This window comes from Vigna unguiculata, chromosome 6 (assembly GCF_037176805.1).
Source record: "Vigna unguiculata cultivar grain cowpea cultivar isolate G323 ecotype 2 chromosome 6, ASM3717680v1, whole genome shotgun sequence".
NCBI lineage: Eukaryota > Viridiplantae > Streptophyta > Magnoliopsida > Fabales > Fabaceae > Vigna > Vigna unguiculata.
Genome location: NC_140797.1, coordinates 37,128,541 through 37,255,354, shown reverse-complemented (window position 1 = coordinate 37,255,354; position 126,814 = coordinate 37,128,541). Strand labels below are relative to the sequence as shown.

The following is a 126,814-nucleotide window of genomic DNA, read 5'->3' as shown; positions in this document are numbered from 1 at the left end:
AAGAAGAAATATTTATAATTATGAAAAATTTTGAATAATTAATTTCCCCATAGTCTTAATTAAAATATACATTAAAAGAGAAAAAACATTCAAAATTGTAAAATAGTAAGTTTGAAAGTTGACTCAAGGAAAAATTAACTATATTTACGTTAAAGTTGAAATTTTAATCCATGATTAATATTTTTTTTATATATCTATCTAAAAAAAGTTATAACATTCAGAACATTAAATTTCATAAAAAAAGCAAAATATTTTTCTAAATTCATTAATAATTTTTCAATATAAGTAAGTTTGACTAAATGGTTTATTCAATTCCTGAAAAAGCTATTTGATGACCTTAAGGGGTGTTTATTGGAGAGAAGTCTTTTAAGTTTTTCAAAAATCTTAGGTCAAAAATATCAAATTCCTTCATCTGGTATGGCAAATTTCAAAATACTCAAGAATACGTATAAAATTCTTAGAAATCGTTTTTTATCAAGTCTTTCATTAATTTGTTTTTTCCTATGTCTAAGATTTTGAGATATTTCAAACATGACATTTCCAAAAAAATTATCCTTAGAAAATCAAAACCAAAATCTATGAAGTTTTCCTTTGTTTTATTTAAGTCTATTAATGATGACGCTGTTTTAGTTTCTTAACATAATTGTTTGCACTTTTTTACTTTTAATTCTTTTTACTTTCCTTAATCATTCAATTAGAAGCATTAATAAAGAGGGATAGAGGTTGAAGAGAAAGACACAAACTCATATAATTCTCCATTTTCATCAAAAAGTTTCACACACAACAAAAACAAAGTCTAAAGTATAAACGGGTATTTCTTTCTCATTTTAAAATTTTGCTTCTTTGTTCATCATTTTCATTCATTTTCTTCTATTGTTATTTTATTTTCTTTGTATATGATGGATTCTTAGGTTTCATCTCATGCTATTTCAATTCATTTTCTTTCATTTTTCAGTCAATTTGATTCTTACTGTTAAATTTATGTTAAATTTATCTCATGGAGGTGTAATTTGGTTGCTTTCAATATTGTTATAAATAAGTTTTATGTATTCTACCATTGGTAATAGATATTTAGCACCTAAATTTTATTGCACTCATAAAAAAGTTTCTACAATTTATCATACAAATTTTAGTGTCTAGTTCTGTATTTCAAAAGTAAAAAAAAAATGTTTTAAAATATATACTCTATATTATTATTTTTTGCCTATAGAATGTCAAATACTCTTAAGTCGAATCTTGTATGAAAGTTTTCTAACTGAAAAAAAAAAAAAACGATGAAGCGACATATCCATATCGAACAAAAAAAGTTCTCTTTGATTTTCACATTTGTAGAAACATTTTTTTTAAGTGTTACTGTTTTGCAAAACTTTGACCTCATGCATTCAACGATATATTTAATTACATTAATATTATTAATAATGACATAAAGAATTAACATTTTCAAAATCAGTCTGGTCACTAGATTAGGAGACACTGTTATTTGGGTTGAATATGTCAAGTATCGTTAAAAAATATTTATATAACCATTAATAAAAATTTATTTATTTGATAACCTACTTCAATTTTAAATTATTATTATTATTATTATCCAACACCAAAGTGATATTGATTTCCTTTTCATATTTTCACAACGTTTACAAATTTCTGAAATAAGTTTTGTTTTTCAAAATTACCGAAACCAAAAAATAAATGTTAGGTTTAAAGAAAAAAAGAGAGCTTATGTCAAATTTAAAATAAAAAACTAAAATCATATTTAAGTCTAACTAAAGTTAAATGTCAGAACATCTAGAGTTCAAAATAATCATGAAACTAAATTTCATAAAATTTAAGGCCACTAACACACAATAACGTTTATTAAAAATAAACTAAATAAACATAATTATGTATTATCACAATCCATTGAGCAAAGTCATATCAATTATATAATATATTTTAATAAAGAAAAAAAATCTCCCAAAACAAATTACAGATTTTGGCCCATTAACTAAATTTGAACAAATTCAACTAGATTTAGTGATTTTAACTAGAATAATTTTAAAGGGTAAATGAATCATTCAGTGACCAATTCTCAATTCAACCAGCTGGAGCACCTCATAAAACTGTAAAAAAAAAATGTTATCTCTCTCTTAATATGGTATAATATAATGTTCAGAATTTTTAAGAAAAAAAAATGTATCATTTTCAAATTAAAAATTGGATGCATTTTAGGACACAATAACATTTTTTTCTTATGGTTTTCAGATTCACTCTAACAAATTAATAAAGGATGGAATCAAGAAAGTTGCAGTCTTGGATGTGGGGCAGACTCATCAGGTCCAAGACTTCTAAGTGGCATTCAGAAAATCTTAGAAGTATGTAATGCAAATTACAATTGGAATAATCTTATGATATGCTTTTCTTATCATTGTCAAAAGCAAAATTATAATGTCTAGTAAATAAGGATTCAACTTTTTCTAAATATATTTAAAATAATATAAATACAACTTTACTAAATATCACTTAATTAAGTTATATATATATATATATATATATATATATATATATATATATATATATATATAAGTAATTAAAAGTTGTCAACTTAATAACTTGACCACACCCATATTAATTTTTGATAGGATTGTGACTTTTTACTACATTAATATAGTTAAAATAATGAATAAGTTCATTTAAATACCTTTAATTTCTCAAATCAAAATAAAAATTGCATTTTTTTTTTGTTTCCTTCAGATATTAGTTATTTTTAGCAAGAACTTTGAATTCGTGCCTGAAGAATATATAAGCTAAAGTTCCTGAGTGTTATATTGTTATTTTGAAAATACATGTGATTTATAATAAGCAAGAAAATTAATTAACAAGAATGGAATATTTTGGTGCATTTATTATTAATATTTTTTCCATGAACCTCAGAACAAATATTAAGAAATTGTTGTTAGAAATGTAGCAGGGTATTCCTTAATTAAATCTATCTGTGTCTGTGATAACTAACGAACCAAAAGGTTCTTCCAAACAGACATTTGTAGCTAGCTTTAACAAGAAAACAAAAAATAACGTTGGTGTCATGTTATAACATCTTGTTTCAATACTCTTCCTCACAAAACATACTGGGCAAAAAGAGGATCCACCATTCCCAACTTTTGTTTGCATTGCAAAAGTTGGGAAGGGTTGTTTGAATCTTGTTTATTTTTCCATTGTTTTGTTATAGCTTTCTCATCCAAATCAAAAACCAAGATAATCATTTATATAGATACATACATACGTATACGTAGATACATTCATATTACATACTTTGCACCTTGTGAATGATAATGAAGAACATGACAAAACGATCCTTAACCACAGAGATGGAACGCAACGTGAGGCAAATGCAGAAGCTGATTGAAGATAACGGAGATTCCTTTGCGGAAAAGGCTGAGATGTATTACAAGAAGAGGCCAGAGTTGATCTCTCTTGTTGAGGAGTTCTACCGGGGCTACAAATCTTTGGTTGAACGTTATGATCACAGTCCCACATCGTGTGATCTTCAATCACAGGCTTCTTCTGGTGTTTCAGATTGTGGTTCTGAGATGGCTTCTCCCTCTCCGAGGAAGATGGGGCGTCGCATATCCCCCAACCGTGCCCCGGGGTTCGATGTGTTTCTGGGTTCTGGTGGGAACGGGAATGGTTTTGATGCATGTCAAAAGGATGGGGATGGTTCTTCTACTTTGACAGAATCTGATGAGGATTATTATGATGATAGTTCTTCAATGAACAGCTTTTCAGGATTCTTTGGGAATGGAAACGATCAGAATGGTATGAACAGAAGGGTGATGGAATTGGAGATTGAGATACCGTCTGAGGGGAAAGAGAAGGTGTTGAATGAGGAGGAACGTGTGAAAAATGGTGAGGATTTTGGTGCAAGGATCAATGCGTATGAAGAAGAACTAAGGAATGTGAATGAGAAGTTGAGGGTTTCTGAAGGGGAGATTAGTAAGCTGAAGAATGAGGTTGAAATGTACAGATCAAAGGAATTAAGGAATTTGAAGGGTGGCGTTGGATTATCTTCAAGTGTAGAAGGGGTGAGGATGGGAGGGGAATCCTTGGAGTTGAAGAAACTTGAGGAGGAGCTAAGGATGAGCAATGAAAAACTTGAGTCTGCGGAAATGCAAGTTACTAAAACGTTTGAAACTATTCAGCAATTGCAGGAAGAGTTTGAGTTGGCTCAGAAGGACATTGCTTCTTGGAAAATAAAGTTCAACGCTCAGAAAAGAGAAAACTCAAGACTGGTAGAGAGGCAAGCAAAGATGAGAACTAATGTAGCAGAGAGGGATAGTGAGGTGAGGGATTTAAAAGCTCTTCTGTCTGATGTACAACAGAAAGTGTTCTTTGAGAGATCAAGTTTGAAGTCTGAAATAACGAGGTTGTTGGGAGAAAAGAGTGTTTTAGAGCAGAAGATGAAAGAATGGGAATGTCAATGCCAATGTTTAGAAGGAGAGATAAAAAGAATGGAGTCTGAAAAAACAGAGAGGGTGAAAGGAAAAAGTGAAAGTGGTGAGGGTTTGAAAATAGAGAAAGAGAAGCTGAGTGCAGAAGTTGGTGCACTTAAGAAAGTGATAGAATCAAGAGATAATGAGATTGAAGAGGGTCGTAAAGAAGTGGAAGAACTAAGATCAAGAGGTAAGATACTAGAGGAAGAGATCGAGAGGCAAAGGGTTGAAATATTAGGAGGAGCTGAAGAGAAACGTGAGGCCATAAGGCAGCTATGCTTCTCACTTGAGCATTACAGAAATAGGTATGATATGCTTTGCCAGGCTTTCAGAGGAAACAAGAGGCTTCCTGTTTCGACCACCTGATATGTCAACTTGTACAATCTTCCTGCTGTGTATTACAATCTGTCTGTCATGTGTTTCTTATACTTTGTGGTGTGTGATGTGTATCACCCAAGTTTACGAGAATTTAGAACTTAGAAGTCGTAGTCATGTTTCATGGTTTGTGATAATGTCGTTTCTTTGCATATATTGGTTCAGTTAGGAAGCTCTGCAGGACCATCTCTTCTTGAGGAGGAGGCCCGTTAGAAGATTAATGGAAAACTGGTTAGGTTTGTATGCTCTCCATCTTTCTGTTTAGTTGGAAGTTGGTTGTGCTGCATAAGTAAGAAATTATGTCGTCGTTCAGTTCAGAACAATATGTGATAATATCTCATTATCATGAGTTGTATTCTTATAATTTCGTGATGTATTTTACGATTATAATTTATTTTATGTCACTTTCCTCATATATATAAAGTGAGAACGATGTCCTTTGTTTCTGCATTCAGAGATTTTATATAGAAGCTACTCGTTACTGAAATCACAGACTAAAACTTATAATAAAACTTATTATAAATGTTACATTTTGTACACATATGGTACATGGACAATAAAATCCACCTCATTCAACTGTTACGCAGTGGCGTTGTGATGTTCAGAGATTTGAATGGAAACCAACTTCATGGTGTCTTCATATGCAGCGAGAAAGGGGTACAATGCCACACAATTATTCTCATTTGATATGGTGATTGTGATAAACAATCAAAGGTGAAAGATAAATCCCTACCACTACTTTCTCAAGATTGCTTCGTTAATCTCGAACATTTGAATCCTTTTAAATCTTATATAAGATTTTGCGGAGAACATCTAATATTTAAGCCTTAAAAACGTTGCGTCAAGGCCTCTTTACGATTAGTTGAGTGGCATGCTCAACACAGAAAAGTTTCAGTGAACATTTATTTCGCGGATAGTCTATGAAAGCTCAAAAGTGCCAACAGAGAAACATAGTTGCGAAATGCAGCAAGCAGGGTATATATACATTTCATGATGATGATGAAATATCTATGCGAATAGAGGAATATTTTTTTGACGCAAAACAATTAAAAAAGAAAGAAAAAAAACTTGAATATTTCTACGATTACAAAAGATGCACTACCTATATGACTACTCTACAAACCACCTAAGAGTCTAGCAAGCTACTTGTGACTAGTGTGCTAGCTACCTACCACAACGATGCCAAACAACACGTAGCGTAGACTTGGAATGTTAACTAGAAACTTCTCCATCACCGTCATCTTAGAAGCAACAGGCCTATAAATGCACTTGGTCTGAAGAGCGTATCATATCAATAATGCACCAGCACTGCAAAACACAAACAATATGCACGATGGAGAGCAAAAAAATGTAGAAAAACCAGAGACAGACCGCTGAGAAGATGGAAACAAACCCGCCACAAAATAAATAAATAAATGTCATATATCACCCACCTTAAGGGCTTTATCAGGTGTCATCAATCAAATATGGGAAGCACCAGACAACACACATTAATCGTCCCAGGCACTATCTGCTGCGCCCTCTCTTTTAATGTTTGCGGCAGTAATCATGAATTTATATTTATCTTCGATGTTAATTGAAGCAGCTCCCAATCCTAACTGTTTGGATAAAGCAATATTTGCCTCTTTTTGTGCAGCTGCTGCTTCTTTCTCCTTCCGTCTAGCAACCTACAAATCAAGGGTACAAAGTCAACCGTGACATATAAGGTTCAATACAGTATATTGAAAATGAAAGTTTTTTGGGAGAAATTGAGCATCTTGGACCGTCAGACCCAAACCTACAGCGCCTATGTATACTAACTAATCTAGGTAAAAAAAAATCAATATAGATGTATAACAGTCTAGCACAAGCCCACCTCAATAAAGCTACTAATACCGTAAGACTTCTAAACCACTAGTTACCTGTTTGGTATATCTTTTAATATATGGGTAAAAATTCAGTTCTTGAACTTCTACCCTCATTTTTTACGGTTTGCCAAACGAACTCCAAGAATCTTAAAATTATGGCAGAATAAAAAATATAGTACCTTTCCGGTTGCAAATGTCAGCGTGTTCCCAGATTCGGCGTCAGCTATTGCCTTCCTTATATTTGCAACAAGGAACTAAAGAGAAGAACCATATTAATGTTAAAATCTATAGAACAATACAGTTCACTTTTTACAAAGAAAAAGGAGAGTGGCAAGCACCATGTCACGATCAGTGTAAAATGAAGTAGCTAAGCCAGTTGATCCTGCACGCCCGGTCCTTCCAATCCGGTGTACATAATCTTCCATGGTCTATAATTGAGGCAGCCATAACTGATGCTTCAGGTATGCATTTGTCAAGAAAATTAAATTTGACTGAAAAATACCAGGCACATGAGATGCCAACATAGCAGTAGCAGAAAGGCAATCCACAAACAGTGGAAAATACCTGTGCGCTTTCTGATAATCTTTTCCTACTGTATTACAGATAAAATTCAGTCATCTCAATTAGTATATGCTTGAAGCAGAGATACCTTGGGAAGATCTAGATTGATGACATGGGACACTCCAGTGACATCCAAGCCACGGGATGCAACATCAGTGGCAACCTGAATCGTACAATATAGTTAGTGGATAAAAAGTACCTGAGCCTTTTTAAAGTAATTATGCAAAATTGTTAAGATTTCAATATTTTAACAAGAATTACCAAACAGTGTGTTTGGATAAGGTATTTTAAGAGGGTAATTCCATTTATTTTGAGAACTTGAAATACTTTATGACAAGATATATTGTTTGGGTAGGGAATTTTGAAAATTTCAAATTAAGAATTTCTAATTCTTCATACTATCAAATTCATATTTTGGTTGAGCTGTCAAAATGGGTTAGAACCCGCGAGCCAACCCGGCCCACCATGGGTTTGGGCCGAGTTGGGTTGAAATTTTTTATTAAATTTCAATACGGGTTGATTTTTGACCCGGTTCGCTTAGAACCCGGCTCACCAACCCGCAAATAAAGGGTCACACAAGTATTTTTTGTTAAGTTGAACTTTGCATTTTGGTCAGGTTAGGTTGTTTTTTTAGTCAACACATAGATAATTTGGTATTTTTTTTATTTTAGTTTTTATTTGGATTGTATTAAAGTTTATTTAGATTTTAATTATAATTATAATTTAGTTTTGACTAAAAAAAATTAAAAAAAAATTGTAGTTTTTTAATTAAGTGAACCTATGAGCCAACCCGTTTAACCTACTAACCTGTGGTGGGTCGCTAATAAGTGAGCCGGGTTGGGTTAACTCACTAAGTGATCAACCCGTTTTGACAGCTCTATTTTGGTCTTCAAAGTTTGGCTCGACCTAGGTAAGGACACATTTGGCTTGATTGGGCCAACTTAGCTCAATTTGGATCAACGCCTACTTGGTTCAAGTTGGGCCCAAATTGACTCAACACGACCTAGGCTCGATCGACTAGGCTTGACTCTGACCCAGGTTGACCTTACATGATTCTGACCTAGTGCTATCTTACTTGGGTTGGGCTCAATCTATCATTTCAAAGTTGAAATAATTTTGTTTAATGTAAAGTGAGAAAAAGTTTTGCAAATATAAAATAAACAAATCTTCAAGAACTTTGACCAAAAATTAACATCAATCAAGATCAATTACAAAAAATTATCAATATTGACTTTTTTTAATTTTTGACAATTACTTGATATTTAAATATTTTTTGAATTTGATGGTAATTGAAACACTTTATCCAAACAATATATTAATCATGCATAAAATACAACATGGTACCTTAATGGGCTCACTAAATTAAACAGCAATTAGATATTTTTATCATAACAGTAACAACTTTGCCCTTAACATTTTCTTCTTTCTCCGTGTTGAGAATAAAAAGATAATATAAACTTGGAGGGCTTTAGAGATCCCTCTTGTTATAATGATAGAAAGTGATACAATGGAAGATGAAAGATAAAAAAAACTATCCTAGATTTCTAGGTACAACTCATAGAGTGCACTAGACTCATAGGTACAGTTAGAAGTAGTTCCCAACACACTACTCCCTGCTTTAGACTTAATAATTACTCTAACATACATAAATTTAACAATTATTCTAACACTCCGTTTGATACAACAAGAAATGTCATTTTTAGCAATCAGGGAATAAAACAAGCCCAACACTATATTTAGACAAGCCACAGCAGGGTTATTTTCAACAATGTTTTCAATACTGCTAAATAATGTAGAGAATATCAGATTTTAGACAGGAAGAAATGCTAAAAAACTTGAGTAATATGCAGTGGTAGGAGAGATTACCAAAATGTTGGTAGAGCCACTACGAAAATCATGCAAGGCAGCCTCTCTTTCACTCTGACTGCGACCACCATGAAGAGAAACTGCAGATAATCCTTGAGCTACCAATGCTTCAGCAACTTCATCGCACCTTGTCTATGTACACATTAAAAAAGAAATAACAAGAAACATATACACATCAATTTTCAAACAATCTATTCAGATTTTCAAGACCGTAAAATAAAAACTTCATGTATGAATCTCAAGCATAACTATCTATGATTTCCAATTTTTGGAACTAATCCACTTAGATCTTCAATACCCAGACTTGAGACTGGGAAATATGAAAAATATTTCCAAAAGAGCTTAATCATATCTTAGCTGATTCATCCGTTTACATAGATTCTTACATTGCAATGGTGGTAGCCATTCTTCATTGGGGTCTTCATCAATTACATATTAAAATTATGAAGAAGTCTACATGATGCATCCTCTTGGGTTTGTTGTTCAAGGGGAGTTTGGTTTGGTTTGTAAGTTGTCTCGAACAATCTCCCCATGCTTGCTTTGGAAAGTTTAACCACATTGTTCAATCCTTTGGATTGAAACACAATGAGGCAAACCACTTTGTTTTCTATTGTCATACCTCCCTTGGAAAAAATGTGTACTTAATAATGTATGTTGATGATATTGTTATTATTGGGAATGATGCTACTAAAATCTGTCAATAAAGGAATACCTATGCAATCATTTTCAGATCAAGGATCGTGGAAATCTCAAATATCTTTTGAGCATAGAAGTAGCTCAATCAAAGAAAGTAGTAAAATGGCTCAAAGGAAATATGCTTGACATCAAATAAGAGACAGAATAGGTTTTCTCTAACCTAGAGAGATATAGAAGACTGATTGAAAAACTTATATATCTCATATTTACCAGACCATATTACCATATTTGTCTTTTGCAGTTGGAGTTCCTTCATGCAAAATCCTTGTATTGATCACTAGAATGTTGTCATTCCTATTCTAAAATATCTCAAAAAGACTTCAGGACAAGGACTACTCTATGAAGATAAAGGGAATACCCAAATCTTTGGATGTTATAACACTGATTGGGCTAGTTTTCCTATAGATAGATGTAATAGTAAAATGTTGTTACCCGATCATCTATTGAAGTTGCGTATAGAGCAATGGTATCCCTCACTAGTGTGAGATTATATACAAGAATTAGATTTTTGTGACATTTAGGCGATGAAGATGTATTGTAATAAATAATCAAGTTGCTCTCCAAAATGTTTCCAATTCAATGTTCCATAAGAGGACCAAACACATTGAAATTGATTGTCATTTTATTTGAGAAAAGTTGTTGTCCAAAGAAATCTATAGTAAGTTTGTTCGTTCCAATGATCAACTTGCGGATAAATTATAAGAATCCTTGAAAGGTCCTCGAATTAAATTTATTTGTTCCAAGCTTAGCATATACAATTTGTATGGTCCAACTTGAGGGGAAGTGTTAAAATAAATAGGATTTATTGTAAGAAGTTATGTGTTTTGTGTTGGACCTAATTCCTAGATGTATCTTTTTGAATTCTCTTTTCTTCCCTCTCATACATTGTATTTGATGTATCCAAAGTGATTATAAATATGAAATCATAAGAGAAGGAAACATACTCTCTCAATTTTATTCTAATTCCTTTGTATTATCTTCAACTACATTGATGCATATCAGGGACACAAAACAAAGCATACCTTCCTCTCAACAAACACAATTGTTAATGGAAATGGATGACCACATTTTTCAGCCTGTGATGCATCCTCTACAAGTAAGTCTAGAAGTCGGTCAATCTACAAGAACAATATAACATCTCAGAACAGAGGCCAAAAGAAAGAGCAAATAAAGGTAAAAATATCATGGAAAATGACCATGCCATATCATGGGGTCAAAAATGCAAATAAACAACCTAATTTGTCACTATTCTCAAATTTCTTCACCCTAATCACTACACCTTTGCTCATCACATCTCATTCTACCAATACTTCTTTAATTTTATGCACATGTGTACCTCATGGTAAGTATTTAAGAACTTGTGTGAAACAACAATTTTCAGTAAAAACAGTCCCCCTCCAGAAACATGCATAATGAAAACAGAACCTAGAAACATTAAAAAAAAAATCTTTGAAATCAATGACTGCCTTCTAGGAAGCATGAAACTAAACTTTTAGTCCAACTATTCACATATATGCTTCATTTTTAAAGTAAATAAACAAACCTTCTCGTTTTCGGAAATTTTCACAAGCGTTTGCGAAACATTAGTTGTTGGGCTACTCACTTTCCCCACCTTCACTTGCACTGGGCTAGCCAAGTACTCCTGAAATCGAACAAATGATTGGTGAACCCCAAAATTATTCCTTCCACAGCTGAGCATACAAAGAAATATATTGCTAAAATATAATATTCTTCAAAAGAATGTATTTTGGGGATATATTTAATTTTAAGGAAGAGAATCATGGAAGAAAAAGATAAAATATAAAATCCTAAAAAGAATAACTATACTTCAATTACAACACATCTAATGTGCTACATGTTATGATCAAGTAGCTAGGCTGCTTACAAAGTTATGCGAAAAGCAAATAATTAATGATAGAATTATTATTGCCTAAGCATTTTTCCAAATCAGAATACCAAACTTCATTATTTTAGAATTTGTATAAAGGAAAAAGTAACAACGTTGAAAATTTTCTATCAACAATGAAGGAAACCTAACCTTTGCTAATGCTTCAATCTCCACAGGCATTGTCGCACTAAAAAGCAATGTTTGATGCTTCTCTGGAAGACTTCTCATTACCTGAGGATAATATAGAATATTCATATTTTCTTGAGTAATCTAGAAAAGGCAACTATTATTAATTTAACACGAGAATGTTATATTGAAACAACATAAAGGTTATCATCATATTAGAAATATTGCTGATAACCCATTCAAATGGGACCATAATATATATACAAAAATAACATAAATTTCAAGCATGGTCATAACAGCTAGATCACAAAAATCAAACTAAGGTACAAACTAAATAAAAGTTATAGAAGATTAAATTGGAGTATGAAAATCAAGTTTTGTCCAAAAAGAGAGACCATTTTCATTGCTAATTTTTCTTCAAAAAGTGTAACATTGTAACCTCTCTATGCTTTCTGATGGAAGGACATCTTCTCCAGTTAAATGCTTAAAGAACTGCAACTCAATATAACTAGTTCTAGTGTAGCGTCATTGGCTTGACTTCAAAGTTCAATGACAGAAACAATTTAAATAGAAAGTTACGAGGAAACAACCGTTTTGAAACACCGTATAGAGAGCACAAACACCACAAATAGGTCACACTAGTTATCTTACATTAGGTATGAAGCCGTCAAGAAAATAAAGGAGAGTCCAAATACAAGCAAAAAGCTAAAAATACAGACCTCTCTTATCTGTGGTTCAAACCCCATATCCAGCATTCTATCTGCTTCGTCTAGAACAACAAAAGAAATTCTAGAGAGGGAAGTATTGCCTTGTTGCAAGTGATCAATGAATCTTCCAGGCGTGGCAACTGCTATTTCAACCCCAGCTCTAAGTTCCGCCCTCTGTTATAGAGACCAGAAAGAGAACACAGAAAACTTTGTTACCTTCAAGAAGGGGAGTTGAATGAACTTGAAATAAAACTTGTTACAAGACTCCTTGAAGCAGAAAGTTTTGCTTTGTTGGACACTATTTACAAAGTCCCCAGTACCAGTTCTTAAACTAGCCTCTAATCTATGAAACACAGTGATACATGCATTTCCTCCAAATACAAACATGAAAGAGCATCCACTACCACTACTCAGAGATACTTCACTATAGAAGTATCCAGTGTTAGACTTGGCAACTACATATCTTGATTTGAATGTTGCATTTGCACAGTTATAATTGTACATCTGTACGTTTTATAAATTTTAAACATACATAACTCCGTATCCTGCAAGCATTGTATTCTACACATTTTAAGAATAGTTGTATCGACAAATTGGAAACAAATCATATAAGTGCATCATACAAATAACATAAATATCAGCACATCAGTAGAGCTAGCTCTGCAAAACTGAATACACAGCATCTCCAAGTTTCTAAGGAAAAACATTAAAATGATACTAAATATTACAAATGCTTATGCATAATTAACATACAAAGACTTTTATGATGCTCTCAGATCATACTTAACACAATGGCAAAAAAAACAAATAATACCATCACTTATCTTTATGAAAATTTTTAAAACAGCAGGAGAAATAGCCAAGAAATAAAGATTATGTCCACATTTATTACCTGCTTCTCAATGTTAGTTCCACCCACAACAATAGCAGTTTTTAATGACTCAAGGGATCTGCTAAAAGCTTTAACCTACCAAAAATCAAAACAAGAATGAATAGATAAGCTGATAGTTGGAGAAAGGAAAAACATTAAGTATGAAATGACCTGATGTAGAACATGTTCTTTTCAGGCATAGTACGAGAGATGTCAAGCTCAACAAAACAACATATAATTCAAAAGTAAGATAGCAAGAATCTTGTACTAACACAGACAATATTTATTAAGATCCCAATTCAAAAAGGTAAAAGCATAGAGAATAGACAAACTGCGAACCTAGGTATATGAAAATTATTAGGAGATAGTTTAAAAATCATTACATGATGGGAGAAACAAACAATAATTTTGTCTCCAAATTACCCATTATTCATCCACAACAAAAACAAATACATATATCACCTCTTTTTCTATTTGTTGAGCAAGTTCTCTGGTAGGAGCCAAAACTAATGCCAGAGGACCATCATTGCGCCGAATTGAAGGTTGGGCTAAGCAATGCTAAAAAATGAAGGAGAAAAATTAAATCACAACTAAAAGGTTGATCATTTACATTTGGCTTGTTTTTTCACAAATATACAGTATCTAAAGATGAGTCCAGTCCAATATGCCATGTCTAATAAGTTCCGACCTGTATCATAGGAATTGTGAAAGCTGCAGTCTTTCCACTACCAGTTTCAGCACAACCTAATAGATCCCTTCCACTGAGAGCAATTGGCATGGCTTGTGCCTGGATCGAAGTTGGCCTGGTGTATTCATGGTAAGCAATATCCTTCATGATACTTGAGTCCAAACACTGAGAACAAGAAGTTCACAATTGCAAACACATTTGCAACAAATTAAATAACAGTTCCAAAAAAAAGGGTGCAAATAGCTCATAATTACCTAGCAAAGTATGAATACGATTAAATATTAACAAAACTAAATACCATATCAGTAAACGACTCTATTGGTGCAGGTGCAGGAGGAGAATCAGATGCAACAGTAACGTCAAGATTAAGCCGAGAACGGACCTCTTCAATCTGGACATGACAAGCACATGAATTTCAGTAACCAATATTTGTTTGTCTAGTCACAAAAAAGACAGATCAGCAAGACAACCAAACATCGAGATAAAATAACAACACGATAAATAACAACTCTATTGAAGGCATCGGAAAAGAGTACAAATTGAGACTGTCAAATCAAAGCACATGAAAGAGGGAAAGATTATTAGGTCAAAGTATAAAAGAGAAGGACAAGCAAAAGGAAAAACTCATCAGCGTTCAGTAAACTGAAGAAGAAGAAGAAGAAGAAACTCTGTAATAGTCCTCAATCAACCACAAAGTTGAAGCAAACTTCACTCATTTATTTTCACAACATATATCCTACCCGTACCAGGCATAGTTTCATACTAAATGCAGACAACCTTCCAACAGAGATGTCAACCTTAATAGTCATGTTAAATTCTTCAGCTAGACCAAAAAAAAAGCCCTTACTTCATGACAATACCACACCGCCGTACAGTTTCAAATTCAAACAAAGCCTTCAACTTTATAAAAGTAGTTAAAAATAACTCGGATTGTCATCGTTACAAGCAAAGCAATGCATTTCACTATAAGCCTCGCTCAGATTAATCCGAACCCTCAGTCCTCGTAATCAGCTTCCTGAACTGACAAGCAAATTAGCAATTCCCCCAAACACGCACGCACTTCAATTGAAACACAATTTTCCTCCGCCGAGATTCAAGAAAAACCCTAACCACGCGAATTTGAAAACAAACTCACATTGGTCCCAAAAAAATATCGAAATCAAAACATTACACGCAAAGGTCAATGAGAAGCCCGTGAGATACGAGACTGAACAGAAAAGACGAGAAAACAGAGATTGGATTGCGACCTGCTCCGGAGTCATGCGCGAAGCGCGTTCAGAGGGTTGCCATTGCGGGAAAACGGGGTCAGGGGTGGCGAAAATCCTCGGGGACGGAGGTGCGGCAGAGCTCCGGCGAGAGGCATTGTGGAAGGTGGGGAGCGAGGGAGAGCAATTGGCGTTGGTGTTGTTGTTGTTGGAGGTGAATGCGAGCTTGTGGTGATTGTTATGGTGGTGATGGTGGTTGTTGTTGTTGTTGTCTAGGGTTACGGAGGGGGTTCTGGCGGTGGCGACGGCGGCGGAGCCGTTATTTCGGAGGTGCGGAGGCACATACGACATCGTTTGGCGTAATCTTGTTGTTGTTGTAGTTGCTCTTCTGGGTAAGAAATAAAAGGGGTGAGGGAGTGAAGTGAGATATGATAACGATAATAACGAAAGAACGATGATGAGTGTCCTCACTCTCTCTCTATGGGCTTACAACTTCACGTTCAAACCCAAACTACGAACAAAAACTAGCTATGACCTATCGCACAAAACCACATCTGAATTATAAAAGCAAGATCTTTTCTTGATCAAAATTTAGAAATAAAAATATATTTGTTTTCTAAATTTTTTTCCTTTAAATTTTTTCTATGTTTAATTCGTAAAAATGTAAAAAATAACATTTAAGAATCTTATAATTTGGTTAGTTCAACGTGGTTTATTAAATATTATTTTAATTTTTAAATTTTAGCGTAAAATTAAAATTCGTTTATTTTACATTTTTAATAGGTTTTGATCTCAAACTTTAAAAATTAACAAATATAATTTTTTAATCTAAACAAGTTCATTTTTTTATATGTATTTTAGAATGATGTTTGAGTTGTCTTTGAATTCACGTGAACAATTTCTTCTTTCAAGTATGTTGATAATTTGACCTTCACCTCTTTTATCTGTTTTTGAGGTTTTAATTTTGCTTTGATCATGATCAAAACTCTAATTTGTACATGTGTTCTTGGGTTTTGGTTCCTTTTGGCTGAAATGGGTTTTTAAAGCTCAAAAAATTATCTTGGGGGTTCTTAATTATCTTAGTTTTGGTCTACGTTTGAGGTGAGAGAAGCTATTCTCTTTTTATGGAAATAAATTTGTCTTGCATGTTATAATTTGATATATTGAATTGCTTGAAATTGTTGTGTTTGATGTGTTGATTTGATGAGCACATCTTAAATGTTAATGGTTTGGGGTTCCGGTTTTTGCAGGTTGAGAATAGTGAAAATTTGTTATTTTAGCTTAAGCGATAGTCTTCTAGCTTAAGCGAGAAAAATCTAGTTTAAGCGAGAGTTTTTGTCGCTTAAGTGAAAATTTCTAGTTTAAACGAGAAAATCACTGAAACTCTTTTTGTTTCTGTTTAATTTTAGCTCAAACGAGAATCTTTAGTTTGAGTGAGAGCTCATGTCGCTTAAACAATAATCTCTAGCTTAAGCGAGAGCAATGTCGCTTAAGCGAGAATTTCTAGCTCAAGCGAGAATTGCTGCAAAATTTTTAAATTCCTTATTTTTAACTTGTGATTGACTGCGTTAATTTTAAAAATATGATTTATGAAGCTATGCATGAATGATGTGGTATTTTTGAGACTTGATTTAGTATGTTGTTGCAAAATATGTGATTGTTTGATATTTCAAATTTGAGATGGAATTATTGATATGTGAATATGAAAATATGATCAAGGATGTATACAATTATGAAAGTATTATTGTGGAACTGTGATAATAATGGGTTTATGAATATATATATATATATATATATATATATATATATATATATATATGAGCATTATATGTGTTTGACGTAATTCTACATGTCTCATGGGAAGATTTTATGGTAGTGTTATTTAGTGTATGCATTGGACTATGGATTCAAGTAAGTTGACATCCTGAAACTCTAATGATCATTCACAATCAAATAAAGTACGATGGTCATGTGGTAAGAGTAGCATGAGGTTCTAGTCTAAGGCAGAATAATAACCTTAGATGGTCGTGAACTAACCTTGTATGGTAGGGTGAAACCCCTTGGCAATGACTCTACAAAGCAGTAGAGGTCACCACAAGTGCAAGTATCCGGTGATTCCAATTCCAAATGCATGTATCTAGATAATTGAGTTTAGTGTCAACTGTATGTGTGCAATTATGTGAATTATAAAAGTTTGTCTATGTATGGCTTATAATATTGATACATTTTAATGGTTAGGACATCTTTTTTGTATACTAGCTTACCCTTGCACTTTGTGGTCTTGTGTTATATTTTCCTTATCGATTATCACCATTATGGTGGGAGCAGATGAAGATACAGGTTTTAAGGCACTTCTGAAGGATGAGAATTTCATAGTTAAAGTTGTGAGATTGCGATAGAGATATAAATGGTTTGTATGTTGGATATAGGTTTATCTTTAAAGGTTTGATATTGTTGTATAAATACTATATGTTTATAGTTTGAACTCTTAAAATATTATATTTATATATTTTTTATTCCATTAATCTACTTTTAAATATCATTATGAAATGTCTTATTTCATTAATTTTATATTATTAAAATAATGTTACAAAATATCCTAGTTTGATTGTCCAGAATTAAACAATTCAATTTGACCTATTTTAGTTTGATTTTGTATTTGCTCCTTTTTTATGAATGTGCATAATAAACTATTTGATACCTAACTCAAGATTAAATAGATTAAATGAGCCTATCTACATTAGAGAAACTTAAAAAGTTGTAAGGGAGTATGCTTTATTAAAATTGATTGTTTATCCTCTATTACAACAATCAAATATTAGAATTATATAACGTTTAACAAATATTAAATTACACAAAGATCACGATTTATGTATTTCATACTTTTTCTAAAAAGTTATTCCATCTACAATTGTATTTAATTTAATATAAGTTATTATTTTCTCAACTTGTAATGCAATGCATTCAACAATAGTTACAATTGATATAACACACTAAAAATAAAGTTGTAAAAAATTATGGCGAGTTGAATATCAAAGTCAAACTAAATAGTTAAAATAAGTAATTCTAACAAATTCTTTTTGTTATAAAAACCTTTGATTTATCGTTAATAAATAATGCACTTAAATGTACATTAATATATTTTTTCATTAAGGTGAACATAACAAAATTATATTCACTTGTTTAATTTTATAATAAGTGAAGGTTAAACTTAATATCATAAGGCTACTAACTTTTCCTTATATCTTTATAAAATAGTTTAACTTTCACTTGAATTCAACAAACTCATCATGTGTGACGCATGTAGGGATGTCAAAAAAATTCGTATCAGTAGGTATCCGTAAGTGTTTGCGGATAAAACCCACAATTGGTAGAAAATAGATATTGTAAATAGATATTTACGGGTAACATGTACAAGTATTATTTATACCCGCATGTTAACGAGACGGGTATGAGTATCATAGTATCCGAACTCGCAGATACTCGTACCCATTATATTCTAATTTAAATAAAAAAAATGAATTAAAACATTAACACCTTGATTTTGAATGGGTTATTTTTATCGAATAGTTTCAAAAAAAAAATCATTTCTTTGTATTTAAATGAGTTGTTTGCACTGTGATTGAGATTTATATAAATGTTATGCATTGTATTTTTACTTGAATTTATGGCTAAAATATGTTATTAAATATTAAAATTTTCTTTTTGTAAATATTTGTGGGTACCTGTGGATATTAAAAAAAATATGCAGATATCCGTATGAAGATGAATACAGGTACGTGACAGATATCCGAGCACGAGAAACTACTATCCGTATCATATCCATCCCATTAACATCGATAGATGCATGTGATTTATGACATTGAAATGACCAATCTATGATGTATACCAATGTTATTTTCGATCACTTTAACAGATCCTTATTCACCCAAAAACCAACACTCATAACACCTTATTCACCTACTTTAACACACACATATAAAGACACACAGACATACACAGATCCTTATTTCAATATTTTTTATCTATAAATCTTTTGATAATATATATATATATATATATATATATATATATATATATATATATATATATATATATATCCTTATTCCAATGTTTTTTATCTTATAAATCTCTTGATAATTTATGATACCAATCTCATCACACTCATAAACACCTACTTTTGTAAATTGGTCTTCAAATAAAATTTTTAGTGAATATATATATATATATATAATATTGTTTTTTTTAGTCCCCACAGAGTATTACTTGAACGTAAAAAGTGTTTGATATCTATTATACCATAATGATGTGACATTTTATTGATGGAATATAGTAATCATCATCTGCGAAGAGAGATTAGAAATAAGAAGTATAAGTGTCATACTTTATCATAAAAAATAAAATAATCTAACCTATTTTCCTTTCCAAAACACTAGCAAAACAAATTATCAAACACAGTATCACATGAACACATCAAACATAATCCTTTCAACAAGTTAAATACTACTCGAAGAAAACTCCTTGTTTTAAATATGCTTATTTCACATAAAATTAAAAATTCAATTTTCATCGTAATATATATATATATATATATATATATATATATATATATATGTGTGTATTCATGTTTATCATCAATTTTAATTTTACTTTTCATTTATACAAATTAACTTTTTAATAATGCTTTTAATACATGGAATTTGGATTAAATACATTTTTAGCTCCTTAAAGTAAACAAAAAATTGGAGTGCCATTGTAGTAATCCTTCAAATTAGATATCATATTATACTTTTCAACCCCAATTTATTATGTATACAAATGGCAGACCTTAACAGAGACTTAGCCCATTTTTTTTACATTTATATATTTAATATATAATTTTTAATATATTTTTTTAAAATTTAATATTTTTAATATATTTTATATATTTGATATTCTAATAAAGTTTTATACTTTTTTATTTATATATATAAGAAAAAAAATTCTTTTTTGTTGTCCATATTTATTTTATAATTTTACCTTTTAAATATTTTAAAATAAAAATAGTTATTTTATTAATATTATCTTTTAAGTGATTACTTGTTTAATTTAACTATTTTTTATTTGATTAGTGTTTTAAATTTAATCATAAATTAATTATAGAAAAATTACAAAAAATATTTATATTTAATTTTATAATAAGTAAATACAATATTTTTATTAGTTTATATAAAAATTTTGAAATTACTCTTTGATTATTGTTTTCGTTCAAAAACATTAAAAGTTGGTCTTTCAATCCTTCTAGTCTCAATTTGGTTCCAATTAAAAAAAAATTGATGCATTTTTGTCATTTTTTTGTTAATTTCTTGAAAATGGTCAATATTTTTTCATAAAAAATTAAGTTGTGAATAAAGATGGTTTGCTTTGTTGGTGTAATTGACATAATTCTCATGTCAATTTTAATGAAAAATTCTTGTTCCGCTTTAATAAATTTAACGAAAAAAAAAATCAAATTGTATTAATGTTTAAAAAATCGGGACCAAATTCAGACTAAAAAACCTAAGATGACCAACTTGACATTTTTGAAAAAAAATGAATCAAAAAGTAATTTGACCAAAATTTTGACATCCCAAAATATTGGCCGAAGATCTGCTACTGTATACAATGATCACATGATTACAAACCAATTTATTATGTATTCAAGAGTACACGTTATCATAAATCAGCTCTTGATTTAATTTCATGAAATTTGAATAAATTTAACTAAAATTATAATTTAACCACTTCTTTATAAAAACAATTACTAAGCACCGAAAATATATACACCAAAAAGTAAAAAGTCACAACCATCTCACTTATATATAGAGAAATTTAGATTTTTTGTTGAGTTTTTTTGTGTTGTTTCTCTATTGTGCCTCCATAATACATTGATTATCACTAGTCTTAACGTTTTAAAATATATTAAAAATATAATACAATATATTTTGAATGTTCAGGCAGAGAACAATACCAATAAAATCAATAAAAAATCTGAACTTTAGATAGAGTCATTCACATAAATCAATTTATCATTTTCTGGATGGAAAAACTTTTAACATCTTATCACTTTTGATATCATCTTTTTCGTAGTTTGCATATTAGCGAAATATAAATCTCATGTCATTTTTAGCTTATTGTATAAATCTCAAGAAGACCAATTATCATCACTTAAGTAAATTAATATTCCCATGGACCATATTTATATAAGTTCAAACAAAACAAATTTTATCACGTAAAAATTCAATTAATTAATTAAAACAAAGCAATAATACAAATATATACATTTATCTTAGTAATATTATCAACAAAATCATGCAATAGACATTGGAATTCTTTAAGACATGCATTAAACTAATAGAGAAATATTACTTGAAGGAAATTGTCTTGTATAAATATTGATTGATAGATCAGAGTTTATATGAGTAATCAAAATCTTATAAGAGATAGAATTGTCATAATAAGAGTCTTCTTATTACTTAAACTATCACTCAAATATTAAACATGGCTCTTCATATCATACCATATGAGATATAAGTTTTATAATATAAAATTACACTTAATTAAATTAAAACTTGAAACATAACAATTGAAAACTATTTTCACATTAATTTTTTCACAGACAAACCTGTTTGTGTTATAAATTTGTTCAGATATAAATAATATGATTGAAGTTCATATAATTTACAAAATAAACGAATTTAGCTTTTTTAGTCAAATATTGATAGTTTAAAAATCAATGAAATTTAACACTGAATTTAAAAATCATTTGACTCTCATTTCTTCAACTATGAGTCCACTCTTAAAAACGCACTTTTAAAAACATGCACGTAATGAGAATTTTTACACTTTTAAGAGTCTAATAAATAATACAGAATATATCAATTCAAACCTTTTTAATCAAATACTATAAAATTTACTTTTAGATATCAAGTTTTGTGAAAGGAATCTTGTCCTGAAATTAAACATAAATAATTATTCTTTTTTGTTTTCTTTATAAAAAATAATTTTCCTCACCAACATTAAACCACGTCACGGCACGGGAACATAGGTGACGCACCGTTCTTTTAATTCTTCCAAAAAGTCAAATTTGACGCCGTTAAGTTCTTCTCTTCCCTTTCTTTAACTTTGTTACCTCACTCACACACACCTCTTACAGTTCCAAGTTCCATCAACTCTAACGACGTCAAACTCCCATTTCTATATAAAGTCCCACACCCTCACTTCATTCCATAACCATTTCTTACACAGTTTTTTTCCATCTCAAACTTTCTTTCTTGTTCCTTAATCCATCTCAGATAAAACTCTTCAATGGTGTTCATGTTTTGGATAACATTATCCTAAATAATTTCATATATAAATTGTTTTGGTTGAAGTTATCATTAATTATAAACATTGTCTCTATCAAAGTTTATCGAAGAAGATTGGTTTTGGTGTAAGAAATTTGAATGGATATCTTAGGAAAAGTTCTATCCGCGCTCTTCTTTGCGGCGGTGATTGCTGTGACCGCTGCAAAGCTCCGCGGGAAGCGGTTCCGGCTGCCGCCGGGACCGTTTCCTGTACCGATATTTGGTAACTGGCTTCAGGTCGGCGATGACCTGAACCACCTTAACCTCGCCGACATTGCGCGTCGCTATGGCGACATATTTCTCCTCCGCATGGGGCAGCGGAATTTGGTGGTGGTCTCTTCGCCGGAGCTCGCGAAGGAGGTTCTCCAAACGCAGGGCGTGGAGTTCGGCTCGCGCACGCGCAACGTCGTCTTCGACATCTTCACCGGGAAAGGCCAGGACATGGTGTTCACCGTGTACGGCGAGCACTGGCGCAAGATGCGCCGCATCATGACGGTCCCGTTCTTCACGAACAAGGTCGTGCAGCAGTACCGCGTCGGGTGGGAGGACGAGGCGGCGCGTGTGGTGGAGGACGTACGCCGCAACCCCGACGCCGCGGTGGGAGGGATCATTCTGCGGCGGAGACTGCAACTCATGATGTATAATATCATGTATAGGATCATGTTCGATAGAAGGTTCGAGAACGAGGAGGACCCGTTGTTTCAGAAGCTTCGGGTTTTGAACGGTGAGAGGAGTCGTTTGGGGCAGAGTTTTGAGTACAACTACGGTGATTTTATCCCCATTCTACGACCATTTTTGCGTGGGTACTTGAAGATTTGCAAGGAGGTTAAGGACACAAGGTTCAAACTCTTCAAGGACTATTTCATCGAGGAACGAAAGTAAGTGGTTTCTTTTAATCTTTACTTTCCATTACTAGGAATTTTATGTGACTTGCAGTGGTAGTAAGTTTACTATTTTGAGTCATTACAAGTGTGTACTAATATAATTTAAAGTTTTGTTAGTTTCATTGTGTTCTTTAGTGAGTGACTTTATTGGAAATTTTATTTGTGTTTTGATGTTGATTTTGTTATAATTGTAATTTTTGTAAATTTAGCAGTTTGAATTTGTCATTTTAATTAGTTTCCACGATTTTATTTTACAACTTTGATGTTGTTAGTTTAGTATTTGACAAAATTATTGACACTATATTGTATTGCCATCTCAAAATATATTGTGATCTGGTAATTTGCATGTCAACATGTTTTTAAAATGTTAAATTTTAGACCAAAAGTTAGACTAAGACTAAGACTATATAATTAACATGGCAAAGATCCTGTTAGAAAAATCAAATTTGCAAAAGGAGATAATGATAAAACTGATATAACATCAAAGCATTAATAGAATTTGATATCACTTGTGAAAAGTTTCAGTTTGACTTTTGGTATTGTTGTTTTGTTTGATTTAATGAAATGGAACGTGACAGGGATCTTGAAAATACCAAGAAAAGGGACAATGGAGGACTTAAATGCGCCATCGATCACATTTTGGATGCTCAGAAAAAAGGAGAGATTAGCGAGGATAATGTCCTTTACATTGTTGAAAACATTAACGTTGCTGGTAAATTACCTTCTTTCACTCTTTTATTTTGTGCTCAGAACAAATACAAAATGCTAATCGAAGGGAAAAGGAAGGCCTGGACACGAAAATAATTCGATATTTTGCAATTTATAATGAAAATATATCAAATCAAAATTCAATTCATGGAATTATTATGATAAGGTAAACAGAAGAAAGGTTTGGTGGGGGAATACAGAATACTACCTTTTCAGGTAACTTTAAAATGCTGATGTAATCAATTATGGAATATGACTGTAGTGACCACTTCATCTCATAGGAATTGGTAACAAATAGTGATTAGTGGACCTGGCACAACCTTGGTAGGAGGGTGATGTTATAAATGTTATAATAGGTAACAGATGCATTATTTTTAGTGAGAATTTTGAAAAAAAAAAGTTTTCTGATGTGGATAATGTTGAATATGGAGCAGCAATTGAGACAACTCTGTGGTCAATAGAATGGGGCATTGCTGAGCTTGTGAACCACCCAGAGATCCAAAAGAAGGTGAGAGAGGAGATTGAGAGAGTTGTGGGAGCAGGAAAGCAAGTGACAGAGCAAGACAGTGAGAAGCTACCTTACCTTGAGGCAGTGATAAAGGAAACACTTCGTCTGAGAATGGCAATTCCACTCCTTGTCCCACACATGAACCTCCATGATGCTAAACTTGGAGGTTATGATATCCCTGCAGAGAGCAAGATGTTGGTGAATGCATGGTGGCTTGCCAACAACCCTGCTAAGTGGAAGAAGCCCGAGGAGTTCAGGCCTGAGAGGTTCTTGGAGGAAGAGGCCAAAGTAGAGGCCAATGGGAATGACTTGAGATACCTTCCTTTTGGTGTTGGGAGGAGAAGCTGCCCTGGAATTATCCTTGCATTGCCTATTATGTGCATTACTTTGGGGCGTTTGGTCCAAAATTTTGAGCTCTTGCCTCCCCCAGGACAACATATGCTTGATACCACTGAGAAAGCAGGCCAGTTTAGTCTGCACATACTCAAACACTCAACCATTGTCGCAAAGCCAATATCATTTTAAGCTTAGCGATGCTTGTTGCGTTGTCTTTCACACTCGTCACGAAAATCTCTCGAATCCGAATGATAGTTTTGAGAAGATTTTGGAATAAAAGTTAAACTTAAACTGTGCTTCTTGAAATAAGAGTTGTGCCCTTCTCCTTGGTGCTCACTCGCTGACCGTTTCTTTGGTTATTTGCATCTTAGCTTAGTATCAAGGCTTGATTATGTTGAATCCAAGTTATGTAACTCTGTTTTCTTACGTCTTTCCTTAAAACTTATCATGTTCAAAATTATTTAAATTCTCTCTCGACATATAATACTTATTTCGATTGCAGCGCTGGAGATATAATTGACTGTTAATACTTCATTAGGTGAGTTTGATACTTAATACACACTTCCAATCAACTTCAGTCTATAATTCAGTAAATTTAATTAGATTAACTATAATCCGCAGAGGAGTGAACCAGTCGCCCATTAACAACAACTACGATTTTAAATCATTAAACATTCCATGATATTCTCTAAAAGAAGTGATGTATGATATTCTCTAAAAGAAGTGATGTGGTACAATTAATTATTTAATGTAGTAAATTTGACTAATTATATTTAAATTTCTTATTTTTTTCCATTATAAAATATTTGAATATTCTTTGTTTCATTTTCGAAAAACTTATTATTCTTTTAATTAAATTTTTTTATTTGTCCTCTATAAATTTCATAATTCTTAATTATGATCCTATATATTTCGTCCATAGATTTCATCCGCAAAATTTCACTAAAATTATTTAGTAAAAATAACTGTAAATCACCACCGTTTGCACCAAACGAATGCAAATCACCACTGTTTGCACCAAATGAAAGTAAATCACTGACTGTCTGGCCAGAATGAAAGTAAATCACTGACCGTAGTTTTGGCACACTTTAAACATTAAACGTGGAAAATCAATAATTTAAGAACAAAATTGTATAAATAAATTGAATTAAAAAACACAGACACAAAACTGGTTCAGAATACCCTAATCTTTCACTATACTTATCAAAGTATCCTGTTTTCAAAAAAATGCATAGGCGATAAGACACTGATATTGGAAACAGCAATTAAAATGTTAGAACTAAAATAGAAAAGAAATGTAGGTCGCAACCAGGCCCTCCCATCATTGTGTTGATCAGGGAGAGCAGACATATTGACCTAAAACATCAATTTCCGTGCACACAACCATGCTGCCTTCATCATTTTAATCCAGAGCATCGGCTTATTGTGCACGGCTTCACACCTTCAGATCGCAAAAACATTCACAAATTATCGAATGAATAAACATGCACGCTAATATGCTTGCTAATACGCAAACCTAATAAATCGATAACCTCAACCTCAACCTCAAATCAAAACCCTAAGAGAGAACAGTAGCCAAAACGAGTCTAACCCTGCGGCTCAACGATGCTTTATCAATAGACGAGTAATCCAGAGTGATGTGAGACGCTATTTATAATGGGATTGAACTATTTAGGGTTTACTTGCGCCGTTGGATTGGAGGTTAGTTTGGTGAATTTCTCTGTGCCGCTGTATTTCATGGGCTTTCGTACTTCAAATGCCTGGCCCAAATACAAATGTGGTAAATAGTTGTTGACATAATTTATTTATTTTTTGGTTAAGGGAGTTATGAGATTTGTTAAGGGTTTAATAATTCGGATGGTACCCGTTTTGATGGAGATGTGTCAGTTTGGTATTCATTTTTAAAAAAGTATCAATTATATTTCAACTTTTGAATAAGTGTTTCAATTAAGTTCCTTTCAGACGGAATTGACTAACGTACATATCATGTGTCAATGGTTTTTTTTTTTTTAATTTAAGAAAAAAATAAAAATATGCAATATGTCAAATTTCTGGTGTGACAGTGGCACTGTCCATGCCACATGGCATTGTAATGTCACGTGTTAGTGTTAACATCATATATCATTGTGTAGATTTCAATTTTGTCCCCATATATGTCTCAATGATCCAATTTTAACCAATTTCTTTTAATAATTAAAATCTATTTTTTATAAAATTAAAACTAATTAAGTATAAAATTTTTACAAAAATTAAGTATTGATATTTATATTAAAATTTAGTGATAAAATTCATTTTATTAAGTCATTTTTAATAAAAAAATATTAGTATAACATCAGTAAAAATACATTTTATCATGATATAATTTTTACTTATTGAAAATAACAATAAGAACAAAACAAAACAAATAATATATATATATATATGGTAAAAATATATTAATTAAAATATTATAAAATAGGTATGTGTAAAAAAAGAAATTGAAGAATCTTCTAAAATATATATATATATATATATATATATATATATATATATATATATATATATATATATATAGAAAAGAAACAAAAAAGAAGAAGATAAGATCATGAAAAAAGATAAGAAAGAAAGAAAAAAGAAAAAAAAGGATAAGATGAAGAGATAAACATTATCTCTTCATTAATGTGAGTAATGATGAGTTTAGCACATACATAAGCTTATATATACATATAGAATAAAGAAGTTACCTGAAAGAAAAAAAATTGAGAAGAAAAGAAAGGAGAGAGAGAAAGAAGAGAGCGATAAACTTATGGGTTTTATATTAATCTTTTATTTATTTTGATTCATATATTATTTTATTTACTTTCATTTAACTTATTTTCATTTATTATCCTTTTATATCTATTTTATTTCATTCCCAATTATGCACTGATCGTATTTATTTATTTATTTTATTTAATCTCCAATTATGCACGGGTTCCTATTTATTTATTTTATTTTATTTATCTCTAGTTATGCACTAGTTCTATTTATTTATTTTATTTAATTTATTTCTAGTTATGCACCAATCTTATATATTTATTTTATTTTATTTATCTCATTGTCCTATTTATTTATTTTATTTAATTTATCTCCGGGCACTGGTACTATTTATTTATTTTATTTTATTTATCTTCAATTATGCATTGGTCCTATTTATTTATTTTATTTTATTTATCTCTAGTTACACACTGGTCCTATTTATTTATTTTATTTTATTTATCTTCAGTTATGCATTGTTCCTGTTTATTTATTTCAATTAATATATCTCCCGTTACGCACAAGTCCTGTTTAATTTATATTTTTGTTATTATATTTATTTATAATGTTCTAATCTTTATCTAATAATTTTGTGGAAATAATTATTAAATTTATGTATGTTAGAGTAATTATTAAGTCTAAAATAGGGAGTGGTGTGTTGGGAACTACTTCCAACTGTACTTATGAGTCTAGTGCGCTCTATGAGTTGTACCTAGGGATGTCAAAAAAATCCGTACCCGCGGGTATCCGCGGATAAAACCCGCAACGGGTAGGAAATGGATATTAAAAATGGATACTCGCTACCCGTGGGTATGGGTATTTTTGATACCCGCATGTTAACGGGGCGGGTACCGGTATCATAGTATCCGTACCCGTGGATACCCGTACCCGCTAAACTTTACCTTATATATATATATATATATATATATATATATATATATATATATATATATATTAGTAAACAACATTATGAGTCTTCATCCAATAATGGTGGTCAGATTCTTACCCCACAAATGAGTAAATTACTTCCATATACTGTGGAGGTATTGATGTGTCTCTAAGACTGGTTATGGACCAACATGGAAGGTAATGAAATAAAAACTTTTACTTAGATATTTTAATTAAGTGATTGTTAGAAATTTTTACTGAACTTCTTATGTTTTAAGGCTCTTCTAAATTAAAATTGGACAACATGAAACTTTATACAATGTTGCAAGAGGTGGACATTGATGAAGTTAGTAATTTATTTAATATTTTATTCAAAAATAAACTACAATATAAATTGGTAGTGATTTTTTATTTGTTTGTTTTTCAAGAATCAATCCGAGAGAGGGAGTTGATCTAAGCACTAATTATGGTTAAATATTTATTTTTTTAAAATATTTTTGTAAATACCCGCGGATACCCGTGGATACCCGCAGATATGAAAAAAATAGACGGGTACCCACATAACGGATACCCGACGGATATGGGTACGGGTACGGGACAAATATTTATCCAGCAGGTACCCTACCCGCCCCGTTGACATCCCTAGTTGTACCTAGGTATTTAGGGGTAGTCTTTTGATCTTTCATCTTCCACTCTATCAGTTTTTATCATTATAAATAGAAGTTTATGAGAGGGATCTATTAAAGACCCTCCAATTGTGTATTATCCTTTTATTTTTACAAATTTATTTAAATTTCTTATTTTGATTTTGATTTTATCTTTATTTTATAATTAAAAAATAAAAATAAATGTGAAGTGAAAGTAAATACTATTTTATTCAGTGAACTTGGATAGAAGAAAATTGCATGTGCATTTTATCGTTGTTTTATATTCTTTGTGTATAGTTTATACAATGACATGAATTGGTCGTCACATTTTATGATCTTAGTGTCAAAGTGTTTGTATTTGGGAAGTCACAGTTTGGTACATTGCGGGATGAAAGGCAGGGACCATGGTAGGGTCTAAGGAAGTTTTACCAAGTAGGTGAATATATGGATAGTTCAGAATAGTGCACTGGATTAGGATATTCATAGGCCATACTTGGGATTATCCAATACCTGCTCGACATCGCCAAAGTTAGGTAGTGAATATATATATCTTTTGTGGGCCGCCAAATGGCTAATATTCTCGAGAAATAAATAATTATGATTGTACCAATGTTTTATGAGAAATACTCAACTACCTAATCACTTCCCTAAGTAACTTTTGATGTTCATAATGGATCATTAGAAGTGAAATATGGATCCATATGTATGATAAAACAAGATTTAAATTTTGTGGTTGTAAGTCCAAATCTAGGTCCCAGTGTATTTATTTTACAAACAATTGATTCTAACTTCAGTACTATCATCGTTAGAAAAACACAAACACACAGCGTAGTGTATATATTTCTTATTCTTAATGATATTGTTAACAGATATGCATATACTGAAGTCCATGTCTGTGTTTATATTGAAGGGCAAAATCATATATCTGATGAGGGTGAGGGAGTGACGTGGCCACACTCTTTCTGCATGCACCTTTTGGCCCACGCCACAAGTTTTGGGCACATGGGTTTTCTACCTACATGAAGAATAAAAAATAAAGTAGCTTATAAATTACAAATTAAAATATTTTTAAAATAAATTATTTTCAATACAAACCATTTTATAAGGCTTAAACTAATTTGTAAGGTAAAGAAGGTAAGATCTGTTTAGTAAATATCAATACTTATATCACGTATAGATTGATTTACACGAATGCAAACCCAAAATTTTCTACAACTTTCTCAAATCGCCACGTCCCAAAAGAACAATCCCGTTTGGTCTAACGGCAACCATATATTTTATGATGGTCTTATCTTCTAGAGATCAAGGATCAAGGATTTGTTTGCCTCGAATTATAAATGGGGTAATCATAAAGTTGCTGCTGTGGCAGCAAACAGATTTTTCCATAAATAGTAACCTACAACATATTCTTAGCATCATATCGAAGCATGATTATTAAACATTTTTTTTTGGAAACATCTCAGTTTTACGTGCTCATTAAGCAAGTACACTTAGACTCCAGGTATCGGGTACTGAGTAGTAAGAGCTTCAACTTTCCTCCGCAATTCTAAGACCTTCTGTCCCAAAGGAAATTCAGAAGATGACACAAACTTCAAAAACTCTTGGAGCTTTGTTCCTGAGACCAAACTTTTGGCTTCAAGACTTATTTGCACACCCTCGTGAATTAAATCTGCAATTAGTGCAAATTCTTTCTCACCAAGTCCTCTTGTTGTCATTGCAGGTGTCCCAATGCGAATGCCTCCCGGAACAAGGGCACTTTTATCACCTTTTATAGTAAGCACATGTCAGAAATAATGGGACATAAATATCACGGTGAACAAGAATAAAGGCCAAAGGTGCACGCAATACAAACAACACAACAATAAGATCTCACCAGGCACTGAATTTTTGTTGAGGGTTATTGAAGCCATATCAAGAATTTTCTCCACCCGAGCACCATCAAGACCCTGACGAACATGTTAATTAATATTAAACATAGCTAACGTAAAAAATGATCATATATCAACTCGGATATCATGCCTTTTTGCATTGAAACACAAGCGGAAGTAAGAGGGAAACGAAATATATTTTCTGTGACACATTAAAAAAAAGGAACAAGAAGCTTACAGAAGGCCTTAGATCAACAAGAACCAGATGATTGTCACTACCACCAGAAACCAGTTTATATCCATGCTCAATTAACCGCTGAGCAAGAGCTTTACAGTTAGCAACCACCTGCAAGATAGTATTATTATTTGTGTTCAGTGCCATGTGCCAAACTTTATATACTACGGCCGGTGCACTTTTTTGTTTTGTCCAAATAGATCTTTGCCCAGTTAAAATTCAGTGGAAATACAAGCCAATCGTGCCTAATGTAACATCTATCTTCATTTTGCATTTATTCCACAGGACGATGAGAATAATTCTAGTGATCAGATTGGGTGGCAAAGCAATATATTTTGTTTCTTATCAATACATAGTAGCAACCTTGGTCGATTCAAAATTAAGCACCAAAAGGCTGTTTAAAATGATCATGTACACACTCTTATGTCCAATGATGAAATGGGCAATCGATATACCTGATTCTGGTAATTTTTAAACTCTGGAGACTAGGCATACTTCAAGCAAACTGCTAGTCCTCCAATTGTGTGGTTATGAGGACCACCCTGGACAAATTTATCACTATCAAATCACAGAAGGAAGAAGGTATAGAGGACGCGTGCATCTTAACTCCATAGGAGCACAGGATCCATGCACCTCAATTAGAATAGTTACAATAAAACTATTAAGAGAATATTCCTAATTTACCTGTAGACCGGGAAAAACAGAATTGTTAATGGCAGGCTCCAGATCAACCCCATGCACAGGATCTTTCTTGAAGAATATCATACCACCTCTTGGACCCCTTAAAGACTAGAAGAAAATATCCAACAGACTATGTCACAGGTGTGAAAAGTATTTACTTAAGATTTTCAAGCAACATAGCATCCAGTTTGTACACAAACTGAATGCAGATTCTTCTCTTTTTCATTTTAAATGCAAAAGTGTGGCATAAAAATATCTCAAGCCAAACCTTGTGGGTGGTGGTGGTCACAATATCACAATAGTCAAAGGGATTAGCAAGTACAGATGCAGCGACAAGCCCACTTATATGAGCCATATCCATCATAAGAAAAGCACCTACTTCATCTGCAATCTTTCCATGCATAAAAGATGTGATTAGCTTCTTGCCTAAAAGAAAACCATATAAGCAATATGTAATTCCATATTACTGCATATATACAAAACATACTTTTCTCATGCGAGGGTAATCAATGTCCCGAGAATACGCACTAGCCCCTGCAACAATCAGCTTTGGCCGGAAGAGGATAGCAGTTTTCTCCAGCATATCATAATCAATTAGACCTATCGTGATGCCAACATGGGTTAAGAAATGAGTCATCTCACAAATTTGCAATAAGTTTAATGAGAAATCAAAAGCACCTGTTGATTCATCAAGTCGATAAGGCATAGATTCGAAATAAATTGACGTAGCAGATACACGTTTTTTAGGCGTCATGAATCCATGAGACAAATGTCCTCCATGAGGCAAGTCCAAACCCTGGTAACAAACCATTGCACATCAGAACAATTACAATAATGGGCTTGGAATTGGAATAGCCAAACAAGATGAAGGATAGGTCGAATAGTTTTTACCATAATTCGATCATGTGGTTTAAGAACTGCAGTATATACTGCAAAATTAGCTGGGGATCCAGATAATGGTTGAACATTAACACCCCATTTATTTCCATCTACATGAAATGCAGCCAGTGCCCTTTGTTGGCATAGGGTTTCGAGCTCGTCAATGTACTCATTCCCACCATAGTACCTTCCATGTAAAATGAGCTTTGATAAATTAAACAAAGTGCCCCACTTTCCATGAACAAAGTCTAGTTACAAAAACAAACATAAAAAAAAATATTTTCTTAAATCAAACAGATCCTTACCTTTTACCCGGCAATCCTTCTGAATACTTGTTTGTGAGGCATGAACCAACTGCTTCCATCACAGCTCTAGATGTAAAATTCTCAGAAGCAATAAGCTCAAGACTTTTAAATTGTCGGTCCTTCTCCTTGTCAATAATTGCATGAACCTCAGGATCGGCTTCAGTCAAACCGTAGTCCAGGAAGCTACTTCCATCACCTAATATTCGCAATTGCATGTGATTCAATGAACAAAATAAATCATTTAGTCATACATACAATTAATTACCAGTATACTGGAATCAAGCCAAAATACTAAACATCAAAACAGAGAAAATTAGATAGAAACAACTATTCCAAAGTCCAGAGCTATTTATTATTGTGAAAGAGATCTGCCAAACAGTTAAGTCTCAAATACATACATACATACATCACTTGATTACCAAAACAAAACTGAGGGCCATTTTTAACACCCTGCCAAATATCAAGGAAGAACAAAAATAGAGAATAAGATCAAACACTCACAAATAAAAAGAAAAGGAACCTATAGAGCATAGCAACACCCTTAGTCATTTCAAATAAAAAAGAAAATATCAGTCATTCAGACAAGACAATATTTCAAGAAGATGGTAGATTACAGTTACCTCCAATTTCAGGAACAGAGAAAGACAGAGATGACGGCTTCCCAGTGACTAAACTCCCTTCAACAGGAGAAGCTTTGCATGGCTTCATATTGCAGAACTTCACTTCAGCTACAAACCCATAGTTACTGCCATACTCCTTTGCAGGGAAATTCATCCCCTTGGTCCAAACAGATTGTTGCAGAGAACCCATCATTGTACAGGCATGCATCTTTTGCTTCAGAACTTACATGGGATAATAACACCTCCTTCCCTACATAGTGCGCAGTAAAATAGAAAAAAAAGAAAAAGGTCAGTTTAATACACAACATGCCACCAAAGTTACTGTAAAATAAGGATTGAGACGATACTTCAAAACACGCATGCAAATATATTTGATACAATAGTTTTGAATAGAGGATTGGTACCAGATAAAGCGGACACCAAAATCAATTATATGTTTAGGGAGAGAGTGAGAGGGATAATTGGCCCCTTAGTTCAGACTGGTTAGGGTTTTGATTGAAGAATTTTGGAAGATGAGTGAGCTTAACAGACAAACAAAAACACACCAAAACGACATTATGTTGAAAGGGGGAATAGATTAGCTTTAATTTATTTATGATTTAAGAATATTTTTATTCTCTTATAGCATAGATTGATTATTTTAAGATCTTTTACAAATTTTATTTGTATACAAAAGTTTCACAAAAGTCACATCCTTAATAATTAATTAATTAATTTATTTATTATATAAATGTGAATCCCTAACTGTTTGGCCAAAATGAATGTAAACTCAAAGTTTTGGCACACTTTAAAAATTAAACATGAGAAAACAACAATTTATGAACAAAATTGTAATAATAAATTGAATTAAAAAACATTATACCATCACAAAATTGGTTCAGATTACCCTAATCATTCAGTTCCACCTTTCCAGGTTTAGCCCCTGCAAGTGTTCTCAGAAGGTTGGTCAGGGTATCAAAGTTGGAGCTAGACACATACTCTGAAAGAACATAGAACTGTAAGAGCTCGAGCTTTTGGCCATCAGAAAGAGAGTTGAGGAAGCCTGGTTTAAGTTCGGAGAAGGAACTGTCATCAGGTGCAAGAATGGTTATGCCACCTGACTTAGTAGTGAGGAGTTGCGCATTGAATTGGTTGATCAATTGGGTGGTTTTCATGAGTCTGATTAGGATGTTGAATGACTTGGCCTGCCTCAGGATTCCAACAATGTCAACAGCTGCAGTGTCAGGAGTGGAATCACTTGGTGACTGTGGCGATGAGGGAACCAATGATAATTGGGCTAAAGTGGTAGTGGAATACAAAAATGAAACTAACGGTGCCAGTGAGAAAGACAAAACACGTATACTAATCAAAGTATCCTGTTTTCAAAAAAAATCCATAGGCGATAAGACACTTAAATTGTAAACAGCAATCAAAATGTTAGAACTAAAATAGAAAAGAAATGTAGGTCGCAACCAGGCCCTCCCATCATTGTGTTGATCAGGGAGAGCAGACATATTGACCTAAAGCATCAATTTCCGTGCACACAACCATGCTGCCTTCATCATTTTAATCCAGAGCATCGGCTTATTGTGCACGGCTTCACACCTTCAGATCGCAAAAACATTCACAAATTACCGAATGAATAAACATACACGCTAATATGCCAATACGCAACCCTAATAAATTGATAACCTCAAACTCAAATCAAAACCCTAGGAGAGAATAGTAGACGAAACGAGGCTAACCCTGCAGCTCAACGATGCTTTATCAATAGACGAGGATTACAGAGTGATGTGAGACGCTATTTACATAATGGAAGGGAACTATTTAGGGTTTACTTGCGCCGTTGCATTGGAGGTTTGTTTTTAATTCTTCTTTTTTTTTTTTTCGTTAAGCGAGTTATTAGATTTTTTAAGTTTTAAAAATTTGTTGGCAATCTACAATATTCGTTGAGTAAATAAATTTTTTTACTCCTTTCTTTGCTCGGTCAATTTTTAGGCATAATCAAATTAATACGAAATAAATTCCAAAATTTATTTACAAATCTGCAATATTGGTGCACATTTTTTTCTTTCTTTTCTGTTTTAATCTATAAATATATACATAAATAGATAATCATGACTGCAATATTTTAAAAAGTGGCAATATATAAATGTTTTATTAGGTCTACAACACATAATTTATTTTATAAACAACAGATTCTAACTTCAGTACTACTATCATCATAAGAAAAACACAAACACACATGGTAGTGTATATATTTCTTATACTTAATGTTATATGATAACAGATATGTATCTACTGAAGTCCATGTCTGTGTTTATATTGCAGGGCAAAATCATATATCTGCTGAGGGTGAGGGAGTGATGTAGCCACACTCTCTTTCTGCATGCACCTTTTGGCCCACGCCACAAGTTTTGGACACTCTTCTTCAATGCTTAGTTTCCCAAATGTCTCAACCGTGTAAAACCAGGTAGTGAAAGGAACAAGGGCCACATCCACATACCCAAACTCTTCACCACCAAAATATGCCTTGTCTCCAAGTTCATCTTCCAGGCTCTTCAAACATTCTATCAATTCTTTCTTCCACTCTTCTTGCTCTTTACCCTTCCCCGTCCATACCCTCTTCACACCATTGTATACCTGCATCAAACACATTCACACAATCCTTTATCCTCCTTATAATCAATTTATAAAAGTATGTGTATAACTTACATTTTTGTCGATGTAATCGCCCCAAAACCTGGCTTGGGATCGTTTGTAAGGGTCAGAGGGAAGCAGAGAAGGTTTGTGTTTCCATGCCTCATCAATGTACTGAACAATATTGAGTGACTCACTGATGGGTTTTGCATTATGAATCAAAACTGGTATCATTTTGTGAACTGGGTTCATCTCTGTAAGAAGAGAGCTTTTAGCTTCTAAGTCTTCTTGCTTGCATTCATACGAGATTCCCTTCTCTGCCAAAGCGATTTTCACTCTCATTCCATAAGAGCTTGGCCAGAAATCCAGCAGAACTACGTTGGAATCTTCCATTTTTGCCTTGAAAACGTGTGTGGTTTGGTTGGATTAGTTTCAATCCGAGACTGAGATTGTTCATATGGTTTAGTTGCTTCTGGGTTTGGGGTATTTATACACGTCCATTACTTGTTTGCCAAGAATGAAACATGGAAGTTTTACCAAAGGTGGTGTCTTTGTTCATTTTGGATTTGAGATCTATCTTTGTTATGCCTCCTGGTCGTTCAACTTGGTCTTTTGTTTTGACTTCTATTTCAGGGATATCGTTATCTGATAATTTTTCAATATTTAATCGTTTCATTTGTAGAATAAGAGCATACACGGTATATCTTTGGTGCTTTGCTGGAACCACTCAGAGTGTGGAAGGAATAAATTCAGATGAATTTCATATACTTTAAAAGAAATCAAATTTGACACGCTAATATAGATAGATATACACGGTGTATGAAATTGCATGTATTGACACAAATTTCTTCTTTATAAATGCTAACGACTATGTAGATAAAAGCATTTACTGCTACATCAGCTTTTTGGCAATGAAGACAACCTTTGTTGATTTTCATTCAATGTTAGCACTTCAAGAATCACAATGTTTTGTGTTGTGTAGTGACATTTTTTCTTGACAGCAGCACATTGCTAGCAATATACAAGTTTTTATATACAGCAGTTTTGCTTTTCAGCGTTTTCATATATAGTTATCTGGTTATATCATGTTTGTTTCAGGATATAATTTTACACTGTTAAAATAAGTCTTCTTCTTCGTATCATGATTCATGTGGTAAGAAATGCTTACAAAAAATGATTAAGAAATTATTTAAGATCTATAAGTATTACATTGTGTACCATTACAATAAACATTGAAAACTACAATCTATCTATTGTATGAATTATTCGAAGAAATACCCTCTTCTTCAATGACAATTGCCAAATTACTGTTAGAATTTATGGTCTCATGATTCCAACTATGTACTGGCTAAGTATGTAGGCATCAAATAGAATATTTGGTTTCTTGTATAGTGATTTTTGGGTTCCACTTTCTCGATGTAATTTCTTCATTTTCAAGAAACAAAGGCTAAAAGCTGAAGAACTGAGTAGCTCAAATTTGAGAGACGAAGTGTTCTGCCACAAGTCGGCGCAAAATCTTTCCTGTAGCAGTCTTGGGCAAAGCATCAGTGATGAAAACCTTTTTGGGGACTTTGAAGGATGCAAGATTCTTCTTGCTGTATCTTAGCAACTCTGCCTCGTCAATGTTTGATCCTTCTCTTGGGATCACAGCACAATATATCTGTTAAGTGCAAAAAGATGTGATCAGTACAATATAGTTAGCCACAAATTTCTGAAGTCTGTCATTTGTTTCTTTAAGTACAAACACACTCAGCTTTTGAGGTAAAACTCATAAATAAATCAGAAAAAGACATACCTCCTCCCCATATTTTGGATCAGGCACTCCGAAAGCAACTGCTTGAGCAATGTCCTGGTGTGAAAGAAGGACAGCATCAACTTCTATTGGTGATATCTTTTCACCTGAAAACACAAAAAACCTTCACCAGTTAACAAGCACATTCATTGAAGTTTTCTGAAAGTCAAACAGATGAGTTGGACATTGTTTCAAACAAAATAACTGCGAAAATGAATTTTAACAAATCAACGTTCTAAATATGAGTTGTTGGTAACATAATAATACCAAATAAAAAGCCTACTTCATCAAAACATCTTGTCAGGTGTGAAATATAGAGTCAGTTAACACGATGTCAACCCAGCTAAGTAAGTTGTTTAATGTTATCAAATATAATTAACCATGATTAGTTTGAACACGCTCAAATATTAAGAAGTTTCATGAATTGCGCGTGCCCACAAATTGGACAGCAAGAATGAAACTCACGTCACCAATGCTGAAGTCAACCTAATCTTTTAGAAACAAACACTTTCAAAGGCAGTTTCATAAAATTACACCTTCACAAAATCAATGGTTAAGCTGAATTCAACCTAATATTTTTCTTTAAAAAGAGTTGTGTACAGAATTTCAAAATCAAACAGAAATTATTTAATTGTCGTACCCATTCAAAGAAAATAGCAGGGCATTATTATTGTTTTTTTTATTGTTCTAAAGGTTTAAATTTAGATATAAACATATAATGAATATGTAATACAAGCTTTTATTAGATAAATTTGAGATAAAAAATTGATTTTGATTAAAAAACAATAAAATAACATCTATAAACGTATTTAAATAGTTCTTTTAAAAAATTAAAAATTCTTAAGCAAAATAATACTTTAATTTGTGAATCAAAATTAATTTGCTTTTAAGTAATGAATATAATATAATAAAGAAACTGTATATATGATAGAATGTGGATATACCTCCGCGGTTGATGAGTTCCTTGATCCGACCCACTAGGTGCAAATACCCATCAGAATCAAAGTATCCAATGTCACCGGTGTGAAACCAACCAAACTGAAACGCTGCCGTGTTAGCTTCCACGTTGTTTTTATAACCTTTCGTTACATTGGGTCCCCGAATGCAAACCTCTCCACTAACTCCAACGTCCTGGACCCGACCCGATTCGTCCAATATACCCATTTCTTGGCCTACGGGCTTCCCAACTGACCCGGCCTTGTGGGGTCCATCTTGGGGCAAAGGGTTCGAAGCCATGAGATGCGAGGCTTCGGTCATTGCATAAGCCTCCAAGACGGGGGCACTGAAAGCCTCCTCCAGTTTACCCATAATAGCCGGTGCAAGAGAAGCGCTGCAGCTTCGGATGAACCGGAGCCTCGGGTAAACCGGTTCGGGATTGTTAAAGTGGCGTTCCAGAATGATTTGGTGTATGGTAGGAACTGCGGTGTACCACGTGGCGTTGTACTTAATCATGTCCTTCCAGAATGCTGAAGCGGAAAACCTCCCTGCCGCCGGCAACGCCACCGCCGCGCCGGCGCCGAGAGAACTCAGCAGCCCGGCGATCAACCCGTGCACGTGGAACAGCGGAAGCACAATCACCGTCGAGTCAGACTCAGTGAGTCGATACACCGAGTCAATGTTCCTCACGGAAGAGAGCAAGTTGTGCTGAGTCAGCGGCACCCCCTTGGGACGGCTCGTGGTTCCGGAGGTGTGAAGGAAAAGCGCCACGTCAGCAGGATCGTTAACGAGTGACTCAACCGAGTCAAAAGATTGGCTCAACGAGAGACTCAGCTCGGCTTCTTCGTTTTCAGCTTGGGTCAGCGAAGCCGCGGCGTGAGCGATGTTGAGTTTCGAAGCCGCAGCTTGAGCCGGCGTGTTTCCTTCCAATGATGTTACTAGAAGCTTTGAATCTGAGTCGGATAAGTAAAACTCAAACTCCTCCTCCGTGTAAGCTGGGTTTAACGGCGCCGCTGTGGCTCGCGCTCGAATGACGGCTAGAAACATGATAACAAACTGAAATCGAAACAGAGAAAACAAAATGTTAAGACATTTCTACGTGTTCTTAAACAAGTTTATGTTGAGAATTTAGTAGTTAAGGATTATTATCCGAACCTCGACGGTGTTGGGGAACACGAGGGCGACAACGTCGCCCGGTTTGATGCCGGCAGCGACCAATCGAGCAGCGGCGGATTCTGTCAGGCGGTGGAGGCGGGAGTGGGTGAAGTCGTATTTCCCGGCGACGGAAATGGCTCGGCGGGAGGGGAATTTGTCAGCCACGTGGTGGAGCAAGCTGGTGAGTGTCATTGAAGTTTCAATTGTGTCTTTCATTTGTATCTGTTTCCCTTGACGATGATTATTGAAATGTGTGTTGTGTTGTGTAGTGATAGATTTGGGGGGATTTGTAAGTATATATAGAGGTGTAGATGGAAGGCGCGTTGGGTGGCATCTGGGGAAGAATGGAAGATATGAAAGAGAAGCGAAGTTGGGTACGTGGAAGGGAGTCAAATCTGACCACCACTCAGAAGTCATATTCTTGTAGGAATTATTTTCATACAGAACTTCTCACTAATAAAAACAAAAAATTAAATCAAGAAATAAAAGAAAAATAACTGAACAGTCAAATATAAACTATAATTTAATGATCAATTATTTATTTATTATTTAACATGTGTTATTCTTCCTTTGGTGAGTTATCAGATGATTTAACGTGGTTAAAATCCTTCCTTACTCAAGACACGCTTTTAAAACGTGGGTTTTAAGTTGTGCCAGGAAACATAAGGCGTCGTTGGACCGAGTGTACACCTATTTTTAGAGGAGTACTGGAGTTTCCTTCTTTTGACAAAATTATCACAATTTTGAAACATAAAACACAACTTAAATATATTTCAAAATAAAAACAAAATTAGGAATGAAATCAAATATATTCATGTGGATTAATATACCATGTAACCTCTTTACAAATATGAAGTGAAATTACCACAATTATAAGAAAGTATCAAAATCTTTAAAATGACTAATATGTCCGGCTTTTAGGTGAAAAGTCTAATATATTTTTTGATTCTGGAAATTGATAATAAATGTTTCTAGACTTACAAAGGCAACTCTCCCCAACATCTAAGGGTAGACATAAAATATTTCTAACTTAAACATCTCTTCAGTTTTTACTAGAACAATTACATTGATATTATTTTATCTTCTATTTTTAATAATTTAAGGTTAAATATGTGATTAAACTTATTAATTTGACCACAAGTTTCAATATCAACTCAACGATATTTTAAACCCATCTAATAAAAGAGTAAAAAAAAAAAATCTAACTTACACGTTTACACAGTTAGAGTTTTAAGTTAGACTAGTCCACGCGTCATAATTATTTTAATTTGTTTTCAACCATTTAAAACATATTTCAATTGAATAAAAATAAATTTTAACTAGTCTAAGATAAAGTCACTTTTTACACAGAAGAAATATTTGCTTTGATTGAGACACTTTTGACTTCACCTTAAAACATGTTATCTTAGATATGGTGAAACATTTTTTTACTGTTTTTAGTCAAAAGATCTTGTGGTTGGTCTTGGTAAGGGTTTTTTTCAACCTTTATGAAATTTATCTTTATTACTTTGTCTTAAGTTTAATCTTCTCAATGAAATATTTGTCATGGTTATATGAAAGATATTTTTGGTTAACTTTAGTCAAGACATTGTTAAAATATAAACAATAATTTCATAAAATTAATACCAAACAAATTTTGTTGTATTGTTATGAGTATTTTTGTGTACTTGTACATGTAATCGATACTTAATTAGTGAAATTATTTGCACGTGATTTGAGAGAATCGGATACAATCCATATTCAATCAACATGTAATAGTTATATTCAAGCCAAATTACATTTCAACATTTATTTCTTTGTTTTATTTTTTCCATTTTATATTTTATATAAGTTTTTGTCAAAGCAAACTAATCAATTTTGTTAGGCAATATGGTAGTAAAATTTATTGGCTATTGACTCTGACCTAAGTAATTTCACAGTTCTACTTATCACAAACTATTACACTAGTAACATACATTACAAAGTTTACACAGAATTTCTGAATATAATGCAGCATAACTTAAGATCAAACAAGTAAAATCTTAGGTAGTTTGTAAAATCTTAATACATAAACTCAGTACTAAAAAACCTTCTTTATATAGCATTGGGTTCAGTTTTTTTCCCGCGGTGGCATTCGAGTTCAAAATTTCGGTATTCACAAGGGCTCTCCTAAGCTCCACCTTTCAACGATCATCTCCTCTCCACTACGTTCCGAAAAAGAAATTCAGATCTGGATTCGCTATTATAGGTATCATTCTTTTTCTCTGTAATTGAATACTCTATCTGAGACCACGATTCGTCCTTATAGGTGTCATTCTTTTTCTCTGTAACTGAATACTCTCTATCTGAGACAACGATTGCCTTTAGAATTTCATTTCATGATAATGCTAATTTTTTTGAACTATACTTTTTCAATCGAAACTCTGAACGCGATTGTTTGAACGTTGCGGATCTGCTTTGTTTCGTGTGAGGTTGCAGATCGCATCCTGCACGATGTTACAATGGATGGGAGGATCCAGGCGGAAAGTTGCTACTGTGAGTTGGAGCTTTGTTGAAACGAGCTAATTGCATATTGCAATATATTTTCAATCGAATCTAGATATTATGTGTACTTAGGAAGAAACAAAATCTGTGTATCCTTTGAAGGATTACAGTATCCTATAGGACCACTGAATTTTAGCATTTGTAGATGTTTTTGGAAATCACAAGGTTTTCTGAATAGAAAATGAAAGTAAAAAATTCTAGTCATCGCCTCTGGCGCAAACAAAATTTGATTTTCATGTTATGCTAGCTGACGTAGTTGGCGTGGTAGTTGGCGTGACGAGCCATCCAAAACTGCAAATTGTTTACAAAAATATAATTGAATGATGTTAATTTTGCTTCTGATGTCCAAACATTCTATCTAATTGATGCATGATAATCACTGGCGCCGGGATGGGAGATTTTCAGTCAAGGAAGTCTACACAAAAGAGGTAAAAGTTTGATGTTATGTTAGTTACAAACCTATATGGAGGTTGGTTGGTTGAGGCAGGGAAGAGTGGTTCTGCTGAAATTGGGAGGTTATATATATTGTAGAATTGTAATGAACTCCTTATTTTCACCAGGCAAAAGCAATACTTTGAACAAAGAAAGCGTAAGCAACAAAATTTGCATATGATGGGATCAGATAACTGTTATGATAGTCCAGGAATAAGTGGACAAAGCCTCAAGGAACATCGGTCTCTGGACATTCTTAATTTGCTTAACTTGTCAACAAAAGCTCAGCAGTGCAATCCATTTTTTCCGGAGGGTTAGCATCAAATCTTCTTTCTGCATAACACTATTTCTTTAGAGACTTGAAAAGTGATCTCCTCTCTCTCTCGCTATATATATATATATATATATATATATATATATATATATATGACATTATTGGTAAAGTACTTTCTCAGTCTTGTCATGTTTGAATCATTCGGGTAGCCGAACTATTGCTAGCTAATGCAATTTGTTATGGAGGCTTAGAATTATTCACTCTTTTTTTTTTTGTTTCCCATGTTTGATGTTCCACTACTTAGCTAAAACAGAAATTGTTACACTGTATTAAAACTTGGCTTCTAATTCCTGACTTTTGGTGAGGTAGTCATTAGGCTAAAATATTTCATGTTCTGAAAAACTTCCTGAAGAACAACCACGTTGGCAGGGAAAAGGACAGCCAGCTAATACAGCTTTCTTTTTTTGGTTTGCTTTGTCCTGATGACTATGTGCTTCTTTTCTTGCTTATGTCTTGTTTAGTCAAATTATCAACTTTCCCCCACGCTAACTGTACAACAACGAAAGAGAGGGACGATGGAGACATCAATATTTCTACCCTGCCAGTCAATGTCTCAACAGATCAGCCAACAATGTTTACCAATATGGATACTACAGTAAATTCTTTCAGATTCGAAGAGGCAAGTACGTGATCTAGTACATTAGCCAACGCAAAAACCGTCAAGTCTGTTTGGTTCAATTTAAATGCAATTTGGAACTAAGATGTGAAATATATAATGAATGTATATGCAGGGGCACCTTTGTGCCGCCAGACTGAAACATCACCGAAGTGAGTGATACTTTTACATTGTTATTGAGCCTTCTTCTATATTGTTATATTGGTTAGTCTTAAAGAAATTGAATGGAACCAAGGGGTTCTTATGAGGTTGGAGAAGGACTCCATTGCCTACTTGTAAGCATTGTTTCACTTGTTTCGTCTTAACTTATTGCTCCACATAGTAATACATCAATGGCTGGCAAACATAAAAAAGGTGTCTGCAACGAAGCTAGAAGGAAATGTGAAAACATTACATTCGCTGGTTTTTTCTGAGTTCATTGTCTTTTTCTTTCCTTTCATGGGTATGCAGGAGTTGGATTGGCGTGGATCAAAAGCTTCTAATCCTTTTTGATAGGTTATATATTTTTTCATATATGGTTTATAGTCATGGTCATGGCATAGTTATGGTCATTGAGAGATTGTGGTTCTATATGGTTATATAACATTAGTCTTACACATATAAGACCTTAGACACCACTTTTACACCAAAACCTTAAGGCAATCGGCTCTGATACCACTGATAGGTTATATTTTTTCATATATGGTTTATAGTCATGGTCATGGCATAGTTATGGTCATTGAGAGATTGTGGTTCTATATGGTTATATAACATTAGTCTTACACATATAAGACCTTAGACACCACTTTTACACCAAAACCTTAAGGCAATGTTGTTATGGGTCTTTATTCTTATATGGTGTTTAACTTTGTCTTTTCTATCCAATGTGGGACTTTTTGACTCACACTTGGACTATTCCCAACACTTTTATTAATCGAGTTGGTTCAGTCTGGCTTCAAAATTTTCAGATTTCTAGATGAAACTAGTCAAAACAAATTTAAAGGCAAACAAAATGACAGAATTTGAAACTGAACCGAACTTTTTATTCATTTGCTTTCCTGTGTTTGTTTCACCATTTCCTTCTAGACTTTTCTCACTTCTCTCTAATTTTCCCTTCTCATTTTGAGAGTTGGACGAATATAGAAAAAAAAAATTACAAGAGGGATTCTTTCTAAATGTATTGGCTTGGTATTCTTAGGCTAACCTGCAACCACTACGCATTTGTTTCACATAACACCACTTATTTCTCAGCCTTCGAAAATTTGACACTTTTTTTTTTCACTTGACAGGAGTTCTTCCGATCACCACAATACTGCCTTCAATGGACCCCTGAATCAATGGAAGACAGTATCCGATCAATGTAAGTAGCATATTATAGATATTCAATGAACATGTTGGAAATGTGTTTCTTGCTTTAGTAAATTTTAGATTATTATATCTTAGCATATTTTGCTTTCGAAGCAATTACAGTGGAATTTATTGAACATTTATCTTTACATTCAAATTCAGCGCCTGCCTCCTCTCACCTATTGGTTTGTCCTTGTTCTCAGACTCGGAATTTTCTGTTATTGATTTGGTGTGTGATGATGAACCTAATGCCACTGCAGAAAAGTGTCCGACCTGCGAAGATCATGTTTCTTTTTCACTTGAAGGTACATATTGCTTTTCATTCATCTTGGTTCGCCTCCCGTTTCATATTTAGTTATTCGTAGGATCACTGTGACTATTGTTATATACTCGTCAACTAAAATGTAAGGATATATCCCTTTTAGTTGATTTAAAATATGTTCAGATAAAGTGAAACTTTTTTACATATAACAATTTTATGAAATTGTTTTTTACTCTGACATTTTCTTCGCATATATATATGTTAATTGAATCCTTCTAGGCCTGGGTAAAGTTGGGACAGAGACGCCAGTTCATTCGCCAGAGCAACGTGCTAGGTAATTAAATTGATCCTTTTTGCATTTTTTTTTTTTTTTTTGTTTCTTCTCTCCGTAAGAATAACCCTTTAACCTTAAACAATTTAGTTTTCCCACCGTGTGATTGGTGCAATTTTGCCACTTCAATGACTTTGTGGCTAAATATCTTCATTTAATTACAATGTCGAAAATTTCTTCAGTTCACATTATCACCAATCATCTCACACATCTATGAAAATTTTAGTTAAGCATATGTTTAACATTTGTCATTTTATACATGACCTGTTATTATTTAATATCCATCAAGACTTGTTAAATTGTTTACGAATAATGATGCCCGTTTTTTTATTGTTAAGTAAGTTTTTTCTTTAACAAATACTACAAAGGTAGATTCTATTGCTACCAGTCGCCTGTTTGTAACAAAAAGCAATGGTCCCATTGCTGTCTCAGAGAAGGATGGTGTTTGCTATCTGATAGCCGCCCTTTTGATTTTACCTGTATCCTATTTTTCAGCAGTGTTTAAAAATGCATAAAAAAAAAGTCTTATATTTCATGACAACAATAAGTGTTAACTATAGTTGGTGTTCTTCTTTCAAATTTCATATCTTACGCCACTTGTAAGTTTTAAATGTTTGGGGCTATCGTCCCTTCAGTTTCATGAAAGGTAGGCTTAATCATAAAATTATTTTAAATGAACAACATAACCTCACTTGTTCTTTTAAAAAAAATGATAGTATCATTCAAGAATTTCACTGGATGTCACAGATTGATTTTTTTGTGTGCGTGTTTTGGAATTTTTTATTTGCAGAATCCCATATAGTTATTCTCCATTGCAGAAGGATGGAAGTAAATCAAAATTGAAGAAACTTAACCATGTGCTGGATGACATTGAACTTGAAGTGGTGAAGCAAAAAATCATCTTTACACACCACACACTTGCATAATCAGCATCTTCTATAGCTATATTTTCCTTGTCAATCATTAATGATACCTGAACTGATATACATCTTCTATTTTTTGTTTTATTTTGAAAAATCAACGAGTTCTTGTTTTATTAAAGTGCTTTCATAATTATATCTCATTTTATTTTATTCCTCATCCATGGAATAAAAATTCAGTCTGCAATTGATGACCATTAATTGGCAGGATGCAATGACGTAATTGTATAACATTGTGTTCGTAAAGTTATTGAGCGCTGATTAGTCGAGCCATAAATTAGTCCACAATCTTCAGTGATAATATGATATTTATGCACAATATTGAGATTGCTGCTTTGGAAAAGTCAGATTAGTGTGTGTATGTATTGGGTTCTTGGAGAGAAACTTCGGAGAGTTCGGTAATAACCATGACCTAATGAGAGTTGACTTAATGAATCATCACTTAGTTGTTGTATTTTAATTTGAAACAATCATGATTAAGGCGATGGATCTGTCGGTTAAGCAGAGATGACTTAGTAATAACTGGGAACGATCATATGATTAAAGATATTAGGGAAAATTACACACTCTCTACCGCTTCACCCTTTTTCAAATTATATTCTCATTTTTTTTTCTATCTCTTAATCATCTCAATGAAAGCTGCCTATAGCTCTTGGATACAAGGCAGCAACCTTACGATGGCCCATGCCACTTATTTTACATAGTATCCCTTAAAATTTTTGAGGGGATTGTTAAGTTTTTACTGCTGTTTATGTTAATCTTTTATTATATTTTGCCTGTTTTAGTCTTTTGATTTGATCACAGCTGGACTTGGACGTATAATACTGTTCCCCTGATTGATAGACTTCCAATAATTTACATTATATTCTGCCTAATTTAATTCAAAATGAGTTATGTTGGGTAATTCTGATATTATACATTGTGACACACTACTTGTAGGATACAATGGTGCAAGATATCAAGGTCTCGCCTATTAGTTCTTCGGACTTCCCATTTAACAAATTAAGGCGAAGCTCAGCAATTGTTGGAAACGGCAATCATTTTTATGACATTGATAACAGAAATGGCTCTGCCGATAGGGAAGAATTCTTCTACAAGACTGAAAATAGTGTTGGAGACTTGTGGAATGGTAATCATACCTATTTTTTTTCTTTCTTATTTGTTATATCTAATTACTTTTCTTTCAATACTTTTGTTCTGTAACACTTTGCGAAAATGCATTTGAAATAACTTGAACGATTTCTTGTATACATAGTAACTATTTGTTATTCATCAAGATCTATGACATGTAGCAGTAACAGATGAAAAAAACATAAAACTGAAGAACTGTAAAATAAGAAAAGGAAAGAAAAAAAAAACGTGAAATGCATGTAACTTGTAAATTTCAGAAATGACCACATTATTTGAATTAGATAATTTATATTTAAGCACTGGAGATATTGACCATATCATTTACTTAATGGATTCCGTGAATCGCGAGTCAATGATTCAATTAAAACCTATCTATCTGGACCAACCACATTTGTCTAGATTTTATCCATACTTAATGTGGTAAATAATAGAGCTGGTCATTGGTTACATATTGAGGCTTTGCAGTAAATGACATGACTATCTCTTTTCGGTTATGAAAAACTGTTTCTCCGCCTTTTATGGAATATATCATGTTCAGTTTTCCTTGATGAGACCTTTGACAACGAGATGGGATATGATACCTCGTGTAAGAAGACTTTTCAAATGGGTTCTAAATCTCCTGAATTATTGAAAAGTGGAACCTATAAAATGGAGAACTATGCTTTTGAAGGCCTACTGCCGAAGAAATGGTATTTGCTATACTACAGAGGCTAGACCGCACCTTCCCTTGTTTCCCATAATGATATTTTTGACTTAAAGATGGTTGTATGTATGGCTATGCAGGTCTTCTTCAGCTGTAACGAAGAAACAGACGGATATGGGCGGTACAATTTGCTTCCTTAAGCTACCAAATATAACCTTACTTCAATGTTTTAAAGAATATTCTTAGAATGGAACACCAATGACACTGACAAGATAATTTAATTTATGCGGCTTTACCTATTTTAATTAATTCGCACCGAAAATTTAGAAATTACCTGGTCATTTTACACTTCATGAACGTATTTGGAAACTTATGTCCTATTTTCTCTAGAACGACAGTAGATACAATTGTTAGTTAAAATCAATTTGAGTACAAGTATGCATGTGTTATCACAATTAACGTTAATTTGTTAAACAGTAGTTTCTCAACCCTTTCCTACCAGCATGTTGTAAATGCTAAGCATCTTCTCTGGAGAGAAACTACATCTACTACAGGACTAACTATTTAGGTGATATGTAAATGTTTTTTCAAACACAGAGACCTCATGACTGGTTGTGTTGTACTTGAATTTAGTGTTGGGCACAAACTATTTGACACCTAGCGAAAGAGAGAAATCCAAGTATGATGGAAGATATATATTATAAAAAGAATGGAAAATGATGAAATGTTTCGAATCATTCTATCAATTTATTACTCATTTTCTTATTTGAATTCCGCACTTGTTTTTAACTGCTTATATTGGTCAAATTTTCGTCTGTTAGATGGATAGTCAATGAGATCCACTTATTCATAGATCTGATGTCATCTAATGAGCATCTAGCATGTATGAGATTATGTTGATTGGTTTGAGTCAAAAACATATATGACATAAATAACGATTTATATATCACTCCAATGTGGTGTTTTTACTCTTTTATGCTTTTTCTTTATCTTCAGAACCACGGTCTTCATTTTCTAAAGACGAATTAGAGGAAGATTTTGACTTTTATGTTGCTAGCAGGTCAAGGTATGAACATTATTCTTAGAAGGTCCGTAATGACATGAGCATTTTCTTATGTTTTTCTGCTGTCGTTAATGTTATAGATTAGATGGGAACTTCAATGCTCAAAATTTCATTCCAGAAGATGTAAGGGATAATTCGAGCTTGCTGAGGTAAAACCAGAATAATCTTGTGTTTCATGATCATTTTTTTTTCTGTTCCTTTATATTGCCACCTTGTCTGACTATCTGTGTACCTTCTGTCAGCGAAGAGTCAAGCTCATGCGCTGCCGGTAATATAAGTCTCTCTCTCCGTCTCTTTTGACTCCCAAGAGGGGTTATGCATATGATTAGTAGATCTATTTGATACATGAGACATAGGCGCTATTCCTAATTGGAATGTCTTCATTTTTGTGTCAGTGAGGGGTGAGTCCACCGCGCATTCACCAGCAATAATATTGACAGGAGAGAACAGAAGAAAGCATAGAAATGCTTTTGCAAGCCCTAGAAAACATAGAAATGCTTTTTCTAGCTCTAGAAATAGGTCCAGTACCAAGGACGAAAAGTACAGAAGTATGCCAAACTCATCAAAGCGAGTACCATCTCATTTTTCAAACTCTATTCTCCAGGAAGAGTTGGGGTCACGTAACAGTTGGCACTTTGAGGAAAGAAATCCTTCACTTGATAAAAGTTCTGTTGCCGCCTCATTCTGTCTAGATTTAGAGACAGATTTTGCAGTCTTCGGATCCAAGAATAGAATTGAAGATCCTTTTAGCGTCTTTAATACCCTCGAATTAAGTGACAAGGCCAGTCCTTCCTTCAGTGGATTTAATAAAACTGCACCTCGTCCAGATTCACCTCCTTGCAGTTTTACCTCTCAAAAGTTGGCATTTGACTGTTCAGCCGCATTCCCTAACGTTGATTCCTGGCCAACAAGCCCAAGTTTATCTCCAGATTTTCATTTCAAAGGAAAATCTGAGGATGCTGGAGGTTTTCATTGTGCGACTTCATCTACTGATATGTCAGGTCAGGGAAGTGTTAGCAAAAGCGAGAAACAAGTGAAACTGCAAAAAGACAGACGCAAAAATTTTGATCAAGAAAATGTTTTCATGGGAGATAATGAATTGCTCTCTGAAAAGAAACTAGCAGAAGATGCCCCATCTTTCAAGAATCATGAGCAAGAATGTGAAGGAACAGAGGACACAAATCCAAAAGCATCAGCAACTGAGTGTCTTGTAACAGCTGACTCTTCGGGTCATGTGGAGGAGATATCATCATTACTGAAGAAACCTGACAAAGAAGAAAGCCAAGTAGATAAAAGAAAGTATGTCTATTCTTAATTCTACATATATATCTTTTTTCTTGCATTGGAGGCAGGGTCAACACTGTCATAATACTTCTTATGAGATATATACTGAGGGGACTGAAATTTTCACCAGGAGCAATTGCGAAGCTGAAACTCCTCTTAGATGTAAAACTTCAAACGAAGGTATGTGATTAATTTTCTTTATCCATCTAATTTCTTGCTTTTGAAATGAATTCAGTTCACATCTACTTGTGAGGCTATCATGCTTTGAATTTTTAAAAACTCCAAAAATTAAATGGATTTGGATTTTTTTTTTCAATTTAATTTAGATCCATATCTATTTATTTTGAATAAAATTGATATTAAAATCGAATCTATCATTTTTAAGAAATTAATTTTAGTTTATTTGAATTAAGTTAATTTTTATATTTTCAACTAAATCATTGGGATATTTTTCAAGATTAATAGTTAATTTAAATATATATATATATATATATATATATATATATATATATATATAGTGATTAATAATGGTTCAAAAAGAGAATAAAATCATTTAATATTTGTAATTGAAACTTTTATTATTTTTCATTTATGCGTAGTTTTCCTTTTATAACTATTTTTTTCTTATAGTTTAATATAAGTATTATTTGTCTCTCTATATTTAGTATAATATAATGATTATTTTTGATGAATTTTTATTTTCTTTAATAATAATCTTCTTTAGGTTAATATTACATAATAACCATATTCTTTATCCTTTTTATGTTTAATAACCTATTTAAGTTTATTGATTTGTTTGTAGGTATGCTCATAAATCAAACTACAAAATAAGACTGCGAAGTTATGCCAGACTTTTAAACATTTAAATAAGCCATATTCAGATATAAAATAAATTTATAATTTGTAAATAGGTTAATAATATCTTAATTGAAGTTGTGATAATGATATTTTTAAGTGGAGACCAAACAAATAAAGTCTCGACTGAGGCGTAATTGATAACTTCTAAATCTAGGTTGTGTTGAATGATATTTTAGTCAATCTTGAATTAAAAATGATTTAGACGAAGTAGAATCAATAATATCCCATTCAAGACCGACTCAGCAATGTCCTTCCGTTCGAATTGGAAGAAACATTTTACAAATAGAATAAAAAATCTGTAATTCCGAATTAAAAAATAAAATATATATCTTCACCAAAAAATTTCTTCATAACAACATTTAATTTTATTTACTGTAAAAAAAATCTCCAAATCCAATTAAATAAAATATATGAATTTAAATATGAAACGAATTTATTAAAGTGGATAAGTATAACAATGGATGTAATTTAAATATTTGAATTTTTTTGCACACCTTCCCTTATGTGATGCAAATGCTACATTTGTTTCTTTTTACAGATATGCAACTATGGTTGCCCGAAGAAAGAAAGAAGAGTGAAAAACATAATGATGATAAAATTAGCATGTCAGGGCAGGTGATGTTTGAAAGCTTCATCTTTCAGCTTCTGCATGTTCAGAAGGTATTGAAGTAGGCACCTCCCTGAAGCAGTAACGCTTTCGTTGAACATAGCAGTACCAATAAAATTTCTCTGTAGATGCCTCGTGAACAAAGGAACGTTAAATCATCTTTTTTTTCTCTCAGCGACCATTCCTAATACGGATAATTTTCTCGGCCAAGTTACTGAAATCGTTCTTTTCTTCACACATATTAATGTAAAGGTTTAAATATCTTTTTCATCTTCAGTGTTTGTTATGAATGGTCTTTATTTTTATCAAATGTTTAAAATGATCATCATTTTCACTATTCGTGTTTAATTTAATTCTTTTCTGTGACGTCATTTAAATCAGTAATGGAGCCTGTACATATGACACTGTTTGTATTACATTATATTGGGGTATATTACGTGTACTATACAGATGTAATAATTAAATATTTGGGGATAAATAGGTGAACTAGGGTTTATCGTTGAACCACCAACATTGCACGAATTGCTACAACACTGTTGTCTCCAACGATTATATTCAAAGGTAAAGAAAGAAGATTGGATCGTGACATGGGATTGCAGGAAGAAGAAGATTGCAACAACACAAATCGTGGAAATGGAGGAAGAAGATTACAGCAACCGACCAACTGCCCAACAATTCATTCTCAAAACCCTAGCTTACACCTATTTATATTTAATTACTACACTGTACAGTACACATAAGACACCTCAGTACAGTGCTCCGTAACTGATTTAAACGACGTCACAAAAAATGACTAAATTAAACACGAATTGCGAAAATGAGGACCATCTAAAACATTTGGTAAAGATGAGGACCATCCACAACAAACACTACGAAAATGATGATGTAAAAAGTATTTAAGTCTAATATAAACTATATTCCTAAAAGTAATTTAAGTATTCATCTCAACTATATTTAATACTTAAAATTAGTTTCATCGCATTTTTAAATATACGTGTCAGTCGTAAAAAAAATGCTAAAAAAGCTCTTTGATAATTTGGAAAAGAGAGATTTAGGGAGAAATTTAAGTTAGCTATAGAATATTTCATTGGTTTGTTTAAGAGAATTGAAAAGGAAAAGGATGTCAAATTTACTCAGTCTCTCCATCTTACGTTCTCTTAGAAAGGCATTTAAGGTGTTACTTTTAAAAAAGATAAAAACTGAAAAAAAAAATTGTTATAGAATGGAACAGTAAAAAACATTTTCATTGATGTATTTTTTTTACGTAATTTAATTTTTATCGATGCAAAAATAAATGAAGAGAAAATTTTCTATTTTTTCTTTTTTAGTTGTATCCCTCTAAACATATTTTAATAATAAAAGATTTAAAGTATAAATATAATTTTAATATATGAAGTTCTGAAATCATGTGATTTTTTTTTTTAATTTTGACTTTGATCTGATTAAAGATTAGGAAATGTAGAATTGTTTCTAGTAAGAAGTTTCATGAAATCAATCGATTAAAGATTTAAACAAAATAAGTTTTTATTTTGTCCTTATTACGTGTTTTAGGTCTGGAGCTGCATGTGAACTATAGGATATTGCATGTGACTTAAGGTTACTCTTATTGAACCTTTGTTGCTCTATGATCATGATGTCATGTTTTGATCTAAAAGTGGGATTTGATTTGGTTGTTTAGGTGATATGTGGATATAAACTCTAGATAGCAACAATATGAGAAAGGGTGTTTGTATTGTGTGAGGAAAGCTAATTCTAGCTACTAAAATAAGATTGTATCTCATAATTGATTCTGAATTGCATTTAGGAATTGTGGTTGTATGCTTAATTAGTATGTTTACTTTGTTGTTAGATGAAAAAATTAGGATTTATTGTTGATATATGTTTTGTACATTATGAATTTGGGGGTTTTATAATGGTTGTGTGGAATGTAGATATTCTCTCATGTGTTCAATTTGGTTTTGAATTGTGAAATGATAAATGGAATGATTAATGATGTATTCAAAGCTAATATGAATGGTTTAATGTGATTTTTTTGGATTCCAGGTCAACTCGGGTCGAATTTCAACTTAGGTAAAGACACCAATTGACCTTTAACCTAGGTTAAGTTAATTCGACCTTCGTCTAGGCCGACTTAACTCGATTATTCGACCTAACTTTTTGCCTAGGCCACTCGGCATGGTTCGACGATCGGTTTTGTCCTAGACCGACTCAACTTGGTTCTTCAACCTAGTCGACTCAACTCATTTTCAATTCGAATTGACTCGTCCCGACCTTTGACTCGAGTCAACTTTACTCAACCTTCAACTTAGACTGACTCGTCTTAATTATTCGACTTGAGCCTACTTATCTTAACCTTCAACTTGGACCAACTCAACATAAGATATATTTGGATCAACTCTATTAATCTTAACTTAACCTAAACTTAATTTGATCTGAACCTAACTTAAATCATCTACTTGACTTAGTCTTAACTCAACTTTGCCTATTTTAAACTAAAATGGATTCACATGACCAATCCATGAATTATTACTATTTGTCGTATGAATTGGATTTCATGTTGTTATATGCTTTTTTTACTACGATCCATATGGAAAGTCAAATCTTATAACTAAGTCACCAAATTAGTGTAATTTTATTTTAAATGCTAATATATATATATATATATATATAATATTATGTCTTTAAATTTAAAATGTGTGTAGCGTTATGAAAGGGGAAAGCTTAAAAAAAAAAGAAAACATTATCCATTATGGATGCTGGCACCGCCGGTTGCCATTCCTGTTATCTTATTTCCATCCAATTATTTTCACACCCAATGCTGCCTTTTTCATTAATTATTATCATATTATATATTTTTTCCTTTTTCTTGGGATGGGGGCGGAAGGCAAAAGAAGGGTGCAGAGTATTTTAACATAATTGATTTTCATCAATTATTTTTCAACTTGTTTACAAACTTTTTTTTTTTCAATCATTGAATCTTTTATTTATATTGATTTCATTATAAAAATGCTTAAATTAGTTGAATATTTGACTACAATAAATTTTATATATTTTACTCATGTTTAATCTTTGAAGTATTGTTTCTTCGATATAAGATTTATTACTTTCAAGTAACCATACTTATATTTTTACAAGTTTAAAATAAACTGTATTTCTACAAGTCGTAAATAATAAAATATTACTATAACAATTTCAATAATACCCATATTTTTTTATTAAAAATGATGTCGTAACATATTAATTTTTTTCTTAATTGTTACTTCATATTTTTTTATTTACGACTTTTATTACTAAATTTTGATATAAATATCAATACTTAATCGTGTAAGTATCTTTTAATAACAAATATCAATATAATATTTATATAAATAATAAATTTTATCTTAAAGATATGCAATATTTTTCTATTTTAAAAAAAAAATATTCAGACTAAATTGAAACAAATAGAGTGGGGATTAGATTAGATTGAAACAACTAAACATATATGAGTACTAAATTAAAACAAATAGACATATGTGCACACTAAATTGAAATCAATACAATGACAATTGACAAGGACACCAACACATGGCAGTATCTTGTTATGTGGCACTCATAATGTCACGTGTCACATCAAGGATTTGACACGTGACAATTTTTTGTTAATTCAAAAAAAATTAAAAATAAAAAAAAAATAAAAAAAATCAGAAGTTGACATGTGACATGCGGTTAACGGTGTTAATAATTTTTTCTGAAAGGGACTAATTAAAACATTTTTTTTTTCAAAAATTGAGACAAAATTGAAATTTTTTAAAAATGGGTATCAAACTGAAACTTCCAAACAAAAATGAGTAATATTCGACTAATTAAACTTAATTTTTTTTCTAATTAGTAAATAGGACAATTAAAAAATTTCTCATAAAAATCACTATTTTTATTTATTTATTTACAAGAATAGTTACTAAAAAAAAGTTAGATCTTAGTCTTTGAAAAATCAAATTTCGATCTTTTCAGAATAAAACGTGTATAATAAATTAAAAAAAATGCTGTATGTGGATTTTATATCTACAATCCCCTAAAAAGTAAAAAAGAAAGTAAAAGTATGAAAATAAATTTAAAAAAATGGAGTTATAGCGTTCATTTGATGTAGGTCGGTGAGAATAAATAATATAATAGTGAGTGGTCCTCACTGGTGTAAAAAACTGCTATTATTCACCAACTAAAGTGTAAAAAAAAGTTTGATATTTAGATTATATACAGTTGTACGCTAAATTAAATTATATTTAGAAACAAAATCAGATTTTTTTATTACATTAACTAATTAATGTTAAAATTAAGATAAAACATGTGGGTTTACAATGATAGTTTCCAAAAATATTTTCTTTGAAAATTATGTGCTAAAGCACTTTTACTCAACACAATAATTCAAACTATTATATAGATGCACGATATTCAGTATTATGTTATTTTGAATGATATTAAAATCAACTCTTTTAAATAATTCAAGTAATTAAGGCGATCTAAATTTTAAAATTTTGTGCGCAATCAATGAATATAATAGATTATGGCTTTAAAAAAAACATGATGATAGTTTTGTGGTGGTTGTTGGAACCAATTAATACTTTTAGGATACATAACCTCATCATATCACTTTTGCAAAGATTCTTTATGATGTGATCACTTTCGGATCTTCCTTCTCCTAATGTGAAAATCTTGTTCACTTGAATTTCATTTATGCTTGATATTAATAATTTTTATCCAAATAATTTTGATTTTTTAAGGTTTTATAAGGAAATATTATATAGAATTATGATATTTTGATTTTTACAATTTTAATCTGCATTTTGTATTTTTTGACGCGATTCAGCATCGAGTATTAAATTTTTCAAAAAAAATAATGATACATTAATCAATGTTATACACTAAACCAAATCAGAAAATACAAAATGAAAATTTTGGAGTTAAAATATGATTTTTTTATTTTATATATATATATATATATATATTATTTTTTTTTTCGTCCATGTTATACAACAAACCTAACACAAACATAATGTCTTAATGGAACCTTTCATGTCCCAACCAAACATTTTTAAAATTAAATTTTGGTTTTATATGATCTCATTCGTCTAGGTAAGCAAGCCAAATTAAATCCAAAATTTGCAAAGTCTAATCCATTGAATATTGCTTCTTAATATGAACAACCATTATAGAAGCATGATAGAAATGTTTTGTAAATTACCGAGTCTCATGCATAATTGTGGAGATGATGATGATGTGTTATTTTAACCATCTCACATGAAAAAGTCAACATATAAATATTTCTATTATTAATTGCCGACTCAAAAGTTCTCCTTTCATGCATTGTGTGAAGAAGTATGGAGTAATGTATTATGAATGCATTTTAAATGTTCAATTAATTAATTCATCAGTTTGGATAGTCAATGCATAATTAATAAAGTGTTTCATAATCAATGGATTTTTAATTTACTATCAAAAGAAAAAGTAGGATTTTATTTACTTCTGTTGTAATTTCTTATTTAAGTGTTTTGAAATAAATTAAATTTTATTAATATTTTCTCTCTTCTTTTTTATAAGTATATGTAAGTACAATATTTACATATGAAGTGAAAATAAGGATATATAACTCAAAAGGTCTTCATATTTTAAGAAATAATCTCGTCATTAATGCCAGTTTCATATAACAAATTAGAAAGTGAAATGTAATCTTATATAGCATTATTTTTTTAACGAAAGACATACGAGAAAAATAAAAATGATTTTTAAGTAAATTAAACTCGATTTATTTACGCTAGTTTTGAAGAAAATTAAACATAATAAATTAGTTTATAAAAAAATGTTCCATTTTAATTTTTTTAAATAAAATATAAAAATATATTTACTTTAATAATATTAATTTGGCATTGAATATTTTTGTACATAGATGATCATATTTAAGATAAAATATGAAATATGTACAGAGTCGTGGAATCTTCATATATATATATATATATATGATGTGATGATTATAAAGTATTTAGATAAAAATAATATAAATTGTGGTCATATATTTAAGATGATATATGAATTTTTATTTGATTTGTGAATTAAGTATCGAGACCTATATTTTAATATAGATCTTATAGTTTTAGTGATAAAATCCAAGAGAGGTTGCAACATGTCTAGTTATGTGGTGAGTTGTAATCAACTTATTATGATCCTATATTATTGGGTTCATATGTAAATTTAGGTTTTTATCGAATCAAATGTTAATCTAGTAAAACTTATTTAATAGAAGTCTTTCAAAAGGAGTTAGTTGATATTCCATTTATCAAATATGAAAATGCTATATTAACTCATTTTTTCTTATCCACTTTTGACATTTGGCAATTGAGGTTTAATTTTAATTTTGCATTCCAGTTATTTTAGGATAATTGACGTTGGCATTTTGTGTGCATTAGATTTAGGAGATTAAAAGGGCGTGTGATAAGCTTTTGAAAGAGAAAATCTAGTTTCGTATCCATTCTCTCATGCTCGCTCAAACCAAATCGCTCCTCCTTTCCAATTTCTCCTTCTCGCTAAAATGAAACCGCTCATCCCACTAAAGGTGTGTGTCACTCTTTCACTCCACTATTAATTACAATCTTTCAATTTCTAGAAAAATAAAGGACATCAAAACAAACCAAGATATTCAAATGACATATATTATCTATATCATTCTACAATACCTATTATACCTTTCGTCATTTTAGTAATACCATTAATTGTTATTGCTTCGCCACTGAAAAGTAAACCCACAAAACCACTTTTATTTAAGTCAAATTTTACGTCAACTCTAACTACACATAACCCCAAACCCATACATACATCTATCATAGTTAAGGGCACCAGGTGTTACCTGATACGAAATAATTCCTCCACCACAACCTATCGGCTAAAAAACTCCTTTAATAGCGAACCGCAAATATCTAAAGGCATCTCCATATACAAACACCATTCGAAAGGTGTGTCTCCAATTTGTGAACGATAAGCACACCATTCATTTCAACAATGTATTTTTTTTTCTCAACACAATTACGAAGTCGTACCTATAGTTCCATAGAAAAAAGCACAACACATTTTCTTTATCTGCTTTGACTTTAGCCTTACCACCCACATGACTGATATAAAACATATTACACCAAACATAATCAAGGACACATAAACAACATTCCAATTAACCTAAAAAACGCTAAAAACATCATTAAACAAACTTCATAAAGGTTACCTTACCTATCCAATTACTACACAAAAAATTGACTGCACATAAACACTTCAAGTAACAGTACAAGTAAGAAAGCTAACTTTTTTTGTGTTCAACTACAATTCATGAGTTTTGTATCGTCCAGGGAATGACCAACCTCAACATGCTCATTTCGATTTTGACCAAAAAATAAAACGAAGAGTTTCATTAAATATTTGTCATGGGCTGAGGTGACGAGCAATGAATCTGAGCAGGATTTGGGCCGAGTTTCTCGGCAGAGAGTTAGGATAGGTGTACTGCCTAGGGATCGAGGTCGGAATCTGACCTAGTTCCATTCTCGGATAATCTTTTACTTGCTCAGAATACTCGGTTAAGTCATATGATTAGTTGGCCCAAAACCCAATCCACATGCGACAGTCCCAACCCATTAACGAGATTAGCATGGTCCAAAGAAAGCGGTCCAAAGAACTCCCTGGATATTCTCCGAGATATTAGGGCAGAAAAATAGGAATCGGTTGCTGATATTTTGCCACATTAACACGTCTTCCTACAAATAAGGTAAGTAGGAGGCCTATATAAAGGAGAAGAGAGGAAAAGATAGGGGGACCTTTTCTTGGAACCAGAACTACGAAACTCCAGAAAGAAAAATGCATATCTACTAGTATAAGAGCCAAAAATGTAGTTTATTCTTGGTTTTGTGTCTCCTTGAGATTCGAGACCGAACATTAACATACCCAAACTCAATCAACACTTTAACCAATCATTGACAACCAAACCATTATAATTAAAACATTTAAATGATGAAAAATATCCCAAACACGACAAAAGAAATATCACATTTTTAACCCAACAATAACAAAGATGAAAACCTATTTATCGCCATGGAAATGGGGTTACAAGTATGTTACCAACAAGTGGTGAAATGGGTATTGTCTGTGCAAAGTACGAGATTCGCGAAACTGAGAACAATCACACAATAAACCTAGTTTTACTTACGACTGACATAATCCCAGTGTGCAAGAATGACAATGAAATACTGCAATGTGGTTTCCTTTGAGCAATAAAGAGAGAATATCGAGACAACAACAATAACAACTCAAGAACCACACTCATGACTATAGGTTTGTAACCACTGGGAGAACGAAAACAATGTTTCGTAGGGACTGGAAGAACGATGGAAGTGGAATGTGCAAGAAGGATATAATGGAATGAGAAAGTGACACACATTTAAGATGAGCAACTTCGTTTCAGCGAGAAGGAGAAACTGGAAAATATGAGCAATTTTGTTTGAGTGAGCCAAGAGAATGGTCGCGAAACTAGATTTTCTCTTTCAAAAGCTTATCACACACCCTTTCAATCTCCCAAATGCAACGAGTACAAAATGTTGGCACCAACCATCCCAAAATAATTGTAAATGCAAAATTAAAATTATACCTTAGTTGCCAAATAGGTGTGTCAAAAGTGGGTAAGAAAAAGGTGGGTCAATGTATCATTTCCGTATCAAATATTCTTTATATATAAATCCATGTAAGGTCTATATAGTTGTATATGTTGGATTTTTAATAAAATTAAATTGTTGTGATTTGTTAATTAAAATGTATTCTTTTAATATTTATCTTTTAAGTAAAAAATATATTTCAATAATTTATCTTGTACAATAACTATACTTTCTATACGGACAAATATAAATAAAAAACATAGGAGTAACAATTTAAAGAAAATGAGAGTTTTATTTGCGAAATTTTGTTTTTGTGTAAAAGTTTGTATTTATATATTTATATTTGATGTATGATTTAAGTTGTAATTTTTCTATTGCTATAAGCTTTGTAGAAAACCTTTCACGAGTTTATAAGTTTGGACAATGATATTATAACTCTCATTTTTTGATTCTCATCCTTTATTTCATGACATGACTTAGTGTGTACCATTGATTAATGTATCACTATCTTTTCTTTTGAAAAAAATCAATGATCCACACTAAGCCAGTCACACTAAAAGTAAAGGCTGAGAAAAAAAAAATGAAAGTCAACTTATAATTTTCATGAGTTTATAATATAATAGGTCTTAGTTTTTGAGTGTTACAAATTTAACATTAATTAGTAAGAGATATAAAAGTCCCATGATAATTTTTGGTTTGACCCGTATATTAAATCTACATACAAATATTAAATATGAATTATATTTGAATAAAAATACTAAATAGATTAAACAACATACATTTGTATAAGTATATATTTTTCATATTCATTTAAAAGGAATATAAGGGATACGTATTCGTACAAATGAGAATCATGGGTGATATGATTTTTTTTATTATAATTTCCAAATATATTTACAAAATAAACTTATTATGTTTTTCCAGTCATGTTATCTTGTCTCAAAATTTCATTTTTTAGATTAATTTTAACTTGACCGAAATGTCAGTAAAGTCTAAAATACAGGTATATTAATTAGTATTATTTAATGCATAATCAAACTTACGTTAAAAAAGTGTGTTTAAATAATCGTGGTGTTATTTTACACACATCAAATTTACATTATTAAACTACTAAATGGTAATATATTATAAAGTAGTAATATATGAGTCGCGATGCTAAAAGTATTCCGTAATTAATTAGGGTCAGTCAAAGTAATTTAATTCAATTATTTAATATTATTTTTATTGGATTTGAAAATTTAATTAAATAGGTACATCCAATCTAACACTATCATTTAATATTTTAAAATTATAATTTTAACGATTATTAATAAGTTAAATATAATTGTATTCTTAAAATAACATTTTTTTTCATAACGTAATAACACTTATTTCAATATATTCATTCACTAATATCTTATAAAGTGCCACTTCATTTATTTTTTCTTTTAACATCAAATTATTTATAATTATTATTCTGATTATGATTAACAACACGAATAAGTTTAAATTAAGCTACACAGATTCACGTACACATGCATATACCTTATAGTAATACCATTATATGTAATAAGTAAAATCAAACTTTCTACAACAATATAATAAAATAAGACAGAGGAAGGATGGACCATTAACTTTCACATGGATTTCTCGTCTAAAATATTTTTATTCTTTGTGTATCAGTGATAATTTCCGATTTTAATATTCTTGAATCCTTCAACAAAAAAAATGCAGAATTATAATAATATATTTAATAATTCTAAAATAAGTTTTTCTAGAAACAGTAAAATGTAAATATTAGTTTTTTAAAACTAAGAAAGTTTAAATACATTTTTAACTTTGTTAGGGTTTCAGTTAATTATGTAAATTTATTTTTTATTTTTAGTCTTATGAGATATTGTCAGTATTAATCATTCTAATTTTTATATTAAGAATCAATGGAAAAAAGTTAATTTTAAAGACTTTAAATTAAAATTTTTAAAATAATAAGATACACGTGCAAGGCATGGATAGATGTTTCACCTAGACGGATACACCGAGGGGTGAGACAAACGAGTCCAAGTCACAGTCACAGCCACAGCGAGACAGCCCCGTGAACAGAGGGTGAGAATATCAGTGTCGCCAAAGTGAAAACATAGTGAAAAAGAAAAGAAAATAAACGACTTGTGTGCGTTAAGGTTAGCGGTGGTGTGTATGTGTTATGTCTTCAAGTGTCCTGCATGCATTTTATGCATCTGTTGCTTTGCATGCACACACACTCTCTCTCCTCTTTCTCTCTCATCACTTTCTCTCTCTATACAGACACACACCTCGGTTTCTCTCTCTGTAAAATTTCAGGTCAATTTCCATTGCCTTATGCTGATTTCAGTGCTTTCGCTCTGTTTTTTCTTCGTTGCTCTGCCTATATTCTTCCCCAGCTAAGTGTTGATGTAACAGATGATGTGTGTGGTTGTTAAGATTTGAGGAGATAGATTGATAGATAGAGGTAGCTAGCACTACGAAGTCGGGTTCTTTTATGTTCATGTGAATGACCCATTGGTTGGTTTTCACTTGGGGTGAGACAAAGGTTTGTTTTTTCGTCTTGGGGTTCTGTTTCATTGTAACCCCTTTGTGAATCTTGAAGCTTTCTGCATGGGTGTGTATGGAGTCTGAATAAATTTGTGATGATGGGTCAAAGTGTTTTTTTGTTGTTTTGGTTTTTGGTTTAGGGTTTGTGATTTTGATTTGAGTTTTGGATTGTATTTCCTTGGCAGTGGAATTTTGGATTTTGCATCAATGGGTTCTGATATTTGCGTCGTTAATGGTTCGTGCACTCATGAATGGAGAAAGGGGTGGCCTCTGCGATCTGGTGGATTCGCCCAACTGTGCTGCAAGTGCGGGTAAATTTGAGTCCTTTTCCTTTGAATTTCATCTATTCGTCAATTATGGGGGGAGTGGATGATGCGAGGGTAGTTTTGGGGATACGATTTTGGGACTCGTTCTTGTTGATGTTGTTTTTATAATCGGATGCATTTTTTAGTTTTTGATTTTGGTGTAATTAGTCTCATGAGGGTTGAAACTGTATTTGCGAGGCTTGGTTTGGTCCTTTTTTTTGCCCTTCCCGGGATTTTGTGGTTTTAAGTGTGTCTGTTTAATATCAAGGAACTATCGCATTGATGTGAATAAGAATCACATTAAGTGCTCAATTCAGAGAAGAGTATTTATGCCATGCAATGCTTTTTACTTTTCTGATGACAATATGAAGTTGTTGCTGATTAAGGGCGGGGATTAATGCTGCTAATTTGGGAAATATTTCTAGAGAATGACTTGGTGACGGTGTTCTGGTCATAATGATTGTGAAATAAAAATTCTTAATTGTTATAGTAAAAAATAGATTATGTATTTTTTTATTTCATAATATATATTTTGTTGACTAATGTTGGCTTATATCTGTAATGCTAGATTTATGGAGGAGTGGAAGGGTGACATCCATGAGCCATTGTAAGTGTCATAATGTGGCGATTATATAAAAGGCAATGTGGCGAATATATATATTTTTCCTTAATGTGGATGCAGTAAATGCATGATTGGTTCATTTTCAATATTTTAGTGTAGTTCTACTATTCTAACCAAGGTTTTAAGTCGTGGTTTCCTTGCAATCCTTGACATTGCGAGAAATTGCAGGTATATGTGGGTGATATGGCAACTGTGGTTGCAGGCTGTTTTTTAAAACCAAGATTCCAGAATAACTTTTTAAGTTGGTGATTGTTGTCATAGGTGTTACTGGTTATTGTAAAAAACATTTATTTTATCCCTCATAATGATAAGGAAATTTTAGTTCATGTGATGCACTAGTACTTATGTATATGTATCTAGCTGAGTCTATTTAATTTTTAAATAAATGTCACTTAGAATTATTTTTTCTGTTAGATAGTTTCATACAATTGTACCTGGTTGCAGTAATTGTAGTGCCATGTTTCTTGTTTATCCTGGAAAGTACTTTTTCTCTGTATACCGAAGCATCTTGCTCCTTGATAGTGTAGGGTGTGTTAAAAAGAGTTGATTGCAAATGGTAATCAATAATTGAAAGTATGAATCGATCTTAGGTTTAGTTTTCTTATTGAAGTTTTGTCATGGTAATGTAATATTATCTCTGTACATATCTTCCCTGTCATATCTTTGGTAGTTTTGCCATGCATTTTATTAGTAATAATTCATTTATTGATTCTTTATATTTCCCACTTGGAAATGCTTAATATGTCAGATCCGCATATGAGAATTCAGTTTTCTGCAGCAAATTCCATCACCAACAAACTGGTTGGAGGGAGTGTAACTTTTGCAACAAGGTAAAATGGTATTCTATTTTCATGTAACTATTCAGGCATTCCCTTTGTTCCTTAGTCATTGAAGTCTATTTGATTTGGTTTCACAGCCTATCCACTGTGGTTGCACGGCATCTAGATCTTTGTTCGAGCATCTTGACTTTGGTGGTATAGGATGTGTTAGCTGTGTAAATACTAGCCAACTTAGTACGGTAAGTTTAATCTGGAAGTTTTCCGGCTATAATTTTTTGTTATTTTCTATTTAATGCAGCATGTCCTCATTTCTTGCTAAATCTTGAATCTGGGATCTCACTTTTATTGTACATGAACGCATGTTTGACATCATTCTTTTGCCCCATAATGTATGTGGAATGCATGCATATGCTTCGGATTTGGATAAATCCTATATAAAAGTGATCATTGGAAGACCTCAAGCTTTTTGATATATAGAATACTCTTCTAATTATGTTCAGCACGTTACTTGCTGCTGCTTGCTTGCTGGTTCTTTGAAGTGATCCCGTGTCTTGTTGTTCTGCCATGACACATGCAGTTGGGCAAGATTTTGGAAAAAGTTGACTTAGGTGTATTGTGTTTTTTATCCTCTGACAATTTCGCTGGTTCCTTCTGTTTGATGTTTTTCTGCAGATGAGGAATATTGAAAATCCAAATGGGCCTGTTTCATTGATAAAAAATAATGCAAGTGATCGGCCTTCTCGTTCTGAGGGAAGAATGTTTGCGCGTGGTGTTGATGAAGGAAAACTTATGCAGTTCTGCAAAATTATTGAAGCTAGTGAATCCAGCAGATGGAATAATGCTCAAAGAGATGGTATCGTTTCACGTCATGGCCACAACAACCAAGAAGCCAAATGTTCATTCGGGGAAGGAGACATTGGTTTTTCAAATGTGGTGAAGCCATCTGTTCAGTCATTAACATTTGGTACATTAGAAAATAATAGGTCACCATGGGAGATTAAAAACATTCACGAAGCAAATGCTCAGCCATCATTGAGTATGTACCTGGGAAATGCATCTGGGAACAACTCTGTCATGCCTTCTGCTGGAGAGGCTGTGGAAGGAAGACTTGAGGGAAAAACATCTCCTTTTCATCAAGGCCAAAGATCTCGTCCTATATTTCCAAAACCACTGAAGAGTAGTGGGCTTACCATGAATGTGGAAATAGAAAAAGGTGCACTTTCTCAATCTCGAGTTGCTCGGCCACCTGCAGATGGCAGAGGAAAGAATCAGTTACTTCCTCGATACTGGCCGAGGATTACCGATCAAGAGCTGGAGCGACTTTCCGGAGAGTATCCTTTATATTTTTTATTTGGCTGTTTTGAACATGTATTATGGACTCTTAGTATACAGTACACCCCTTGTTTATCATTAGTTTTCCTTAATGTATGATAACAGTTTGAAATCTGCAGTTGTGCCATTATTTGAGAAGGTATTAAGTGCCAGTGATGCTGGTCGAATTGGCCGTCTTGTTCTCCCAAAAGCCTGCGCTGAGGTATCTTTGGGGTTTTGTTCTTTAGTTTCCTTATTTTCTGTGCTTGCTTTGTTATCTCTGTATAAGTCTATGGAGAGGTGTTTCTGCAATTTTTTCTGTTTATAAATTTTAAAATATCTCTTTATCCTGTAATAGCTGAAATAATCCAAACTGGCCTATGATTTGCAGGCATATTTCCCTACTATTTCACAATCTGAGGGTGTTCCTCTGCGAATGCAAGATGTGAAGGGGAATGAGTGGACATTTCAGTTCAGATTTTGGCCAAATAACAACAGTAGAATGTATGTATTGGAGGGTGTGACCCCATGCATACAGGCCATGCAATTACGCGCTGGTGATACTGGTAAGAATAAAGCCAGGGAATAAACCTTGCACATGCCTTAGATAGGCGGCTAGCTGTGTGTTATAAATATTGTTCCTATAATCTTTTCAAGACAAATAGAAGAATTCAATGCCTTGAAAAATTAATCTCTTGTGCATAATTTACTGGTTAGTATGAGGGGTCAAGCTTCAAATATTCTTTGAGGTTAATATGTATTGCAAATCTGAATAGCTATTATTCTTTTGTATGATGCTTTTATGCAGTAACATTTAGTCGGATAGATCCTGGAGGCAAACTTGTAATGGGTTTCAGAAGGGCATCAAATTCTCCAGATACACAGGTTTTGGGACAAATGTCCATTACTGTGTGGTCTCTTCTTTTAATAATACATCTCTGTTATTATTATTAATTTTTTCTGTTGCTGAGTATGATAAATGACTATTGTCAAACAGGATACCTCCACATCTGCACAATCTAATTCAGCAAAGGGAACCACCTCTGCTGGAACTGAGAATCCGCCATCAGGAAGTAATCATGCCAATCTTCTCCTTTCAATGAAAGGGAATGTGGAACCTAACTTTAATGGACAAAGAGAACATCCAGTTTTGGGTACTGGAACTTCTGGGTTGCTTATAACTGAAACTAATGGGATGATGACAAACAATACTTCACTACAGCGAAAAGTTTCAGTTTTAGAGAAGAAGAAGACTCGTAATATTGGGCCTAAAAATAAGAGGCTGCTTATTGACAATGAAGATGCCAGGGAGTTAAAACTTACATGGGAAGAAGCACAGGATTTACTTCGTCCTCCTCCTTGTGTCAAGCCAAGCATCGTCACAATTGAGGACCAAGTATTTGAAGAATACGATGTAAGTGTGACGGTGTCAAATGAGTCCATACATTTTTATTTTGTAGGTTAGCTATTGCGAGTTGAATATGGACTGATGTAGTTTGAAGAATTCTATTCAAATTTCTTTGCCCCAGCTAATTTATGTGATTTATGCACTTCATTTCATTCAGGAACCCCCAGTTTTTGGAAAGAGAACTATATTCAGTACCTGTTCTTCTGGGTAAGAATCCAACCTTCCGGCATATTTGGCATTGTATTTGGTACATTCGAACACTACTTTTTTATCACTCAGGATTTAATCTTACCTATGAATTTGTTCATCCACCTGACAACTGTTTGGTATTTTCCTGAATTCATGTGTGCTGTGGCAATAGTTGTATCAGAATTAGGCATTGGATCTTAGTTATTCTCCACAAGAGCACTTGGACTTGTTATATTGATGTGAGCAAATTTTCAACTTGTGCTTGATTATGTTAACTATGTCATTCAGGGTGAAGGCACAATGGGCTCAATGTGATGATTGCTCTAAATGGCGAAAGCTTCCCGTTGATGTTCTTCTTCCTGCCAATTGGACATGTTTTGACAATATTTGGGATTCGAGAAGGTGTTCCACTATTATTTACTTGAAGAAGACTACTTCATATGAGATAGTGATAGAATGATCTAAAATTCTTATTGTGACATGATTTTTTCAGATGTTCATGCACAGTACCTGAAGAGCTGAGTTCAGGGGAATTAGAAAATCTTTTGAAACCCGACAAAGGTGTGATTCTGATATCTGTAATTTTGATATACTCTGTGTGTCATGTTTGAGATTGGGTTGAGGTTGAGGTTTCTGTCGCTTACAATTAATTGAATGTTCAAATTGAAAGATTCACCCTGCAAGTTCTGCATTCAGCACTATACTTAGATTCCATCTGGGGGTCTAACATGCAAATTGCTATGCTTTTATAACTGTGTGTGTTGTAGTGCCACATAAACCGCAATTTTACTTCCGAAATCAAAATTAGTCCTACATGGTTAACACAAAATCTTTGTGCTGTTCTCAATGCTTTGCAGATTTTAAGAAGCGAAGAAGTGATGAAAAGAGCAAGTCAATCCAAGAACATGAGGCATCTGGCTTGGAAGCTCTTGCCAGTGCAGCAGCCCTGGGAGATAATCTTGTTGACACGGCCGAATCGTCGGCCGGAGCCACCACCAAACATCCTAGACACCGTCCCGGCTGCTCTTGCATTGTGTGCATCCAGCCACCAAGTGGCAAGGGGCGACACAAGCCGACATGCACATGCAACGTGTGCCTGACCGTGAAGCGGCGGTTCAAAACCCTGATGCTGCGAAAGAAAAAACGGCAATCCGAACGCGAAGCAGAAGCAGAAGCTGCCCAGAAAGATCAAGTTCTCCCCAAAGAAGAGTCAGATACCAATGAAACATCAAGAGATGATGCAACTCAGTTGGAGAAAGAGGTAGTGGGACTAAGCAGAAGTCAAGCTGAAGCGGGTGAGTCCAGTGCTGCTGGACAAATTGATCTGAATTCTGATCCCAACCGTGACGACATGGTAATTGATTTATCAGCAGTTCTGTTTTGTGAATCAGACCCTACTACAGAACATGAATATATGAACCAAAATGATCCAAGAAGCTACAATAATGAATTGCAGAACGGTGAGAATTCTTCTTTGCACACTCCTCAATCCAATGGAGAAGGTCAGAGACACTTCTCTGATCTAAGAAGCTTTGCATCCCTTATGTGGAACCAAGAAAGAAGAGATGAAGAAGACAATGAACCCAACCAAAACCACAACAATCTTTGTTAACAATTTCTTTATTCTTACATTCAACCCTTGTTATATTTATCTTTACTTGCACTCACAGTACAGTTTTTGGTTTCTTTTACAGAGGGGTGGTCCAAGATAGTTCTTCTTCATATAAAAAAATAATGTATTTTTTAGTAGTTTATCTTTGAAGCCTTTTTTTTTTCATGGACGTGGGTCGTGCACATTTCTTTCTCCGACAATGATTTTGTTAATTTGTTTGTTGGTTATATGAATGAAACACAGGAAAAGGTTTACATGTTAGTATGTTTCTCTGCATATGTTCATGATTATATATATTTTTGTTTTTATCATTAAGCGGCGAGATTCTACGGCAATAACGATATAACACGTGGTTATTGCATTAATTATGATTGTCTTGGAGTCGATAATAGTTTCTTTTTGGGTGTGAAATCATTACAGTTTTTGTTAGATATAGATTCTTTCCAAGAAAAAAGAACTAGGGATGATTAGATTCCAAGGTTCCCAATATACAAACCTAATGTGGTTTTTTACAAGATCTAAGTTCGAAAATTTCCTTAAAATCTAAATGTTGTTTTTGTATTAACTATTTTTTCAATAAATATATTTATTTGAGTGTTTTTTAGTTTAATAAACAGTAGTAAAATACGTTATATTACAGACTTTTTGAGAGTCTAATTTGTCTTGTATAAATAATAGTCAAAACTTCAATTTGACTTTTCCATATATATATATATATATATATATATATATATATATATATATATATATATCAACACAAAAAGTTAATAGAAATTAAATTAAAAAAATATGAATGATGAGAGATTGAAAATATTAAAATGAATACATATTTGAAAAAAATTATTATTTTTACTGATCGTAAGGTTAATTTTGAAAACAAATTAAATATACTTTAGTTATACTAATTAAACTAAAGACTTTTAATATTATAAAATTAATTAATTGGATCTAATTATATAGCAGGACAAAAAAATCAAATGTGTACTTCATAATTTTGTTTGGAGAATGTAACCACTGTCCTAAGAATACGAATTAAGGAATAATAAATGTGCTTTGGTATCATCATTTTTACATTGAAAGCTGAAATAATTAAATACAATAATAAAAATAGTATAAATACATATAATATATTTTATAAGGATAAAAATACCTTTTTAAAGTTTTAGGCAATAACTTACTTTTACAAAACAAGGACTTTAAAATTTTTAAAGTGTCTATTAAAAAGAAAAAAAATTAATTAAGTTTCAAATTGACACTTTAACTGTTTTTTTTTAACATTTTTAGATGTTTAACACTACTTTTTTTGTTGATTTTTCTATTAATTTATAGTCTCTTATGTTTTTTCTTAATTTTTAGATGTTTAACAATATTTTTTTTGTTGGTTTTTCTGTTAATTTAAACTTTTTTATATTTAATTATATTTAATTTTTAGCAACATTAAAATAAAATTATTTTATTATTTAATTATTTTTTAACTTTTATTTGTGAACATTAAATAAAATATTAAATCCACATGCACAATATTTATAGACATTTTTGTCCTTTAAAAAAAATAAAGTTGCATTAATGATTATTAGATCAGATTTTATTTAATATCACATCTATTTATATACTTTTGTAGGATCCAACGTATATTAATTATCCTTAACACTGATTAAGAAGACCCATTTTGTTTTGGTAGTTTAATGCTGGCACTTTGGAAGTCAGTAATCCTTTGTTTTCGAACTCAATTAAGAGAAAGGCACAGAAAAAGCGGTTTAGAAGAGAAAGAAATAAACCTTAACTTTCCTCGTAAAATTTAAAAAGATTTGCATAAAAATTGAAATAATTTATTAATATATTAATGTTTAATAAATTATATCAAAAATTTTTTATTAACATTTACTGTATACTATTATTTTAATAATAAATATTTTATTTATATCTTTTTCTTTATTAAATTAAAATAATTTTATTACATAATCGCATTAACTTAAAAATAATTATTCAATTCTTATATTCTTTCTTAGCAATATCTATTTTTTTTTGTATTTTTCAAATTATAGTATTTTAATATAAATATGTATATTATATGTTTACGCTAGTTCTTATAATAACAATAATAAATAGTTAAAAATCATATTAAAATTAGAAATAAAAGAAAAATATTAATAATAAGTACGTTTATTTTATTTTCTCCTTATTTTTATTATCTTACACCTCATTTAAATAATATCATTTTTTCATTTCTTTTTTTTACCATCAATCCGATTAGCTCATTATTTGAATTCTAGTAATATTATTTTAGGTGTATAATAAATGATGTTTAAAAGAGAAGATTCACCTTATCATGTTCAAAGTTTATGATAATGTTAATAACGGTTAATTTATGAAAGGAAGGAGGGTACTAAGAAAAACAAGATAATTCCTTTCTAAAGTTTAACTATTGTGAGTGAGTGTTTGCTGAAAAAAAAAAGAGACTTTTACTTTTTTTTCTTTCTAATAAATAATTTGAGATCTATTTGCAGAAAGAAAATATTAAAAAAAAGTGAATACCACCTACCAATAAGCTATTTAAAAAACTACGCTTTGAAGTTGTTCAGATATTTATTGAAATGTTGTAAGCTATGTGGATAATATAATTTAAATTGAATTGATTTGTTGTACTATCAAAATCGATCATACGTTAATTTAGGTTTAACTAATATTTTGATCTTCACTTTATCTTTATTTTTTTCTATTTTTATTTAATTTATAATTTTTTTATAAAATAATTTAATTAAGTAATTTTGGTTAGATTTACATAAACTATGTAAAAATTGTGTTATGTATTAGTTTGTATTTTTATTTTTTTTTTAATTTTTTAATTTGTTTTTCAAGTATTAAGATTGTGTTCTGTCACGTATAAATACCACATACAATTATATGTGTTAACGTTAAAGATACGTGAAAATATCTTGTATTCAATTCGATCTCTATATTTAAAATTAATCAACGTTGTCCTCTTAAAATTGGAACTAAATTACAACTAAAAAAAAAAGTAAAGCACACAACTTTCATATGCATGGATTTACTTATTTATTACTTATTTAATTGTAGGTTAAATTATCCTTTTGGTCCCTCTATTTGTCATGAAATTTCATTTTGGTTCTCACATTTTTTGTTGTCTCAATTTGGTCATCATTTTCTTAAAAATGACTCAACTTGGTCATTACCTTTAACTTTGACCAGACGGTGTTAAAGTCAATGTTACATGTCAAATTTCTAGTTTTTTTGAATTTTTTTAATATTTTTTGAATTTTTTTTTGAATTTTTTTTATTTTTGACATGTGTCATTTTACCATTGTGCCACATGTCAAAGTGACTTAATTTGGTCCCTATATTTGTTTTTAGTTTCAATTTAGTTCCAATTTTTGTAAAAATGAAGCAATATTGTTCCTCCTTATATTGAGACTCAATTTAATCTTTGTATACAACTTATGATAATATTCTTAATAAAATTGATATTTTTATTAAATATTTATAGAAATATTTTTAAATATATTTTTTTTTAGTTTTATTATTAAACAAAGTTAAACCCCAAACTTAATTTCAAAAATTAAGAATTTTGTCATCATATATAAAGGCATCAAGTGTATCATATTATACAAACTTGGTAAAAATTAAAAATCAAATAACTTGTCACACATAAATTTAGGAACTAAATTTGAAGTTCAAAACAAAATCAAAGTCTAATGTTTTGTGTAGAATTTAAAGTTAATTTAAAATATTTATAGAAATATTTAATAAAAATGTTAATTTTAATAAGAATATCACCATAAAATTTATAAAAAAGTAAATTTAGTGTCAATTTGAGAAAGGACAATATTGCTTCATTTTTACAAAAATTGGGATTAAATTGAAACTAAAAACAAATATAGGGACCAAATTGAGTCACTTTGACACGTGACAAAACTATGAAGTGACACGTCTCAAAAAGAAAAAAAATTCAAAAAATTCAAAAAAAAAACTCAAAAAGTATTAAAAAATTCAAAAAAACCAGAAATTGACACGTGGCTTTGACTTTAACACCGTCTGGTCAAAGTTAACGGTGATGACCAAATTGAGTCATTTTTAAGAAAATGAGGACCAAATTGAGACAACGAAAAACGTGTGAAGATCAAAATGAAATTTCATGACAAATAGAGGGACCAAAAGGGTAATTTATCCTTTAATTGTAATACAACTTTGATGCTAATCTTGGTTTGGCTTCTAAAACAAGTGGTTCAGCAAGCATACCACCACTATCAGACTTAAGAGTGTTGATACTTGATAAATTGGGGGGTGCACTCCAGGAAAATGCATGGATCAACCTGGCCAATAACATCACAGTCATGGTGGACCCAAGTATGACTGCAGGACAACCTCTTCTTCCTGTGCCAAATGATATGAACTTCAAGTCAAGTTCTGACAAAACAACCATAGATCCATCACTCTTTTGATGGCGTTCAGGTTTGAACTTGTGAGGTTCACTCCACACTTTAGGGTTTCGTCCAAGTCCAAGTCTGCTTAGCAGTACATGGCTACCCTTTGGAATAAAATAGTTTGCCACCATTGTGTCATTGCTTGAGACATGGGGAGGATTAAAGGGTACCACAGGATGAAGGCGAAAGGCTTCTCTCAAACAAGCCTTTAAATAATTGAGATTTGGAATATCTGATTCTTGTACCATTCTTTGCTTACCTACAACCTTGTCTACTTCATCAATAGCTTGTTGAAGTATATGGGGTTGATTTACCATTTCTGCAAGGGTACATTCAACTGCATTAGATGGATTGTCTGCACCTCCGAGCATTAGTTCCTGCATAATAAATGCTTACAAATTAAATATTATTTTGTTCTCGATAAATAATAAATAAATAACATTTAGAATAATGATACTTTAATTCATTTTTATTAACCACTTCAATCACCCTTAGATCTTCGTATTACACTACTAAACAAATTAAAATTGATAATTGAAAAATAATCATAATGATGGATTAAAAATAGATCAAAATATCGTTATTCTTGTGATAATAATTATATAATATTTGTCGATTAAAAAATAAGACAAAAAAAATCTTTATTTCTAAAATAAATTATTTAGACATATATAAAAAAGAAAACTGAAAAATGAGTTTATATTATTAAAAAACAAAGCAAATCTAGAAAATAGTAATAAGGAGTGGAGTGGAGTGATATATTACTATCGTAAGCGCCTTGATTTCCTTGGTTGTCAAAGTAGGATTATTATTGTGATCTTTGAGTGATATGAGAACATCCAACAAGTCTTCTTCAACGCTCTTTGCTCCATTCTTCCATTGCTTCATTCTCTCTTCAATCATCGGATCATGATACTTCTCCATCCTTCTCATTCCTTCCTTCACCTTCCTCTTGTGCCCATCCAAATCAAAAGCCCTCAACCACGCCACATAATCAGAAACAGAAAATGCATAAACGTGTTTAAGCAATTTGAAAATGGCGTTCACTTGTTCTACTTCCTCTGGCCCTGGCCCTCCATCCACCCTACCCTTTCCAAAGTACCTTGTGTTAAAAATCATTTTTCTCGTCACATTGCAGCAATAGTGTTGTGTAACATCCCTCACATTCACGAGGCCCTTACCGTTCACATTGTTGCATCTGTTGTAGACATAAAACATGATGTTATCAGCTTCTTCGTTCCTTTTGTGTTGGAATGACTGGTGCCTGAGAGGGGAGAACAAGTCGTTGACGAAGATTCTCCTCATTTTCTTCCATTGCTCCCCAAAGGGTACAATAGCTATGGTCACATAACCACTGGACATGATATCAGTGGCCATTGTCAGTGGTCTTGATGCAAACTCAGCATCATGCTTTCTCAAAAACTCACATGCTATGGAGGGACATGTGACAGGGATTACATGGACATTTCCTAGACGAATGCATGCAATTTCAGTGTTCATATCTTGCATGAGGTTGTGAATCCATTGAAAAACAGGTTTGTTTGAAAGCATTTCAGGAAGATTACCAACTATAGGCCAGGGTTTAGGACCTGGAGGCAGTTTAGGCTTCTGAATTATGTGATTTTTGAAGACTTTGATGATAGTAAAACCACAAATCACAACTAATAAAGAAATGAGAAGGGATTGAAGGTGCAGACATGAAATATAGGGATCGTAACCCATAGGTGGTGGGAATTGAAAAGGGTATTATTGAAAGGAAGAAAATGGCATGAGTATAAAAGTGTACGTAGGATTTAGTGCGAAACTGGGGTCACTCTTGGTTAATCAGGTACCTATTTATAAAGATTTCTATAAAGGAAGATGATACATTGAGAAAGCTTTTTTTGACAATTCACAAATAACTATTTTTAGTAAAAAAGTCATAAAATTTTATTATTTTATTATCTTAACTTCCATTAAAAAATAAAAAAGTTACTCTATTTGGTAACTTTGTTAATTTTGTCAACCAAATCTTTTTCAAAACATTATTTTCCTTCTATAAATGGTAATGGTTGCTTGTCAAATCCATCTCTTCAGAAGTGAGTTCTGTGCAGCGGTGCAATTAGTGTCAACTGGCCATTCCTTATCAATAGTTCTGTATTCTATAACTATATCACTATTTATATAATTTATTTTTCTGATAGTAATAAAAATGGTCGGAAATCATTTCAAATATCATATCAAAATTTTTAAAGTAGGTTGAATATATCGTATGATTAATTTGAATTTGTCAATTATCAGGGCTACCAAATATAGAAAAGGCTTTAACACGATTGCTTCAAATTCTTTTTCCCATTCTTCGAAATCAATGATAAATAAATTATACTGTTTGGTGTATGACTGGGTCGGTTCGGATACAGGTAGGGTCATTCTATTATCTAATCCGTAACAAAAAATCTGGTATGTTATCTCTCGATATTTATTTAAAAAAAATTGTATATTTTTTAAAGCTTACAGATATTTATAGATATACCCGCAGAATTTAAAATTATAAAACAAAATTCAAATAAAATTACAACAATCAACACAATGTGCTAGGTAGGAATGACAACCGATCGGGTCGAGACACGGATAGTGCTAAACGCAATCTAACCCACAAAAAAAAATTTGCTTGCTATCCGTCCGTTTATTTATCGGGTATCTGCTTAAAAAATACATGCGGATATTTTTAAAACCCGCAGGTACCTGTGGATACCCGATACCTGCAAATATTTAAAAAAATATTTATTTTATAAATTTTTTAATATAAAATTATAAAAATAAAATATAAATTAAATTAAATTTTAATTATAATTATAATTAAATTTGACATAATAAAATATACTGTTAATTTTAATTTTAATTAAATTTAACTTAATAAAATATAAATTAAATTTTAATTTTAATTTTTTGAGGATAACGAGTATCCGCAGGTACGGATAGTATGATATTCGTACCCGACACGTTTATAAGCGGGTATTAAAATATCTGTTACCCGCAGATAATAAATACCCGTGGGTAGTAACTATCCACTGCGAATTTTATCCGCGAATATCCGCGAGCACGAGTATTTTTGTCATCCCTAATGCTAGGTTAGGTATTCATAGAAAAATAATAAATTAACATATTTTATTTTTAACATATAACAAATACATGCGAGTATGAATAATATGATATCCGACTCCAATTCATTTAATAAATGAGTACTATTTTACCCGTTATCCATTATTTGCGAATATCCGTTTAAGATATTCATTTATTATCCATTACAAGGTTTATTTGAGGATACCCACCAACATGGATATTTTGTCATTTTAATATATATATATATATATATATATATATATATATATATATATATATATATATATATATATATATATATATCACTACTAAAAAACTCATATTTTATGTCAATTTTGTTTTAAAATTTTTTTAAGAAATACTTGTAAATTTTGTTATAAAAAAATTGCAGAAAATTATTGTTGATTTTTTGTAAAATATACAACACTTTTCACAACAAATTTTGTAAAAAATACTTATGAATTTTATAATTTTGTAGGAAATAATTATGCACGAAAGAATTATCTGTCAATTAAAATTCTTAGAAAAAATAGCATGACAAATTTATTTATTTTTTTGCAAATTTTCTTAATAAATTTGCAAGAAAAATTCCATATAATGTGAGAATTTTTAGTAGTGTATTCTATGTTTTATATTAATATTTTGTATCTTCTTACTTTTTTCTCAAATATTTTTAATTGTTCAATTTGTTTTTTTCTTTTGATTTATCCTGTTAATATTTCATTGTATATTTCGGTATTGACATTCGTGGAGTTTATTATCGGGATGGTATGGAGAAGCAATGGGATAGAAATGAAGTCATCAAAATGGCTTTTTTTTATCAACTATAAATAAAATATTCAACAAACACTCTTGACTTAGCATATTACAAAATCATCCATGTATGCGGATATTCATAGATAAAATTCATAACAGATAGTAATTGGACATTACAACATGAATATCCGCGAATAATGGGTAATAAATAATTTATATTAGCTCATAAATGGGTTGGTGTAGGTATTATATCACGTGTATTCACGTATATCAATTACTTGCAAAAAATTACAAATAAAATATATATTTTATTAGGTTAAATTTAATTAAAAGTAAAATTAAATTTTTATTTATTAGGTTTAATTTAATTTAATTTAATTTATATTATATTTTATAATTTTTTTTAATTTTATTCAGATTTATTTAAAAAATCTATAGACTACTTTTTTGTCAAATATTCACGTGCATACATGAATACCCGCAAGTTTTAAAATACCAGCATGTACTTTATAAATGGGAATTTGAAGCTTATAACAAGTTGAATTTTCTTGTATAAATTGAATAACTAGTAGACACATCAATGTTCGACCCGACTAGGGATGTCAAAAAAATTCATACATGTGAAGCATCCACGGATAAAACCCGAGAAAATGAATATTGTAAATGGATACCCAAAGGTAATGGGTACGGTAATTTTTTTAATTTTTACCCTCTATATTCTAACTTAAATTAAAAAATGATTAAAATATTAACACCTTGATTTTTGGATTGTTTTTTTATCAATTGGTTTTAAAATACAATAGGGTTTCCTTTGTAAATTGTCATTTAACACTATTTAATTAGGTTATTTAAAATTTGTTTAAAATTTATGAATGTTATGTATTATATTTTATTTAAATTTATGGTTAAAATATGTTGTTAAATATTTTAATATTTTTTTGTAAATTCCTGCAAATATCCACGATTATCCGTAGATATTAAAAAAATATTAGGTACCCCACTACTAAAAATTCTCATATTACATGAGATTTTTCTTGCAAATTTGTTAAAAAAAATTACAAGAAAAGATTTCTTTTCTGCTATTTTTTCTAAAAATCTTAATTGGCATGTAATTTTTTTATGGGTAATTATTTCCTACAAAATTATAAAATTCGCAAGTATTTCCTACAAAATTTGTTGTGAAAAGTGTTTTATACAAAATATTTTGCAAAAAAATTGGCAGCAATTTTCAGCAATTTTTTTCATAACAAAATTTATAAGTATTTTCTACAAAAAAAAATCACAACAAAATTGGCAGGTAATATGAGTTTTTCTAGTAGTGTCCGCATATAATAAATACCCGTACGGATATGGAATGATATCCAACGGGTAAGCTACGGAAGCGCTATTACTTGTACCCTACCTGTCCCGTTGAAATTTGAGAATATTATAAATCAAATGTTATCTTTAATTATTGTTTTATAAATGATCTTGTTATCTATAACGATATATAAAGATGATTCCCTCTTTTGTATCCACATTTCAAAATACCAATTTTACCCTTTAAAATATAATTATTTATTAAATTTTTTAAAATTAGCCATTACTTTCACAATTTTTTTTTCTCTATTTATCAACAATTATTCTCTCATCTTTTATTATATATTTTACTTTATTTTTAATTAATATAATTTTATTTTATATATTAACTTAATAACATTATATTATCATCATCTATTCATGTAATATTACACATATTTAAAAAATAGGTACACACATGCGCGAGAGCAGTGTGTGTATGCTAGTATGGGTAAATTTGTATTTTCTTTTTCTACAAAAAGTTTATTTGAAAGTGGAGTATGCACAAACCCATTTATAAAGAAAGAGTTCCAGACAAAACATATGCATTGAAGAGCGAGAATTACGTAGCACCGCTATTAACATACTAACAACTCATTTATAAACTTAGTCATAAATAAATGTTTTCTCTGATCGTTGCTACACAAATCTTCTATACTAACTGTAGTTTCTTTTTATCACTTTAAAAAATAAATCTATTATTTTATTTTCATCAATATTTATAACAATCTAATCACAAATTGAGAATTCCTAAACAAAGTTTTTAAAAAAAAAAAATAAGTTATCAAAATTTAATCAAAAATTGAGAGTTTTTAAAGAAAATTTATGATAATCAAGCAACAAATAGTAGCTGGTTATGAAACAACACATAGTACATTACTTTTACTTCTATATTCATAAAAAATGAACATAACTCATGAGATAAAAAATATGCTAACTATTAAACAAATATTCCAAGATCAAGTGAGACAAGAGAATTACATTTTTTTTTCTTCAATAATGGAAGGTAACAAATGAAACGAAAAAAAAAAATAATGAGTTTGTGTCCAACTGTTTTTTTTTTAAAAAAACAAAAAGAAAACACATGAAAGTAAGAGAAAACTCAAAAAGACAATAAAAAATAAAATAAAATATATCAAACTTAATATTATATTTCAAACTGACTCACCACGGGTTCAACCCGGTGAGCCGGGTCAAAAATTAACTCATATTAAAATTTGTAAAACAAATTCAACCTAACCCGGCCCGAACCCGTGGTGACCCGGGTTGGCTCGCGGGTTCCAACCCATTTTGACAGCTCTAATTACTTTAATAATAATATTTACAACAACATAACATGATTTTTATAATATTTCATTACATAATATTTTCACTATTTTATTATTTTAATATACAAAATAAAAAGAATACAACTCGTGCGTACGCACGGATAGGTGTACTAGTTTCATAATAAAGTAAAAGACTTTCTATGTTGTTTATATATAGAACCAACATAGAAGTCAAAACATATTGTTTTAAATTTAAAATACAAATATTATGTCAGTTTTTAACTATATAACCACATAAAATCTTTATTTTTCCTATTCCTCCTTCTTCTCTCTCGTTGCACTTCATTCTTTTGCACCCTCGCACTCCTCCTAGCACGACACTTCTTCTTGGGCACTTGGTTGTCATTCTCGTCTTCTCCCTCTCATTGTACTTGGCATTCGCCCTGGTGGTAGCTCTCACTTTTGCTAGTGGTTGATGTACTTCTCACATATGCCGCTCTCACAGACCCTTAGTGCTCTCACAACTCTCTCGCTCTTGTATACGTGTTTAGGGTTAGGGTATTTCCTATTTGAGGGCCCTCCATAGGCTTGGTTCCTTGCTTGGTTTTAGTTTTCACCTCAATGGTCTTATTGTTATCCTTTGTTGTTGTTGTCGAAACTCTTCATCACTTTGTTTCACTTCTTCTGATTTCCGATCTACGAATTTTGATTTGAAGGTTATCTGATATGTATTTCTAATTGAAATTAGTTATATGTCTTCCATTACATTTCACATTTTCGATTAGTATATCTGAAAATGTCTACATAAATCAAGAATAGGTATATATTTATGACTTCCTAACTTAATGGATATTCAAGAAATTTCCAAAATTTTAGTACAACTTGATGGCCTTAGAAAGCAAGCCCCAGGAAATAATTTTACTTTTAAGTAGCTCATATTCTTTACATTAGAAAATAAGAAAACATATAGATATAGAAAATGAATCGACATAGAATCTTGATTTTCTATGTCAATTCTAAAACAAAAATAAAATCTTTCCATATCGGTTGTATATGTTAATTTGAAAATTGACATAGAAAACATTTTTTTAACTGGCATAAAAATTCTCTGTTCCACTAATTTATTTCATGTGTATAAGTAATTTTCTTGTATAAAGTATACTCACCTCATGTTTCAAGTGCCTAATGAGCAAAAAAGTAAACATAAATTATATATTTGAAATAAACAAATTATGTTTTAGTTTTCAATAAATAACTACGTCGAAAATTAAATTTTAACTTTTAATATGTTAAGGAATTTAAGTTAAAGATAGGATCAGTAGTTTGAGAGAATTTATTTCATTATTAGGAATAATTTGCGAATTAATGCATCTCCAAAAGATTTTTAATGAATACGCCGGTGACCTAATTAACAAACATTATGTTATTTTAAGATATTCACATAAATATATTTAATTATTTATAATATATATATATATATATATATATATATATATATATATATATATATATATATATATATGTTTCGAGTGTAGGGATCAAGAGCCTACTAAAGAACCTCTTCAAGCTTACTCCACTTCTCATTACAGCGATAACTTCTTCAAGAAAATCCACTCCTTTACTCGATCGGCTGGGATGACGATCGGAGTACCCGTCTAAAGGGCTTCGATGCTTAAGTCAGTAATGAACCGATCAGTGTGGTGTATCAGTGTAACTGCTGTAATAAATGCGAATTTAAGATCCTCACCAACCTACCTTTGGGCCCTATTTATAGTTTTCGGTGTGGGCCTGTGATTAGGGTTCCTTAATTACGGCTCAATGATCCTCTAATCAAGATTACTGACTCGTTTAACGTTAATTAATCTGATTGACTGGTTGTTTGACCATGCGACCGATGGCCGCTTGACTGAGTTAGTTATGCCATGTTTTTAACAAGTGAACGATTCGTGTATGGCTGATCGACCGATTGGCGCATGTAAAGGACTACGCGAATCTAAAGAGATTGATCGACCGATCGACCCGATGGTTGATCAACTGGTTGTCGTTTATTAGGTTTAGGAGCTGTTCGTGTGGGGCCGATCGACCGATGTCACATTGGGGATCATAATGTCACTCGTTTGTGCGTTACCGATTGACCGATGGGCCTGAACGTGGTTTGATTGTGAGACCGATCAATCGATTGCTTCTGGCGATACAGTGACTTATTTGTAGAACCGACTGACCGATGGACCTATACAATTTATTCACCTGGCCGTTCGACCGATAGTTTCTTAACGATGCGATGTGGTGTTTTGTAGAACCGATTGACCGATGGTCCTATACAACTTATACACCAGGCCGTTCGACCGATGACTTTGTTTTATATACGAGTTTTTCCAACCTTGTCCGATGGACCTGAAGACTGGCTTTGGCCGATTGACCAATGGGGCATACAGTACAATATATATAATATTATAAGTGTAATGTAATAATATATTGATATAATACGTATCTAATATTTTTATTTAAAAAATAATAAAATACAATATATATATATATATATATATATATATATATATATATTAAAGAATATGTAATAATTTTTAAAAATATAAAATATATGATCTATACTTTATAAATTTAAATTTAAATTATAATTATTAAAATTATTAATATAAAAAATTATAAATTTTTGTTATAATAAAAATACTAATTTATATATTAAATATTTTATTGATAAAATATCTAAATACGTAATTTTCGAAACACAGCATTTGCAGCGAATGATTTGAAGTCATAATTAATGTTATTTATTGTAAGCAGTTAGCATAATTTACGAATCTCATCAACTTTGAGAATTGACCGCCATGTGAATATAATGATTAAAAAAGTGATGGATATAAAAATAAGGTTAAATTATATTTTTATTCCTTATTTTCTAAATAAAATTTGAATTTGGTCCTTCAATTGTTTTTTTATCTTAATTTGATTCTTATTTTGGAAAATTTGACTCAATCAAGTCTTTTCCGTTAGTGATGGAGTAAAGGTGTTAAATGGGGTGTCACGTGTCAGCTTCTGGATTTCTTGAATTTTTTTATTTTTTAAAATTTTTAAAATTTTTTTAAAAATTAAAATTTTGCCAAGTGTCAAGTTGACATCATGTCAGGTGGCAGTGACAGTGCCAAGTGTCACTATTTAGGAGGTGTCATTTTCTCATTCTCAATTTGGTCCCTGTATTTTATTTTGTCTCAATTTAGTCCCAATTTTTGTAAAAATTATGCAATTTTGTCCCCTCCAAATTGAAACAAAAATTATAGAATGTTATACAAATATTTTTATTAAATTTGATTTTTTTATTCAAATTGATATTTTTATTATATATTTTCAATAAAACCAAGTTTCTTTAAATTTGTTTCACATTAAATTTCACTTAAAATTGTTTTCAAATTTTAAACTTATTTATTTTTTATTGTTACATAAACTATTTAATTTTTCTTAAATTATATAATTGTTACTTTTATACTAACTAAAACATTTGTATAGAAATTATTGAATTTTACACATTTTAAAAATATATAATTATTTAAAATATAAATTCAAATAAAAAACAATATTAAAGTATAATGTAATAAAATATCAATATAATTTATGAATTTTTTATTAGCATTATTTTCTATTAACAATTTTAAAACAATTTTAAATAAAGTTTAACGTAAAATATAAATTAAAATAAACTTAATCTTGTTAAAAATGTTTACTTGAAATATCAATTTTGATAGAAATATTTGTACATATTTATATAAAAATTAAATTTGGTTTCAATTTGGAGAGGGACAAAATTGCACAATTTTTACAAAAATTGGAACTAAATTGAGACAAAAATTAAAATACAGGGACCAAGTTGAGAATCAGAAAATGACGCCTCCCATAACCCATAATAGTGACATGTGACACTGTCACTGCCACGTGGCACGATGTCAGCTTGACAAGTGACAAAATTTTAATTTTTAAAAAAAAATTTAAAAAATTAATAAAAAATAAAAAAAAATTCAAAAAAAAATTCAAAAAATCCAGAAGCTGACACGTGGCACCCTATTTAAAACCGTTACTACACCACTAACGGAAAGGACTTGATTGGATCAAATTTCCCAAAATAGGGACCAGATTGAGATAAAAAATAATTGAGAGACCAAATTTAAATTTTGCTACGAAAATGGGAACTAAAAGTATAATTTAACCTAAAAATTAAAAAGAGAACGTTGGTGTCTTTAACGTAAGGGTTGAGGTATAATTAATAAGGATAAGTTTATAGTTAAATATGAATATAAATAATTTTAATTTTAATAATTATTATATCGTTTATAAGTATTATATAGTTATAGTTAATAATTTATTTATGTATATAAAAGAAATTATAAAATAATTACATAAGTATAAAGTTCATAATTAATTTAATAATTATTAATATAATTTAATTCATTTAGACGATAAACATGTTTATAATTATTATATACATGTAATTAATATGACATCTCAATTAATAAAATAATTCTAATAAATAAAATATCACATATTATAATCAAAGATAGAACAAAAATAGTAGAAAATATATAAGAATTTAATCATACAGTCATCCCAAAATATATTTAAAATAGAAGTGTCATGGACACAGAACAATATCATAGACATTTCTTAAAACATAAATCAGATTGGCAAAAAGTTGCTCAAAAGAACAAGGAATTACATAAGACCAATTTTTTGAAAGATACTCAAAAGAGTAATAACCAACAAGCCTAAATTACACAACAACATCTTCATCGTCTTGATGATCATCAAAGGTCTTCACATCTGCTCACACCAACATTTGATGATCATTGCAAAAAGAAAAATACAACAAGAAAACAAACACAAAAAGAAAGAAGGGTAAGCTAGTGTATTTAAACATTTATACGTAAGTATAGTTACATAAGTACGTCACTCAAGAAACACATACATACATGGAGTAAAGAAACATTAACTCAAAGTTTTCACTCAATTAAACACCCAACTGACTCTTGACGTGATATACAGATCATGGACTTGATATAGAATTCTAAGGAAGTATGTACCTACGTTGATTTCTAAACTCTACAGAGTCTAATCACAAGGGGTTATCACCCAATCAGTCACAAGGTTAATCCCAATATGTCTCAAACACCTTCCGAGACTAAGATCTCATGTCACTCTCACCACACAATCACTCTACTCTACATGAGTGTGATCGATTATTAGAGTTTAGAAGACCTTTTTTATCTAGACATCTCTCATATTATGGCATACACTAACCACACAATCACCAAGAATTTTCCTTGAAACTCATTTACTATCAACATTCCACATGTTATCTCAGAATAATTATCATCCCAAGCTAAACACATCAAGTATAGGTTAAAAAATGCCACATCATTCATGCATAACTTCATATATCATATTTTTTAACATTAACTCGTTAATCACAAGTTAAAATAAAGAATTAAAATTATGCAACAATTCTCGCTTAAGCTAAAATTCGAATAGAGAGCAAAGTCAAATTCTGCAATTCTAGCTTAAGCTAGACTGATCTCGCTTAAGCTAAAAATTATCGCTTAAGCTAGAATAACAGATTTCCACTGGTTTCAACATGCAAAAACCTAAAATCCCAAACAACAAAGCTAAAAAAACATAAATAGGAACATCAAACCAACATTTCATGCACAATTTAAAACCAAAAACATGCAAGACACTTAAATAAAGTTTTAAAGCCCTAACTTCCCTTACCTTGACTGAGAGTTAAACTTAAGGGGAAAAAACACTAACAAAAAGAGTACCACAGCTCTAGAAGCAACTAAAGGTCTGAAAAGAATCATGAACACAAGAACAAAGATGAAGTTCCAAGGAAGAACCCATGACAGAACTAATACACAAAGCTGGAAAAGGAGAAAAACGAAAGTTTGAGCTCAACTTACATGAAGGAAAGACAGTTCCGTTAAGTGGAAGGGGGGTTTCGCAACTATCCTAGCACAACTTCTGCTTTAGAAGGGGAGAAAGAAGGCGAACTATTTTTTGAAAAAGACGGGATGGAAGAAGTGAGTAGATGGAAGGGTCCTGGGGGAAAATAAGTAGGCTGACCTTGAGCCCTCTAATAAAGCAAGACCAAATATTTTTATAAATAGAAGTGGATTTTACAGGGAAAAATATGTTTTTGGTCCCTCAAGTTTGACCTAAATTTGGAAATGGTCCATAGTCGAAACTTCGTCACTGTTTTGTCCTTACACTTTCAAAATCATTGTATTGTTTTTAGTCCCTATTTTTGGACGGCGTTAAAAATAACAAACGACGTGAAACTTGTTATTTAATTTTTTTACAAAAAAAACTAGCGTCGACTAGGCCGACACTTTTCATGAAAATTGGAAAAAATGTTTTTAGTCTCTGAAGTTTGAACTTAATTTAGAAATAGTCCTGATCGAGACTGGTCATAATTTTTGCCCTCCACATACAAAATCATTGTTAAACTATAATAATAATAATAATAATAATAATAATAATAATAGTATTAATTATAATAACATTATATAATAATAATATTATTATATAATTATTAATAACATTATTATTATTATATGATCTTATTAATTACTAATATTACTAACATTAAAAAATATTAATAAGAAATAATAATAATAATAATAATAATATTATTATTAATATATATATATATAATAATAATTATTATTATTAATATTAATAGTAACTATAATATTATTATTTATTTTAATATTATTAATAATTATTATTATTGTTATTATTATATAATAATAATATGTTATGAAATAAAGCGAATAACATAGAGAATGACGACAGATAATAGAGAAGAGAAGAAACAAGAGAGACTATAGAATGAGAGAATAGGGAGCAACTCATCTGTATATTCTTATTGATAGGAAGAGTCCTATTTATAGATACAACATGTAATCCATAAAGGAAACAAATCAACCAAGTTAATACAAATATTTACATAAAGAGTAATGAATCATATGAGTATCAATCATATGAAATCATATGAGTAACTGTATCAAATCAATGGACAATCATTAATTCATAACACTCCCCCTTGAGTGTCCATTGATAAAAGAATGTGCCTCGTTAAAACCTTACTAGGAAAAACCCGTTGGGATAAAAACCTAGTGAAGGAAAAAGAGTACATCATTCTATATAATAATGTTCTTTACATCTTCTATTTCTCCCCCTCATGTAAACTTACATCATTAAGATGACGAAGTCCAATCTTGTGGACTAATTGCTCAAAAGTTCTTCTTGGCAAAGACTTTATAAATAAACCTGCCAAATTTTTACATAAATGAATCTTTTGGATATCTTTATCATCCTTTCAATACACTATTGTCTTCATATATGGTCATCTTTGTTGGGGATAGCCACAAGTTTCTTGCACATGTTGAATAATAAACCTTAACCAAACATTCACAACTTTCCTCATAATATGATTAGACGATATTGCTACTATGGTTTGTTTCATATACCTTCATGAAACCATTGTGCTACCACATGTGAACAAACATCTTGTGTGTGATCAACCATTGTGACATTGTAAGAATATGTAAAATAACATGCATATCCATAACCCATTGGTCTGAATCTGAATCATTTGGATGGAATAAGCTCATATTCGTAGTACCCTTAAAGTAACAAAGTATATATTTTACTCCAAACCATTTTCTTTTTGTAGTTGAAGAACTATATATTGCTTAACAAATTTACAGAAAATGCAATATTAGATTGAGTATAATTAGCAAGATACATTAGTGTTTCTATGACACTAAGATATGGTGCTTCTAGACCAAGAAGATCTTCATTATTTTCTTGAGGTCTAAGAAGAGTCTTTATCAACATTTAACGACCTCACAACTATTGAAGTGCATAATGGACATGACTTGTCCATTTAGAACATTTTAAGCACCTTAATTATATAAGCTTCTTGACGTATAAAAACACCTTTATTTAAATACTCAATTTCTAATTTCAAATAAGACTTTGCCCTTCAAAGATAATTCTTCTCAAATGATTTCTTTGAGCAATCAATTGCCTTTGTGAGCTTATTAGGAGTTCCAACGATGTTTATGTCATCTACATAAACAATAATTATGGCAAATTCATTATTTGGATCTTTTCATATAAATACAAGAACAAATAGGATCATTTTTATATCCTTCTTTTAATAAGTATTCAAAAAGACGGTTATGCCACACACATCTTGATCTCTTTAATCAATAAAAGAGCATGTTCAATTTTATTGAATAACCCTCTTTAGAATTTGTCTGGTTGGGCAAATAAAATCCTTCAGGGATTTTCATATAAATATGATTCTCAAAAGAACCGTATGAATAGGTTGTAACATCATTCATTAGATGTAAATGCAAACCTTGTTGTGCAACTAGATTAATCGAATATTGCAATGTTGTTGCATCCAATACTAGTGAAAATGTTTTTTTTTCACTAATCAATACAAGGTTTTGTGAACAACCTTGAGCAACCAATTATGCTTTGTATCTAACAATTTCATCATTTTTAATTTGATTTTTGCGCAAAAATCCATATGTACCCAATGGGTTTCACAACTTCAGGAGTGTGAACTATACGTCCAAAAACCTTTCGTTTAGCAAACAAATATAATTATGCTTCTTTGCATATTTTCATTTTGGCCAATCTTTTCTTTGCCGACAATCTTTTGTTGATCATTGCTTATTGATCCTCATTGTCATTCATAGCATTCATCGCTATGTTATAAGTAAAAGTTTCGTCAATGTTAACTTCATTTTGGTTCCATATTATATGATTCATGACATAATTTATTGAGATCTCATCATTTTCAACCATTTCAGGTACCTGAGATTCTTCTGGAACCGAACCATTAATTATGTCAAATGAATCTTTTAGGATTTCAACCTTTTCGATTAGGTTATTTTGCATATTAGCCCTCTTTCTCATTCAAGAGTTTTTATCTTTGGAACCAATAGGTCTACCACGCTTCAAACGTGTTCACATGAGTTTTTCAACCCTTTTTTTTTCGCATCATAATAACTAATCATGTCAAACAAGGCAATCATTTTGATTTGTAAACTTCTAGTTTACCATGACATGCATTTAAATTGTACTAATAAACTTGTAGTACAAACTATAAGAGAATGTTGATAATTTCTCCAATACACTTTCTTTTTCAACTCAATCATAGAGATATAAAGATATTTCATATCTTTTTCATTGTTTGTCTCAATATAATATCCATTTAGACAAATATCATTGAAACTTAATAAGTTTCTATTCAACTTCTTGGTAGAAGTATAATAGCTCTTCTAGAGTCTTCAAATATATTTGTAGTACTATAAATAATACTAACATCGATGTCTCACATTATCAAACAAGAGAAAAATTTATTACTCTTGAGAATTGTATAAGTTGTTGCACAATCAATAAGACACATATCTTTTGGTACTAGTGCAAAACATTCGTTTTTCATATAAACGTAAATATCAATATGAGATTTTTTTTTTCAACACTCTCATAATCAATTAGGTGATCAAGATGAGTATCATCCATATGGCCATAATCAGAATCACCATCTTCATAAGCAAAGTGTGTTTCTATGTTATTCTCATTATTTGTAAGATGCTCTGGTGTACAATAAGTACAACTCAAATGGCCTTTACCATCGTAATGATAATATATACCTTCATCTTTTTGTCAATATTTTCACATTTTCCTTTTCCTTTTTTCACATTATCGTGCCACTTCTGGTGACAAAATGTATCTTTGAAATTTTCTTTATAACCATGTCCAAAATCAAGATCATGATCGATCATGAAAATATAAATAAAATGTTGTTGCATTCACTTCTGGGAATGGAGCAGAACCAATTTGGACAGGTTTCATGATTTTTTATCAAAAGCTCATTGCTTTGTTCAGCCATACAAAGGCATGAAATAAATTCATAATATTGATTGCTGCATTCACTTCTGGGAATGGAGCAGATTAGGCGGATCTCATGATTTTTCATCAAAAGCTTTATTGCTTTGTCCAACCAGCCATACATAGGTATGAAATAAATTCACAATATTTGTGAAATCTCTTTTCACAATATTTTTGTCATGTTGCTTAGATGCTTTATTTCTATATTTAATTGTATCCCAATATCCATTGCATCTAAATATATTTCAACATTTAAAATCCAATATAAGGAATTCTTCCTTGTAATATCAAGGGTCACAAATCCAAATTTTACAACATTTCATGTGTTTAGAACTAGCACATAAAATAATTATATTAATAATAATAATCACCGTCAAAATAAAAATAAAAATAATAAGACGAAGATGAAAATTGATAAAATTAAATAATTCTTATCACAAGAGGAAGAATATAAGGTAAAATTAAAATTATAATTTGAGAAAGGATTAGAAAGAGCCTGAATTGAGACACGCATAACACTGTCGTTATAGATAAAAAGCTTCCACTAGTCCTCAATTGGTTGAAGCATCGTGCTGATAACGTGTTATGAAATAAAGCGAATAACATAGAGAATGACGACAGATAATAGAGAAGAGAAGAAACAAGAGAGACTATAGAATGAGAGAATAGGGAGCAACTCATCTGTATATTCTTATTGATAGGAAGAGTCCTATTTATAGATACAACATGTAATCCATAAAGGAAACAAATCAACCAAGTTAATACAAATATTTACATTTACATAAAGAGTAATGAATCATATGAGTATCAATCATATGAAATCATATGAGTAACTGTATCAAATCAATGGACAATCATTAATTCATAACATAATACTATTAATAGTTAATAATAATAATTATTATTATATGATATTATTATTATTACTAGTAATAGTATTATTATTATATAATTCTTATTTAATGTGCAGGACCAAAAAGTGATCCAATTTTTACCGAGTATCATTTTCAAATTAATTTCTAACTTCAGGAACCAAAAACAATTTTTTTTTTAATATTCGTGAAAAGTGTTGGCCTAACCGATGTTAGTTTTTTATTTTATTAAAAAAATTAAATAACACGTAACACACCATTTATTATTTTTAACGTCGTCCAAAAATAGAGACAAAAACAATGATTTTGAAGGTGCATGAACCAAATCATGACAAAATTTCGTACCATTTCCAAATTTAAATCAAACTTCAGGATTAGAAACATATTTTTCCCTACAGTTAATAATTTATTTGATGTATAAAAAAAATTATAAAATAATAAAATAATATTAACATAATTATAACATATTTAAATAAAATTACATTAAAAATATGAATATTATAACATTCTTTTATGGTTTTAAAAAGTGTAGCATAATAAAATTTAAATTAAATTTAGAACGCTATATAAAAGTTTTTATTATTCAACATTTTCTTATTATTTTAATTTATTTTACCATTGGAGGTTATTATGATTATCTTACTGACAATGTTGTGTTTCTGAAAATAATTCTACAACGTTTTTTTTTTATTAAATTCAAAATATTATGATTTTATTACGTAATTAAAAATAAAATAAAATTTTGAACTGAGTGATGAATAAAAAAGTTAACTATAAAATTTCATAGAACAATATTAATAGCGGAAAGACATTAAATTTGATTATTTAATAAGTTTAAAGGTACAATTATTTAAAATTATTTTATTATTTAATTTTTTTTAATTTTTTTATGTATTAAATAAATCATAAATGACAATTATATAATATTTATGAATATTTTTATTCTCTAAATAAAATAAAATTATATTAATAATTATTAAAATTAAAATTAATTTAATACTATAATTAGTTATGAAATTTTATAAAATTTAATATTTATTAATTACTTTTAACTAATTCTTAAGAGCACTTTTGTGCAGGATCCAAATTAAAATAAATAAAATAAAGATAATGAAATTTAAATACAAGATAAACCGTTGTTTGTACATGATTTTTCAGGGATTCGTCCAACAAACAAAGTTCTAATATATCTATAACAATATATAAAAATGGATTCTCCTTTTTGTGTTCACTTTTCAAAATATCGATTTTATCCTTTAAATATAATAATTTATTAAATTTTTAAAAATTGACTGTTACTTTTACCAATTTTGTATAGAATCAGATGTCTCTCTTATTTCTTTATCAATGGTTATTCTTTTATCTGTTTTTTGATATATTTCACTTTATTTTTAATAAATATAATTTTAATATATATATTAACTTAATAACATTATAATATTATCACATACTAATATAATATCACGCATATTTAAAAAATACATACACAGACACGATAGCGCCTGTGTTACGCTAGTATATATATAATGAGAATATTTTTTTCAATATTTTGATATTTTTGTATTGCTTTTGATTATTATTTTTAAAATTAATTATTATTTTAAAATATTTTTTGTCTTTAATTGTTATATTTTTTTGTATATATTTTATTTTTAAATTTTACATCTAATTATATATTTTTTATTTATCTTAATTTTATGTGAAAAAGTAAGAAAATGCAAAGATAGGTGCGATAACGCTGTGTTTGTTAGTATATATATTAAGTTTCTTCGCTTAGTCCGATTGAAAATGCGTACTATTAATATAATTAAATAGATGGGATATAGTTCTACTAAGCATCATCATATAATTCTTATGGTTTCATGTGATTAAAATTTCTGACTCACATTTTGGTATTTACAAATGGAATCTTCATGAGCAATTAACTCGTTCCATAATCAAAATTGTTTATTTTTTTAGATCCTGTTTATTTATAAAACTTATTGATTATAGGGTTTGTTAACACAGGGATCTAATAAAACTATAAAAATATCTTAAAGAAAAATTATGAGAATATATACTCATAGTACTTGAAATCAATTAAAAAAAATCTCCTGGTACTTGAAATCAATTAAAAGAAATATAAATTTTGAGGATTCTATAATATCGGATTAAAGATATTTTGAGGATTTTATATATTTTAGTTTTAACTTTAAAAATGAATGAATGGTATAGTTTTTTTAATCTAATGACATAATTTTATTTTATGTATTAATATGAACTTGTTTAAGGATTAACCTGAAATTTTTGATCCAGAAGTTTGTATTTATTTATTTTTAAAATTTTAAAATTAAATTGTATCAAAATTTAAAAGATGAACTAATTTTTTGTATTAAAGTTTGAAAACTAAATTCATTTATTAATATTCAAAGATACAAAAAGAATTAACTAAAACGTATAAAATATCACATCTCATTATGAGTAAATTCACTCAGACCTCAATATCTAAAAACTGTAAGAATCGTACCAAAGATACTTTTTGCACATAACAAAATAGTTAATAAGAAAATTAAAAGAATATTAAATGGTAAATAAAACAGGATTTAATAAAAGAATGAAAGGATAGAAAAAGATAATGAGAGAAGAGAAGTTGTGTGAGTGGGAGGAGAATTGGGCAGCAGGTGTAGATGGGTTCCAAAAATCTAACCATGAGTTGTTTAAATATATATTTGTTCTTTATTACCATGAATCGTTTAAATATATATTTCGCTTTTATTTTTATTATGTTTGTTCAATTTTATTTTTATTTTTATTTTGCGTTCAATTAAATCTTTATTTTTATCACATTTTAGTCAATGATTTGATCACATGTTACACTGCAAGAAGAAAGAAAGACAGAAAAACGTGTACTGTGAAATTCTAAGGTAGGTACATAATCGTGTTGAAATTGAAATTCTGGTCTCTTTCACATGTTTCAAATGGCTTACGAGAGAAAAAAAAAGTATATATTTGAAATAAATAAACTATGTTTTAACTTTTCAACAAATAATTAAATTTGGATTATTAAATATTTTTGACTTTTAAAATGATATCATTTAACAAACACTAATGTAATATAAATAGGATGACAACGCGGCAAAATTATGATGAAAGAATTTTTTCTACGGAGATAGGTATAGAACAACAAAACTTTGCCCCGTTGTCATTTTTATCTCCGTAAAAAAAATTCATCTTCATTCCCATTCCAAAATCTAATGGATATCAAATTTTTGTCTCATCCCTATCCTACCAGGTAACATGTATAATTTCGTACCCTGTACCTTTTACATGTTTTCTTACTACTTCAATATTAATTTTAATTAATTTTTATAAACTAATAAAAGTTACGGTAAAGAAAACATAACATTATCAAATATTCAATACTAAGAGGATAGTTGTTCCTTCGATGTCAAATACTTTGAAATAAATTACAATTGTTTACATTTTATATTAGAATATCAAATAAAATTTTATGAGAACCAAAACATTTATTAAATTTTCAAACATTAATGAAAGCTAGTTGATAAAATTTAAAAATATTTTTTTAAAAAATATAAAACGAAAATAAATTTTCAAATTAAAATATATTTCAAATTTTTGTTTACTTCAATTTTTAAATTCTAATGAATCTTTTTTATACACTAATAAAATTTATAATATATCACTTAATCAAAATGACACAAATAACAAATAATAAACATTATAATAAATTTTTGACATGGATATTGTATCTTTTGAACTCCAATATATGTTGGATGGTGATAAAAAAATATTCATGACAATTACATTAAATTTTTATATTGTAGTAAATAAAAGTTATTTATACAATTATAGTGAAAAAATTACAGTATGATTAATAATGAGTTAGAAAATAAAAAATAATTAGATAAAATATATCGAAATAGTATTCTACATGATAAAAATAAACAACAAATAAAAATATTAAAAAATTAACAAATGCGTGTCTTATAAATAATTTGAAAGACTATTGAAAGAAATCATACAAAGAAAAATAAATGTATAATTAAGGGTATGATAAGATGAAAAATACCTTAGAGATCTAAGAAAACTTTTCAAATATCAACATATATACTCAATGGTTGAGAAATAACAAAAATTGTTTTAACAAAATAAAATAGTTCTTCAAATGAAACAAAAATGAATAATAATAAGTAATTTTTTTTATATTACCTAGTAAATGAAAGGTTTATGTTATTAAATACTTAAATTGAGAGTATTAAACATTGTCATGTGAAGGAAAATATACAATAAATAAAAAAATTAACAAATGTGTATCTTAAAAATAATTTGAAAGACTATTGAAAGAAATCGCACAAAGAAAAACAAATATATAATTAAGGGTATGATAAAATGAAAAATACCTTAGAAATCTAAGAAAACTTTTCAAATATCAACATATATACTCAATGGTTGAGAAATAAAAAAAATTGTTTTAGCAAAATAAAATAGTTCTTCAAATGAAACAAAAATGAATAATAATAAGTAAATTTTTTTCTTTATATTACCTAGTAAATGAAAGGTTTATGTTATTAAACACTTAAATTGAGAGTATTAAACATTGTCATGTGAAGGAAAATATACAATAAATTAAAAAATTAAAAAATAATAGAAATATTCAAATGTAAGACATAATTTTTTTTTAATTGACATATATCATTTTAACATAATTAAATAAAGGTTATGATAAGATAAAAAATATATTAATAATGCGAATAAGTTTCATGACAAATCAAATAATTAGAAGAAATAAAAAATAAAATGTATACATATAAGGTTACTTAATTTATTGTGAATATTTTAATAATTATTATAGTAGGGATATGTACATCTCTATACCCATTTAAAAAAAATTGAGAATTTTTAATACCCATATTTATATTCAGTCAATACATAAATTTTTCATAAAAAAAAAACTGAATAATACTAAAAAAAAACGAATTTATTTAGGGTCTCTAAATATGGATGGGTAAGTAGTTTGAGAGAATTTATTTATTAATACTGGAATGATTTGTAAAATTATTGCAGCTCTAAAAGATAAGAGTCTATCAATGAATATGCAGTGGCGTGTAATTAAAAATATATATATATATATATATATATATATATATATATATATATATATATTTCTTTATTTATTTATTTGTATGTACAAGTGGGGTATGTAGGAAACACAGCACCGACAGAGATGAAGTCATAATTAATGTTATTTATTGTAAGTAGTTAGCGAAATTACCCATCTCAATTGATTATGATGATCGACCGCCATCTGAATAAGAAAAGACAGAAAGAAAGATGAATAAAAAATTAAAATAAGAAAATAAATATAAAGAAATAAAATCTAAGTTAAGGGGTTATGTGAAAAGATGGCAGGTGATTTTATACGTAGAAATATCTTTTATCAAGGGCTATACATATACATATACATATATGTGAAAAGATGGCAGGTGATTTACGGAGTTTTTCTTTTTATCAACACACACATATACATATATATATATATATATATATATATATATAAAATAAAGTATTTAGATTGCTTTAATCCATTTATTTAGAGTAGTGATGAGAAATAAATCCGTCCTTATAAATTTTGACGGAAAATCTTCATATTGACTGGGTATGGGTATAGGTATGGATAAAGGTATGAGGAATTCTCGACTTTTTCAATTGGGTATGGGGATGTACATATCTCCGCCATAATACCCGTTTTCGTTTAAGTTATTAAAATATTCACAATTAATTAAGTAAACTTATTAATATATATATATATATATATATATATATATATATATATATATATATATATATATATATATATATATATATAAGGTTACTTATTTACTTAAGTGTTTAATGTAACATCCCATTTAATAGTCTTTCACACTATCAAACAAAACATTAAATCATGATCAGACGTAGTAGATAGTGGAGTTAACATTTATATATACACAGTACATGAATCTGGTACAGTCATCCAAAAATATAAGAAGGGGCCTAATGACTTACCCAGCTAAGACTCCTCAAAAGTCTGATTCAAAACTACTATTGCCGTGAGTAAGGGGAATCAATTTCTGCTCTGAAGGGGGGCATCATCATCTGGACTAGGCTCTGCTCACACCAACAATAGACGATCATAGCAAAGGAGAAACCACGAACGCAAAACCACATGAACAAAAGAAGGGGGTAAGCTAACTGAAAGAAAAAAAAAAGATAACGCAGAACATCATTTACATCACTCACAACACATAAACCAACAATTAAAATTCTAGACTCGATATCAGGATTGTGTAAGCGGCATTGGAGCTCTTGGTGGCTCGCACCTGCAACGGTTCCTAGACTCTGCAGAGTCTGGACACAAGGGTTTATCACCCGACCGTTCCCAGGGTAAGTCCCCTTCGCGTCTAGGACTGGATCAAGTCCAAAGACTAGGACCTCCTGCTACTCCTCACGACATAATCCATTCTACTCTATCTGAGCGCAAATGATTATTGGAGTTTCAGGATACCAATCAATATGGATTCCGCACGCCCTTACACTCTAACAACTCACATGAACTTCCCTTGAAATTCCATTCCAACCATCACACTATATACTCATACTCTTCAAATCTCATCACACAATTCAATAAATAATGACCTATCAAGCATATAAAAGCTTCCTTGCATAGAATCATAGTAAAACATGTCGTTTTTTTCCTTTAAAACAGAAGTTGATGTATTTCCACTATAGTGAATCTCGCTTAAGCTAGGCAATCTAGCCCAGGCGAGAAGCTATCTCGCTTAGGCGAGGCTACCTCGCCTAGGCGAGACATCAAACAGTGGCAAGGATTAAAAACTGGGCGAACTCTCACTCAGGCTAAACTGGCTTGCTTAGACGAGAGTGTGTCTCGCTCAAGCGACTCCAGCTCGCCTAGGCGAGATCTCGCTTAGTATCAGAGGTGAGTCTTCTGATAGTCTCGCTTAGGCGAGAACCGCCCGCCTAGGCGAAAATAACAGATCATCCCACTGTTTTCACATGCAAGAACGCAAATTCAAGGCAACCATGATCATACACTCATACAAGCCTTTCAATAAATCAATTCAGCACACCAATCTCATACAAAACATAAATTTACAGCTCAAATGGAAAAGTATCGGTTAGCTTCCCTTACCTTAAAAAAAAAACACCACAAGCAAGGCTCTAACACAAGGGCACCTCAAATCCTCAACCTAAGGGGGCTGAAATTCGAAAATTCTAGGTGAGTACAAGACTCTAATTCGGTTTTGGGTAGGTATTAAACTCCAAAATTCCCGAATTGAAGAAAATTAAGGAAAAATTGGATTTGACTTACCGGAAGGGAAGGATGACTCAGCTAGAGGAGGAGTTTTTTTCGCCTGGTTCTGGGTAGCAGCAGCTGTAACAGAGGGGAAGTGATTAGAAAGGGAAACGAAATTGAGTTTTGCTTGAGAGAGAGACGGGGCGACTGTTTAGAGGGAGGGAAGAACAGTGAGGTGTAGTGTGGTTCTGTGAGAGAAGTTGGGGAAGAAGAGGAGGTGTATGGAGAAGGGGTTAGTGGGTCCTTACATTTAATAGCACAAAACTTTCATTTATTAGGTAATATAAAAAAACATTATTTACTTATTATTATTAATTTTTGTTTCATTTGAAGAACTCTTTTGTTTTATTAAAACAATTTTTGTTATTTTTCAACCATTGAATATATATGTGATATTTAAAAAGTTTTCATAGATTTCTAAGGTATTTTTCATCTTATCATACCCTTATTTATACATTTATTTTCCTTTGTGCAGTTTCTTTCAGTAGTCTCTCAAATTATTTCTAAACATTTGTTAATTTTTTTAATATTTTTATTTGTTGTTTATTTTCATCATGTAGAATACTATTTCGATATATTTTATATAATTTTTATTTTCTAACTCATTATCAATCATATTGTAATTTTTTAATATAATTGTATAAATAACTTTTATTTACTACAATATAAAAATGTAATGTAATTGTCATGAATATTTTTTATCACCATCCAACATATATTAGAGTTCAAAAGATACAATACAATATTACAATTTTATTATTATGCTTATTATTTGTTCTTTGCATCCTTTTTATCAAGTGATGTATTATAACTTTTATTAGAATTTAAAAAATTGAAGTAAACAAACATTTAAAACATATTTTAGTTTGAATATTTGTTTTCCTTATATATATATATATATATATATATATATATATATATATTTTAAATATTTTTAAATTTTATCAAGGTTTCATTAATGTTTACAAATTTAATAAATATTTTGGTTCTCATGAAATTTTATTTGGTATTCTAATCTAAAATGTAAACAATTATAATTTATTTCAAAGTTCTTTGATATCGAAGAAACAATCATTCTCCTAATATTGAATATTTGATAATATTATGTTTTCTTTATTGTAATTTTTTATTACTTTATAAAAATTAATTAAAATTAATATTGAAGTAGTAAGAAAATAGGTACAGGTATGGGTACGAGATTATACCCGTTACCCGGTGGTGATGAAGATGAGACAAAAGTTTGATACTCATTGTATTTGGGTATGAGGATGAATTTTTTCTACGGGAATGGGTATGGGATAGCGAATTCGTCCTCGCCCCACCCTGTCCCGTTGTCATCCCTAATTAGGGGTAGCAATGTGAATTTGGTTCGGCGGGCCAGTCCGCAGGTCCGTCACAACAACAAGGGGCGAGCTATAATATCGAGCTTGTTGACCTGTAGAAGTTTGGCCCATAAAAGTCCACCACCCGCACACACCGGCCCGTTGGTCTGCATAAAAAAAAAATTTCACTTGTGCATATCGATTACTTTCCTTTTAGACTTTTGTATGAAAGTTCCAAATTCTTGTATGACTGGAAAAGACAAGCATTATGTATTTTTGAATGTCCTAAAATTTGAAGAACACATCATGTATGTCAAAGTACGAATATGAATATGATGAAAATGTTGAATTATTAATTTATCATCTAACTCCCTAAAGTCTTAATTTAATTTTGTGAACTTGTTAAAATTTCACGATTTGTTGAATATTGAAGCTTTATGATAAGATTTCTTTTTTCAAAAAAACAGGCTGGCCTGCGGGATCGCACTTATGCGGGACGGACCAGACTTTTCAGCCCGTACTGAAAATGTGGGATGGACTGGGCCTAAACGAGTCGGGTCGGCCTGAATTTCCACCTCTACCGTTTACAGAATATATATATATATATATATATATATATATATATATATATATATATATATATATATATATATATATATATATATATATATATATAATGAAGCACTTGGATTATTTCAACCTATGTACAGAAAATATGTATACAGCTAAGTTGTTTCAAAGGCTTACTATAAACAATGCTCATCAGGTTGTCGATGTTCTTACCAAACCTCTCGAGTATGGATTGTTAAAAAATGGTGTCTTCAAGATCGGGATGATAGATATCTTTAGTGGAACTTGAGAAGGGCTATTGGTTTTCTATTTCTTAAGTTTTCTATTTTTGATATTGAACCGTTTCACATACTGTTTTCTCTCAGTATATATATGTATCTATTTCTCTCACTAAAGGGTAACAACAATAATAATTAATATTCAGTCTTTTCTCCGTTTTCTTCATCATATGGAGAAATTCCATTATGTTTACAATTTTCTTAATCTTTATTTTAACAAAAAAAAAAGTAAAGCACACACAACTTTAAGTTGCATGGATTTAAATTCTTATTACTTATTTAATTGTAATACAACTCTGATGCTAATCTTGGTTTGGCTTCTAACACAAGTGGTTCAACAAGCATACCACCCTTATCAGATTTAAGAGTGTTGATACTTGATAAATTTGGTGGTGCACTCCAGGAAAATGCATGGATCAACCTGGCCAATAACATCACAGTCATGGTGGACCCAAGTATGACTGCAGGACAACCTCTTCTTCCTGTGCCAAATGATACGAACTTCAAATCTGGTTCTGACAAAACAAGCATAGATCCATCACTCTTTTGATGACGTTCAGGTATGAACTTGTGAGGTTCACTCCACACTTTAGGGTTTTTTCCAAGTCCATGTCTGCTTAGTAGTACATGACTACCCTTTGGAATAAAATAGTTTGCCACCATTGTGTCATTGCTTGAGACATGGGGAGGATTAAACGGTACCACAGGATGAAGGCGAAAAGCTTCTCTCAAACAAGCCTTTAAATAATTGAGATTTGGAATATCTGATTCTTGTACCATTCTTTGCTTACCTACAACCTTGTCTACTTCATCAATAGCTTGTTGAAGTATATGGGGTTGATTTACCATTTCTGCAAGGGTACATTCAACTGCATTAGATGGATTGTCTGCACCTCCAAGCATTAGTTCCTGCATAATAAATGCTTATAAATTAAATATTATTTTGTTCTCAATAAATAATAAATAAATAACATTTAGGATAATGATACTTTAATTCATTTTTGATTTACCATTTCAATCGCTCTTAGATCATCGTATTACATTATTAAAAAAATCAAAATTGATAATTGAAAGATAATCAGAGTGATGGATTAAAAATAGATCAAAATATCATTATCCTTAGAATAATAATTATATAATATTTTTCGATTAAAAAAAAGGCAAAAAAATTCTTTATTTCTAAAATAAATTATTTAGTAAATCTAGAAAATAGTAATAAGGAGTGGAGTGGAGTGATAAATTACTATAGTAAGCGCCTTGATTTCCTTGATTGTCAAAGTAGGATTATTGTTGTCGTCTTTGAGTGATATGAGAACATCCAACAAGTCTTCTTCAACGCTCTTTGCTCCATTCTTCCATTGCTTCATTCTCTCTTCAATCATCGGATCATGATACTTCTCCATCCTTCTCATTCCTTCCTTCACCTTCCTCTTGTGCCCATCCAAATCAAAAGCCCTCAACCACGCCACATAATCAGAAACAGAAAATGCATAAACATGTTTAAGCAATGTGAAAATGGTATTCACTTGTTCTACTTCCTCTGGCCCTGGCCCTCCATCCACCCTACCCTTTCCAAAGTACCTTGTGTTAAAAATCATTTTTCTCGTCACATTGCAGCAATAGTGTTGTGTAACATCCCTCACATTCACGAGGCCCTTATCGTTCACATTGTTGCATCTGTTGTAGACATAAAACATGATGTTATCAGCTTCTTCGTTCCTTTTGTGTTGGAATGAGTGGTGCCTGAGAGGGGAGAACAAGTCGTTGACGAAGATTCTCCTCATTTTCTTCCATTGCTCCCCAAAGGGTACAATAGCTATGGTCACATAACCACTGGATATGATATCAGTGGCCATTGTTAGTGGTCTTGATGCAAACTCAGCATCATGCTTTCTCAAAAACTCATTAGCGATGGAGGGACATGTGACAGGGATTACATGGACATTTCCTAGACGAATGCATGCAATTTCAGTGTTCATATCTTGCATGAGGTTGTGAATCCATTGAAAAACAGGTTTGTTTGAAAGCATTTCAGGAAGGTTACCAAGTATAGGCCAGGGTTTAGGACCTGGAGGCAGTTTAGGCTTCTGAATTATGTGATTTTTGAAGACTTTGATGATAGTAAAACCACAAATCACAACAAATAAAGAAATTAGAAGGGGTTGAAGATGCAGACATGAAATATAGGGAGCGTAACCCATAGGTGGTGGAAATTGAAAAGAGTATTATTGAAAGGAAGAAAATGGCATGAGTATAAAGGAATTAATGATAAACACTGTGATCACTCTTGGCTAATGAGGTTCCTATTTATAAAGATGGCCAAAAATGGTAAGAACTGCGTGTCAAATCTACACATTCTCGATCGACAAATCTATGCAGTGGTAGAAGTAACTGTCAAATAATGGCCATCAGGTATCTGCAATTCTATATTATTAATTATAAAAGTAGATAAATAATTGATTTATTAAAATATTTATTGATATATTTTATTCTTAATATAATTAAAAGGATTACATTCTCATCATATAAATTTTCAATCATAATCTTATTTAAATAATTTTAGTGTTTTAAAAAACTTAAAACGTGTTTAGTGTTTTTAATAATTATCATATATATATATATATATATGTATGTATGTTTATTAAAATATAAATTAATTTAGTAAATTTAAAGTTAAAGTATATTTTAATAAACATATATGACGATTATTAAAGATACTAAACACGTATTTGATTTTTTTTAATTATTAAAAAATTCAAATAAAATTAACCATTTAAAATTTATATAATAAAAAAGCATATTTTTTTATTATATTAAAAATAAATTGTATTTTATTAATGTTAATTTTATTTTTAATGAACACAGGTAATAATTGTTAAGGATGAAATTATTTTTAACGATAGTTAAAATTTCAATAAAATTAAAAAATTTAAAATTTGCATAACAAAATTATATTTATTTTATTGAAAATAAAATATATTAATATTTGTTATATTTAACTGATTATTTATCTTGTACAATCTAACCTATTCTTTTGATATTGTTACAAAAGATTGATTTGCATATTTCATATTGTCCTTACATTTATCTTATTAATTTCTGACTTCCAAACATAAATTTTAAGAACCAAGGAGTAAGTTTTAATTTTATAAATGGCATAATTCTTTCAGATTTATTTTGCTTACGTGTTACACGTAAAAGTAGTTAACATATTTTTATTTAAAAACAAATTAAAAAATCTTTAATTTATTGTATATGTTTTGAAGAAATGTTTCTTTGAAAAATAATGTTAATCCCATTAAATTTTAGGAGATGATGATGAGAGTTTCAGTATTTGTATCTCGTTAAATAATTATAGTATATATAGAAACCTGAATGCTTCTTATTTCTCTATTAATTTCTGTCTAAGTATTTATCATATTATTGTTTGTTTATGTTAAACACTTTTGTCCTTCCTTTTTCTTTGTTGTTTTCCAAAATTAGAACTCTAGCTGTCAAATTTTCTTCCTTTTATGTAATTAATGTGTTTAAGAATAAATGTTATAAAATATTTGTTTGCTGTTTAACATATTTAATTTATTCAATGCAGGATCTGTCTTTAAAAAAAGTCAATGTATTGACGTTCAAAGTTTTAGAATTTATATAATATGTAAGAGAAATATGACTTTGTTTAACAATTATTTGCTATATATTATTTTTTTTATAGTATATATACACTAAATTTTAACAGAAAACGTGGAATTTAGTTTTTTTTTTGTTATCCGTGTTTGTAAAATATACCACTAATTTTAAAATATATTAAATTATTTTTAGACAGCACAAAAAAATTAATATTTTCATTAAAATACTTTTTAATTCGTTGCTAAATATATACTTTATTTTTCTTTAGTATACAATAATCATAATATTAGAATCTGAATTTGTTTATTGAATCATTCTGATGTGAGATAAAGAAAAACAAGGTTAAAATCTTAAATAGAACCTTACATTATAATAATATAAAATATTATATAAAGATGTTGAATAAGGATGCTCACATTTTGTAAATATTTTGTAGAAATAGCTAAAAAATATTGTGAGGAGGATTTGATAACAAACTTATAAAGAATTTCTTGATCACAATTAAAAAACAAAATATTAATCCTAAGAGAGAAGATAAATAATAAGAAAAGTTTCCTTCCTATGAAATTCTAAGGCATGATGCACGATCATGAGGAAATTGGAATTCTGGTCTGTCACGTCTCATAATAACTTCATGTTTTAAAACTCTGAGTTTATTAAAATAAATAGACTTTTGGAATAAAATCATTCTGGAATATATAGACTTTTTAAAATAAATAATTTTTAGTTCAATATGAAACATACAGTAATTTCAATTTATTAAAATTTGAAATAATATTATCCAGCACCTAGAAAAGAAAGTTTAAATTTCCTTTAGACAAGCGGTGTTTGAGTTTTATTATATATTATAATATTTTTTATCTCCTTAGATAATTAATTTTTTTATTTGATTTACACTATAAAAACAAAAAATATACTTTACAAATTGGTTCTCAATTCTGCTTAAAAATAGTATCAGTCGGTCATCTTTTGTCGGTGATAGCTGCAGAAAGCAGGTGTGATGCACGAGGTATGGATGATGTCTTCTTGCAATGCATATCCAACTTTTCAAATAAACAAATAAACCTTTTTTCTTACGTAATCTCTTTGTGCAAAGATCTTGATGATAAAAGTAATAGATTTACTAATGATATTTAATCACCACGTGTTTTAAGTGACTTGATAAGAAATAAAATAATAAATACAAGTTATATATTTGAAAATGAACTATTTCGGTATTTCAATAAATAATTAAATTTTTCATAAAAAACTTTGAATAATATCTTTTTAACAAAAAGCTGTCGCAATTCATTTTACTAGACCAGGATAATTAATAAAATTATAATGCACGTATATAAATTATATATTTTAGGTTTCTTTTTTCCTTGCCTTTTGCTTATTTGGTATTTATCGATAACAACAAAAACTACAACTTAATCTAACAACAACAAACAGGAGAATTATTGAATTCACATGAATAAAAATGAAAAATAACATTAATTCATACATTATACATCGTAAGAAAATCACACATTATCAACAATTATTATTTGTCGATAATAGTAAAATTTGTTGATGTGAACATAATACTAACAATTAAAAATTCATCATAAAGTGATCGTCGATAAAGTTTACTAACAGATACAGACATTCATTATTAGTATCAATAACTATAAATTTTTCAATAAATGTTTATAAAAATATATTTGTGTAAAATGTAGTTTTTCTTTTTCTTCCCTTTCTTCTTTTCCTTCTTTCCTTATCAATACTTTTATTTTTTTTCCTTGTCGATCAGCCATCACACCTCCACCACTATAAGTCATTTTCATCATTTGGAGTCATACTTCTATTTTATTTGTCCTCCTCTTCCTCACCTTCTTCTTTAACTCCTTTTCTAACTTTGACCATCATCATCATCGTTACCGTTGTTATATATATATATCATTGGTAATTATCGATATCACTATTGCACATCACCAAAGTCCACCTCACCACCCAACAACCTTCTCATCCTCTTCTCTTTTTCTTACTTATCTCTCCTTAATATAATATAAATAGATGAAATATTTGTCATCTAAAGAGTTAACTAATATAAACAGTCAGTAATTGTGATAATAAGCTACTGATCAAAATATTCATAAGTATTGAGAATTAATATATTAACAGATAATTTTGACAAACAAAATCGTTAGTAATTATGATGATTGGTTACTAACGAATATCTCCAACGGATTTTGCAAATCGATCTTTGACGACAAATTTAGATGTGAAATCTATTGATAAATTAAAGTTTATTAACATATTATTGACCATCAATAATATTATATTGGTAGTCAACAAATGATTATCTTCTTGTTTGTATTTATGTTTCTTTTATTTTAATACATTTTTGTGTAATCACAAATAATTAATATACTTTAGAGTGTTATCATTGTTAAGATATCAAAATTCCTAATAATATCTGATAAGAATTTATTTGAAACTCAGTACACCAAATAGAAGTCTGATACAATTTCAACTAGAAAAAAATTAATATAATTGGACATAGGTTATATTTTTACTTAAAAAGAACAAATTTATCCAAATATATTATTAAATTTTTACTTAATTTGTTTTCTCAAAATAATACCTTTTTAAAGATTTTTTTTAAATAAGCTCATTAGAACATTATTTTTCCAAATCATATGTTTTTTTCTAAAATGAGAAGAGAAACAAATTAAAAATGTGGAAAAGTAATTTAAATAATAAATTGGAATTTTTTCAGTTTAAATTTAAATTATTTTAAAAGAAGAAATAATTTACAATTTTCTCAATACAATTTGAACTTAAACTTGTTATTATTCATTTTTAAAAATAGAAATATTATAATAAAAATTATTTATGATGAATTAAATAATAAAAATGATAATAATATTGTAAAGTTATAATCAAATTTTCTTTTATTATAATTTTTAATGTTTTTCTAATACTTTTTTCTTCTTTTTTAAAAAAAAAAAAGAACTCCACCAACAATTTAGTTTTTAGTCGAATTTCGAAGGGATTTATGATACTAGATATTAAATAATAAATTGCTCCTGTTTAGTTAGAGAATTGATATTCTATTAAATTCATTCAAAGAATGTTTCAAGAAAAATATATTATTTATGAATTTTTTTGAAGATATTAACTTTGTAATATAATTTGTAATAAAATTGTTATTATTATAATGATTTGTAGAAAAAGGATGGACGAGAAATAAAATATTACTATTGATATTTTTATTTTAAAAAAAATTAATAATAACTAATTTAATTTCAAATTGTATTAAAAAAATAATAAATTCTTTCTATTTATTCTATTAATGTAATTATAATTTAATCCAATACTTTTATTATGTTATATTATTTTTTCATAATTTTTTTTTCTCTCTTCATTTAAGAAAAACGGAAAAGAAAAAAAATGAAATAGATCCATTTTGAAAAATAATGTTTGAACATGTCTACTCTAAGAAATAATGTTTCAATAGATTTATTTAAAGATTTTTTTCTTTAAAATAAGATTATTTCATTTAAAATAGACTAACTAATTCAAAATTTAAATTTTGTAATATTATTTCTTCTTCATATTAAAATACATTTATTTGAAAAATAAATTTCAGAGGTTTCCCCCAAATTTTCAAATAATTAACAAATTGCATTCGCTCACTCCCAGCCACAGACAGGTTTGTTGAGTACAACCTCTTTCATGGACTGACCTTATAATTTCTTTCAATTTGACACAGGTGTCCTAAATGAAATGAATTACTACAAAATTTCATTACATTTTAAAAGTCGTTATTAAGATTAATTTAATTTTATAAATTAACATAAATTAAAATGATATAAAAATAAATAATAATTTCAATTTTAAACTAAAATTCATATTTTCAAATTTAAAATTCAAAATAATAGTAAATAAAGTTGGAATTTAAAATGCCAAGTCTCAAAAAATCCTAAATACATAATAACAAAGTTTGAATTTAAAATTTAAAGTTCCAAATAAAATGAAAAAAAGTACTTATTTTTAATGCATCATTTTAATGTATTTAAACAATTTCGTTTTTAAGATATGAACAAAAATTAGAAGATGAAAAATTCAAATTTTTTTTAATGAAAATATGTGAATAATGACAAATAATAATAATAATAATAAAATTAAAATATGATGTAATATAATAAATAAATAATTAAACTACGACATCACTAATAAATTAAAAATAAACTAAATAATAAAATATTAAAAATAATAATTCAATTAAATATTATAAAAAAGTTATGTTAAATTTAAACTAATTTAAAACATAATTTCAATAACAAAAACATAAATGTATTATTAAAAATTTAAAATTATAATTTTTTAAAAATTTTAAAGATATAAAAATAACTAACAATTTAAATTTTAATACCTTTCTTTAATATTTATATTGCTAAATTTGAAATTTGAAATATATAATAACAATGTATGAATTTGAAATTTGAAATCTCAAAAAGGAAAAGTATAAATATCGTAACAAAGTTTTATTTTTAAATTTAAAATCCAAAAGAATTGCAAAAAAAAAAAAAAATAATGAACAAATTTTAATGGATTATTCTAAATCTCTTAACAACTTTCACATGTTTTTAACCTATAAGAAGAGTTGGTATTTAAAATGTTTTTAACTTATAGAAGAGTTGGTATTTAAAATGAGAACAAAATTTGGAAAATAAAGAATTAAAAACATTTAATGAAAATACGTGAATTATGACAACTAATAATAATAAAAAATAAAATTTGATATAAAACAACAAATAAAGTACCCTATCACTGGCGTGCAGATCTTGATTAAAATAATATACTTAAAATGTATATATTTAATTATTGTCACCGATATAAATATAACAAAAGTATGTAGAATTTAGTATTAAATTTTCTTTTGTATGTTTCTCTGTAGAAAAGTGATAGTTTTGAAGTTGTATTTGATAAGCTTTTATAATTTTATCTCTTTCACTACTTGAATATTCTGATATTTGTAAATATTTGTCTTGAATAAGTTTCAAATAATTAATATGAAACTTTTTACCTTTAATTATTTGAATTTTAAGAAATGTCCATCTAATTCAACAATTGGATTTTTAGTATCATATTTAAAAAAAAATAAATCAATTATTTTATTCTTCATCAATATACTTATCTAACAAAATTAAAACTAAAAAAGTTTATCAAAATTTAATATTGAGAAACATAATTACTAAAAAAAGTATAATAGTCACATTTAAAAAGTTGTCATGAAAAATCATATAGGACATAACTTTTTTTTTTATATTCATTAAATAAATAAATATACAAAAAACTAATTAAATAAAAAAATACTAAATATTTATACTTTTTATCGATAAATAACATATGGTTACCTTTTTTATTTATTTTTATCTTAAATAATGAAATAGTATGGATGAGAAATGAAAATATAGAGAATGAATTTGTATCAAATTTTTTATTATTTTTTAAAGAAAAAAAGATAAATAAGAATAAAAGATAAATATAATATATGAAAAATTTAAAAGACGATAAGAAAAAACAACAAAAATATCTTAATAAAATTTATTATGCTTATTATATTTAATTTTATATTTTATTATTTATTAACATTAAATATTATATTTTATAAAAAATAAAATTTATCTAAAAATTTTATTTTAAAAAAGTTAAAAAAACATAATTTTAAAAGAAATTTAAAAATTTTAGGAACCATGACCCTATAACCCTTCTATGATCCGCCCTGTACCCAATAATCACATCATTAGTAAACTAAAAAAATTAAATAACAATAATACTTCATTTAAAATTGTATACACTTATGTTAAATTTAAATAATAATTTAAAAAATAATTTCAACGATTACATTATTAGAGAGTAAAAATTATAAATTCTTTCAAATTTTAAAGTAATAAAAATAATTAACGAAGATTTCAGTATCAATCTTTTTCTAAAATTAATGTTATGTCAAATTTCAAATTCAAAATATAGAGTACAAAATGTTTGAATTTGAAATTTGAAATAAAAAGAAATTTGAAAAATAGGATAACAAAGTTTGAATTTAAAATTTAAAATTAAAAAATTAAAAAAATGAAACATTTTTAGTGGACCCATTTAATGCCTCTAAAAAATTATCAAATATTTCTAACGTATAAGAAGTTTTTATTTAAGATGGAAACAAAATCTGGGAGATGAAAAATAAAATAGAAACTATGATGTAAATAATAAAAAATAATAATAATAAAACTTAAAATAAGATATAAAACAATTAATAAATTAAAAATAAACTAAATAATAAAATATTAAAAATAATATAAAATTGTAATACGCATATATTATATTTAAAAAATAATTTAAATAACATAAACATGAATATATTTTTAAATGTGAAAATTATAAAAGTAACTAACGATATAATAAAATATTATGAACTAATTGCATTCCTCCAATCTCAGCCACGGTTTTATTTTAGGTCAAGCTCTTTCATGGCCTCACCTCACCTTATAATTTCTTTCAATTTAACACGGGTGTGGGTGTCGTAAATGAAATGAATTAGTACAAAATTTCATTAATTTTAAATGTGGTTATTAAGATTAATTTAATTTTATAATAATTATATATAAATTGAACTACAATACAAACTAAATCAAATTGGATTATTTTAAATTAGTTAAATTACCTTTATTATTTATGTTGTCATTAATACATCTTTTATTTTAAAATATATTTTCAATCTTATAAATTATATTTTTGTTTAATAAATTTTACTTAATATAATTCAATTTTAAAATTAACTTAAAAAGGTTCATTTTGTTTAAACAATTCAATTTTTTAAACACAATGCAGTTTTTTAACAACAGTATTTGTAAGACCCATTATATGGCACTCTTCATATTTCCCTAAAATGCAAACCACTATCTCTCTGAACTTATTCTTAGGCTTTATATTGTAATTATTAGTTAATTATATATTATTCTGATGATACACAATTTTTGTTGTGTATTATTTAAGAATTGATGTAAGAACTAACTTATAATATTTTTCTCTTTTAATCCAAAAAGTATATATTTTCAGAACAAAATATTTTTAAAATACAAATAATATCTGCTGATAAAAAAAATATATAATATCTCATATTTAATGATTATATAATATCAAAATTTTTTTAGAAATTTAATAAATTTGAGACAAGTTATCCAAATCATTTGAAATTTAAGAAATTTTAGATAAGACTGTGATGGCAGAGTCATGAAACCAACTTGTTGTACTAGAACATGGCAAACGTGCTTACAGTAGCGACATCATATTGATGGACATTTCTCCATGGACATGATAATATTAAGATGACATTTGTTTTATTATTTTCTTTTGGGGAATGCAGTTAATAATATATAAAAAACAGTGATAAACTTATTATCGTAAGTTCCTTGTTGGAAATATTGTTAATTTTTCATATTTTATTAATGTTATGATATTTAAGATGTGATTTATTTTGATAAATGGTTCATATGAGTATAACATGATTCTGAAATAATAATGTAAAGAGAATCACAATTAAAATCACATCATATATATACGAGTCTCCTCAAATCCATATCTAGCCCTGTTTATGCGTCTTCATTTTTTCTACCAAATATGTACGAAAGCAACAAACCCTTGAAAAGTTTATCCATTTTTGTATGATTTTCCAATTCGAACATGATATTTGACAAATTTTTTTTGTAAAGTTTAACAAAATTTGTTTTTTAACACACTCCAAATTTTTTATTCTTTTTCTAACTTATATCAAACCTTTTTTTCATGAAGTGTCACGTGTGCATTGTAAAAAATTTTTCAAACAAAATTTTATTAAACAATAATTTTCCTTTAAGCTACAGTCCTGATCAACGCTGCATGGTTGTGGTTGTATTCATAGTTGCCGAAGGTTTTGACTATTTGAGTGTGGATATCATTTTGAAAACTCAAACACTTTTTTATTCGATTACATACCTTAACCTTGAACTGGACCATGTTGAGTCCTTTTCGACACTATATGACAGACGTTTACATTTTTTATTTCACCCTTACATCTATTTCGTAATGAAATATAAACACCTAGATAAAGTAAATTCTTGTATAATTTAGATTTTATATAACTTTGGTGGTAACCTTGGCTGAGCAATTGCCATAAGTGGTTGTGCAAGAAGGATATCGTCGTCTGACTCAGAAAGATTGATTGACGAAACATGGGGTGGAGCAGTCCAAGTGAAGCCATGGAGCAATCTAGCAAATAGCATCACTGTCATTGTCGTTCCTAGCATCACTCCGGGACAACCTCGTCTTCCTGTGCTAAATGATATGAACTTCATATTTGGTTCCGTCAAAGCCACATCATCTGTATCACTTTCCAGGTGGCGTTCAGGTTTGAACTTGTAGGGTTCATTCCACACTTTTGGGTTTCTTCCAAGTTCTTGTCTGCTTAGCACTACGTGGCTACCTTTAGGGATGAAGTAATTTCCCACCACTGTGTCACTCATAGAGACATGAGGAGGAATAAAAGGTGCAATTGGATGAAGACGAAAAGCTTCTTTTGCACAAGCCTTCACGTAGTTGAGCTTAGGTATGTCTGATTCTTGGACCATCCTGTCTTTTCCTACCACACTGTCCAATTCCTCAACAGCTCGACAGAGCAGCTCAGGTTGGTTAATCATCTCAGCAAGTGCCCATTCAAATGCATTCGATGGATTGTCCACTGTTGCAAGCATCAATTCCTACAAAAAACAGCATGTATGTTTTTAAACTCGTTTCCCTCGTGGAATATGATTTGCGTTTACGTGCTAGTATAACTACGGAAAAACAAAGTAAGAGAGAAGTGAAATATATTACTATGATTTGTGCACTGATCTCTTCGAATGTTAACGATGGGTTATTGTCGGAATCTTTGAGAGAGATGAGAACATCAAGCCAGTCCTCTTCATGAATCTTTAATCCATCATTCCATTGTTTGATTCTGTGTTGAACGATGGGATCATGATACTTCTTGATGATCCTCAGAGCTTCCCTCACTTTCTTCTGATGACCATCCAAAAAGTCTCGCCAAGCATGGCATATAATCAGAAACGGAAAAGGAATAGATGTAGTTGAGCAAATCAAAGATGGAATCAACATGTTCTACTTCTTCAAAACCGGGCCCTCCATCCTCTCTACCATCCCCAAAATACCTTGAATTAAAGGTAATTTTTCTTATAAGATTGCCACAATAATGCCTTGCAGCAGTCCTAAGATTGACAAGGCCAGAAACACCATCATCCACCATTTTGCACTTGTTGTAGACGTAAAACATAAGGTTGTCGGCCTCTTCAGTTCTTTTGCCGTGAAGCCATAGGTGCTTGTGTGGAGAAAGCAAATGGTTGGTTACGATTTTCTTCATTTTCTTCCACTGCTCACCAAAGGGCACAAAAATTGTTGTTGAATATCCACTAGTAATGAGATCAGTGGACACGCTGAGTGATCTTGATGCAAAAGTTGCATCTTGTTTTCTCAAGAACTCAGTAGCAATGGTGGGACATGTGACTGGGATGACATAGGCATTTCCTAAGCGGATACATGCAATTTCAGTGTTCATTTGTTTCATGAGATTATGTATCCACTTGTATGCAGGTTTGCTTGCAAGCATTTCAGGAAGATTCCCAACTATAGGCCATGGTTTGGGTCCTGGGGGCAGGTTTGGCTTTTGTTTCTTGGCATAACTGTGAATGAAGTTATACCTCAGAGTTTTGATCATAATGGTGAAGCAGGTGATTATCACAAGCAAAGAAGGCCAAAAGCTTTGAAGATTTGACAACAGAAGAAATGGGGTGTGAGCCATGGTTTGGAAAAGCTTTGTAACGAAGAAGGAAGAAGGTAAGTACTTTGCCTAAGGCTTTTAGAGTAAAAGTGGATGATTCATGACCGAAACTTGATGCCTATTTATAGCGGAGCTAAAGCTGTATACGGAAGGTGAATCAACACTTGATATATACATATAGAGAGTAAAAATGTTAACAATAACTAATATGTAAATAAAAGAATTATGATTCTTCAACCTCTGTACACAATACAATATATATCAGTGTAGATAAAATAAAAGTGTATGCACAAATTACTCCATAAAAAAGAATATGATACCTTTTTACACTTTTCAAAGTTTTTACTCCTGTCCCTCAATTACCTTTACCAATAATTAATAATTTGATTTAATTTATATTTTAAATAAATAACTTCGTTCAATATTTTATTATTACTAAAATGTTGTTAAACGGGTACGATGAAAATGGAGGTTCTCAACATCCCTTTTGTATTATTTTCAGACACAATTGAATCAACAATGTAAAATTAATTACTTATACAGTTGAATTATCCATTTTGTATTTCATGCACACTCACGCTAGCTGCAGTTCTTAATTTTAGTTCCCATAAATATATACTTTTTACATTTTTGGTTTACTTATATGAAACGTTGTTTTCGACATGGTTTCGAATGTTACCAAAGTATTGCCGGAGAAGTAGTTTTTTTTATTAGCAATATATATATATATATATATATATATATATATATATAAACAAGACAATGAAGTTATCCTTATCCATGTTCAGATAGTGATATACGGTGTTATCTTATTATGACATCTTTGTGTTAGGTTTATAGGTATATCATATATGAATTATACTTGTGGTTATATATATATATATATATATATATATATATATATATATATATATATATATATATATATATATATAATATTAGTTTTATAAATATAAGATATTTGACATTATTTTACTCTAAATCTTAAAATAATGATATTATCGATTTTTATTTTTATAAACTTGAATTTTTTTCAACAAGGGTGCCTTTATTTTCTTTTTTTTTTCTTATGATATACTATTTTCACATTCAAAATCTTAAGTATTCAAAATCTTAAGTCAATAATGTTACGGATTTTTACTCTTATATGATGTTTAATTTTATCTATTTTATTCTTTATAGAACTTTTACTCACTTACATTTTTTCCCCACACTTTTCCTAACCTATTAAGACAAATATTTTTGTTTCTGACTATCTTCCGCCCCAAAACAATTTAGAAAACAAAAACCTATGGCACAATAATCGATTTCAAGATACAAAACATTAATTGTAATGAAGGAAAAAACCCAAAACAATTTAGAAAACAAAAACCTATGGCACAATAATCGATTTCAAGATACAAAACATTAATTGTAATGAAGGAAAAAACCCAAAACAATTTAGAAAACAAAAACCTATGGCACAATAATCGATTTCAAGATACAAAACATTAATTGTAATGAAGGAAAAAACCCAAAACAATTTAGAAAACAAAAACCTATGGCACAATAATCGATTTCAAGATACAAAACATTAATCGTAACGAAGGAAAAAAGTTGGTGCATGCGCAAAAAGAAGGTGCGCTAGTTTATGAAGTGGAAGTGTTGAAGTTAGAACAAAGAAGTTAAAAAAATAAATAAAAAGATTATTAATATTATGATTAGAGTTTTACAATAATTTTTAAATAACGTCTTGTTAAACATTATTATAAATTTTGATATCTCAATTATGATGACACTTCAAAATCAACCAATTATTTACTATCACATAAAAATTTATTAAAAATATAAAATAAAATAATATAAAGCAAGTGAGACCACAACAAACTCATTATAAAAATTGTATTTCACACAAACTATACCTAGTATGAACAGAACAAATCTAAATAAATATATGGAGAAAAAATATTAAATCATTTATATTATTTTATATGAATCAAAAGTAAATTAGCCAACTTATCAATATAATTATTTTTCTCATGAAAAATATGAAAAACTTTGAACTGTAAATATATGCTTACAAAAGTAAGCATCAACATCATATTTCTCTAAAACTATTAGGAACCATTCGTTGATTTAAAAATTCATGACAGACTAAAAAAATCACTCTTTAACCAAAGTCCTTAAAAGTTTTGTGTCCAAATATACTCCACAGTATAAATATGTCCAAATGTACTCCAAAGTATAAATAATTTTCGTAAACTGAACACGAAGTCTTATAACTTTTAAGTTTGAAGAAACTTATGTTATGTTGTATTAATGAAGTTGTCAATAAATTCAGGACTAAGAATTATTGAGGTGGAATTATATAAATTGTAGCTGACTTTTTTATTAAAAATTTAGTAGATATTAAAATGAAAGCTATATTTGATATGGTTACATTTGTTGGGATTGTTTTATCAAAGAGCTAGTGGATATTAAAATGAAATTTATATTTGATATGGTTTGTTGAAATGTATGATGATTAAATTATATTATTGATCGTAATATTTTTCACAAAATTTATTAAAATAATATATATTCGTAGGTATGTAAAAGAGTGGAAGCATCTTAAATATTCTTTGTATTATATTGATTTTTTATTATTGATAAGAAAAAAAAAGAAGCAAAGTTGGATGTTAATTATGGTATAAGTGTATAATGTAAGACATAAATTGTGAAGAATATAATGAATAAAACATATTCATAAAAAAAAAATCATAGTGTCTTAGAAGCAATATTTATTTTTATATGATTAGCACATTTATATTATTTTTAGTTCATTATTAATTAATTATAATTTGAAAAAATTGAACAAATAGTAATGATTTTTCGTTTAAGTAAAATAATTACAAAATATTATTAAATTGAAATAATAAGAATATTAGAGTAAGATGAAAAGAAAATTTTTAAACCAAAGAAATTTAAATTTTAATATGGACATTCAATGATGATACAGGTACAGGTATTATATAAGTGAGTACAAAAATATGTTTGTTGCACAATAGCGTCATTGGTTCATAATTGGCGTAGCCAAGGATAGGGATGACCACATGTACAATTTTTTACTATTTGTGCTCAAATTCTTAATTTAAAAAAAAAGAGTTATTGTGTTTATTTTTTAAAGATATATTTTTCATCATGATTTTAGGTAAAAAGAATAGGTAAAATTTGTATTTTATATCACGAGTTTCATATGTTTTAATTTTACAAAAGTCATGTACGTATATTTGATTTATTATTTGTTTTGTTTTTAGAGCTTATATGTATGACTTTCTTTTCAAAAACATTTCTTTTACAAAATTTTTAAATATTGTTATGTAGTTTATTTTTTATTTAACCACATTACTTTTTTTTTCGTGTGTTGTTTTGTTCATGAAATTTGATTGATAAATTAAAATATAAATGTCAATTATATGTAATTTAAGAAAATATAGAAAAAAAATGAGAAATAAGATTTTTGTTTAAGTAAAACAAACACAAAAACATTATTAAATATAGATAACAATAATGTTAACGGAGATGAAATAAATATTTGTAAGAGTTTGTACATAAATTGATTTTCTTATTTATCTTACATAGTGATATCAAGTCACCATTATTGATAACATTTACAAATTTTCCATCAATTGATAGACTAACATTTTTAATGTAATATCTTCTACGACTATTAATTTTTTTAATGAGAATGAAAACTATAAGTTAATGTTTTCTATTATGTCACTACTAATGTTGTTGTAAAATGATTGATGTCAACATCTACGAATATTTAGCGCTAAATCCAAGTTTATTATGATAAATTAAATTTATATTTCTGAGTCTAACACTTATCTTGATAACATGTTTGTGTTAGTGTTGAGAGATATCGAGAAATCAATTGAATAAAAGGAATAAATAAGTGGATTGAATTTATGGTAGTAGTACGATAAAGAAAAATGTATTGAGACATGTAGGACTCCTATTTATATGTAGGAAATTGATATGTGTATGTACTAATATTACATAACCAAGTCATTTGTACAATAGGCAACGCGTAGCATGATGTTATGAAGGTGAGATGATCTCAGCACACAGATCAATATGGGAAGGTGACATATTATAATTTCTTATATAAGTTTGAAAATAACCAATAATTTTACTCGAGTAAAATCTCACCATATTCAAGTGTCTTAACCTGGAATATAAATATATAATAATATTAACTATTAATTCATGAATAGCTTTCTATATATATATATATATATATATATATATATATTAGTTTTAAAACAAGTTAATATAATATTTATCTCGCATTGTGTTTGGTTTGGCCGCGTCTGGGCCACTAGTTCAGTAGTCGTATCATGAATGTGCTGTTACTCACGTGATCCAGGTCAATATGTTTGCATTCACGTTTTAATTACTTTTTATTTAATCTTAGTGCAAAGCGTTTATAAAATTTCTCAAATATGCATTATAGTGTTCAAGAAGCAACTCTTACAAGCCAAAACAAAGTAAATAATATTTTATTTACTTTTTATAGAATTATTAAAAATCAATTTATGCTTGTTTGGAATAATTAAAGTTACTTTCGAAAAGGGTAATTTTATGATAAGTTAACTAGCTTCTCATTTAAATTAAATTAGAACTTGAATTCTTTTCAATTTTTTATTATTTTGAAACCCTTATAAATGTATACAACTTTTCAGAAATGTTTTTTATATGACAAATTGTAACAAACGAGGTCATTACGCGAAACAAAACCATTCATTCATCTATCGAGAGTGTTTCTGGTCTTATGAATAAATTTTATTTCCAAAATTGACATGCAAAGTGGTTTCGTCCACAAGATTAGTAAGATATTAACCTTGCATTTGTGTGGTTGTTATGGATGAATATATACATATAGAAGACATAGAAGACACGGCTTAGGTATAGAAATTAGACAAATTTGTATAGCGAGATTGATTGATAACGGCGCTGAGTAATGGGATTGATTGATAATGTCGTGATGTTCATTAACTAACATTTAAAAAAAAGAAAAATCTTATATAGTGATCTCAAAAGATCCATTTAAATCAACAAAAGTTGAGCTAACAGTTTATTGGTGTCTGCAATAGTGTCCACATTGTGTGGGTCAAAATTCACTCTAAAATTGTGGAAGTATGACATTTTGTGTCGGATTGGGAGACAGTTTCTATTAACATTGCCTTCACCCATGCTAACACATTTTTTGTATTAAAGTAATATTAATACTAGCGTTGGTCTAATCGTGTAACTATTTATTGAAATTTGTAATGGAGATGGTCAATTCACTTTAATGATAGTATTGGTGGAAATCTTACATCGACCGAAAATAAGACAATTGCATAGTATATATATGGGGTGCAAATCTCATTTTACAAACTGATTTTATGGGATTAAGTTAGGTTTAAAGTTCACTTCTAACATGATACTAAAGTCAAGTTAGAGTCTATTTTAGCGAATTTTCTTGGACATTCTGTTTCACTCGCTATCGAACTATTAACCGACCACATACTAATTTTTAGTCTCACGTATAAGATGAATATATCTATGCATGAAGGGGTGTTGGATTGAGTTAGAATTAAAGTCCACTTCTAACGATCTAGCCGATGTTTTTTTAAACCAAAATTAGTGGTGATTTGGATTATTTAGAAGAGCTTGCATTGAGAAAGACAAAAAAAAAAAGTGTTATGGTGATTTGGAGATAAATGATGGTGATATGAATGTTTACAATAGGGAGAAGAATCAGAGTAGGAAAAGTGGTGACAATGCAAATTCGTGGTTGAGTGGGGATGTACATAGAGTTGAGAATGAGTAGATTCATTGTGCTTCCATAAAGAGGTTTTGGAAATGGTGAGCAGAGAGTTGGAGAATGAGCTTCCATGAATGATTTACATTAAACCAAAGGCTTTATGTACCAGCCTTTAATGCACCCTTTGTCACTTCTCTCCTTTCTACTTGGACTACTAGATAAGATAAATCTATAGACCATATTCGTTCTCATATATTAACACAGATGTAATATATTTTATTTTGTAGTGTCGGTTTGATGTATGAAATATTCGATGTTATTATTTATTTTGTTAGTTTGTATCCATTTAGAGTAGATTCACTATTTTTTAATTAATTAATTTATTTATTTTACTTAATTTCGACTTGACCAACATTACTATTAATAAAAAAGTATTATATAGTTACAACTTAGCCTATGTAATATTTATTGTTATTATTTTTTATTAATTTGTTAGTTTGCGTCTATTTAGAGTGGGCTTGACCCACTCTTTAACTAATGTTTGTACTATTTTTGTTTGGTTTAGTGTCAACTATCGAATGTTAGGGTGACAAGTGTACCAAATCGTAACAATTATCAAATGTTATGGGTTGATTATGAAATATTCAATGTTATTTTTTATTTTGTTATAGTTTGTGTCTATTTAGAGTGAATTCACCCACTCTTTAATTTATTTATTTATTTATTTATTTATTTTGCTTAATTTTGACTTGACCAACATTACTATTAATAAAAAAGTATTATGTAGTGACAACTTAGCCTATGAAATATTTAATGTTATTATTTTCTATTAATTTGTTAGTTTGAGTCCATTTAGAGTGGGCTTGACCCACTCTTTAACTAATGTTTGTACTATTTTTTTTGTTTAGTGTCAATTATCGACTGTTACGTTGACAAGTGTACCAAATCGTACAAATAATAAAGTGAAAAGTTCAAGTATCGTTTCCTAAGAGACTTGTGCAACACTTGACAACTATTGCAATTCATAACTCAATTAGACATTAAATTACACCAAAAAAAAAATAAAACTCTTTTTTATATTTTTATCAAACATATGGTGTGCAACAATATATGATAAAGATTTCACTAGAACTGGGTTTCATGATTCAATTCAAAGCAAAAACACCAAACAATATACTTCAAAAATTTTCTCTAACATTCACACCTTGTAACAAGTAGTAATGTCTAACCAACAAATCTGAACTTCAATAATTAAACTCTATGTATAGCCACTTTTATTATATGTTCGCATTAATGATCAAGATTTTGATGTTATGAGTGACTAAATGTTCCACATTTATGTCTAGCATATGAAATATATTTGTTGTTTTATCCTAATCAGGTCTTCCAAATTATCTTTCAATGAGTAAGTACTCTCACATATGCAATTAATCTAGAATATGAACATGCAATTAAAACAAAAATAAAATACATGAGGTGGTGAAAAATAATTTATTTAATAGTGAAATTCACATAGGGTTAAGAATAGATTACACCCAACCCCATGAACAAGGGAGTTAACTACTTCTTAAAATTATGAATACTATAATAAGAATAAAGATGAATCCTCAACCTTCATAATGCACCTTCACATTCTCTCTTTTTAGGTCAAGTGTCCTTTTCTCTAAAAAAATTATTTTTCGCTCTCCCAAAGGTTTTATTTCCAATATATATATATATATATATATATATATATATATATATATATATATATATATATATAAAATAAAAAAAAAAGATAAATGTCATCTTATGACATCTTTCCCTAAAGTTTTTACAATTTTTTTTTTCAAATAAGATCATGTTAATCAATATTATAAATTTTAACATCTCAATTATACTCTAACAATCAAAATCTACTAATTATTTATCATCACAAAAAATTTTATTAAAAAAATAAAATAAAATAATACAAAGCATGTGAGATTACAACAAATTCATGATAAAAATTGCAGTTCACACAAACTATACCTAATATGAAAAGAAAATATAAATGAATACATAGAACTAAAATATTAAATCACTTATATTATTTTCTATGAATCAAAACTAAATTAATTAACTTATTAACATGATCATTTTTCTCACAAAAAATATGAAAAATTTTAAACTACATCGACATCATCTTTCTCTAAGATTCATTTAAAAAATAATATCAAACTAAGAAGAATCATAATCTTTAAAAGTTCTATGTTCAAAATATACTCCAAAGTCCTGTGTGCAGTAGTATCAGAAGACAGAAAACAAATCTTACAATTTTTAAGTTTGAAGAAATTTACTTATGTTATTAATAAAGTTCTCAATAATTTGAGGACTTTAAATTATTGAGGTGGAATTATATATATTTGAGCCGATTTTTTATTAAAACTTTAGTAGATATTAAATGAAAGCTATATTATATGGTTAAATTTGTTCGGATTGTTTTATCAAAGTTAGTGGATAATAAAATGAAATTCATATTTGATATGGTTTGTTGAAATGTATTATGGTTAAAATTATGATATTATTGATTATAATATTTTTCACAAAAAATTATTAAAATTATATATATATATATATATATATATATATATATTGTTATATATAATAATATATAAAGATGATTCCCTCTTTTTGTGTCCATCTTTCAAAATACTAAATTTATCCTTTAAAATATAATTATTTATTATATTTTTGAAAATTGACCATTACTTTTACAAGTTTTTTTAAAAAATCGTCTATCTCTGTTTTTTCTTTCTTTCTCTATTTATCAACCGTTATTTTCTCATTTTTTTCTGATATATTTTACTTTATTTTTAATAAATATAATTTTATTTTATATATTAACTTAAAAACATTACATTATCATCACCTACTAATATAATATTATACACATTTAAAAAATGCGTACACGCATATATATATATATATATATATATATATATATATATATATATATATATATATTGATTTTTAATATATATATTCGTAAGTATGTAAAAGAGTAGAAGCCTCTTAAATATTCTTTGTATTATATTGATTTTTCATTATTAATAAGAAAAAGGTAAAGTTGGATGTTAATTATGTTATAAGTGTATGTAAAACAAAACTTGTGAATATTATAATGAATAAAACATATTCATAAAAAATTCTAGTGTCTTAGAAGCAATATTTTTTTTTATATGATAAACACATTTATTTTATTTTTAGTTCAATATTAATTAAATATAATTTGAAAACAGTTGAACAAATAGTAATGATTTTTTGTTTAAGTAAAATAAATACAAAATATTATTAAATATAAATAATAAGAGTATTAGAGTATGATGAAAAGAAAATTATTAAATCAAAGAAATTTGAATTTTAATATGGACATTCAATGATGATACAAATACAGAAATTATATGCACAATGATATTTTGACAACTAAATTTAGACAATTTGTTTTTATAATTTGAAATGACATCTTTTAAGTTGTTTTGAAATATATAAAAAATTATTTAAAAAATGTCACCTAAGAGAATGTTGCCAAAATTTATGTTGTTAAAAAGTTATTTTCCAAATTATATAGGTGAGTACAGAAAACATAATATTATCAAATATTTAATATTAGAAGGATGTTTGTTTCTTCGATATCAAATACTTTAAAATAAATTATAATTGTTTACATTTTAGATTATAATACCAAATAAAATTTTATAAGAACCAAAACAATTATTAAATTTGCAAATATTAATGAAACATAGTTGATAAAATTTAAAAATATTTTTTAAAAAATATAAAAGAAAAAAATATATTCAAATTAAAATATATTTTAATTGTTTGTTTACTTCAATCTTTTAAATTCTAATAAATCTCTTTTTTATACATTAATAAAAGTTATAATACATCATTTGATCAAAATGATACAAAGAACAAATAATAATCATAATAAAAGTTTAAAATAAATTATAATTGTTTACATTTTACATTATAATACCAAATAAAATTTCATGAGAACCAACACATTTATTAAATTTACAAACATTAATGAAACCTAGTTTATAAGATTTAAAAATATTTTTTTTTTTTAAAATATAAAAGGAAAACAAATATTCAAATTAAAATATATTTTAAATGTTTGTTTACTTCAATCTTTTAAATTCTAATGAATATCTTTTTTATACACTAATAAAAGTTATAATTCATCATTTGATTAAAATAATACAAAGAACAAATAATAATCATAATAAAAGTTTAAAATAAATTATAATTGTTTATATTTTAGATTATAATACCAAATAAAATTTCATGAGAACCAACACATTTATTAAATTTGCAAACATTAATGAAACCTAGTTGATAAAATTTAAAAATATTTTTTTAAAAATAGAAAAGGAAAACAAATATTCAAATTAAAATATATTTTAAATGTTTGTTTACTTCAATCTTTTAAATTCTAATGAATATCTTTTTTATACAGTAATAAAAGTTATAATACATTACTTGATCAAAATAATACAAAGAACAAATAATAATCATAATAATAAAACTTTAACATAGATCTTGTATCTCTTGAACTTCAATTATGTTGGATGGTGATAAAAAAATATTCATGATAATTACATTAAATTTTTATATTGTAGTAAATAAAAGTTATTTATACAATTATAGTGAAAAAATTACAGTATGATTGATAATGAGTTAGAAAATAAAAAATAATTAGATAAAATATATCGAAATAGTATTCTACATAATGAAAATAGACAAGAAATAAAAATATTAAAAGATTAACAAATGTTTACAAACAATTTGAGAAACTATTGAAAAAAATCGCACAAAGAAAAACAAATGTATAATTAAGGGTATGATAAGTTGAAAAATATCTTAGAGATCTAAAAAAAAACTTTTCAAATATAAACATATATACTAAGTGGTTGAGAAATAACAAAAATTGTTTTAGTGAAACAAAAAAGTTCTTCAAATGAAACAAAAACTAATAATAAGAATAATAACTAAATGATTTTTTTTATATTATCTAGTAAATGAAATGTTTGTGCTATTAAATACTTAAATTGAAAGTATTAAACATTCTCATGTAAAAGAAAAATATACAATAAATAAAAATATTAAAAAATAATATAAATATTCAAATGTGAGACATAAAAAATTTTAATTGACATACACCTTTTTAACATAATTACATAAATGTTATGATAACATGAAAAATATAATTGAAATGTGAATAAGTTGCATGACAAACCAAATAATTAGAAGAAATAAAAAATTATATATATATGGTTATTTAATTAATTGGAAATATTTTAATAATTTAAACGGGGACGAGTATTATGGCGGGGATATGTACATCACCATACTCATCCCCATATCCAATTGAAAAAGTTGGGGATTCCCCATACCCATACCCATACCCATACCCAGTCAATGTGAGGATTCTCCGTCAAAACGGGGACGAGTTCAGATAATACCCACGGAGACGGGTTTATTTGTCATCTCTAACAATACCTTATTTTGTTATTAAAATCATTTTAACACTATCGTTGCATTTGTTTTTTTATAATATTAGAGATAGTGTTAGTCTACGCAACACTCACTTTTAAAAAAAAAAAAATATTAGTGATAGTATCGATTTAATGAATAGTGATTTGGATTATTTAGTAGAAGAGTTATTTAGAAGGTTTTGTATGGAAGACGAAGAAAAAGAAGTTGAAGAAGAGAAAGAAAAAGGTGTTAATGGTGATGGTGATAGGGAGATAAATGATGATGTAAATGTTTACAACAGAAGAAAAATGTTAAATGTAGATTCCTTATGCTTCCATGAAGGAGGTTTTGGAAATGTTGAATGGGGAGCTGAAGGAATTTCCATAAATGATGTATATGAAATTAAAGACCTTATATACTACTCTTTAATACTTCCTTTGTTATTTTTGTATGTATATGGTGGAACATGTAAAAAATAATTAGAGCACTTAGATTGTATACGATGGAACAAAATAAGTGTTATTAGTTCTTCTCATTTATATTA

General features: G+C 29.6%; 12 protein-coding genes, 2 non-coding genes and 1 pseudogene across 20 annotated transcripts; 4 read left to right on the top strand and 11 right to left on the bottom strand.

The window, feature by feature from the left end:
• The first annotated feature begins 3,016 nt into the window (after positions 1-3,016).
• Positions 3,017-5,288, top strand: LOC114187689 (protein NETWORKED 4A-like). Its single transcript, XM_028076001.2, has one exon. It carries the CDS (start codon positions 3,303-3,305, stop codon positions 4,830-4,832), a length of 1,530 nt encoding a protein of 509 aa, XP_027931802.2. The 5' UTR covers positions 3,017-3,302; the 3' UTR covers positions 4,833-5,288.
• A 507-nt stretch (positions 5,289-5,795) lies between these two features.
• On the bottom strand, positions 5,796-15,821 carry LOC114188719 (DEAD-box ATP-dependent RNA helicase 20-like). Of its 4 annotated transcripts, XM_028077346.2 has the most exons (15): positions 15,339-15,818; positions 14,390-14,482; positions 14,092-14,256; positions 13,866-13,961; positions 13,425-13,499; positions 12,545-12,706; positions 11,850-11,930; positions 11,355-11,453; positions 10,834-10,929; positions 9,116-9,247; positions 7,338-7,412; positions 7,027-7,116; positions 6,868-6,942; positions 6,275-6,508; positions 5,796-6,149 (listed from the first exon to the last, which is right to left on the bottom strand). In XM_028077346.2, exons 1-14 carry the CDS (start codon positions 15,645-15,647, stop codon positions 6,332-6,334), a joined length of 1,725 nt encoding a protein of 574 aa, XP_027933147.1. In that variant the 5' UTR covers positions 15,648-15,818; the 3' UTR covers positions 5,796-6,149; positions 6,275-6,331. The 4 variants fall into 4 exon arrangements, with proteins under 4 accessions (XP_027933147.1, XP_085531029.1, XP_027933148.1 ...); XM_085674903.1 differs by lacking the exons at positions 5,796-6,149; positions 6,275-6,508 and having other exon boundaries at positions 6,862-6,942; positions 7,027-7,179; positions 15,339-15,821; XM_028077347.2 differs by lacking the exons at positions 5,796-6,149; positions 6,275-6,508 and having other exon boundaries at positions 6,862-6,942; positions 7,027-7,143; positions 15,339-15,821.
• Positions 15,822-22,550: 6,729 nt separating this feature from the next.
• On the top strand, positions 22,551-25,537 carry LOC114187493 (trans-cinnamate 4-monooxygenase-like). Its single transcript, XM_028075753.2, has 3 exons — positions 22,551-23,538; positions 24,123-24,256; positions 24,687-25,537. Exons 1-3 carry the CDS (start codon positions 22,760-22,762, stop codon positions 25,283-25,285), a joined length of 1,512 nt encoding a protein of 503 aa, XP_027931554.2. The 5' UTR covers positions 22,551-22,759; the 3' UTR covers positions 25,286-25,537.
• Positions 25,538-26,389: 852 nt separating this feature from the next.
• On the bottom strand, positions 26,390-26,496 carry LOC114189326 (small nucleolar RNA snoR100). The gene has a single exon (XR_003605630.2). It is a non-coding gene; the product is annotated as a small nucleolar RNA snoR100 (small nucleolar RNA).
• Positions 26,497-30,744: 4,248 nt separating this feature from the next.
• LOC146885851 (serine hydroxymethyltransferase 3, chloroplastic-like) lies at positions 30,745-31,570 on the bottom strand. The gene is made up of 3 exons (XM_085675224.1): positions 31,513-31,570; positions 31,280-31,352; positions 30,745-31,171 (listed from the first exon to the last, which is right to left on the bottom strand). Exons 2-3 carry the CDS (start codon positions 31,314-31,316, stop codon positions 30,897-30,899), a joined length of 312 nt encoding a protein of 103 aa, XP_085531350.1. The 5' UTR covers positions 31,317-31,352; positions 31,513-31,570; the 3' UTR covers positions 30,745-30,896.
• Positions 30,745-34,202, bottom strand: LOC146885850 (serine hydroxymethyltransferase 3, chloroplastic-like). Its single transcript, XM_085675225.1, has 11 exons — positions 33,995-34,202; positions 33,375-33,570; positions 33,082-33,256; positions 32,869-32,986; positions 32,678-32,790; positions 32,459-32,581; positions 32,194-32,298; positions 31,965-32,051; positions 31,513-31,620; positions 31,280-31,352; positions 30,745-31,171 (listed from the first exon to the last, which is right to left on the bottom strand). The coding sequence occupies exons 1-8, from the start codon at positions 34,200-34,202 to the stop codon at positions 31,995-31,997; spliced, it is 1,095 nt and encodes a 364-aa protein (XP_085531351.1). The 3' UTR covers positions 30,745-31,171; positions 31,280-31,352; positions 31,513-31,620; positions 31,965-31,994.
• A 679-nt stretch (positions 34,203-34,881) lies between these two features.
• On the bottom strand, positions 34,882-35,524 carry LOC146885849 (fasciclin-like arabinogalactan protein 12). Its single transcript, XM_085675117.1, has 2 exons — positions 35,486-35,524; positions 34,882-35,349 (listed from the first exon to the last, which is right to left on the bottom strand). The coding sequence occupies exons 1-2, from the start codon at positions 35,522-35,524 to the stop codon at positions 34,882-34,884; spliced, it is 507 nt and encodes a 168-aa protein (XP_085531243.1).
• Positions 35,431-35,537, bottom strand: LOC146885848 (small nucleolar RNA snoR100). Its single transcript, XR_014996026.1, has one exon. It is a non-coding gene; the product is annotated as a small nucleolar RNA snoR100 (small nucleolar RNA).
• Positions 35,538-36,091: 554 nt separating this feature from the next.
• Positions 36,092-37,602, bottom strand: LOC114187846 (putative glutathione S-transferase parA). Its single transcript, XM_028076227.2, has 2 exons — positions 36,689-37,602; positions 36,092-36,616 (listed from the first exon to the last, which is right to left on the bottom strand). The coding sequence occupies exons 1-2, from the start codon at positions 37,004-37,006 to the stop codon at positions 36,272-36,274; spliced, it is 663 nt and encodes a 220-aa protein (XP_027932028.2). The 5' UTR covers positions 37,007-37,602; the 3' UTR covers positions 36,092-36,271.
• Positions 37,603-37,777: 175 nt separating this feature from the next.
• Positions 37,778-40,774, bottom strand: LOC114187845 (oxalate--CoA ligase-like). Its single transcript, XM_028076226.2, has 4 exons — positions 40,497-40,774; positions 39,350-40,397; positions 38,409-38,512; positions 37,778-38,273 (listed from the first exon to the last, which is right to left on the bottom strand). Exons 1-4 carry the CDS (start codon positions 40,710-40,712, stop codon positions 38,085-38,087), a joined length of 1,557 nt encoding a protein of 518 aa, XP_027932027.1. The 5' UTR covers positions 40,713-40,774; the 3' UTR covers positions 37,778-38,084.
• Positions 40,775-42,594: 1,820 nt separating this feature from the next.
• LOC114187693 (uncharacterized) lies at positions 42,595-53,100 on the top strand. The gene is made up of 17 exons (XM_085675116.1): positions 42,595-43,447; positions 43,580-43,764; positions 44,247-44,408; positions 44,517-44,553; positions 45,670-45,740; positions 45,931-46,032; positions 46,269-46,323; positions 47,111-47,204; positions 48,180-48,369; positions 48,910-49,060; positions 49,155-49,195; positions 50,011-50,080; positions 50,158-50,226; positions 50,320-50,345; positions 50,473-51,376; positions 51,492-51,541; positions 52,758-53,100. Exons 1-17 carry the CDS (start codon positions 43,389-43,391, stop codon positions 52,889-52,891), a joined length of 2,400 nt encoding a protein of 799 aa, XP_085531242.1. The 5' UTR covers positions 42,595-43,388; the 3' UTR covers positions 52,892-53,100.
• Positions 53,101-63,644: 10,544 nt separating this feature from the next.
• On the top strand, positions 63,645-70,520 carry LOC114188640 (B3 domain-containing transcription repressor VAL1-like). Of its 4 annotated transcripts, none has more exons than XM_028077209.2 (15): positions 63,645-63,802; positions 64,219-64,344; positions 64,907-64,945; positions 65,709-65,790; positions 65,877-65,978; positions 66,412-67,070; positions 67,177-67,273; positions 67,442-67,616; positions 67,859-67,935; positions 68,048-68,464; positions 68,616-68,665; positions 68,936-69,049; positions 69,141-69,208; positions 69,505-70,001; positions 70,104-70,520. In XM_028077209.2, exons 2-15 carry the CDS (start codon positions 64,241-64,243, stop codon positions 70,257-70,259), a joined length of 2,637 nt encoding a protein of 878 aa, XP_027933010.2. In that variant the 5' UTR covers positions 63,645-63,802; positions 64,219-64,240; the 3' UTR covers positions 70,260-70,520. The 4 variants fall into 4 exon arrangements, with proteins under 4 accessions (XP_027933010.2, XP_027933006.2, XP_027933008.2 ...); XM_028077207.2 differs by adding an exon at positions 63,902-64,031 and having other exon boundaries at positions 63,654-63,802; positions 69,505-70,520; XM_028077208.2 differs by adding an exon at positions 63,923-64,031 and having other exon boundaries at positions 63,665-63,802; positions 69,505-70,520.
• A 3,829-nt stretch (positions 70,521-74,349) lies between these two features.
• LOC114188532 (isoleucine N-monooxygenase 1-like) lies at positions 74,350-76,492 on the bottom strand. The gene is made up of 2 exons (XM_028077105.2): positions 75,467-76,492; positions 74,350-75,078 (listed from the first exon to the last, which is right to left on the bottom strand). Exons 1-2 carry the CDS (start codon positions 76,421-76,423, stop codon positions 74,449-74,451), a joined length of 1,587 nt encoding a protein of 528 aa, XP_027932906.2. The 5' UTR covers positions 76,424-76,492; the 3' UTR covers positions 74,350-74,448.
• A 25,271-nt stretch (positions 76,493-101,763) lies between these two features.
• On the bottom strand, positions 101,764-103,792 carry LOC114188531 (isoleucine N-monooxygenase 1-like). The gene is made up of 2 exons (XM_028077103.2): positions 102,784-103,792; positions 101,764-102,448 (listed from the first exon to the last, which is right to left on the bottom strand). The coding sequence occupies exons 1-2, from the start codon at positions 103,738-103,740 to the stop codon at positions 101,819-101,821; spliced, it is 1,587 nt and encodes a 528-aa protein (XP_027932904.1). The 5' UTR covers positions 103,741-103,792; the 3' UTR covers positions 101,764-101,818.
• Positions 103,793-113,152: 9,360 nt separating this feature from the next.
• LOC114188530 (isoleucine N-monooxygenase 2-like) lies at positions 113,153-115,019 on the bottom strand (annotated as a pseudogene).
• Positions 115,020-126,814: the final 11,795 nt, after the last annotated feature.

What these genes read in the sequence shown, in the direction of transcription:
- LOC114188719 (XM_028077346.2), bottom strand. Translation starts at nt 15,647, where the DNA reads ATGTCGTATGTGCCTCCGCACCTCCGAAATAACGGCTCCGCCGCCGTC. An exon ending in CGCGCATGACTCCGGAGCAG is followed by an intron (nt 14,483 to 15,338) that starts GTCGCAATCCAA and finishes TGTCATGTCCAG; the next exon opens with ATTGAAGAGGTCCGTTCTCG. An exon ending in TCAATCTAGATCTTCCCAAG is followed by an intron (nt 7,117 to 7,337) that starts GTATCTCTGCTT and finishes CCTCAATTATAG; the next exon opens with ACCATGGAAGATTATGTACA.
- LOC114188640 (XM_028077205.2), top strand. Translation starts at nt 64,241, where the DNA reads ATGGGTTCTGATATTTGCGTCGTTAATGGTTCGTGCACTCATGAATGG. An exon ending in CAACTGTGCTGCAAGTGCGG is followed by an intron (nt 64,345 to 64,906) that starts GTAAATTTGAGT and finishes CTGTAATGCTAG; the next exon opens with ATTTATGGAGGAGTGGAAGG. An exon ending in CTGGAGCGACTTTCCGGAGA is followed by an intron (nt 67,071 to 67,176) that starts GTATCCTTTATA and finishes GTATGATAACAG; the next exon opens with TTTGAAATCTGCAGTTGTGC.
- LOC114187845 (XM_028076226.2), bottom strand. Translation starts at nt 40,712, where the DNA reads ATGAAAGACACAATTGAAACTTCAATGACACTCACCAGCTTGCTCCAC. An exon ending in TGTTCCCCAACACCGTCGAG is followed by an intron (nt 40,398 to 40,496) that starts GTTCGGATAATA and finishes TTTCGATTTCAG; the next exon opens with TTTGTTATCATGTTTCTAGC. An exon ending in ATCCAAAATATGGGGAGGAG is followed by an intron (nt 38,274 to 38,408) that starts GTATGTCTTTTT and finishes TGCACTTAACAG; the next exon opens with ATATATTGTGCTGTGATCCC.
- LOC114188531 (XM_028077103.2), bottom strand. Translation starts at nt 103,740, where the DNA reads ATGGGTTACGCTCCCTATATTTCATGTCTGCATCTTCAACCCCTTCTA. An exon ending in AAATCAAGGCGCTTACTATA is followed by an intron (nt 102,449 to 102,783) that starts GTAATTTATCAC and finishes TTTATTATGCAG; the next exon opens with GAACTAATGCTTGGAGGTGC.
- LOC146885851 (XM_085675224.1), bottom strand. Translation starts at nt 31,316, where the DNA reads ATGGCTTCAATAACCCTCAACAAAAATTCAGTGCCTG. An exon ending in CAACAAAAATTCAGTGCCTG is followed by an intron (nt 31,172 to 31,279) that starts GTGAGATCTTAT and finishes TTACTATAAAAG; the next exon opens with GTGATAAAAGTGCCCTTGTT.
- LOC114187846 (XM_028076227.2), bottom strand. Translation starts at nt 37,006, where the DNA reads ATGGAAGATTCCAACGTAGTTCTGCTGGATTTCTGGCCAAGCTCTTAT. An exon ending in GCGATTACATCGACAAAAAT is followed by an intron (nt 36,617 to 36,688) that starts GTAAGTTATACA and finishes TGTTTGATGCAG; the next exon opens with GTATACAATGGTGTGAAGAG.
- LOC114187689 (XM_028076001.2), top strand. Translation starts at nt 3,303, where the DNA reads ATGATAATGAAGAACATGACAAAACGATCCTTAACCACAGAGATGGAA.
- LOC114187693 (XM_085675116.1), top strand. Translation starts at nt 43,389, where the DNA reads ATGATAATCACTGGCGCCGGGATGGGAGATTTTCAGTCAAGGAAGTCT. An exon ending in TTTCAGATTCGAAGAGGCAA is followed by an intron (nt 44,409 to 44,516) that starts GTACGTGATCTA and finishes ATGTATATGCAG; the next exon opens with GGGCACCTTTGTGCCGCCAG. An exon ending in CAGACTGAAACATCACCGAA is followed by an intron (nt 44,554 to 45,669) that starts GTGAGTGATACT and finishes TTCACTTGACAG; the next exon opens with GAGTTCTTCCGATCACCACA.
- LOC114187493 (XM_028075753.2), top strand. Translation starts at nt 22,760, where the DNA reads ATGGATATCTTAGGAAAAGTTCTATCCGCGCTCTTCTTTGCGGCGGTG. An exon ending in TATTTCATCGAGGAACGAAA is followed by an intron (nt 23,539 to 24,122) that starts GTAAGTGGTTTC and finishes GGAACGTGACAG; the next exon opens with GGATCTTGAAAATACCAAGA. An exon ending in TGAAAACATTAACGTTGCTG is followed by an intron (nt 24,257 to 24,686) that starts GTAAATTACCTT and finishes AATATGGAGCAG; the next exon opens with CAATTGAGACAACTCTGTGG.
- LOC146885849 (XM_085675117.1), bottom strand. Translation starts at nt 35,524, where the DNA reads ATGGTTGTGTGCACGGAAATTGATGCTTTAGGTCAATAT. An exon ending in TTGATGCTTTAGGTCAATAT is followed by an intron (nt 35,350 to 35,485) that starts GTCTGCTCTCCC and finishes TTTTGAAAACAG; the next exon opens with GATACTTTGATTAGTATACG.
- LOC146885850 (XM_085675225.1), bottom strand. Translation starts at nt 34,202, where the DNA reads ATGCATGCCTGTACAATGATGGGTTCTCTGCAACAATCTGTTTGGACC. An exon ending in GAAGGATTGCCGGGTAAAAG is followed by an intron (nt 33,257 to 33,374) that starts GTAAGGATCTGT and finishes TTTACATGGAAG; the next exon opens with GTACTATGGTGGGAATGAGT. An exon ending in AACCACATGATCGAATTATG is followed by an intron (nt 32,987 to 33,081) that starts GTAAAAACTATT and finishes GTTTGTTACCAG; the next exon opens with GGTTTGGACTTGCCTCATGG.
- LOC114188532 (XM_028077105.2), bottom strand. Translation starts at nt 76,423, where the DNA reads ATGGGTTACGATCCCTATATTTCATGTCTGCACCTTCAATCCCTTCTC. An exon ending in AAATCAAGGCGCTTACGATA is followed by an intron (nt 75,079 to 75,466) that starts GTAATATATCAC and finishes TTTATTATGCAG; the next exon opens with GAACTAATGCTCGGAGGTGC.